The following is a 144,179-nucleotide window of genomic DNA, read 5'->3' as shown; positions in this document are numbered from 1 at the left end:
GGTGGAGGCTTAGGAGATGGAGAGGGTTCCTTATGCTTCAGGAGTTGGAAGCTTGATGTATGTGATGGTCTGTTGTAGGCCAGACATCGCTCATGCAGTGAGTCAGGTTAGCAGGTTCATGGCGCAGCCTAGCAGGGAGCACTGGAGAGCTCTGAAGTGGATATTCAGATACCTGACGGGTTTAGTTGGAGTTGGCATCTGCTACGGACAGCGAGGAGGTACAGTGGAATACTCTGACATGTCCAGGGAGGCTCAGGGGCTGATTGGCGGTTATGTAGATGCAGACTTCGATGGAGATGTGGATATCCGGAGGTCTACGACAGGCTTCATTTTTAGCCTGTATGGAGGTCATATTTCTTGGAGATCATGTCTGCAGCCTATCATGGCCCTATCCACTACAGAGGCAGAATACATCGGGCTGACAGAAGCAGCTAAGGAGGCAATTTGGCTGAAGGGTTTATTGACGAGATGGGCCTTACTCAGGAGGCCATTAGAGTGCACTGTGACAGCCAGAGTGCACTTCTATTAGCACAGAACTCAGTCTATCATGCAAGGACAAAGCACATCGACATTCGGTATCATCAGATCAGAGAGCTTGTGGAGGATGGCGAGGTGGAGCTGGTAAAGGTACACATGAAGGAGAACCTAGTTGATGCACTTACGAAGGTACTTCCACGGGACATCTTTCAGAGATGTGTTGAGCTGATTCAGCTGATGGACAGAGTGGAGCTGGTTGAGGCCTTGGGACACCAAGGTGGAGATTGTTGTGATCCAGGTGGTGTGCCCAAGGCCCAGGGGACCAAGGCTAAAGCCAAGGTCTATCATTCATGAGGACTTCATGGAGGCTTTAGGGCTAGTTGGGCCCTAGGTTGAAAGGCTGTGGGCCTTTCGGGTTCTTGAGGTCTAGGTTATTGGGCCTCAAGGGACCAACTCTTTATGGGCCAGGTCTGGGCCCAGGATAGGTGAGATTAGGTCGAGTCATGGGTGTACGTGGGCTTGGGTGAACCTAATCTCCCATAGAGTTGGTCAAGGGAGTTTTGGGTTTGGGTCACTTGACCCTGTGTTTATGTATACATGTACTGTGTATAGATTTGATTAAGCCAAGAAAATACAAGACTCTTTCTCTCAAGTCTCTCTCTCTCTTCTCCCTCTCTCTCCAGCCATCCTCCATGCCCTAGGAGCAAGAAACCCTAGGATTTCTTGCCGCCAGGTCCAGATAAGGAAAGAAAGAAGGGAGGCGCAAGCCCCTTCCCCCTTGCAGCCGCCAACCAGATTGCTCCCCTCCTCTCTTGCAGCCACCCAAGTATTAGGTCGAGGACCTAAAATCCTTTGAGAAGAGGTTGATACAAGTTTCTCTCAGATTTGGAGTTGATCTGAGGTCATTTGAGGTGCGGGTGAGATCTCCATCAACAGATCTACAAGAAAGGCTGCAGCAGGACAGATCTGCAAGGTCTGTCTCCATCTACCTTCTTCCCTATCTAGAATATCCTGATTTGAGATCTATAAATTGAAAGACCTCGGTCTAGGCCTAGTATGGTTGGGTACCAGATCTTGAATTTTTTAGAGGTGATCTTAGAGGCGTTCTTCATCTGGAACGAAAGGCTGACGAAGAAGACAGCAACTAGGCTGATTTCGTCAAGGGCCTTCAATCGAGTCCAGAAGTCTCCAGATTTGTTTGTTGCTGGTTCTGTTGCACCCAAGGTCCGTGGGAGGAGCCAGGATCATGTTCCAATATGTTGGTGGTCCATGCATAAAAAGAAAGAGGGGGCACCCAAGAGTTGGGCGCCCCTTGTCTTGCCATGTTTGGATAATCCTTGACTAGGTATTTGACCTAGACAAGAACTCTATCATATCTCTCTATTTAAAATAATTTTTTTATAAAATTTTTATAAAAAATAGAAAAAAATGAGACCTTTGGGGTGTGCAAAAATTAGGGAGAAAGAAGGTTGGGATGTGGATATACAATAGACACAAGACTAGGTGTCTAAGTGAGAGCAAAGAGAAGAAGAAGAGAGTCTTCTTCTAGGGTTGCTGTGTTCACCTCTTCCCTTCCTCCATCTTGAGTTTTCTGAGAGTATCTCAAATCTAAAACTCTTCCCCTACTTCTTATCTTTGAAAGAATCTAAATCAAAAAGAAGAAGGCATCTGATCAACCATCGAAGAAGGATCAGCGTAGTACTAGCATACTGTGCTGATTTTTTGGACCAGGACTTCTAATCGTGATTCGTGGGCTCGTGTGGATGACTTTTAGAGGTCGGATGCATGTGCAGCTTGTAACATCATTCTCAAGCCCAGATCAGTAAAGTTAGAATGTCTAACTTGCAAGGTAATAGATCTGATCTATTATATTTTACATACATTAGATGTAGTATAGAAACATGTTGATATGATCAACATGTAGTTCTTGCTCTTTATATTTTAATTTCTGATTTAATGTCATGTAATAATCATGTAATAAAATCTTAAATCTAGAGATTTTTTAATTTTATAAGATAAATTTTAATTTATTTTAGTCTTTCGCTGCCTGATCTTGAAAAAGTTTCAAGATCTAATACTGAAATCCTAGATCTAGTTCCTTCAATTGGTATCAGAGCCTAGGTTGTTTATTACATGATTACTTATACATGCTTAGATTATTTTTTAGATTAGATCTAATTTATAATCTGATTGTTAAATCTAAAATTAAAATTTTTAGATCAATCACGAACTGTAGGTTGTCCTGCTGTAAGGTTTATCCCTTACAGTGCAAAGGTTGTCCTAGTTTGTGTAGATCTATCTTTAATCATAAATTTATTAGATATGATCTAGATTAAATTTATAATTAATTAGATTTAAAAGATATTTAAATCTAAAATAAAATCTTTTTGTTAATAATTCTCATGCAAAGAATCATCATATATTTGTCTAAAAAATTTACACTATTTAAAGTTAAAATTATTTCAATTACATGAACCTGTTTAGATTAGATCTAAAGTAGTTTCATACTTATTTCACTTGTATTTTGATTATGAATCAAACATGCAACTTGGTTGGTAGAATCATGTTGTAAAAATATTTTACAAATATGAAAATTATTTTTGAAAAGCCGAACCCCAACCCTCAGCCCAAAACGTAATTGAGAATTAAGAAGTTATTTGATTAGGTTTTAGGATTGTGAATTGAAGAACCTAAAACACAAACTATAACACATTGGGTTAATGGGTTAGTGAAAATTAGATCCATTAATTGGGTTAGACCTAAGGTTAGATTAAAGATGGACTTAATTAGAGAATTGACTAAATTTAATCAATTGTTGTCTTAGATTAGGTCAAAGATTCTCTAGATCAATTACAATAGTTTAGTTGGTCAAATCCATGTCTTTAACGAAAACCAAATGGACTTGATTCTTGGCTAAGCGGTCTAGCTTGAACTGTTAGGTTGATCTAATCAAAACTAATTAAACTAGTTGGTGTCTAAGGTAAATCAGACTGATGATTTTTAATTAGCAGCCCACTTACCTGGCCATTTCTGATGGTGTCTAAGGCAAGCTTTGGCAGATCCTCCCATCAATCGAACTTACTTGGCCTCTTGGTGAAATTATGTTTTGATCAGATCACTTGACTATTCGAGCTGACCCATGTCAGCTAAGTAAATTAGTGTGACTGATTTAGGTGCTCCAAGACCAGCCCTTTTGATGGTCTCCCTTAAGCTGACTTGGTAAAGTCAGTGGGAGGATCATGATAAGCTGGTTCATCTGACCTCCTCCTCTAAATCAATTAAATCCTCTAAAATTATTAGGTCTTTAAAATAAAATAGTTATGGTGATAACTAGATCATAACCTCCCATTAAGTAGATGATAATAGGTCTATCAGTTGGGTAATCATTGGAGGCCCAAAGGTCTGATGCTTATCGGCTGATGGAATTGTTATTCATAATATGATTTCTTGACTGCATCTTTCTAAATGGTGGTTTGGTTAGCCAACCAAAGTTGGTCCTAATCATTCATTGGCTAGATGGGCCAAGTATGGTCATGTTAATGGTTAGACCTAACCAGACCTTTTCAATGGAGGCCAAAGCCTACTGATTAGGGACTGGGGCAAAATTTAAATTACTAAAAATTATTTAAAAAAATAACTGACTATGAACCTATCCTTAGATGTACATGGGTTGGCCAACCAAAGTTGGACTTGTGTGCAGTCTAAGTAGATTCTAATACCCACTAAGGAATTAGGATAATTCCTCAAATTGGAGGTAGAGGCTATCAATTCGAATAAAATAGTGGGAAAAATCTTTTAATTAAAGTCTAAATCTTTAGGTTTAATGAATCAAATACTAATTAGGTTATGTTTTTCTTTTGTGCAGATATAGCCACTTCTCTATCACTCCGATCATTGTTGGACAATGAAAAGTTGGTGAAAACCAACTTCGATAGCTGGTACCGAAAGTTGAAGATAGTCCTGAAGCATGAATGGATCCTGTTGGTGCAGAATTCCATCGAAGCCGGAGTTGCTGGAGTCGAGATGACCATGGCCACCATCGGGACCTGCAAGGAAAGTCTAAACTAGAGTTTGGGGTGCTCCGGCAAGACCCATCGATGCTCAAGTCAGTACTCTGCTTCAACAAAAATGGAGTGCTCGAGTGGAAAATTTAGCAGAGTTTTGAGATAGAGTTTTTGAGCTTAGAGAAGAACGTATCTGGGGGTCCCTTTTTATAGATGGAGTGCGTAACTAATTGACAGCGATGCCTGTAACCGCCTGGTAATGGGCTGTTTAGAGCTGCCCAGAGTTGGTTACGAAGAGTAGTGGCGTCAGGGGTCGTTCAGAGCCACGTGGAGTTTGTTACGGAGAGTAGAGTGGTGTCCATTGTCGCGACTTGCCAGAGAGTAGTGGAGCCACGCAAAATCCGTTGCAGAGAGTGGAGTAGGGTAGTGGCCATTGTTGTGACTTGCTAGAGAGTTCGAATCTGTCTGCTGGAGCTCGACTGGAACATCTGATGGAGTAGGATGGCTCTCTATCCCATCGATCTGGGAGAAGCTCGGATATCTTCGAGCCTGCTAACGAGTCTACTGTTGTCAGTTACCTTAGACGCTGATACTACAGGTGGGAGTCATCTGCTGTAGAAGCTCGGATGGAGACTTTTCGTTGGTGAAATTCGATAGGAATCTGATTGCTAGAGAAGTCCATCTGGGATTCGCCTGATGTGGATGCTCGTCCGAAGATGATCCATCGGAGAAGTTTGGTTTCATGAAGGATCTAGTGGGGGGTCGGCCGGCGATGGACTTCGGATGGCGAGGGGAGGTTCGACAGACATCGGAGGCGATCGATCGTTGTAAGAATCCAGCTACCGGAGTCCATCTGTTGTGAAAGCTCATCTGAAATTCATCCGTTGTGGAGGCTCGGATGGAGTCCAGTTCTTGTGGGAGGATGAAAGGAGGCCGCTTATTGTTGAAGCTCGATCGAAGATCGGTTGTCGTGGGAGCTCGGAGTAACGACCTGGCCGGTGGATCCCGCCCCATGGTAGAAGCTCGTCTGGGATCCGGCTATGAAGAAGCTCGGCTGAAGTCTACCTGTAATAGAAGTTCGGAAGAAATTTATTTACAGTAGAGGCTCGAATGGAATTTGCTTACAGTAGATATCCAGAGTAGACCGCCCGTCATAGGAGTTTGGAGTAGACTACTCGTAGTAGAAGTTCGGAGTAGACCGCTCATAGTAGAAGTTTGGAGTAGACCGCTCGTAGTAGAAGTTCGGCTCTCACAAGAGCCCGATTAGAATCTTGAAGGCGGTCGACCGTCGTAGAAACTCAGATGGAGTCCGATTTCTATAGAAACCTCATTGTCGAAGAAGCTCGGATATTGACGGAGTCCAGAAGAAGTTCGGAGAATAGTTGATCACCGTAGAAGGTCGGCTAGTGGTGAGGCCCAGAGAGCTTTTGGGGCAGCTCGGTAGACAAATGTAGAAGTTCACTATCAGAGAAGTCCGGACGGTCGTGGGGGTTTGGAGAGATGCCACACACAAGGTCGGAATCGGAAGAGCCCTGGAAGGGTTGGTCTTTTACAAACTTCGATCGGGGGGTATTTTATACCCAACACCAGTCCCCCTACTTCTAAGTTCAGGTTCCGAATGAAAGAAGTACAGAAAAATTCTCACAGCCGAAGTTGCTTCCCTCAATTTTCATGCTCGATGGTTGCCAGATATTTTGACGTTCGGCATGCTGGTACTAGAGGCTTTTTGAAAAAGATTTCTTCTTTTGGAATTCCCGTCGAAGGTGGCTCTAGGTACGGTGCAATAATGGCTTTGTCAGCTGCCAGCCATTTTTAACAGTCTGTCAAGATGAGTGGGACACGCGGCGAGTGCAGGCCGGCCAGAGGAGATCTGCAATCATTATTGGCCGGATCCGGGGTCTATTTAAACACGTTCTCCTCCTTCAGGGGTCTCACTTTGCCTGAGAGAATTCTCGGTTTCCCTCCTCTTCCCCGAGAGTTCCAGCTTCCTCTAGCATCCTTCTCGACTGTAGGCATCCTCTGGGTTGACTACCATCATTCTCGCCGTCTTCCTGCACTTCTGGGGTCAATCTAGGTTAGTTCCGAAACTCCTTGTCATTTTCCTGTCTTTTCTTCTTCATACTCTATTCGTTTAGCTTCCTTGAGGGCCTGTTTGCTATTTTTCCTGATTTTTTCAGGATTTTATGGCTTCTGTTTGATCCAAAATATCTTCTGATATCTTCTCTTCTAGTAGTTCTAGGAGTTCGTCAGCCCCAGTTCCTCAAAGTCCTGGTATCGTAGCCGAACCCGTAGCTAGGACCGAACCTTGTGTAGCCTTTGCACCTGACACCATCCCCAGCTCCTTGACTTCGGATGAACTCTCACTGATAAGGATTCAGTATGGAGTTCCCCCGGAGTATGAGCTGGAGCTTCCCGGGCCAACTGACCGAGCTAGCGTCCCTCCTCCCAGCTGCTTCTGTCTGTACCAGGAGGCCTTCTGCGTCGAACTTCAGCTTCCACTGCCGTCCTTTATTGTTGCTCTCTTCCATTTCTAGAACATTTCTCTAGCTTCCGTCGTGCCGAACTCCTTTAGGTTTTTGATAGGGTTTCTTTCTCTTTGTAGTTTGGCTGAAGTTCGGCCGACGCTTTCTTTGTTTAGAAATTTCTACACCTTCAAGCGTCATCCCTCAGCAAAGGACTGGTGATACTTCTCCCCTTAGTTCGATAGAAAGAGGTTGCTGAAAGGCGTCCCTTCTTCTATTCACAACTGGAAGGAGAGGTACTTCTATGTCTGATGTCCGATCTTGGAGCTAGGATTATCCCCTTGGGGCTCTCTAAGGGATTCCATCCGTCGGGCTTCTAGCTTGGAAAGGGACAACCTCGAAGCCTCCAAAAAGCTCGAGGCCTATCGAGCCCCCCTCCTCCCCGAACTTCTGAAGGAACAACTTTTGTTCAACGTCAGCCTGAGTCCTCTTAATCCTGCCGGTACCATTATTATATATATTTATTTTTCTTTTCTTCCCCTTTCTCTTATTCCATCTCTAAGCTGTGTTGATTTTCTTTTATCGCAGACATGGATGCAAGCGTGGCTCGTAGGTTAGCCCAGGATCTCAAGACCCACAAGAGGAAAGACGCCTCGACTTCGGGGTCAGTGAAGAAAGCCAGGACAGAAGGGACAAGCTCGACGTGCCTGCTCTGGTGGCCATCGCCGTCGAAGTCCCTTCAGACGCTGAACCCGAAGTCCCTCGAGCCCTTTCAAGGAGCCCTTCGACCGAGGATCCCGCTCCCAAGGTTCGTCCTGAGGGGGCACCCGGGGCCGAAGGGAGGAGGAGAAAGAAGACCCTGGCCTGGAGGAGCCGCAATCGCAAAGTTACCGTCAAGGGGGCCGGCGGCTCTGAGGAAGACCTGAGGAAAAATCCCTTCAACAATAGGGACTTAATAAAGAGGCTGGTCGAAGGGTGCATTCTGCCCGAGGTTGTCGAGAGGATTGTCCTAGCCGATCTCGAGCTGCGAGTCTGGGACTCTCTGAGATCTTTTCTCAAAGTAAGTTAACTCATCATTTTCCTCCTTATTTTATTCTTCAACCTTTATATTGACTCTCAGACCTTTCTTACAGATTGGGCACCAGCTTGTCACTAACGTCGAGGCGGTGAAGATCGCTAAGAGGGAGGCAACTCGGGCAGAGGAGGGCCACCTAACTGGGGTCACCCGCCTCGAGGAGAAGATCGTCGAGGTCCTTAGTCTACAGGAGGCACTGAAAAAGGAGGGACAAACCTCGTCCGATCTAAGGACTACCTTGGAGGAGGAGAGAGAGAGGGCTGAGGCCGAAATCTTCGAACTGAGGGTGCATGCTTTCGAGTTGAAGGCATAAGTTTTCGAGATGAAAGCATGGATTCCATCCCTGATTTCGGAGGCTGGGGCCTGAGCAGTGGAGGAGTTCAAAGCCTCCTCCGAGATGGAGGATCTAAAGGTCCAGTTCCGTCAGGATGCCTTCATCAAGGGTTTCAAACTCTGCCCAGAGAAGGTGGTTGGGAGGTTTTTCGAATTGGATCTCGGCTTCCTGAACGAGGCATCCGATGATGAAGTCGGACCATCCGAAGCTGCTGTCGGTCCTCCCCCAGTCGGGACCTCATCGACCACTGTGGCTGTCGCTGACGATCTTCTAGGGATGCCGAGCCCCTCTACCTCTGTCCCAGAGGTCCGAAACCTCTAGCTTTGTATTTTTCTTTTGTGGTGATTTTTCTTCGTTATCTTGTACTTGAAAATTATTTAGTCAATGAAATCAGATTCTTCTTTACAGAGGGCCCCCCTCTTTTTTCTGTATTCTTTTCCTTCTCTTTTATCTTCTTGTACTAATCTGAGTCATGGCACTCTTGTCTCCCAACGACAGTGCTCTGTCGAAGCTCTCCCCCTGCCATAGGGGATTTCTCTGAAGTCGATGATTTGAGATCTTAGAAGGGAAGTTCGTCAGTTGACGAAAAAATCTAAGAAGCTGGAAGATGAACTTCACCAGCTGAGGAAGAGCCATTCGGAAGTCACTGCGGAGGCTGTTCGTCTCCAGAACCTCTACAAAAAGGGGCTCATGGAATTCACCCAGAAGAAGACCGACTTCATTATGGAGCTCGAGGAACTCCGAGGAGTGCCAGTGATCGATCTTGGGCTCAGGCTTTCAAGATCAGCTCCCTTGAAGTCGAACTGATGGCCGCACGGGAGAAGATCGGCCAGTTGGAAGGGAGCTCATCTTGGCTCACAGTCCAAGCTGACTGCGATCGAGACTGGTCACAAAAGCTCTCCGACCTCCAAAAGCAGCTGCAAGATGCTGAGGCAAACTACGACGCCTATCGAGTTGGCTAGAGCGGGCAAGGAGAGGACTATCGAAGGAAGCTCCAGACGATGACCGACGAAGTTGCCCGCCTTCGGAGGTAGCTATCTGAGAGAGCCCAGCTCGCCTCTGCACAAGGATCGGACGAGCTCTGCTCCTTGAGGGGGACCATGGCAGAATTGTCCGTGGCCCTTGGGCAGGGGGAGGCTGAACTGCAGTGGCTGAAGATTCAGTTGGTCCACGAGCAGCAGGCGATCAAAGATGTCGAGGTGGAGTCCGAGGTCCTGAGGAAGAGGCTTCGAGAGTCGGAGGGTGAGAGCCGACGGTTTCACCAGATGTATCAGGATATGCTGCTGAGAAAGATGGAACTAGAGGAGGAAGTTGAAAACTTACGGCAATCCCTGATAAGGACTGAGACCGAGAGCTGAAGTCAGAAGAAGCCAGGCTTCCTTAGAGCTCCTTTCTTCTCTTTTTATGTATCCCCCTTTTTTTTTCTCTGATCATTTTCTTTTTTCTTTTTGGCCTTCAGGGCTTTGTAATGTGTACTTTACCAATGAAATGAAAATGAAGTTGTCTATTACCTTGTCTATTTTGGTATTGAGTTGTCGTTTACCAAACTTCTTTTGTCTTTCATCCTGTTTGACATCAACGTTGTTTGAAGATTCCTAGTCGTCGCTGTGCTGGTTCGTCCTTTGGGATCGAAGATTTTTGACAAGGGTCTTCTTCCTCGTTGAGGCGAGATCCCCTGAGTCTCGATCTTCAAAGGCTTCGTAATGCATGCTTTACTAATGAAATGAAATAAAATTTTTCTTATTACCTCATCTATTCTTGCTTTGAGTTGTTATTTACTGAGCTTCTTTTGTCTTTCGTCCTGTTAGACGTCGACGTTGTTTGAAGATTCCTGGTCGTTGCTGTGCTAATTCGCCCTTTGGGATCAAAGATTTTCAATAAGGGTCTTCTTCCTCGTTGAGACGAGGTCCCGTGTGCCTTTGAAGTAGTTTGTTTTTCACTTATCGCTGGCATAGTTCGTCGTTTTCTCTTTTCATCTCCCCTTTTTCTTTTGTGTTCTAGTAAGGGTCTTCCCTCTGTTCTTAATGGGGTTGTAAGAGTGTAGAGGGGCCGTTAATGAGGCTTTCCTCCTTGTCCGATGTTGATCGATCGAGCCTTTATTCGTGTCAGGACGAGGTTCTCCTCTTATTCCGACGGTCAGTTTTAGCTCATGTTAGGACGAGGTTCTTCTTCTATTCCTAATAGGGTTGTGGGGGCATGCAAGGGCCACTGCTAGGGCCTCTCCCTCCATCCGATCTTTAAGTAATCGGGCCTTCGACTTTGCTCATGTTAGGATGAGGTTCTCCTCCTGGTCCTAACAAGGCTGTGGGGGGCATAAGGGCCGTTGCAAGGGCCTCTCTCTCCATCCGGTCTTTGAGAGACCGGGCCTTCGACTTTGCTCATGTTAGGACAAGGTTCTCCTCTTATTCCTAACAAGGTGTGGGGGCACATAAGGGCCGTTGCAAGGGCCTCTCCCCCCATCCGGTCTTTGAGAGACTAGGCCTTCGACTTTGCTGATGTTAGGACGAGGTTCTCCTTCTATTCTTAACAAGGCTGTGGGGGAACATAAGGGCCGTTGCGAGGGCCTCTCCCCCCGTTCAGTCTTTGAGAAATCGGGCCTTCGACTTTGCTCATGTTAGGATGAGGTTCTCTTCCTCTTCCTAACAAGGCTGTGGGGGCACATATGGGCCGTTGCGAGGGCCTCTCCCCCCATCCGATCTTTGAGAAATCGGGCCTTCAACTTTGCTCATGTTAGGATAAGATTCTCTTCCTATTCCTAACAAGGCTGTGGGGGCATATAAGGGCCGTTGCAAGAGCCTCTCCCCCCATCCGGTCTTTGAGAGATCGGACCTTCGACTTTGCTCATGTTAGGACGAGGTTCTCCTCCTATTCCTAACAAGCTTAATTTCATTTGTATGGGGGAGTTACTTCTTGTCGTTATAAGCTTATGCCAGAAGAAAAAATACACGAATATGAAAGAAATTTTTATTTAGGGCAAAGTTATTGGTAATACATTCGCAGATTTCTCGAACCCTATAGCTGTAGAAGGTCTGCTCCTCGTCGGGGTCCTCTTGAGATAGAGTTGATAATCCCAATCGGAGGCCGATCTTCAGGTTGCCCCTCCCTCCTTGGCAGCTCCGACTGCGGCAGGGCCCTAGGCCGATCTTTCCTACCTTCAGGTCGGTGTCGAATAAATCTATCGAGCCGACCTCACATGATGAGCTCCTCAATTTCATCTCGGAGATGAATGCATTCTTTCATGTCGTGGCCTTGGTCACGATGATAGAGGCAGAATTTGTTCGGGTTGCACTTTCCGAGGTGCGAGCGCATCCTTTCCGGCCTTGGCAGTTGCTTCCTAACCTCCATTAGCACTTGAGTTTTCGATGTGTTAAGAGGGGCGTAACTATGGAATCTTCTAGGGGGAGAGCTCCGTCGAACTCTGCGGTCCGGGCTTCTCTGCTTACGAGCTTGGGGAGGAGTCTGAACACGCCTGTGTCCGGGAGGAGTTTGAGAATGTGGTCGAGCTTCACTCGGCCCTTTTTCAACTACGGGCTTGCTTAAGTCTCCCGCCTGCCACTCCTTCGCGGTCTCCTCATCCTTCATCTTGAAGGCTTCTTCTGCTCAGGCATATCCTTCGGCCCGAGCCAACAAATCAGCAAAGTCCCTGGGATACTTCTTTTCCAGGGAAAATAAAAGATCGTTCTTCTAAAGACCGCCCTTTAGGGTGGCCATCGCGATCGATTGGTCCAAGTTTCGGACCTCCAACATGGTGATATTGAAATGGTTGATGTAAGCTTGGATGGATTCTCCCTCCTTTTGCTTGATGTTGATAAAGGACTCTGAGCCTCTTCGGGGATGCCGGCTGCTAACAAAATGAGCCACAAACTGGTGACTCATCTGGTCAAAGGAGAAGATGGTACCCAGTTTCAATGCTGAGTACCAGTTCCTTGCTGATCCCTTCAGAGTGGATGGGAAAGCTCAGCACAGGATGGTGTCTGGCGCACCATGGAGCAGCATCATTGTCCGGAAGGCCTCCAGATGGTCAATCGAATCTGAAGTCTCATCGTAGCTTTCGAATTGGGGGAGCTTGAAGTTTGGCGGGATCGGTTCCTGCATGATCATTTGAGAGAAAGGAGGGTCAGTGCAGATGTCCTCACCATAAGTATGGAGAGTGTGGCGGAGCTCTTCAATCCGTCGGTTCATCTCCTGGAGCTTTCGATCCAAAAGGTCCTCTCGACTGCGAGTCTCGAGGGTCTTCTGATAGAGTGGAGGTAGGGATCCTCCAAGAGTGGAATCATGATCAGACTGAAGGCTCTCCACCCTCGGATTCCCCTTACCGGGGAAGACAGGATGACTGGTCCAAGTGGCCCGCTCCACTGCCGGATCTTGGAGCTATGGCGATGCTCTTTCCAACCGCACTGACACCTGTGGCTGTTGCTGCTGCTGCTGCATGGCCTGCACCGCTTCAGTGAGGCCTCTGACCTGCTGAACCAGCAGGTCGAACTACTCCATACCGACCGTCGTTGCCGGAGGAGGAGGAGGAACCAGAAAAACTGAAGGTGAGGCCGGAGCCTAAGATCTAACCGTGGAGGCTGTGGATCGTCTGGTGGATGCCTTTTGGGGAGGCATCAGATGGAGATCTAATAGTAGAAGGAGAGGAGGACGTCGGAGGAGATGACTGGAGGTAGTCCCGTTGAGTACTCCTTTAAGAATAAGGGTACTGCGAAGACACAGTCCCCTTGCTCTAGCGCCAATTCTGTTGGTACAGAATTATGCCGAAGCTGGAGTTGCTGGAGTCGAGATGACCGCGGTCGTCGTCAGGACCTGCAAGGGAGGTCTAAACCGGAGTTGGGGGTGCTCCGGCAAGACCCTCCGATGCTCAAGTCAGTACTCTGCTTCAACAGAAATGGAGTGCTCGAGTGAAAAATTTAGCAGAGTTTTGAGATAGAGTTTCTGAGCTTAGAGAAGAACGTATCTGGGGATCCCTTTTTATAGAAGAAGTGCATAACTAATTGACAGCGATGTCTGTATCCACCTAGTAGTGGGCTGTTCAGAGCCGCCCAGAGTTGGTTACGGAGAGTAGTGATGTCAGGGGTCGTTCAGAGCCACGTGGAGTTTGTTATGGAGAGTAGAGTGGTGTTCATTGTCGCGACTTGCCAGAGAGTAGTGGAGCCACGTGAAATCCATTGCAGAGAGTGGAGCAGGGTAGTGGCCATTGTCGTGACTTACCAGAGAGTTTGGATCTGTCGGTTGGAGCTCGGCTGGAACATCTGATGGAGCAGGATGGCTCTCTATCCCATCGATCTGGGAGAAGCTCGGATGTCTCCAAGGCTGCTAACGAGTCTACTATTATCGGATACCTTAGGCACTGATACTACAGGTGGGAGTCATCTGCTGTAGAAGCTCGAATGGAGACTTTTTGTTGGTGAAGCCCGATAGGAATCTGATTGCTATAGAAGCCTGTCTGGGATTCGCCTGATGTGGAAGCTCGTCCGAAGATGATCCATCGGAGAAGTTTGATTTCATGAAGGATCTGGCAGGGGGTCGGCTGGCGATGGACTTTGGATGATGCTGGAGAGGTTCGACAGACGTCGGAGGCGATCGGTCGTTGTAAGAATCCAGCTGTCGGAGTCCATCCATTGCAAAAGCTCATCCGAAATTCATCCGCTGTGGAGGCTCGGACAGAGTCCGATTCTTATGGGAGGCCGAAAGGAGGCCGCTTATTGTTAGAGCTCGATCGAAGATCAGTTGTCGCAGGAGCTCGGAGTAACGACCTGGCCGGTGGATCCCGCCCCATGGTAGAAGCTCGTCTGGGATCCAGCTACGAAGAAGCTCGGCTGAAGTCTACCTATAATGGAAGTTCGAAAGAAATTTGTTTACAGTAGAGGATCGAATGGAATTTGCTTATAGTAGATATCCAGAGTAGACTGCCCGTCGTAGGAGTTCGGAGTAGACTGCTCATAGTAGAAGTTCGGAGTAGACTGCTCGTAGTAGAAGTTTGGAGTAGACCGCTCGTAGTAGAAGTTCGGCTCTCACAAGAGCTTGGTTAGAATCTTAAAGGCGGTCGACCGTCGTAGAAACTCGGATGGAGTTCGATTTCTGTAGAAACCTCATTATCGAAGAAGCTCGGATATTGACGGAGTTCGAAAGAAGTTTGGAGAATAGTTGATCACTGTAGAAGGTCGGCTAGTGGTGAGGCCTAGAGAGCTTTTGGGGTGGTCCGGTAGACGAATGCAGAAGTTCACTATCGGAGAAGTCCGGACGGTCAAGGGGGTTTGGAGAGATGCCACACATAAGGTCGGAAGCTGGAAGAGCCCTGGAAGGGTCGGTCTTTTACAAACTTCAGCCGGGGGGTATTTTATACCCAACAGATCCTATATGTGATAACGGATCCTGCACCTGAGGAGCCAGCTGCCAATACATGTGGAACAGTCAGAGATACTTACTAGAAGTGGCTCAGTGACCGGACCATGGTGCGCTGCATCATGCTAGCTGCCATGAGCAACGAGTTCAGTCGCAGATTTGAGACGGCTCAGTTAAAGGACATGCTTCAAGTGTTGGAGGATGCCTTTGGTACACCCGATGATGTGGAGAGTCACAAGACTAGTTGTTCCATCTTCAACATCAAAATACGAAATGGTGCCTCTGTCACTGATCATGTATTGTACATGATCGAGCTGATGGAGCATTTAAGCAACCTCGACTTTTTCCTACATGAGCAGCTTGGGAAAGATGCAATACTGAACTCGCTGCCCAAGTCTTATCTCCCATTTCTCACTCATTATAGAATGTCAAAGCCTAAAGTAAACTACCATGAGTTACTGGGGTTGCTTCAAAACTTTGAGAAGGATCACCCACTCCACAAGGAGTCGGTGAACTTAGTGGGAGGTTCGTCTTCTGGTTTTCGATCATTTAAGAAAGGGAAGAAGAACAAGAAGAAGAAAGTAAAGAAGGTGTAAGTTCAGACTAGGACATCTGTGCAAGGTCAGACCAGAAAGATCAAGCTGAATGCTTCTTTTATAAAAAGCGGGGGCACTGGAAGAAAAACTGTCCTCAGTACATTGCTTCCCTAGACCCGAACAGGCAGAGAAAGAAGCAAGCTATTGCTGGGCAAGGTATTTATATGATAACTCCTTACAATTTTGCTATTTATGATATAACTGACTGGGTATTGGATACCGGTAGCCTTTACCATATTTGTAATTCATTGCAGGGGTTGTAGGTCAGTAGGAGATTCGAGCAAGGCGAGAGATTCCTGAATGTTAGAGATAGAAGAACAGTTTCAGTTCTAGCATTAGGAATCTTGAAACTTGTATTTGAGTCCCATATCAATGTTCTTAATGATTATCATTTCTGTCCTAGTTTCTTTTTAAATGTTATTTCTGTAGGTCTTTTGGCCAAAAATGATTATGAAATTTTAATAAAGAAACAAGTTTGTAATATCATTATAAATGGTGTTACTATATTTTGTGGATATTTGAACAATGGTGTGTATATGTTATCACAACCTATTAGATAGTGTACCAGATATCTACTTATGGCACTATAGGCTAGGTCATATAAACAAGAACAGGATAAACAGGTTGACTCAAGAGAGAATCCTCAAAGTCAGTGATTATGAATCACTTCCAACCTGTGAGTTCTGTCTTCTTGGTAAAATGATCAAGTCACCTTTTATTAGAAAAGGTGAGAGAGCTACTGAGCTCTTAGGCCTAGTACATCTGATGTATGCGGGCCCATGAGCACAAGTGCTAGAGGTGGATATTTCTACTTCATCACTTTCATGGATGATCTATCCAGATATGGATATGTCTATCTGATAAAATATAAGTCGGATTCATTTGAAATGTTTAAACAATTCTGAAGTAAAGTAGAAAAACAAATTGAGAAAAGTAAAACTCTTCGATCTGACCGAGGAGGGGAATACCTTTCTGGTGAGTTTCTCACATATCTTGGAGAGAATGGAATTCTCTCCCAATGGACTCCTCCAAGAACACTACAGTATAATGGTGTGTCTGAAAGAAGAAATCGGACTCTGTTAGACATGATCCGATCCATGATGGATTTTGCCAGCTTGCCGATATCCTTTTGGAGATATGCACTCGAATTGGCCTGTTATCTATTAAATAGGGTTCCAAGTAAGTCTGTAATTAAGACTCCATATGAGATATGGACAGGGCGTAAGCCAGCACTTTCACACCTTAGGGTCTGGGGGTGCCCTGCCTATATCAAATGATTAGTTACAGATAAACTTAGACCTAGGTCTGACAATTGCATATTTATAGGGAACCCTAAAGAGACCAAAGGTTATTTTTTCTACCATGCTGATGAACAAAAGATGTTCGTCAATCATAAGGCAACTTTTTTAGAAAAGGAGTTCCTTGGTGAAAGAACCATTACCTCTAAGGTTGAACTTGATGAAGTTCAACAGGTAGAAGGACTGACACCAATAGCTGAAACTGAGTCGGATTTGATTAAATCAGATTTGAAGCCCAATGTACCGCACCATTAAGGCGATCTGGTAGAGTACCGCATCAGCCAGATAGATACTATGATTTCTTGGTCTGAGATGGTGATCTCATCGAACTCGATGAGAATGATGAAGATCCGATCATCTATATGAATGCAATGCAGAGATCTGATTCTGAGAAATGGCTTGAAGCCATGAAATTCAAAATGGAGTCCATGAAGGTCAATGATATATGGACATTGGTTGACCCACCTGAAGGGGTTAAACCCACTGGGTGTAAATGGGTTTCCAAAAGGAAGAAGGGTGCAGACGGAAAGGTGGAGACCTATAAAGCCCATCTAGTTGTCAAGGGGTATCGTCAACGTTATGGTATTGACTATGATGAAACATTCTCCCCTGTGGCAATGCTCAAATCCATTCGGATAATGCTTGCAATAGCTGCCCATCTGGATTATAAGATCTAGCAGATGGATGCAAAGACAGTTTTCCTGAATAGAGAGCTGACCGAAGAGGTGTATATGATACAACCTGAGGGGTTTACATCCACAGATGAGTCCAAGGAGTGCAAGCTTCAAAGATCCATTTATGGATTGAAGCAAGCTTCTCGAAGTTGAAACATGCATTTTGATAAGGTGATCAAAATGTATGGCTTCGTTAAGAACGGAGAAGAGCCCTGCATCTATAAATGGGCAAATGGTCCAGTTGTGGTATTCTTTGTCTTGTACGTGGATGACATTTTCTTAATCGAAAATGACATCCTCGCACTACAGGAAATAAAAGTTGGGTTGTCATCGAAGTTCTCCATAAAGGACTTGGGTGAAGCATCCTACATCCTAGGGATGAAGATCTATAGGGATAGATCTAAAAGGATGCTTGGGTTATCTCAGTCTACGTACATAGACATTGTGCTGAAGAGGTTCAGCATGGAGAATTCAAAGAAGAGCTATCTACCGACAGGCCATGAAATTTTTTCTCTCTAAAAAAGATTGTCCAACAACTCCTGAAGAGAGAGAATGTATGAGTAGAGTCTCATATGCTTCGACCGTGAGATCTATCATGTACATCGTGATATGTACAAGGCCAAATGTGGCATACTCACTAGAAGTAGTGAGTAGATACCAATCTGATCCTGGAGAAAACTACTGAAAAATGGTTAAAGCCATCCTTAAGTATTTGAGAAATACTAAGGACCAATGGTTGGTTTATGGTGAGTCAGATCTGAAACTTGTGGGGTTCACAGACTCCAACTTTCAATCTGACCATGATGATAGCAGAAGTGTGTCGGGTTATATCTTTACTTTAAATGGTGGAGCCATCTGCTGGAAGAGTTTCAAGCAGCATATTGTGGTAGACTTTGTTTATGAAGCAGAGTACATCGCAGCATCGGATGCCATGAAGGAAGCTGTGTCGCTGAAGAAATTCATCACCGAGCTTAGAGTAGCACCCTCCCTTGATGGTCTGATCCTGCTCTACTATGACAGCACTGGTGCCATAGCTCAAGCAAAGGAACTCAAAGCACACCAATGGACGAAGCACATTTTGCACCACTTTCAGCTGGTCCGAGAGATTATGGATCGAGGTGATTCGATCTTCAAAAGATCGATGAAAAAGAGAACCTGGCCGACCTCTTCACTAAAGCCCTAGCAATAAAGGAGTTCGACAACCACAAGTCAAAGATGGGTATTAGATACTATGCCGAGTGGCTTTAGGACAAGTGAGAGTTGTTGGAAAATATGTCCCAAAAGTCAATCGTCAAGCTGTTGACGGTTAAGCAACCTTGTATTGTAATTGATTTGTTAATAAATAAAATATATTTTTGGTATTTTTATCACAAATTTTTATTTTCTAATGAACTCCATTATTGTGATGAAGTCCTTAGGACTATTTATGTTCGATAAAGAGAGGATTTATCGATTAATCCTTAAAACTGTTCACGATCAAATGATAGGCTGTTAATAAGGACAACAGCTTCTATCGAGCATAAGTCACTGTAGGCCATATGGGTTGGTTGTCCTCTTAACCAAAGAGTGTGGAGACACTGGTATGGCATACAGATGAGATGTAAGAGTACATCATCATTGAACGTGGCCAACTCCAGAGCATTCTGCTGTCGAAAATATCTCTGATGGGAAATAGGTATAAGTGTTCCTTAGATCTGAGATCATCTCAGTGACTTGCAAGCAACTCACTGTGCTTTGGTATTGAACTAATTGAATTTCTAATTCAGTGACGGAAGATTTCTGGGCACAGTCAAGTACTTACAAAGTCGGAGTGTGATCAAGATAGGATTGACCACTCCAAGAGTTGGAGAAGAATGAGTCGCTGTATTTCAATTTAGCAAAATCTTGGTCAGGATAATCCATCAGATGGATTTGATATTTTGAAATACAATGTGGATAACCTAATCAGAGTTAACAGTTAAACTCTGAGGTATTTTATGAGCATTTTGATCAAGAGGATGAATTATATGGAAACTATATCCGCATGGGTTTTAAGGATGTTGTTCTACACATTCGACCTATTTGACCGTCGAATACTATTGCTAGATGGTCACTTTGATTGGTATAAAAATTTATTCCTGTACTACTAGCTTAGGTTCAGACCTATGAGGTCACACATATTAGAGTTCATGATCCGATCAGATGGTTGATCAACGATTAAGAATCGTTCTAGGGTTAAACGATCAATATGATTGATATTTAACCTAGTGCAAGTGTTGCAGGAGGATCGATTAGCAATTTGATTGCTAATTGGCTTAATTTGATTAAACCAATGGGTTGAGATTAAGTCTAATTGAATATAATTTAATTAGATTTGGTTTGGGCTTAATTGGATCAAGTTCAATTGGTTTATTGGTTAAACCAAGTGCAAGGAAAAAACTAGTCCTAGTTCAATTAGGACTTGGGTCAATCTAATTTTTAATTCGATTAGAAAATTAAATCAGATTTAAATATAATTTAATCTGATTAAATTAAGTTTTTAATTTAGTTAAGACCTATTTTAATTAGGTTGATTTGGTTTTGGTTTGATTTGGTTTGAGAAACCAGATTGGAATAAGACATAAATTGAATCCTAGTAAGACTAGGATTCCACCTTGCGCCAATTTAGCCCCCACACCCACTCTCTCTTATCCCACGCCCACTCTCTCTTATTTTGTGTGACAAAACTTCTCTCCCTGGTCTTTACACATGCCTAAAACTTTTCTCTCTTTCTCTCTTAAATGGAAAGTGGTTGTGGATCAAGTCAAAGTAGGAATTAGTTTGGATTTTAAATTCTATGAGATAGAATTTTAGGAAACCAAAACTCTTTCCTTATGGCACTGATTTTATCTAAATTTTTTCTAAAATTTTTGTAACTTTTATGGCATATAATATGTATCCTTTTTTGATAATCCATGCATAAAAAAAGAGAGGGAGCCCAAGAGTTGGGCACCCCTTGTCTTGCCATGTTTGGATAATACTTGACTACGTATTTGACCTAGACAAAGACTCTATAATATCTCTTTATTTGAAATGAATTTTTTCATAAAATTTTTATAAAAAATAAAGAAAAGAGAGACCTTTGGGACATACAAAAATTAAAGAGAAAGAAGGTTGGGGCTTGGAGATACAATAGACACAAGACTAGGTGTCTAGGTGAGAGCAAAGAGAAGAAGAAGAGGGTCTTCTTCTAGAGTTGCTGTGTTCACCTCTTTCCTTCCTCCATCTTGAGTTTTCTGAGAGTATCTCAGATCTAAATTCCTTCTCCTACTTCTCATCTTTGAAAGAGTCCAAATGAAGAAGAATGAGGTATCTGATCAACCATCGAAGACGGATCAGCGCAGTACTAGCATACTGTGCTGATTTTTTGGACCAAAACTTCTGATCGTGATTCGTGGGCTCATGTGGATGACTCCTAGAGGCCGAATGCGTGTGCAGCTCACAATATTATCCTCAAGTCTGGATCAGTAAAGTTAGAATGTCTAACTTGCAAGGTAATAGATCTGATCTATTATATTTTACATACATTAGATGTAGTATAGAAATATGTTGATATGATCAACATATAGCTTTTGCTCTTTATATTTTAATTTTTGATTTAATGCCATGTTGTTGCTCCTTGAATTGATTTTGATGATTACAAAGTATTTGAGGAGGTTACTAATAATTTTGGCTTGGAAAAAGATTCATTGTATTTTAAGGGCAAAATCATAATTTTACCAAGTTCTGATTCGGAAGCCTCAAGAGCAAGAACACAAGATTTATAACCTATTAGAGGCAATTTTAATATTTTTGGATGTGTATTTTGAAAAAAAATTATGTTTACAAATTTGAGTCAACCCCATGAGTCGACTCATGGCAAAAAGGACTGAACGGCATGCTGAATTTTTGACTGACACACCCTATGAGTCGACCCCTGTGCATGAGTCAATCCTATAAGTCGACCTCTACAGCAGTGCAGACCAAACTTACAGAACAGTCATTTTTTATTCTATGCCACAGAGGTCGACCCCATGAGTCGACCCCTGTGCATGAGTCGACCCTATGAGTCAACCTCTGTTGCAGTATAAGCCAAATTTACAGAAGTTATTTTCTGTTCTGTGCCACAGAAGTCGACCCCATGAGTCGACTCATGAGCATGAGTCGACCCTATGAGTCGACCCCTACGACGAAAAAGTTCTGCAACGATTAGTTTTTAGTTCGTTCTGGTTGCATTTAATGCGCATTTAATATGCTCTAACGGCTCTATTTCAGCCCAGATTACTCTCCACCATCATTAAAAGTTATAAAAGGCACTTAAAGGAGAGAATCAATAACAAGAGAGAGATTTTGAAAAGGATTCTCCAAGCATTCATTTCAGTCCTAACAAAAGAGTCCTCTTGAAGTTAAAGAAGCTTTTATTTCAAGTTCACCAACCCCTCAAGAGCTCACTCAAGTCTTCAACCACCTTGAGAAAAATCAGAAGAGCTTGCTTCTTATTGTGTAAAGTATATTTAAAGCTTTATTCGCTCATTAAAGGAGCTACATCTATATTTCTGTGCAATTAACTGTCATACTCCTTTTGAGTTGTTAATTTTATTTTGGAAGGATTTCAAAATATGAAAAGGTTGATCCGAACCTTGAATCGGATTGTATTGGATTGGTTTGTATCCGAGAAATAAGTGTTCTAGCTTGAAATAGCTAGAGTCGGAGGTTCCGACATTGTATTCAGGTTGAATACAGTTTAGTAGATTTGAATTTTCAAGTAGGAGCTTGGAGAGTGGATGTAGGTGCAAGGTTGGCATCGAACCACTATAAATCTTCTTATTTGTGTTGTGCTTACTTGCTCTCCTTTTAAATTTTTTTATCCTCTTGCATTCTTGCATCCAACTTCTACACCTTGCATAAATTATACTCTCCATACTTATCTTGCTTATTGTTAAATATTCTTCATAGTTGTAAGTTAAGTTTAAATTTTTCAAAAATCCAATTCACCCCCCGCCCTCTTGGGTTGCATAGCTGGGCAACAAGTGGTATCAGAGCTCGGTGCTCTAGTCCTACTTTGATTTAACTATCAAAGAGCTAAAGATCTATGGCAACTCAAGTTGGTGCTTCGCTAGCCGAGGGGCAGTCCACTAACCGACCTCCACTTTGCAATAGGTCAAACTATACCTATTGGAAAGCTCGAATGAAAATTTTTATTCAAGCACTTGACTATGATATATGAAGTATCATAGTAAATAGACCACACACACCTACTAAAATAATTGATGGTGTAGAATCAACCAAATCCGAAAGAGAATGGGATGAGGTTGATAAGAAAATGGCTCAACTAAATGTAAAAGCCATGAATATTTTGTATTGTACTTTAGATGCTAATGAATTCAATCGTATTTCAACATGCATGTCTACTAAGAAAATTTGGGATAGATTAGAAGTAACTCATGAAGAAACTAACCAAGTGAATGAATCAAAAATCAACATGCTTGTGCATAAATATGAATTTTTTAAAATGAAGCTTGATGAGTCAATAACTGAATTATTTACTCATTTTACTGATATTTTAATGGTTTAAAAAGTCTTGGTAAGTCTTCTTCTAACAGTGACCTCGTGAGAAAGATTTTTAGATCTTTATCAAAGATTTGGGAGGCCAAAGTGATCGCAATCCAAGAAGCCAAAGATCTGAACATCCTACCTTTGGAAGAGCTTCTAGGATCGCTGATGACTCACGAGCTGAGCATGAAACAACATCAAGAAAAAGATATCAAAAAGAAGAGGATAATCACCCTCAAATCAACTGCTCAACCTGATGAGAAAATTGATGATATAAAAAATGAAGAGCAAGATGAAGAAATGGCTCTCATTACTAGAAGGTTTAAGAAGATTTTGAAGAAAAAGAGACAAGGAATGAGGAAAAGACCACCTACAAAAGGAAAACATAGCAAAGAAAAGGATAAAGATCAATCCCTTATTTGTTATGAATGCAAGAAATTGAGACACTTTCAGTCTGAATGCCCACAGCTGAAGAAGGGTTCCAAAAGGTACAAGAAGAAGGCCATGATGGCTACATGGAGCGGAAGTGATGAGTCAAGCTCCGAAGAAGAAGAGTCAAATAAACAAGCTAACTGGTGCCTTATGACACATGAAAATGAGGTAAATATTAAAACTCCTATTGACTTTACCTTTGAAGAACTTCTTGAAGCTTTTTATGATCTAATTGATGAACTAAAGAAGCTAAGGGTAAAGAACAAAGAATTAAAGTCAAGAAATCAATCTTTACTAAAAGAAATTGAGAGCATTTCAAATGAAAAATCTATCCTATCTCAAGAAAATCTGAATTTAAAGAATAAGATTGTCAAGTTGAAACCAATGGTTAAAAAATTACTTTAAGCTCAAATAAACTTTACATGATACTTGACAATCAAAAAGCTAATTATGATAAAGCCAGTCTTGGATATAACCCTTTAAAGAAATAAAAACTTCTGAAAAATATCTTTGTAAACTCATCATACAACAAGTTTTCAAATATAACTTGCTTTAAATGTGGTAAAACAGGATACAAATCCTACTCATGTTTTTTCAAAAAATCTAAAAATTTTAATGTAAAGAAAATATGGGTTCCAAAAGAAATCATTATGACTAACCAAAAAGGATCTAAGAAAACTTGGGTACCTAAAGTCAAAACTTGATTCTTATGTGTAGGTGTGTCTAGCATCCCAAGGAGCAAACCAAAAATGATATCTTGATAGCGGGTGCTCAAGACACATGACTGATGATGAATCCCAATTCATCACACTTAATGCTAAAAGTGGAGGGATGGTCACCTTTGGAGACAATGACAAAGGAAAGATCATCGGTATAGGTAACATTGGTATCACTCCCTCCAAGTATATTAAAAATATTTTATTAGTAGATGGTTTAAAATATAATTTATTAAGTATCAGTCAATTTTGTGATAAAGGATACAAAGTCATTTTTGAATCTTCAGTTTACATTATAACTAGTCCTATTAATGATGGCATTAAATTTGTTGGGCATAGACATGGTAATGTTTATATGGTAGATTTGAATGATCTTTCCAAAATAAACATGCAATGCCTAGTAGCCTTGAATGCCAAGATTAATGAGACTAGTTGGCTTTGGCATCGTAGGCTTGCACATATTAATATGCATTCTCTTTCAAAACTTATTAAAAAGGAATTAGTTATTGGCTTACCCAAATTGAATTTTGAAAAGAATAGAATTTGTGATATATGCCAAATAGGTAAATAAACTCGAGTCTCATTCAAATCTAAAAATATTGTTTCAACTTCTAAGCCATTAGAACTATTGCACATGGATTTATTTGGATCCACTAGAACTACTAGTTTAGGTGGAAAACGATATGGTTTCGTAATTATTGATGATTTCTCTCATTTTACATGGGTCTTCTTTTTGGCACATAAGGATGAAACTTTTTATGTTTTCTCAAAATTTTATCGAAAAGTCACAAATGAAAAAAAAAATTTAATTCAAAATATTCAAAGTGATCATGGAACCGAATTTGAAAATTAAGATTTTGAAAAATTTTGTGATGAAAAAGGTATTGATCATAACTTTTCAGCACCTAGGACATTCCAACAAAATGGGATAGTAGAAAGAAAAAATAGAACTCTTGAAGAAATGATCCGTAGCATGCTATGTGAAAGCAACCTTCCAAGATATTTTTGGGTGAAAGCAATTACACGATATATTACATATTAAATCATGCTTTAATCAGACAAATTTTAAAGAAAACTCTCTATGAGCTTTGGAAAAGAAGAAAACCAAACATTGCATATTTTCATGTCTTTGGTTGTCGATATTTTATTTTGAACAATGGTAAAGAAAGACTAGAAAAATTTGATGCAAAATCCGATGAAGTGATTTTTCTTGGTTACTCCTCTTCTAGCAAAGCTTTTAGAGTTTTCAACAAAAGAACTTTAGTAGTAGAGGAGTCAATACATATTATTTTTGATGAAACTAACGATCTTCCTTCAAGGAAGAATGAAAGTATTGATGATGTAGATCCTCTTATATAATGGATAAAGGAGATCACTCTAAAACACTCAACCATTCAAGATGATGAAGAACATGAAGATAAATAGGATGAGGAAGGTGAAGAACAATCTGCAGGTATAAATGATCTACCCAAAGAATGGAGGTATGATCACAAACATCCCAAGAAACTAATCATCGGTGATCCTACACATGGTGTAAGAACTCACTCTTTACTTAAAGATGCATTCAATCATTTTGCTTTTGTCTCTCATCTTGAATCTAAAACCATAGATGAAGCTGAAAAGATTATAATTGGATAAATACAATGCAAGAAGAACTTAATCAATTTGAAAGAAATAATGTATGGACTTTAGTTTCAAGATCTAAAAATTATTCAATAATTGGCATAAAATAGGTATATAGGAATAAATTGGATGAACATGGAAATGTAATAAGAAATAAAGCAAGATTAGTTGCAAAAGGTTATAATCAAGAAGAAGAAATTGATTTTGATGAAATCTTTGCACCTGTTGCTAGATTAGAAGCAATTAGACTTCTACTTGTATATGCTTGCTTTATGAATTTTAAGTTATTTCAAATGGATGTCAAAAGTTCTTTTCTAAATGGATATATTGCTGAAGAAGTTTATGTAGAACAACCTCCAGGTTTTGAAAATCTTACTTTTTCTAATCATATTTTTAAATTAAACAAAGCATTATATGGTTTGAAATAAGCACCTAAGGCTTGGTTTGAAAGGCTAAGCAAATTTTTGCTCAATAATGATTTTTTTAAAAAAAATATAGATACAACTCTTTTTATTAAAAGAAATCAAGATGATACTTAGTTATTCAAATATATGTCGATGACATTATTTTTGGATCTACTAATGAAACTCTTTGTCAAGATTTTGCTAAACTCACGCAGGAGTGTTGGGAAATGTATCCCAAAAAGCCAATCGTCAAGCTGTTGACGGTTGAGCAATCAAGTATTGTAATTGATTTGTTAATAAATAAAATATATTTGGCATCTTCATCATAAGCTTTCATCTTCTAATGAACTCCGTTGTTATGATGAAGTCCTTAGGACTATTTAAGTTCGATAAAGAGAGGATTTATCGATTAGTCCTTAAAACTGTTCACGACCAAATGATAAGCTGTTAATAAGGACGACAGCTTCTATCGAGCATAGGTCGCTGTAGGCCATATGGGTTGGTTGTCCTCTTAACCAAGGAGTGTGGAGACATTGTATGGCATACAGATGAGATGTAAGGATACATCATCATTGAACGTGACCAACTCCAGAGTATTCTGCTGTCGAGAATATCTCTGATGGGATATAGGTATAAGTGTCCCTTAGACTTGAGATCGCCTCAGTGACTTGCAAGCAACTCACTGTGCTTTGGTACTGGACTAGCTAAATTTCTAATTCAGGGATGGAAGGCTTCTGGGCACAGTCAAGTACTTGCGAAGTCAGAGTGTGATCGAGATGGGATTGACCACTCCAAGAGTTGGAGAAGAATGAGTCGCTGTATTTCAATTTAGCAAAACCTTGGCCAGGGTAATCCATCAAATAGATTTGATATTTTGAAATACAATATGGACAACCTGATTAGAGTTGATAGTTGAACTCTGGGGTGTCCTATGATCATTTTGGTCAAGGAGATGAATTATATGAAAACTATATCTGCATGGATTCTAAGGATGTTGTTCTACACATTCGACCTATCCGATCGTCGGGTACCATTGCTAGATGGTCACTTTGATTGGTATAGAAATTTATTTCTGTGCTACCGGCTTAGGTTCGGACCTATGAGGTCATACACATTAGTGTTCATGATCCGATCGGATGGTTGATCAACGATTAAGAATCGTTCTAGGGTTAAATGATCAATACGATTGACATTTAACCCAGTGCAAGTGTTGCAGGAGGATCAATTAGCAATTCGATTGCTAATTGGCTTAATTTGATTAAGCCAATGAGCTGAGATTAAGTTTAATTAAATATAATTTAATTAGATTTAGTTTGGGCTTGATTGGATCAAGTCCAATTGGTTTATTGGATAAGCCAAGTGCAAGAAAAACTAGTCCTAGTTCAACTAGGACTTGGGTCAATCTAATTTCTAATTTGATTAGAAAATTAAATCAGATTTAAATCTAATTTAATCTGATTAAATTAGGTTCTTAATTGGGTTAAGACCTATTTTAATTAGGTTGATCTAATTTTGGTTTGATTTGGTTTGGGAAACCAAATTAAAACAAGTCATAAGATAGAATCCTAGTAAGACTAGGATTCCACCTTGCGCCACATAAGCCTTCCCCATGCCCTCTCTCTTATTCAATACCAATCTCACTTATTTTGTGCAACAAAAGCCCTCTCCCAGGTCTCTCCCACATTCACAAAAGGTTTCCTCTCTTCTTTCTTACATGAAAGGTGGTTTGGATCAAATCAAAAAGGAATAAGTTTGGATTTCGAATTCTATGAGATAGAGTTTTAGAAATCCAAAACTCTTTCAATTTTGCACCAAATTTATTCAATTTTTTTTTGGAATTTTTGTGGCTTTTAGGTATATATTGTGCACCCTTTGCTGGTGATTCATGTACGAAAATATGGAGGAGGTGCTCAAGAGTTGGGCGCCCCTTAACTTGCCATGTTTGGATAAGCCTTGACTAGGTATTTGACTTAGACAAGGACTCTATCATATCTCTCTGTATAAAATGATTTTCTTCATAAAATTTTAGGAGAAGATAGAGATTTAGAGACCTTTGTTCCATCCAAAAATTAGAGAGAAAAACCTTTAGGTCATGGAGATATAAAAGATGAAAGTTAGGGTGTCTAGAGAGAAAAACGTGAAGAAGAAGAGGGTCTTCTTCTAGGGTTTTTTGTTTCATATCTTTCCTCCCTCCATCTTGAGTTTCCTAAGAGTGTCTCAGATCTGAAACTCCTCCTTTTACTTTTCATCTTTAGAAGAGTCTAAATCAAGAAGAAGGAGGCACCTGATCAACCATCAAAGAAGGATCAGCGCAGTACTAGCATACTGTGCTGATTTCCTGAAACAGGACTTCTGATCGAGATTCGTGGGCTCGTGTGGATGACTCCTAGAGGTCGGATGCATGTGTCGCTTGCAACATCATCCTCAACCCGGATCAGTAATGTTAGAACATCTAACTTGCAAGGTAATAGATCTGATCTATTGTTTAATACATACATTAGATGTAGTATAGAAATATGTTGATATGATCAACATGTAGTTCATGCTATATTTATATATTTTAATTTTTGATTTAATGCTATGTAATAATCATGTAATAAGATCTTAGATCTAGGGATTCTCTAATTTTAGAAAATAAATTTTGATTTATTTTAGTCTTCCGCTGTATGATCTTGAAAAAGTTTCAAAATCTAACCCTGAAACCCTAGATCTGGTTCCTATAAGGGGGAGTTCGAGATGAGCATGATGGGAGAACTTATATTCTTTCTCGAACTGCAAATCAAATAAATAAAGAAAAGAATCTCCATCACCCAAACCAAATATACAAGAGAACTACTCAAAGATTTGGAATGGAGGGTTCCAAAGCAATTGGTACACCCATGAGCCCATCATGTAAGCTTGACAAGGATGAAGGAGGTAAAAATATAGATTTAAAATTTTATAGAGGCATGATTGGTTCTCTACTGTATTTAACTGCTAGTAGATCAGATATTATGTTTAGTGTTTGTCTTTGTGTTCGCTTTCAATCAAATCCAAAAGAATCACATTTAAATGATGTTGAAAGAATCCTTAGATACTTAAATGGTACACAAACTCTAAGACTATGGTATTCTAAGGACTCATTAATTGACTTAATAGGTTATTCAGATACAGATTTTGCTGGATGTAGATTAGATAGAAAAAGTACTAGCGGAACTTGCCAATTTTTTGGAGTTAACTTAATCTCTTGGTTTAGCCAGAAATAAAACTCGATAACACTGTCTACGGTCGAGGCCAAGTACATTACAGTCGAAAGTTGTTGTGCTCAAATTTTATGGATTAAGCAACAACTTGAGGACTTTGGCATAAACTCAATGAAACTCCCATAAGATGTAATAATACTAGTGCTATAAACCTAACTAAAAATCTAATTCAGCATTCTAGATCAAAACATATTGAGATAAGACATCATTTCATAAGAGAACATATCCAAAATAAAGATATAATTCTTGATTATGTTTGTACTGAAAAATAATTTGCTGACATCTTTACCAAGGCCTTAAGTAAAGATAGATTCTGTGAAATTAGGAGAGAATTAAGAATCCTTGATTCTTCAGCTTAAGTATCTCTCTAATTCCAAATTTTTAATGTCAAAAATTTATTGAATCAATTTTTGAGAGCCCAATTTTCTTTTTGTTTTGAGCTCAAAAGCTCAAATTATCATTCACATGATCAATATTTGAGTACATATCTTTCTCCTAAAATTTTAATTTTTTTTTAAATTATTTCATCATTTTTCTGAATTTCTCTGTGCCATGAGTCGACCCTCAGGGTCGACCCTAGGGCAAACTTGTAATTATGTCAAAACCCTTCGGACGCTCTCTTTTTGTTAGAAATTTCTCCTAGAGCCGACCCAGCTCTCCACCTTCTTCCTCCCTTCGAACCTAAGGCTCTCCATCTCTTCTCCCTCAAACCTAGATTACTCTCAAATCTCTTCTCCCACTCATTTTCATCCTTCAAATCGACCATTTAGGAACCAAGTTCCTCTTCTCTTCCCTCCTCATTTGGGATGGTTCGAGCTTACCCTAAACTCTACCCATCTTCTCCAAATTGGCATATCACCTCTCCAAAATCCTTGCCTTTTTACTAGAATCTTTCTGTCTCTCCCTCGCATTTAGTCTCCAAAGCTCCGTGCAAGTCCTTCTTGTGCAAATGGCTCCTAAAATGAAGCTTCCACAGAGAAAAAAATCTGTTCGCGGGTTGGAAGAGAGTGTGCATAGAAAGAGATTAGCGGTCGAGTCCTCTCCTGCTCCAATCCCTGCTCCAGGTCCTGCTTCAGCTTCCACTCAGCCCCAATCAGCCCAAGCAAGGTACCTCTCTCTGACTGGAAAGTGAAATCCAAGAAAAATATTGATTTCAAGTTTTTTGAAAAAGAAGGGTTCACTATTAGATCGAAGATTAAGTATCAAGGATGAAAATTTTACTGCTCTTTAAAAGAAAATACTTATATCGATCTAGTCAGACAATTTTACTTAAATTTGAGCTATAGCAATGAAACAGTGAAATCTATAGTAAAAGGTATTAATTTTATTCTTAATCCAGTATATTTGGGATAGATACTGCATTTGCCTTGTGAAGGCTATACCAATATGGAGCTCCCTATTAAAGAAGAAGGAATTAATATTATCTTAGAGAGAACTTTTACTGAAAGTCTGAATAATTTAGAGGCAAAGATTCTTTCTATTGAGATGAGGCTGTTACATCACATGGTAACCAAATTATTCTTCCCTAGAAGTGGTAGACATGATCTTCTTTCTGGTAGGGACATCTGTATTATATACCATGTGATCACACAAACCCTCCTGAACCTCCCTGCATTGATGTTTGAGGCCATGAGAGAGACCTTGAATAGGTCCAAGGCACACTTGCCTTTGGTATGGCTCTCACCTTAGTTTTAGGAGGTTCGGAGTTAGTTTTGAGGGAGAGGCAATTGCTAGACTATCTCACTCTGACACTATCAACCCCACACACTGCATCGCATGAAATTTTCTAAGACTGATAGCGGTTGGACAAAAGGTGTGGAAGAGAGAGCTGAGGATAGAGCAGAGGAAGAAGGACCATCCTCACCTCTTCATAATCACAGAGCAGCATCTCCAGATATTCAGTTTGTATCTAATCACAAGACTGGCCCTTCAGAGTCTGTGAGGAGGTATACTTCAGCTCCACAGTCAGAGAGCAGGGCACATCCTTCAGAGCTCAGATTGGCAAATGATCAGATTGAGATGATGTCCCAGCGTGTAGCCTCCATTCTATCTCAACAGTTTGCCACTTCAGTCTTTGCACAGAGATTGACATCCCAGATTGCCTCAGACCAGACTCTGATCCCTCACATTTTTACTATTTTTTAGATGCTTACAGATCAGTCGGTACGCATTGAGCAGCTTGAGGGATGTATTTTGAGATTGACAGGCAGAGTATTAGATTTGCAGGGGCAAGTATTAGCTTTAGCCCATCTCCAGTCGCATGAGGATATCACAAAGGTCTCAGACTTAACTGCAAAGGCAGCTAGACTTCGAGGAGTCTTAGAGAGTGATTTTGACTTCTTGAGGAGAGAGATCAGGGGCTCCAATGAGAATGCTTTTACTCAGTTCAGTATCCTGATGCAGTCTATATCGAGAGCCTTGGATCTTTTGGACACCGTCAGACTTTCTCTCATTGCGCAGTCCGTAGCTTCTCAGGCTCCAGGATCTTCTCACCTCTCTATTTGTGCTAGTACCTCTACCTATGATCGAGGCAGATGCGGTCGAGGTCGTACCCATGGACTTGATCCTACATCTCCTCACTCTATCTCTGATTCTTCAGATTTTGATCCCTCTAGCCATGACATCTATTAGATCTAGAATAGTTTGTCTCCTATGTCTAGGATCTATCTTATGGGCATTGTATTTATTGGCTAATTAACACTTGGATAGTTTCTATCCATGACTTTTGTATTTTGAGTTGAGTCATGTGTATTAGAACATCTTTTGTATTCAGTCACTTTTGAATATATATATATATATATATATATATATATATATATATATATATATATATATATACTTTGACTTTCAATGAATATCTATGAATATGATAAAATTGAATTATTTTAATTATGAGATATAAAAAATAACTCATATGAGTACTGAGAAATATAATGAATTGCAATATCTTCTAGATGAGCAAGTTGATATATCCTTTATGTTTACTATGGTGAGGGGGAGTAGAGAAATAAGCAATCAAAGAAGGGGGCTAGTATAAAGAAGTAAAATATGGTATCAAAAAGGGAGAGTAAAATATATATATATATATATATATCTTTTTTGTCATCTTTCTTTTTTTTCTCTATCCTTAAAATCCCTTAAGATCTTAATTGATGCTATCAAAAAAGAATAGTAAAGAAATTTTGTCCTTTCAAGATCCCTTAAAAGGAGGAGTAGAGAATCTTAATTGATGCTGTCAAAAAAGGAGAGTAGAGAATCAAAATTGAATTAGAGAATCAAAATCGAATTTGAACAATAAGCAATAAAGAAATGAGCAATAAGCAATAAAGAAATTAGTAATAAGCAAAATTGTTAAGCAAATGCGTCAAAGAATCAAAATCGTCAACTCCTTTTTTTTCTAATTGTTCAAAGTAAATAAACTTATAAGCAAATTTCAAATTGATCTTCAAACTGCTTATGATGTATTTCGTTCAAATATTTGGCTATGATATTGAAGTGATGCATCTTTATAAATTTGAAATTTATGTTCAATACTTTATATATGCTTTTGCTCAAGTATTTTATCATCGTCAAAAAGGAGAAGATTTTTGCTCCTTGAATTGATTTTGATGATTACAAAGCATTTGAGGAGGTTACTAATGATTTTGGCTTGGAAAAAGATTCATTGTATTTCAGAGGTAAAATTATAATTTTATCAAGTTCTGATTCGGAAGCCTCTAGAGCAAGAACACAAGATTTGTAATCTATTGGAGGTAATTTTAATATTTTTGGATGTGTATTTTGAAAAAAAATCATGTTTATAAATTTGAGTCAATCCCATAAGTCGACTCATGGCAAAAGGGGTTGAACGACATGCTGAATTTTTGACTGGCACACCCTATGAGTCGACCCCTGTGCATGAGTCGACCTCTGTAGTAGTGCAGGCCAAACTTACAGAACAGTCATTTTCTATTCTGTGCCACAGAGATCGACCCCATGAGTCGACCCCTGTGCATGAGTCGATCCTATGAGTTGACCTCTACTGCAGTATAAGCCAAATTTATAGAAGTCATTTTCTGTTCTGTACCACAGAAGTCGACCCCATGAGTCGACTCATGAGCTTGAGTCGACCTTATGAGTCAACCCCTGCGATGGAAAAATTCTGCAACGGCTAGTTTTTAGCTCGTTCTAGCTGCATTTAATGCCCATTTAATATGCTCTAATGGCTCTATTTCAGCACAGATTACTCTCCACCATCATTTAAAGTTATAAAAGGCACATAAAGGAGGAAATCAATAACAAGAGAGAGTTTTAAAAAAGATTCTTCAAGCATTCATTTCAGCCCTAACAAAAGAGTCCTCTTAAAGTTAAAGAAGCTTTAATTTCAAGTTCACCAACCCCTCAAGAGCTCACTCAAGTCTTCAACCACCTTGAGAAAAATCAGAAGAGCTTGCTTCTTATTGTGTAAAGTGTATTTAAAGTTTTATTTGCTCATTAAAGGAGCTACATCTGTATTTCTGTGTAATTAACTATCATAGTCCTTTTGAGTTGTTATTTTTATTTTGAAAGGATTCCAAAACATGACAAAGTTGATCCGAACCTTGAATCGGATTGTATTGGGTTGGCTTGTACTCGGGAAACAAGTGTTCTAGCTTGGAATAGCTAGAGTCGGAGGTTCCGACGTTGTATTCAGGTTGAATACAATTTAGTGGATTTGAATTCTCAAGTAGGAGCTTGGAGAGTGGATGTAGGTGCAAGGTTAGCACCGAACACTATAAATCTTCTTATTTGTATTGTGCTTACTTGCTCTCCTTTTAAATTTCTTTATCCTCTTGTATTCTTGCATCCAACTTCTACACCTTGCATAAATTATACTCTCCATACTTATCTTGCTCATTGTTAAATATTCTTCATAGTTGTAAGTTAAGTTTAAATTTTTCAAAAACCCAATTCACCCCCCCCCCCTCTTGGGTTGCATAGCTGGGCGACACATATAATAATCATGTAATAGGATCTTAGATCTAGGAATTCTCTAGTTTTATAAGATAAATTTTGATTTATTTTAGTCTTCCACTGTCTGATCTTAAAAAAGTTTCAAGATCTAACCCTGAAATCTTAGATCTAGTTCCTTCACTATTTTCCTTTTGTAGATCTATTTATACCTAATGGGTACTATACCCTCGGATGGATCTACTAAGGTCCATACTTGATTCGAATGCATCGAGTCAATTTCTGACTTCATTGCATCTAACCATTTTCAGAATCGATGTCAGACATCACCTCATCAATGATATTGGGATCATCACCATGACCCTTATCTTCCATGTTGGTGCAGAATTCCATCGATGCCAGAGAAGTTGGAGTCGAGGGGATCACGGCCGCCATTGGGACCTGCAAGAAAAGTCTCAACCAGAGTTGGGGGTGCTCCGACAAGACCCTCCGATGCTCAAGTCAGTACTCTACTTCAACAGAAATGGAGCACTCGAATGGAATTTTAGCAAAGTTTAGAGATAATGCTTAGAGCTTAAAGGAGAACATATCTGGAGGGTCTCTTTTATAGATGGGAGAGCATAACCGATTGACAGCGACGTCCGTAACTGCCTGGTAGTGGGCCATTCAGGGCCACGTAGAGTTTGTTACAGAGAGTGGAGTGGTGTCCATTATCGGGACTTGCCAAGGAGTTCGGGTTGGACGGCTGAAGCTCATTGGGATGTCTGGTGGAGCAGAATAGCTCTTTATCTCAGCAATCTAAGAGAAGCTCGGATGTTTTCAAGATTGCTGATGGGTTAATTGTTGTTGGGTGCCTTAGGAGTTGATGCTGCAGACAGAAGTCATCTGCTGTAGAAGCTCAGACGAAAACTTTCTATTGGAGGAATCCGGCTGGAGTCCGATTGCTAAAGAAGTCCATCTGAAATTTATCTGATGTAGAAGCTTGTCTGAAGACTATCCACTGGAGAGGTCCGGTTGCATGAGGAATCCGATAGAAGGTCGGCCGATAGCAGAATTCGAAAGGCGCTATAGAAGGTTGACCGATAGAAGAGTCCGAAAGGTGTTGTGAAAGTTTGTTTGCTGGAGGAGTCTGGAGGACACTGTGGAAGGTCGACCGCTGGAGGGGTCTGGAGGGAATTTGTCCGTTGGAGGGGTCTGGTTGGCACTATTGAAGTTTTGTTGGTGCTGTTGAAGGTTGATGGCTAGAGAGGTATGGAAGACACTGGAGATAGTTGGTCATGGTAGAAATTCAGCTGCTGGAGCCCATCCGTTGTAGAAGTTCATCTGGAATCCATCCGCTGTAGAAGTTCGGACGAAGTCCGATTCTTACAGAAGTTCGGAAGGAGGCCGCTTACTGTAGAAGCTCGGATGGAGACTGATTGCCGTGGAAGCCCGAATGGAGATCGCTTATTGTAGAAGCTCGGATGGAGATCGATTGCCATGGAAGCCCGGATGGAGATCACTTATTGTAGAAACTCGGCTGAAGTCCACTTGCAATAGAAGTTCGGACAAAATTCGCTTACTGTAGAAGCTCGGATGAAATTTGGAAGGCGGTCGACTACTGTAGAAACTTGGATGGAGTCTGGTTACTGTAGAAGTCCTGCTGCTGGAGAAGCCCGAACATTGACGAAGTCTGAAAGAAGCTCAGAGTAAAGTCGATCATGACGGGAGGAAGTCTGGAAGAGATTCAGAGAGTAGTCGATCACTGTAAAAAATTGACTGATAGTGAAGCCCAGAGAGCATTTGGAGCAGTCCGATAGATGACTGAAGGAGCTCATTATTGGAGAAATCTGGAGGGTATGATAGGAGCTTGTCTGTCGGAGGAATCTGGAGGACACTGTGGAAGGTCAACTGCTGGAGGAGTCCAGATGGTACTGTGGAAGCTCGGACGGTCGGGGGAGTTTAGAAAGATGCCGCACAAGATCGAAAGCTGGAAGAGTCTTGGGAGGGTTGGCCTCTTACGAACTTCGGTTAGGGTTATTTTATATCCAACATCCCATTAGGAATATTTTCTTTACTTCATTCGTAAGCATACCTATGTACATTTCAAGAGATCAGGAGACCCTGCTAGATTTACGAGGTGGTAGAGGAACGTCAACTACTAGCTCATGAATAATGGGTTCCTGAGGATTTATAGCTCTTTGCTCTTCAAAGATCTTCTCTTCGAGCTCAACTAACCTCCCACTGCCACCATCCTGGATAAACTATTTTTCTAGGAATATGACATTCTGACTCACATCACATTATGATCTTGTGGAAAGTAGTAGTATCCCATGGATTCTTTTGAATACCCTATAAAATGAGCTATTACAGATCTATCTTCTAATTTATCAGCCATCTGTCTTTTAACATAGATCGGACATCCTAAGTCTTAAGATAACCTAGAGTCGGATTCTTACCGTACCATATCTCATAAGATATGGTCGGAACGGATTTTGATAGAACTCTTTTCAACAGGTAAATGACAGTTAATAAGGTATGTCTCTAAAGATATAAGAGTGGATCAGTGAAGCTCATCATGGACCTGACATATCTAATGGGATCCTATTCCTCCTTTCGGATACTTCGTTCAGCTGAGTTTTTTTGAAAAAAGTTCATTGAAAGACTATGCCATTGTCTTTGAGTTATTTCAAAAATTTTTGACTAAGATATTTACCTCTTCGATCAGATCGAAGAACCTTAATGGGTTTGCCTATTTATTTTTCTACTTTATTTTTGAATTTCTTGAACTTTTCAAAGGCTTCAGATTTATGTTTCATCAGATACACATACCCATACTTAGATAAATATCAGTAAAGATAATGAAGTAGCTATAACCATTTCTGACCTGTATATCAAATGGCTCACACACATCGATGTATACCAGGGCAAGTAACTCAATAGCTCTTTCTGCATGTCCTACAAAAGGTAACTTAGCCATTTTTTTTTGAAAGTAAGATTCATAAGCTGGATATGGCTCTGAATGAAGAGAGCCAAGGATCTCATCCTGTTCAGTTTGTTTATCCTATCCTCTCCAATATGGCCTAGTCTATGATGCCACAAGTACTTCTAGTTAATTTCATCTCTGGATGTCTTTTGACCTATGACACTCACTATTTGCTCGATCAAATTCATATTTACATCAACATGCAAGTGATATAGACTGTTAATTAAAAGACCATCTGAAAGAATAATGTCCTACAAGCCAATCACATATAGGATGCGATAGGGTATTTTATATAATTTATCTTTCAGACTCATATAATTGACATTAATATTATTAATAAAATAAGTATTTTTGATTCATTATATGCTGCATATTTTTGTTCTTAAGATTATAATGAACCCCATAGATCTGGACAATGGTTTTAGGGCCATGATGAGATCATGCCAGTGAGACCTAAATCTTGATAGCCATGACCTAGAATATTTTCAATCATTGGTTTATTGAGTCAGGGATCAATGATACCGGTAAGATTGGCATGTTCTATGTATGCTCAGAAATGAGGGTGGTTGATCTCACAATCACTTATGTGGTGACGCCAATACAAGGATGTGGGTGCTCATTAGAGAATGAGTTCACTGAATTGACCTACGAAAAAATATCAGATGGAGTCTTATTTACATGTCAATTGATGATTCTCTAGTGGGAGTTGTGTAAGTGATCCTTTGACCAGAGATCGTCATGGTACCTTATATACATGGATCCATATTTTGGTTCATTTCTTAACTTCATTCTTTGATCTTTGTATGGGGTATTCTGGATGTAGTGAAGTGTGCATGGAGGTTGTGAGTGATCAATAAGGGATCAATCACTCCTAATAAGGGGAGCGAACATCCTATGTGATCTCATAGGTTGGTTATTCTGGAAGTCTTTAGCCAAAGTAGGATGATAATTAGAAAAGAATTTCTAATATATCATCAACTGAATCATCTTTTTTTGATCGACATACATGAAGATAAGTGATTGAATTTGATATATTTTTATGCTCACAGCTCATCTGAGATGTTGTTTGACTAAAGGATTGAATTACATGATAACTTATCACTGAAAAATATTTTGATAATTTTTGATCAAAATTTTAAATCTTTTGAATAGTTATGATATATTGCTAGATATCAATCTTGATTTGTAGACTTATTAAAATTAAAAAAATTTAATTCAAAAATTAATTAGAAAGAGTACTAGTTGATTGGGACTCTTCGGATGACCTGAACTGATCAGATTAGGGTTACATCAAAAGTCTAGATCCACTATTGGCTAGATTTGGAACCCAATGGGTCACACACTTTGAGATTTGATCTTAATCTAATTTAATTAAAATTTAATATAAATTTTAAGGGTTAATTTGATATGCTAGCATATTGCATTAACCTAAGTTCCTAAATTGGTTTAGATCAAAGTGTTTGAGCTAACCTAGATCAGTTGTCTTTGACCTAATGTGTTGGGTCAATTTTGATTGGATTCTTATCCAACTTGAAATAATTTGAAGTGGAGAAAGAATCCACTGCACTCACCAGATGCCACACCAAAAAATAAATGCCGCCCTACTTATTTTAGCATGTGAAGATGGAGAGTCCTTCTTCATGAAGGAACTTATCTTAACACGTTGCCTTAAATGATCAACCAGAACTCAAATGATTTGTCATCAATTTAAGATGAGATTTTTATGACATGTAGAAGAGAAAGAGTCCTTTTGTATGAAGACTCTCTTGTGCCAAAAATTTTATACAGTAAATTTATTCACCATGTGAGAAAGTGGAGCATCAAAGGTTGGCGCCCCTTGGTCCCCTTCTCACGTCTCTTGGTCCCTTATATACATGGGACATCCCATATGACCCAAGTGCTGAGTTTTTGGATGAAAACTAGAGATAAGTGGCATGTAAATTAGAAAACAAAATTTGAAAAAAATCTAAGAAAAAGGTAAGAAAAAATTGAAAGGCAAAAACTGAAAGAAGGGTGGTGAGAGAATTAGCAAGTATTGCTAGTGTACCCTAGGATTTGATTTTTTTATGTGTTGGAGCCAGAAATCAAATCCTAGGTTGTGAGACATTTGAAGAGTGTCTTCTTAGCATGATCCTAGTGGCAAGTTTTGAGGCGACTAGGCTTTGGCGTGATCATTCCTTGAGTTCAAATTCGCGGCAGCACATCAGTTAGGAAGGATCTGTAGGAAATCTTGAAACTTTTTCAAGATCATACAGTGGAAGACTAAAATAAATCAAAATTTATTTTCTAAAACTAGAGAATCCCTAGATCTAAGATCCTATTACATGATTATTACATAGCATTAAATCAAAAATTAAAATATATAAATATAGCATGAACCACATGTTGATCATATCAACATGTTTCTATACCACATCTAATGTATGTATTAAACAATAGATCAGATCTATTACCTTGCAAGTTAGACACTCTAACCTCACTGATTCGGGCTTAAGGATGATGTTGCAAGCCGCACATGCATCCGGCCTCTAGGAGTCATCCACACGAGCCCACGAATCTCGATCAGAAGTCCTGCTTCAGGAAATCAGCACAGTATGCTAGTACTGCGCTGATCCTTCTTTGATGGTTGATCAGGTGCCTCCTTCTTCTTGATTTGGACTCTTCTAAAGATGGAAAGTAGAAGGAGGAGTTTCATATTTGAGACACTCTCAGGAAACTCAAGATGGAGGGAGGAAAGATATGAAAACAAATAACCCTAGAAGAAGACCCTCTTCTTCTTCACGTTTTTCTCTCTAGACATCCTAACTTGCATCTTTTATATCTCCACAACCCAAAGGTCTTTCTCTTTAATTTTTCGATGGAACAAAGGTCTCTAAAATCTATATCTTTTTCAAAAATTTTATGAAGAAACTCATTTTATACAGAGAGATATGATAGAGTCCTTGTCTAGATCAAATACCTAGTCAAGGCTTATCCAAACATGGCAAGTTAAGGGGCGCCCAACTCTTGAGCACCTCCTCCATATTTTCATGCATGGATCACTAGAAAAGGGTGCACAATGTATACCTTAAAATCCATAAAAATTTCAAAAAAAAATTGGATAAATTCGGTGTAAAATTGAAAGAGTTTTGGATTTCTAAAACTCTATCTCATAGAATTCAAAATCCAAACTTATTCCTTTTTGATTTGATCCAAATCACCTTCCATGTAAGAAAGAAGAAAGAAAATATTTTGTGAACATGGGAGAGACCTAGGAGAGGGCTTTTGTCACACAAAATAAGTGAAGATTGATGTTGAATAAGAGAGAGGGCGTGGGGAAGGCTTATGTGGCGCAAGGTGGAATCCTAGTCTTACTAGGATTCTATCTTATGATTTGTTTTAATTTGGTTTTCCAAACCAAATCAAACCAAAATTAGATCAACCTAATTAAAATAGGTCTTAACCCAATTAAGAACCTAATTTAATCAGTTTAAATTAGATTTAAATCTGATTTAATTTTCTAATCAAATTAGAAATTAGATTGACCCAAGTCCTAGTTGAACTAGGACTAGTTTTTCTTTGCACTTGGCTTATCCAATAAACCAATTGGACTTGATCCAATCAAGCCCAAACTAAATCTAATTAAATTATATTTAATTAGACTTAATCTCAGCCCATTGGCTTAATCAAATTAAGTCAATTAGCAATCGAATTGCTAATCGATCCTCCTGCAATACTTGCACTAGGTTAAATGTCAATCGTATTGATCATTTAACCCTAGAACGATTCTTAATCATTGATCAACCATCCGATCGGATCATGAACTCTAATGTGTGTGACCTCATAGGTCCGAACCTAAGCCGGCAGCACAGAATAAATTTTTGTACCAATCGAAGTGACCATCTAGCAATGGTACCCGACGACCGGATAGGTCGAATGTATAGAACAACATCCTTAGAACCCATACGGATATAGTTTTCATATAATTCATCCCCTTGACCAAAATGATCATAGGACACCCTAGAGTTCAACTGTCAACTCTGATCAGGTTGTCCACATTGTATTTCAAAATATCAAATTCATCTGATGGATTACCCTGGTCAAGGTTTTGCTAAATTGAAATACAGTGACTCATTCTTCTCCAACTCTTGGAGTGGTCAATCCCATCTCGATCACACTCTGACTTCATAAGTACTTGACTGTGCCCAGAAGCCTTTCGTCCCTGAATTAGAAATTCAGTTAGTCCAGTACCAAAGCACAGTGAGTTGCTTGCAAGTCACTGAGGTGATCTCAAGTCTAAGGGACACTTATACCTATATCCCATCAAAGACATTCTCGACAGCAGAATACTCTGGAGTTGGTCACGTTCAATGATGATGTACCCTTACATCTCACCTGTATGCCATACCGGTGTCTCCACACAACTTGGTTAAGAGGACAACCAACCCATATGCCTACAGCGACCTATGCTCGATAGAAGCTGTCGTCCTTATTAACAGCCTATCATTTGGTCGTGAACAGTTTTAAGGACTAATCGATAAATCCTCTCTTTATCGAACTTAAATAGTCCTAAGGACTTCATCATAACAACGGAGTTCATTAAAAGATGAAAGCTTATGATGAAGATGCCAAATATATTTTATTTATTAACAAATCAATTACAATACTTGGTTGCTCAACCGTCAACAGCTTGACGATTGGCTTTTTGGGACACATTTCCCAACAACTCCCACTTGTCCTAAAGCCACTCGGTACAGTATCTAATACCCATCTTCGACTTGTGGTTGTTGAACTCCTTTATCGCCAGGGTTTTAGTGAAGGGGTCGGCTAGGTTCTCCTTTCCGTCGATCTTCTGAAGGTCGACATCACCTCGATCCACGATCTCTCGGACCAGATGGAAGCGGCGCAAGATGTGCTTCATCCGCTTATGTGCTTTGGGTTCCTTCATCTGAGCTATGGCACCAGTGCTGTCGCAGTAGAGCAGGACTGGACCATTGAGGGAGGGTGCTACTCCGAGCTCGGTGATGAATTTCCTTAGCCACACAGCTTCCTTCGCGGCATCCGATGCTGCGATGTACTCCGCTGCACAAACAGAGTCTGCCACAGTATGCTGCTTGGAACTCTTCCAGTAGATGGCTCCACCATTCAGACTAAAGATATAACCCGACATGCTCCTGCTGTCATCATGGTCAGATTGAAAGCTAGAGTCTGTGAACCCCACAAGTTTCAGATCTGACTCGCCATAAACCAACCATTGGTCCTTAGTATTTCTCAAATACTTAAGGATGGCTTTAACCACTTTTCAGTGATTTTCTCCAGGATCAGATTGGTATCTACTCACTGCTCCTAGTGAGTATGCCACATCTGGTCTTGTACATGTCATGGCGTACATGATAGATCCCATAGCTGAAGCATATGAAACTCTACTCATACGCTCTCTCTCTTCAGGAGTTGTCGGACAATCCTTCTTAGAGAGAGAAATTCCATGGCTTATCGGTAGATAGCCCTTCTTGGAATTCTCCATGCTGAACCTCTTCAGCACAATGTCTATGTACATGGACTGGGATAACCCAAGCATCCTTTTAGATCTATCCCTATAGATCTTCATCCCTAGGATATAGGATTCTTCACCCAAGTCCTTCATGGAGAACTGTGATGACAACCAAACTTTTATTCCCTGTAGTGCGGGGATGTCATTCCCGATTAAGAGAATGTTATCCACGTACAAGACAAGGAATACCACAACTGGACCATTTCCCATTTATAGATGCAGGGCTCTTCTCCATTCTTAATGAAGCCATACGTTTTGATCACCTTATCAAAATGCATGTTCCAACTCCGAGAAGCTTGCTTCAGTCCATAAATGGATCTTGAAGCTTGCACACCTTGGACTCATCTGTGGATGTAAACCTCTCAGGTTGTATCATATACACCTCTTCAGTCAGCTCTCCATTCAGGAAAGCTGTCTTTACATCCATCTGCAGATCTCATAATCTAGATGGCAGCTATTGCAAGCATTATCCGAATGGATTTGAGCATTGCCACAGGGGAAAATGTCTCGTCATAGTCAATACCATAACGTTGACGATACCCCTTGGTGACCAGACGGGCTTTATAGGTCTCCATCTTTTCATCTGTGCCTCTCTTCCTTTTGAAGACCCATTTACACCCAATGGGTTTAACCCCTTCAGCTGGATCAACCAATGTCCATACATCGTTGACCTTCATGGACTCCATTTCGAATTTCATGGCTTCAAACCATTTCTCGGAATCAGTTCTCTGCATTACATCCATATAGGTGATCGGATCCTCATTATTCTCATCAAGTTTGATGGGATCACCATCCCGGACCAAGAAACCATAGTATCTGTCCGGCTGATACGGTACTCTACCGGATCGCCTTAATGGTGCAAGTATATTGGGCTCTGGATATGATCTAATCATATCAGACTCAGGTTCAGCTATTGGTGTCGTTCCTTCTATCTATTGAACTTCATCAAGTTCAAACTTAGAGGCAACGGTTCCTTCACCAAGGAACTCCTTTTCTAAAAAGATTGCCTTAAGACTGACGAACACCTTTTGTTCATCAGCATGGTAGAAAAAATATCCTTTTGTCTCTTTGGGGTACCCTATGAATAAGCATTTGTCAGACCTAGGTCCAAGTTTGTCTGTGACTAATCGTTTGACATAGGCCAGGCACCCCCAGACCTTAAGGTGTGAAAGTACTGGCTTACATCCCGTCCATATCTCATATGAAGTCTTAATTACAGACTTACTTGAAACCCTGTTTAACAGATAACTAGCCGATTCGAGTGCATATCCCCAGAAGTATATCGGTAAGCTAGCAAAACCCATCATGGATCGGACCATATCTAACAGAGTCCGATTCCTCCTTTCAGACACACCATTATGCTGTGGTGTTTCTGGAGGAGTCAATTGGGAGAGAATCCCATTCTCTTCTAGATATGTGAGAAATTCACTAGAAAGGTATTCTCCTCCTCGATCAGATCGAAGAGTTTTAATACTCTTTCCAGTTTATTTTTCTACTTCACTTCAGAATCGTTTGAACATTTCAAATGAATCTGACTTATGTTTCATCAGATAGACATATCCATATCGGGATAGGTCATCCGTGAAAATTATGAAGTAGAAATATCCACCTCTAGCACTGGTGTGCTCATGGGCCTGCATACATCAGTATGTACTAGGCCCAAGAGCTTAGTAGCTCTCTCACCTTTTTTAGTAAAAGGTGACTTTATCATTTTACCAAGAAGACAGGACTCACAGGTTGAAAGTAATTCACAATCACTGACTTCGAGGATTCCCTCTTGAGTCAATCTGTTTATTCTGTTCTTGTTTATATGACCTAGCCTCCAATGCCATAAGTAGATATCTGACATACTATCTAATCTAGGGTGCTTGCCAGTAGAATAGACTCTTAACAGGCTTGATCTCTCTGGTCTGACTCTGTACTGATGTCCCAGCCTGAACTTGCACCTTCTTCACTTTCTTCTTCTTGCTCTTCTTTCCTTTCTTAAAAGGTCGAGAACCAGAAGACGAACCTCCCACTAAGTTCACCGACTCCTTGTAAAGTTGGTGATCCTTCTCAAAGTTCTGAAGCAACCCCAGTAACCCGTGGTAGTTCTCTTCAGGCTTTGTCATTCTATAATGAGTGAGGAATGGGAGATAAGACTTGGGCAGTGAGTTCAGTATTACATCTTTCCCAAGCTGCTCATGCAAGGGAAAGCCGAGCTTGCTCAATCGTTCCATCAGCTCGATCATGTACAATACATGATCAGTGATAGAGGCACCATCCCGCATTTTGGTGTTGAAGATGGCACAACTAGTCTTGTGCCTCTCCACATCATCGGGTGTGCCAAAGGCATCCTCCAACACTTGAAGCATGTCCTTTGGCTGAGCCGTCTCGAATCTGTGACTGAACTCATCGCTCATGGTAGCCAGCATGATACAGCGCACCATGGTCTGGTCACTGAGCCACTTCTGATAAGTGTCTCTGACTGTTCCACGTGCATTGGCAGCTGGCTCCTCAGGTGCAGGATCCATTATTACATATAGGATCCATTCATGCTCCAGGACTATCTTCAACTTTCGGTACCAGCTACCGAAGTTGGGTCCACCAACTTATCATTGTCCAACAATGATCGGAGCGATAGGGAGTGGCCATATTTGCACAAAGGAGAACCATAACCTAATTAGTAATTGATTCATTAAACCTAAAGATTTGGACTTTAATCAAAAGGTTTCTCCTACTATTTTATTCAAATTGGTAGCCTCTACCTCCAACTCGAGGAATTATCCTAATTCCTTAGCGGGTACTAGAATCCACTTAGACTGCACACAAGTCCAACTTTGGTTGGTCAACCCATGTACATCTAAGGGTAAGTTCATAACCAATTGTTTCTCTAAACAATTTCTAGTAATTTTAATTTTGCCCCAGAAACCTAATCAGTAGGCTTTGGCCTCCACTGTAAGGATCCGGTTAGGTCCAACCATTAACATGATCATACTTGGTGTATCTAACTAATGAATGATTAAGCCCAACTTTGGTTGGCTCACCTAACCACCATTAGAGAGACACTTCCAAGTCATCATATGATGAGTGATAATTCCATTAGTCAACAAGCACCAGGCCTTTGGGTCTGCAATGATTATTGAGTTAATGGACTCATTATCAAACACCTTAATGGGAGGCTATGACTCAGTTATCTCCATAACTTTATCATTTTAAGGACCTAATAATTTTAGAGGATTTAAATAATATAGAGGATGAGGTCAGATGAACCAGCTTATCATAATCCTCCCACTGGCTTCACCAAGTCAGCTTAAGGGAGACCATTAAAAGGGCTGGTCTAGGAGCACCTAAATCAGTCACACTGATTTACCTAGCTGACATGGGTCAGCTCGAATAGTCAAGTGATCCAATCAAAACATAATTTCACCAAGAGGCCAGATAAGTTCGATCAGTGGGAGGGTCTGCCAAAGCTTGCCTTAGACACCATCAGAAATGGTCAGGTAAGCGGGCTCCCAATTAAAAACCACCGGTCTGGTTTACCTTAGACACCAATTGGTTTAATTATTTTCGATTAGATCAGCCTAACAGTTCATGCTAGATCGCTTAGCCAAGAATCAAGTCCATTTGGTTCTCGTTAAAGACATGGACTTGACCAACTACAACTATTGTAATTGATCTAAAGAATCTTTGACCTAATCTAAGACAACAATTGAATAGATTTAGTCAATTCTCTAATTAAGTCCATCTTTAATCTAACTATAGGTCTAACCCAATTAATGGACCTAATTCCCACTAACCCATTAACCCAATGTGTTATGATTTGTATCTTAGGTTCTTCAATTCACAATCTTAGAACCTAATCAAACAACTTCTTAATTCTTAATTAAGTTTTGGGCTGAGGGTTGGGTTCGACTTTTCAAAAAATAATTTTTATATTTATAAAATAATTTTACAATATGATTCTACCAACCATATTGCATGTTTGATTCATAATCAAGATACAAGTGAAATAAACATGAAACTACTTTAGATCTAATCTAAACAGGTTCATGTAATTGAAATAATTTCAACTTTAAATATTTTTTTTGCACAAAAATTATTAATAAAGAGATTTTATTTCAGATTTAAACATATTTTAAATCTAATAAATTATAAATTTAATCTAGATCATATCTAACAAATTTATGATTAAAGATAGATCTACACAAACTAGGACAACCTTTGCACTGTAAGGGGTAAACCTTACAGCAGGATAACCTTGCAGTTTGTGATTGATCTAAAATTTTAATTTTAGATTTAATAATCAGATTATAAATTACATCTAATCTAAAAAATAATCTATACATGTATATATAATCATGTAATAAAGAACTTGGCTCTGATACCAATTGTAGAAAATTTTAAAATTTTTTCAAGATCATACAACGGAAGACTAAAATAAATCAAAATTTATTTTCTAAAATTAGAGAATCCCTAGATATAAGATCCTATTACATGATTATTACATAGCATTAAATCAAAAATTAAAATATATAAATATAGTATGAACCACATGTTGATCATATCAACATGTTTCTATACCACATCTAATGTATGTATTAAACAATAGATCAGATCTATTACCTTGCAAGTTAGATGCTCTAACCTCGCTGATCTGGGCTTAAGGATGATGTTGCAAGCCGCACATGCATCCGACCTCTAGGAGTCGTCCACACGAGCCCACGAATCTCGATCAGAAGTCCTGCTTCAGGAAATCAGCACAGTATGCTAGTACTGCGCTGATCCTTCTTTGATGGTTGATCAGGTGCCTCCTTCTTCTTGATTTGGACTCTTCCAAAGATGGAAAGTAGAAGGAGGAGTTTCATATCTGAGATACTCTCAGGAAACTCAAGATGGAGGGAGGAAAGATATGAAAACAAATAACCCTAGAAGAAGACCCTCTTCTTCTTCACGTTTTTCTCTCTAGATACCCTAACTTGCATCTTTTATATCTCCACGACCCAAAGGTCTTTCTCTCTAATTTTTGGATGGCACAAAGGTCTCTCAAATATATATCTTTTTCAAAAATTTTATGAAGAAACTCATTTTATACAAAGAGATATGATAGAGTCCTTGTCTAGGTCAAATACCTAGTCAAGGCTTATCCAAACATGGCAAGTTAAGGGGCGCCCAACTCTTGAGCACCTCCTCCATATTTTCATACATGGATCACAAGCAAAGGGTGCACAATATATACCCTAAAAGCCATAAAAATTTAAAAAAAATTTGGATAAATTCGGTGTAAAATTGAAAGAGTTTTGGATTTCTAAAACTCCATCTCATAGAATTTGAAATCCAAACTTATTCCTTTTTGATTTGATCCAAATCACCTTCCATGTAAGAAAGAAGAGAGGAAACCTTTTGTGAATGTGGGAGAGACCTGGGAGAGGGCTTTTGTCGCACAAAATAAGTGGAGATTGGCATTGAATGAGAGAGAGGGCGTGGGGAAGGCTTATGTGGCGCAAGGTGGAATCCTAGTCTTACTAGGATTCTATCTTATGATTTGTTTTAATTTGGTTTCCCAAACCAAATCAAACCAAAATTAGATCAACCTAATTAAAATAGATCTTAACCCAATTAAGAATCTAATTTAATCAGATTAAATTAGATTTAAATCTGATTTAATTTTTTAATCAAATTAGAAATTAGATTGACCCAAGTCCTAGTTGAACTAGGACTAGTTTTTCCTTGCACTTGGCTTATCCAATAAACCAATTGGACTTGATCCAATCAAGCCCAAACTAAATCTAATTAAATCATATTTAATTAGACTTAATCTCAGCCCATTGGCTTAATCAAATTAAGTCAATTAGCAATCGAATTGCTAATCGATCCTCCTGCAATACTTGCACTGGGTTAAATGTCAATCGTATTGATCATTTAACCCTAGAACGATTCTTAATCGTTGATCAACCATCTGATCGGATCATGAACTCTAATGTGTGTGACCTCATAGGTCCGAACCTAAGCCGGTAGCATAGGAATAAATTTTGTACCAATCAAAGTGACCATCTAGCAATGGTACCCGACGATCGGATAGGTCGAATGTGTAGAACAACATTTTTAGAACCCATGCGGATATAGTTTTCATATAATTCATCCTCTTGACCAAACTGATCATAGGACACCCTAGAGTTCAACTGTTAACTCTGATCAGGTTGTCCACATTGTATTTTAAACTATCAAATCCATCTGATGGATTACCTGGCCAAAGTTTTGCTAAATTGAAATACAGTGACTCATTCTTCTCCAACTCTTGGAGTGGTCAGTCACATCTCGATCACACTCTGACTTTGCAAGTACTTGACTGTGCCCAGAAGCCTTCCATCCCTAAATTAAAAATTTAGTTAGTCTAGTACCAAAGCACAGTGAGTTGCTTGCAAGTCACTGAGGCGATCTCAAGTCTAAGGGACACTTATACCTATATCCCATCAGAGACATTCTCGACAGCAGAATGCTCTGGAGTTGGTCACGTTCAATGACGATGTATCCTTACATCTCACCTGTATGCTATACCAGTATCTCCACACTCTTTGGTTAAGAGGACAACCAACTCATATGGCCTACAGCGACCTATGCTCGATAGAAGCTGTCGTCCTTATTAACAGCCTATCATTTGGTCGTGAACAGTTTTAAGGACTAATCGATAAATCCTCTCTTTATCGAACTTAAATAGTCCTAAGGACTTCATCATAACAACGGAGTTCATTAGAAGATGAAAGCTTATGATGAAGATGCCAAATATATTTTATTTATTAACAAATCAATTACAATACTTGGTTGCTCAACCGTCAACAGCTTGACGATTGGCTTTTTGGGACACATTTTCCAACAGGATCTTGGTCAATTTTTGTGTGGATCACCACTGGAGGGCTTCTATTTTGGAGTCTCATGGAGATCACCAATATATCACTTTATCTTTTTGATGAAAGTATAAATTCTATTTCTTTTGCATGCTTGTTTTATTTTGATCGATATCGATAAGGTGATTCTAAGATTTGAATTTCAGTTCGATAGTTTTAACTGTTAAAGCTATTGATTTGTTTAATTTTAAAATTTTAAAAATTATTTTTTACTGCATGACTAGCATCCAACAGTGGTATTAGAGCCATCCTTGTCTGATTCAATCAAACAAGTATAAAGTAACAGCATAGAATTTTTCTTGTTCATGTATTGCCAAATATTTTGCATCGATTTTTAGCATCGATCTTTAAAATTTAAAATTATTTTTAACTTTATAAGTATCATGATTCCATTGATTAAATAGTTCTTAAGTATAAAAAAAAGATTTTTTTAATTTTAAAATTTAAAAAAAGAGAGAAGAAAAAGGATGTAGAGTAAGAAAAAGGAGCTCTCTGTAAAGAAGAATCCGATTCCATTGATTAAATAGTTCTTAAGTACAAGAGAACAAAAAAAAATTGCAACAAAAAAAAATAATAAAATTAGAGGTTTCGGACCTCTGGGGCAGAAGTGGAGGAGCTCGGTGCCCTCGGAAGGTCGGTCGTGGCAGCCACGACAGTCGAAGAAGTCTCGACTGGAGGGAGATCGACGGTGGCCTCGAAAAGTCTGGCTTCATCCTCAGATGCTTCATCCAGGAAGCCGAGATCGAGTTCGGGAAACTTCCCGACCATCTTCTCCTAGCAAAGCTCAAAGCCTTTGATGAAGGCAGCCTAGCCAAACTGGATCTTCAAATCCCTCATCTCGGAGGAGGTCTTGAACTCTTCCAATGCTCGGACCCTTGCCTTCAAGACTAGGATCGGGATTTGCGCCTTCAGCTCAGAGACCTCGGCCTCTGCCTTCTTTCTTTTTCCTCCAAGGCGGCCCTCAAATCTATCAAGGTTTGTCCCTCCTTCTGCAGTGCCTCTCGAAGACTCGTGACTTCGACGACCTTCTCCTCGAGACGGACAGCTTCAGCCTGGCGACCTTCCTCCGCCTAGGCTGCTTCCTTCTTGGTGTTATTCATCGCCTCGATGTTGGCGATGAGCTGGTGTCCAATCTACAAGAATAGCCAAGAAGTCAATATGAAAGCTAAGGGGTAAGCTAAGTAAAGAAGCGAAAGGAAGGAAAAAATAAATCGGCCTACCTCGAGAAAGGACCCCAGAGAGTCCCAGACCCATTGTTCAGGATCGATGTGGACGATCCTGTGGACGACCTCGGGCAGGACGCACCTGTTGACCAATCTTTTTATTAAGTCCCTATTATTGAAGGGATTCTCCCCCGGATCCTCTTCGGAGCCATCGGCCCCCTCGACGGTGGCCCTGCTGCTGCGGGTCTTGCGGGCCAATGTCTTCTTTCTCCTCCTCCTTTCGACCCCCGGTGCCTCCTCGAGATGAGCCTCTGGAGTGGGAACCTCAATCGGAGGGCTTCTTGAAGAGGCTCGAGGGACTGCAGGCTCAACGTCAGAGGGGGCGTCGACGGCAATGGCCACCTAGGCAGGCACGGCTGAGCTCGTCTCCCCTACCCTTGCCTTCTTTGCCGACCCAGAAGTCACGGTGCCTTTCCTCTTTTGGGCCTTGAGACTCTTGGCTAGCATCCGAGCTGCATCCACGTCCATATCTGCAATGAAAGAAGATCGGCACAGCTTAAAAAAAGAACAAGAGAAAAGGGAAAACAGCGAATGACTAAAAAAAAAAAATACCGGCAGGGTTGAGAGGGCTTAGGCCGACGTTAAATAAGAGTTGCTCCTTCAGGAGGTCGGAGAGGGGAGGAGCTGGATAAGCCTCAAGTTTATTGGAGGTTTCAAGGTCGTCCCTTCCCAGGCTAGAAGCCCGACGGACGGAATCCCTCAGGGAGCCCCAGGGGGCAACCCCAGCTCCAAGGTCGGGCATCAGACGTAGAAGTACCTCTCCTTCCAGTTGTAGATAGAAGAAGGGGCGCCTTTTAGCAATCCCTTTCTACCGAACTGGGGGGAGAAGTACCACCAGTCTTTTGTCGAGGGGTGACGCTTGAAGGTGTAGAAATTTCTAAACAAAGAAAGGGTTGGCCGAACTTCAGCTAAACGACAGAGGAAAAGAAATTCTATCAGAAACCTAAAGGAGTTCGGCGCTACAGAAACTAGAGAAATGTTTAAAAAGTGAAAAAGAGTAACAACAAAAGGTGAAAGTGGAAGTCGAAGCCTGGTGCGGAAAGCTTCTTGGTATAAGCAAAAGCAGCCGGGGGGAGGGGCGCTAGCCCAGCCAGTTGGCTCGGAAAGCTCCAGCTCGTACTCTGAAGGAATCCCGTACTGAATCCTAATCAATAAGAGTTCGTCCGAAGTCAGAGAACTGGGAATGGTGTCTGGTACAAAGATCGAACGAGGTCCATCTACAGAACTAAGATTTTGGGGGGCTGGAACAGACGAACTCCTAGAACTACTAGAGGAGGAAGTGTTGGAGGACATTTTGAATCACGTGAAAATCTTAAAAAATCCAAAAAAATTGAGAAAAATAAGAAACAGGGCACTTGCAGAAAATCGAACAGGCAGAATGCAAAGGAGGAAAAATGAAAGAATAGCAAGAAAAAAAAAGGGGGTTATGGAACTAACCTAGGCTGGTCCGAAAGATGCAGAGAGGCAGTGAGGGTGATGGGGGTCGACCCGAAGAATGCCTAAGGCCAAGAGGGACGCTGGAGGAGGATGAAACTCTCGGAAAGAAGAAGGGACCGAAGAAAATCTTAGGCAAAGTAAAACCCCTGAAGGAGGGGGGTGGGTTTAAATAGGCAATGGGATCCGGTGCAATAATGATTGCAGATCTCCTCTGGCCGATCTACAACCATCGCGTGTCCCACTCATCATGGCAGGCAGTTGAAGGCGACTGGAAACTGACAGAATTATTATTGCACCGTACCTAGAGCAACGCTCCAGCAAAAATTTTGAAAAAATCTTTTCAGGTCACCTCGATTTGAAAAGACTCCAGCACCAACACGCCAAACGCTAAAATATCTGGAAACAACCGAGTATAGAAATCGAGGGAGGCAACTTTGGCTGTGAAAATTTCTCTGTACTTCCTTCATTCGGAACCCAAACTCGAAAGTAGGGGGACTGGTGTTAGGTATTAAATAACCCCAGTCGAAGTTCGTAAGAGGCCGACCCTCCCAGGGCTTTTCCGACTTCCAACCTTGTGCGGCATCTTTCTGAACCTCCCCGACCGTCCGAGCTTCCACAATACCATCCGGACTCCTCCAGCAGTCGACCTTCCACTGTGTCCTCCAAATTCCTCCAATGGATGAACTCCTATCATGCCATCCGGACTTCTCCAATAATGAGCTCCTCCATTATCTATCGGACTGCTCCAAATGCTCTCTGGGCTTCACTATCAGTCGATTTTCTACAGTGATCGACTACTCTCCGAATCTCTTCCAAACTTCTTCCAGCCATGATCGACTTTACCCCGACCTTCTTCCAGACTTCGTCAATGGCCGAGCTTCTTCAGCAGTAGGACTTCTATAGTAACCAGACTCCATCCAAGTTTCTACGGTGGTCGACCGCCTTCCGAATTTCATCCGAGCTCTACAAGAGTCAGACTCCATCTGAACTTCTATAGCGGATGGATCCCAGATGAACTTCTATAAAGGATGGGCTCCACCAGCCAGATCTCTACTCCAAACTTCTATTGCAAGCGGACTTCATCCGAACTTCTACAATAAGAAGTCTCCATCCAAGCTTCTATGGCAATCGGTCTTCATCCAAGCTTCTACAGCAAGCGGCCTCCTTCCGGACTCCTACAAGAATCGGACTCCGTCCGAACTTCTACAATAGAATTGAATTCTAGACTCCTCCAGCGGTCAATCTTCCACAGTATCCTCAAGACTCCTCCAGCGGACGAACTTCCACAACGCCTTCTGAACTCCACTATCGGTCGACCTTCTGGTGGATTCCACATGAAATCGGACCTCTCCAGCGGACAGTCTTCAGATGAACTTTTACATCAGATAAATTTCAGATGGACTTCTCTAGCAATCGGACTCCTACCGGACTTCTCCAATGAAAAGTTTTCGCCCGAGCTTCTACAGCAGATGACTTCGGTCTGCAGCATCAATGCCTAAGGCACCCAACAATAGCCTGTTAGCAACCTCAAAAATATCTGAGCTTCTCTCAGATTGCTGAGACAGAGAGCTATTCCACTCCACCAGATGTCCCAATCGAGCTTCAGCCATCCGGCCTGAACTCTCTCATAAGTCACGACAACGGACATCACTCCACTCTCTGTAACAAACTCCATGTGGTCCCACCACCCTCTGGCAAGTCGCAACAACGGACACTACTCCACTCTCTGTAACAAACTCCACGTGGCCCCGAACGGTCCACTGACACAACTACTTTCTGTAACAAACTCCGCGTGGCCCCAAATGGCCCACTACCAGGCAGTTGCGAACGTCACTGTCAATCAGTTATGCTCTCCCGTCTATAAAAGAGACTCCCATATACGTTCTTCTCTAAGCTCAAAACTCTATCTTGAAACTCTGCTAAAATTTTATTCGAGTGCTTCATTTCTGTTGAGGTAGAGTATTGACTTGAGCGTCGGAGGATCTTGCCGGAGCACCCCCAACTCCGGTTTAGACTTCCCTTGCAGGTCCCAGTGGTGGCCGCGATCCCCTCGACTCCAGCTTCTCCGACATCAATGGAATTCTGCACCAACAATGATTTTAAATTTTAGTTATTAAAATTATAAATTTAGGATAATTTAAAATTTATATTATTATGATAGTGTGATTCTTAAATCGATTCATGGTTAAGGATGTTATGCATACCTAATATGATTAGGGGTTGCTTTATTATTTCAATTTTGCTTGTCATATATTATGACTTCAATTGCACCCTTATATGATTTTTGGCATGATTATAGGATTGTTATTATAATTTGTGATTATACGATGAATTGCATAATATGTGAAATACATTTTATGAAATCATAGTTAGGATGTGCCGAGACTAATTCAAAGACCCTCTTAAAAATTAAATTAAGTTGTAATGTTGGGATTCACTTTCAATTCAAAAGTCGAATTCTTTTGACTAATGGGTGTTTAAGAAAGTATGAAAGGCAGTTCTCTAATTAGATCTATATGTTGAACTAGCCAACTTTGTTGGTGTTTAAGAAAAGCTATGGAGTGCCTCCCACCTACTGACCTGATCAATTTGGTCTTATTGAATTTCGGACTTAAGTTGATTAGTGATGTAAACACTACAAGGATCTTCCTTCAAACTTGATCGATAGAGTATGTCAAGATCTTAGTGAGTTTGTTGTGCTATCCACAAGGCTTACTATAGAAATTGATATGATGTTGATCAAGTGTATTTTGATGCTTATAGCATATTTCGAATAGTGTTGTTTTGTTGTGCTATCTACAATGACAGCATTGTTTAAATATGACCATATGGGATTGAAGGGTTAACTTAACTAGAACACTATAGTTTGTTGTACTATCCACAAAGCTATATGTGATCTAGAGGCCAAAGAGAAAAATATTGAGAATTGTAGAGGTACAATTGGTAAAGAGTTACCTACTCTTGAACTCATGAATACTTATTGTGCTATCCACAAGGTGTTTGTGAGAAATAGGGATCTCAACTCCACTAAGAAATATTAGTATGTTTCTTAATTTTTATATTTGAGGGATATGAATTTTGATAAAATAGTAGGAGACACAATTAGATAAAAGTCCTAACCTAGTTGTACATGTCATCATGAGTTGTCCACTTATATTGTTTCTTGTTATTGTAGATTAACTACACATATGACATCCTCACTGTCACTTAGAGGTATACTAGATGCAAATAAATTGATCGGACCAAACTACGTGGACTGGTTAAGAAACTTGAGAATTATTCTCACTCAGAAAAAAATTTCTTATATTATGGATACACCTGCACCAGATTCACTTGGAGAAGATGCTTTTGAGGAGAAAAGGGCCACATACAAGATGTGGAAAGAGGGTTGTGTGACTGTCAAATGCATCATGCTTGCCTCCATGAGCAACGACCTTCAAAGGCAGCATGAGGATATAGATGTTCCCTCTATACTCCTTAATCTTAAAAAGTTATATAGGGAACAAAATCGAACTACTCGATATGAGATATCAAAGCAGTTGTTTCATGCTCGCATGACTGAAGGCACCTTCATGCAAATGCATATCCTAAAGATGATTGATTTGATCATTCGTCTGGGACAACTGGGCTTTGCCATGGTTGGTGAACTGAGCTAAGATTTGATCCTGTAGTCTCTCCCTGACTTCTTCTCTCAGTTTGTTATAAATTATCATATAAACAAATTGAACACTAGCCTGTCAGAGCTGTGGAACATGTTGAAGATAGTAGAGAGCCATTTCAAAGGTGAAAAGGCTCCGGTACTTCTTGTCGATAAGATCCATAAGAAGAAAGACAAGAAGAGTTCTAAGAAAAAGATGAACCCTAAGGCTGGCATCTCCAAAAAGAAGGTAAAGCAGGTCTCTGCCAAAGGTACTTGCTATCACTATGGCAAGGAAGGCCACTAAAAGAAAAACTACAAGGAATACCTTAGAACCGTGAAACCGACAAATATTGCCAAAGATTTGTATATGATACAAACTAACTTATCATTAAGTACTTTATTTTTAGATTCTTGGGTATTAGATACCACCTGTAGTTTACACCTTTGTAAATCATTACAGAGTCTATAAAAATAAAGAGTCTGAATAAAGGTGACTTCAAGCTGTTCGATGCTAGTGGAGAGTCCATTCAGGTCGAAGCTGTAAGAATCAGGGTTTTGAAGTTATCTTCGGATAAAATTTTGGAACTAAAGACCTGTTATTATATCCTTAATATCGTTAGGAATATTATTTCTATACCATTATTATTAGAACAAGATTTTGAAATAAAAGTAAAGAATAATGGTTGTTCTATATATTTTTCTAACAAATATTATGGAAATGCTTATATTGATAATAGTCTTTTATTTCTTTTACTTAATGATAATGTACTTCATATTGATAATATAAAGAAAAAAAAAGAGAGAGGATGTGAATGTCACATACCTTTGGCATTGCTAACTTGATCATATAAATGAGTCAAGAATTAACAAGTTGTATAAAGATAAATTCTTTGATCCTTATGATTATGAATCATATGAAACTTGTGAATCTTGCCTCATGAAAAAAATGACCAAGACTTCATTTACTAGATATGGAGAAAGGGTGAGTGACATATTGAACTTTGTACATACTGATGTTTGTGGTCCAATATTGACTCAAGCCAGAGGTGGATACTCTTACTTTATCATGTTTACTGAGATAGGTCTAGGTTTGGATATGTGTATTTAATAAAATACAAATCTGAAGCTTTTGATAAATTTAAAGAGTATCAAAGAATAGTTGAGAAATAAACTGGTAAAAGTATTAAAGCTCTTCAATCTGATCGAGGAGGAGAATACTTATCTAGTGAGTTTCTCAATTATTTAAAATAAAATAGAATACTCTCTCAGTGGATACCTCCTTATACTCCATAATTAAATAGAATTATGGGAAGGAGGAATCGCACCTTATTAGATATGGTGCAGTCCATGTTGTATTTCATGGATTTTTCGATATTCTTCTAGGGAATGCTCTCGAGGCTGTAGCGTATGTCCTAAATAAAGTATCTTCTAAATCTGTTTCTAGCACTCTATATCAAATATGAAAAGAAAAAAGATTCAATCTTAAGTATCTTAAGATATGGGGTTGCTCGGCTTATGTGAAAAATATTGATGGACATAAGCTGGATGATAGATCAAAAAAATATAGATTTGTAGGTTATCCAAGAAAAATATAGGATACTTCTTCTACAATCCTACTCAATAAAAGGTGTTTGTTGGTAGGCATGCTATTTTCTTGGAGAAAGAGTTTATCCTAGAAGGAGGCAATGGGAAGTCTATTGAACTTGAGAAAGTTTAAAACCTACAACCCATCCAGATTCACAAAATTATTCTCAACCAGATGTGCTCATTGTTGAGGCACAACCACTTCACACACCTCTTCTTCGAAAGTCAAGTAGAGTGCGTAATGTATCACTCAAATATGGGTTTGTCATTGAGAATAACAATACATCCCACGTCATTAAGAATGATGATTCCATGATCTATTTAGAAGCTGTCATGAGCAGTGACTCTGATAAGTGGCTCAATGCCATGAAATCTGAAATGGACTCCATGTGAACCAATCAAGTTTGGACTTTGGTTGATGCGCTTGAAGGTGTGACCCCAATAGGCTACAAATGGGTCTTTAAAAAGAAGATTAGAGCAGATGGTCAGGTAGAGACCTATAAGGCCAAGTTGGTGGCAAAAGATTTCAAACAAAAATAAGGTGTTAATTATGAAGAGACCTTTTCATCGGTAGCCATGCTCAAATTTATTCAGATAATATTTGCTATTGCAGCATACCATAACTATGAGATCTGACAGATGGATGTCAAGACTGACTTCTTCAATGGAAATCTTGAGAAAGAAGTCTATATTGAAGGAAAAACCATCTTTTTCCTTGTAGGATCTTTCAGATCTAATGAGATCTGGGGTGGAATATTTAAAAAAAAATTATAATATTTTATTCAAATCTAAGATCTATTAGATCTGATTCTTATTATTTGATATTTAATCTAAAATTAAATCTAAAACTTGAGGATTAGAGAAATACCTCTAGGGTAACTAGATTACCCTGTAGATGATCACAGCAATGCTCCAGATTCAAAAATAGCCACGCAGTCATCTGGCCTCTACCAGTATCCACTTAGTAGGATCTAGATCATCTTCTCCTCACAAATCTTTGCTCCAAAAATTAGATCTGGATCTGATCTGAAAGATCTTCAAAAGATCCTCTGAAGCTGGAGCAGCAGCTTCTCGACAAATCCCTGCAGCCTTCTGATCAGGGAGCCACCACGCCTTGGACAAGCACCAGATGGATTCCCAACTTCTTGGACGTGAAAAGGAGAGGGAGAGAATCAGAGGAGGTATAGAGAAGTAGAGGGGTTTCATATTTTTGTTGGGTATTGAGTAGATTCTTTAAACCCTAGGTGCAGATAAGGTTTAAATAGACCTGCTGCGCGATGTAGTGCCACATCATTCGACCAATCAAAAAATTTCACTTAATTCTAAAAAAAATTTGATTGGTGGAGTGATATCATCTGATCATATCAGATAAGAATTCTATCAAACCCTCCTACTGTTGGTGCCAACACTGGATAAACACAGTGAGATTGGCGCCCAATAGTTTGAGTCGATCAAGGCATAGAGTCCTCATCTCATGGGACTTTATCCTTGTCCACTTGGGGCACACGCCCAATCTGATCTTGGCACCCACTTTGAGACCTAATTTAGTAGGTGGACACTTCACAAAAACTCTCCAATGACCTCTTGCCAAGTGGCCTTCAGTTCAAGATCCATAAGTCAACGTTTGATCGATGTCCTAAAACAGAAATGGCAGGTGACAGGAATTGACAGGTGTTATCTTAAATTCATCTCATGAATTAAGATAAGACTTTTTTGAGCTGGACTGGCTTCAGTCAGACTGAGAGAAACCTTCTCAAGGTTCTCTGGTGAGTCAAATCACATTTGGCTCAGTCGAGATGAAAAAGATTGCACGAGGAGAAAGTTAGGCTCAATCGTGTGCTAGCATGGTTTTCTTGAACCTAATTGGATCTAATCCAAATCAATCGAACTAGGCTAGCTTAATTGATGACATCCAGATCCTAACTCTTATTTGTATGATCTAGTTAGGTTCATTTTCATATGATAATGAGACATATCGTGATCTCATCATCGACATCATCGAAACTCCTTTCGATAGATCAGAACTCTTCTGATTCAGACAATTAGAATGATCGATCATCAAGATCATTCTAATTGCTCTCAAAATCCATCAGTGACACCAAGTAGTATATGGTTGCAACCCATCAGAAATAAAGATGAACTTCTCAGTGCAGCTACCTGTGTGATTGAGTTCTTCTATCATGAGTCCCAACTGAATTAGGATTAAGGTGAACTCGTCAAACCCAACATCTGTCATATGAATCAATCAATCAATTCAAGTCCGATGTGAAATCTTAATGGAAAATTATTTTCTATTATTTCACTCTACCATGGCCATGGGCTTAAAGACTCAATCTTTCGATCATCATAGGACTACTCCTCTTATCTACTGAGGTTGATAGATCTCATCTTGGTGCAATCTGGTTCCTACAGTGAATATGCTACAGCCAACATACACCTCAGGATTTCAAATGGCTAGAAGATCGAGTGATGGTGTAGTCAAACTATAACACACTCAAGGTCAACTGTCAATGTACCTCAGATTGAAGAACTAGACACACAGCTGCAGCATCGAGCTAGTCATCGACGAGAAGATAGACTTCCTTATGACTGCTCGAGGTGGTCACGCTCAGTACTCTCATTCTCAATGAATACCTGTACTCTCGTTCTAGTATCTCCACACCATAGACTCAAGACATATCTACTCTAAGGAAGCGATCGTACACCAACCTTCCAGATTGATCACCATCCTCATGATGATCCTATGGTCAGGAGCTGTTTATGAGTTAGTTATGTAAATTCATGCCTTAAATTTTCAACTCTTAAAAATATGAATTAACATTCCTACTAACTCAAAGGATGTATCACAGATATAATGTACACAATGTGATAGTAGAATAACCCTTTCATTTATTTATAGTCAAAATTATAAATTTATCCTTATATTTGTACAAGAATGTGTCAGCCAATCTGGCATCTAGGGCACACATCTAACAAACTCCCACTTGACCTAATGCCAATTGGCTACATATCTAAGTCCCATCTTCTCAAGGTGGGCTTCGATCTTCTGCTGGCCTAATGGCTTTGTCAGTGGATCTACCACATTATCTGTGGAGTCGACTCTCTTAACCTAGACATAACCTTTTTCGAGGTAATCACGGATCAGATGAAATTACCGCTCGATATGCTTGGACTTCTGGTGAGACCTTGGCTCCTTAGCTAGAACTATGGCACCATTATTATCACAGTAAAGAGGGATGGCATCTGATGATATCACTCCAAGCTCTACAGCAAATTTCTTGTACCAGAATGCCTCCTTCGCAGCTTCTGATGTAGCAATATACTCTGCCTCTATGGTGGAATTAGCAATCACAGTCTGCTTGGAACTCTTCCAGCTAACTGCACCACCATTGCAAATGAACAGACTCTCAGATGTTGACTTTCTATCATCTACATCAGACATAAAGTCTGAGTCTGTAAATCTCTGAACCTGGATTTCTCCATTTCCAAGGACTAGAAACATATCCTTAGTCCTTCTCAAGAACTTAAGGATACATTTCACAGAAGTCTAGTGCTCTTCGCCTGGATTCGACTGATATCTGCTTGTGACACTCACAGCATGGGCTATATCAGGTCATGTACATAGCATGACATACATGAGGCTCCCTATTGCGGAAGCATAAGGGATTTTGCTCATGCATTCAATCTCCTCAAGTATGCTAGGGCATATCTTCTTGGAGAGATGAATTCCATGTCTAAAAGGTACTAAACCTCTTTTGGAGTTTTCTATGCTAAACCTTTTTAGCACCTCCTCTATGTACATCTTCTGTGAAAGTCCCAGCATCCTATTTGGTCTATCTCTATAGACCTTAATACCCAGTATAAAGGATGCCTCTCCTAGATCATTCATACAGAACTCCTTAGACAACCATATTTTGACTGAGATCAACATGAAAACATCATTCCCAATTAGGAGGATGTCATCTACGTACAGTACGAGGAAGACAACTGCGCTCCCACTAACCTTTCTGAACACACATGATTCCTCCTTGTTCTTAATGAAACCAAACATTTTGATCACATCATTGAAACGAGTATTCCAGCTCTGAGATGCTTGCTTAAGTCCATAAATGGACCTTTGCAGCTTGCAGACCTTGTGATCATCATCACTAGATGTGAAACCAAGTGGCTATTCTATATAGATATCTTCCTCAAGATATCCATTTAAGAATGCCGTTTTCACATCCATCTGTCATATTTCGTAATCGAAATAGGCTGCAACGGCAAGCAATGTGCAGATGAATTTTAGCATGGCTACGGGTGAAAAGGTATCCTGATAGTCAATACCTTTACGCTGACTATAACCTTTCGCTACGAGCCTAGCCTTGAATGTCTCCACATTCCCATCTGCACCTATCTTTCTCTTGAAGATCCATTTACACCTAATAGGTATAATACCTTCAGGTGGATCTACCAAGGTCTAAACTTGTTTTGAGAGCATCGAGTCAATTTCTAATCTCATTGCCTCTAACCATTTTTCGAAGTCGATATCTGATATCGCCTCATCATAGGTCTTGGGGTCATCACCATGAGACCCATTTTCTATGAGAAATATTTTCTCTACTTCCTCTTGTATACTATTTGTATATTCTAGAATATAGAAATAGTATCCTAATGACTCTTTAGGATATCCTATGAATCGAGCTTTAAAAGACCTTAACTCTAACTTGTCCGCCTGCTGTCTCTTGACATGAGCCAGACAACCCCAAATTCTGAGATGACTCAGACTTGGCTTCTTACCATGCCATATCTCATACGGTATAGTAGAAACGGTTTTAGAAAAAATTCTATTCAATACATATATTGCTGTCATGAGACAATGTCTCCAAAAAAACTCAGGGAGGTCTGTGAAGCTCATCATGGAATGGACCATATCTAATAGGGTCCGGTTCCTCCGTTCTGAAACCCCGTTGAGTTGTGACGTTCCAGGTGGAGTCCATTAAGAGACTATGCCATTGTCCTTAAGATAGTCTAGGAACTCTCGACTAAGATATTCACCTCCTCGATCTGATCGAAGAACCTTAATGGGCTTTTCTGTTTGTTTTTCTACTTCATGTCTGAATTCTTTGAACTTTTCAAAGGCTTCAGACTTGTATTTCATTAGAAACACATATCCGTACCTAGACATATCATCGGTGAAGGTAATAAAGTAGACATAGTTGCCTCTAGCCGGCACATCAAATGGGCTGCACACATCCGTATGTACTAGGGCAAGTAGGTCTGTGGCCTTTTCCCTATGTCCTGTAAAAGGGAGCTTGGTCATTTTACCTTGAAGGCATGATTTACAAACTGGATATGACTCAGAAGTCAATGGACTCAATAACCCAGATTTCTCCAATTTGTTAACCCTATCTTCCGCTATATGATCTAGCCTTAGGTACCACAAATACCTATCATTTAGACTATCTCTAGGCCTTTTAATTCCTATGGCATTCACATTTTGCTCTATATTAAATACAGATACATCAATATGTAGGTGATAGAGACCATTAATAAGAAAACTATTTGCAACTTTATTATTTTCATAAAATATATTACAATGGTTCTTATGAAAACTAATCACATAATCTTCTTGTGCTAAACATGAAACAGAAATCAAATTTCTGCTTGCTGCAGGCACATAATAACAGTCTCTAAGAATTAAATCTAATCCTAACGATAATCACAGAGGGTAGGTTCCCACGGCCACAGCAGCAACTCTTGCTTCATTTTCGATGCGTAGGACTATATCCCCATCCCTCAGCCTCCTGCTCTCCTCAAGATCCTGCATAGAAGTGCACAAATGAGTACTAGAACCAGAGTCAAGTACCCAACTGGATGTAGAGGAAACTGTAAGATTAGATTCTATAACGAGCATACCTCCAGAAGGACCATCCTTCTTGTTCTTCAGGGTGGCCAGGTACTGAGGACAGTTCTGTTTTCAATGGCCGTCTGAATTGCAGTGAAAATATTTTTTCTTTTCAGCAGCCTTCTTCTTCGATTTTGTCTTCTTCCTCTTCCCATCCACCTTCTGCTTCTTCGCAGACTTTTTCTTCTTTCCAAAAGACTTTCTCTTGGAAGAAGTCCACTCCACAGTAAGGATTGAGCCTTGTGAACCCTTTAAAGAAAGCTCAGCCGTATCCAACATGTTCATTAACTCAGCCAAGGTACACTGCATCTTATGCATATAGAAGTTCATGATGAACTGACCATATGCATCAGACAAAGACTGAAGGATCACATCAATCTGAAAATTCCTGTCTAAGATAACACCGAGCTTCTCAGGCTCCTCAACGTCCTTGATCATTATCATACAATGATCTTGGACTGACTTCCCATCATGTATTTTAGCCTTAAAAAGTCTTTGGCAGACTTGATACTTGGCTGCGTGACTTTGTTCAGCAAACAACTCTTGTAGGTGAGCTAACATTTGGTGGGTAGTCATAATATTCTCATGCTGGCACTGTAAGTCATCAGACATGGCACCCAATATATAGTACCTGACTTTGTTATCATCATCCATCCACTTTTCCAGAGATGCTCTCTGTTCAGCAGTCGGACGTGCTGGTATGGTAGGTGGGTCCTGGTCCAAGACATGAGTCAGTTTCTTGGAATCTAGAATAATTCTATAGTTTCTCAACCAGTCCTTGAAATTAGATCCAGTCAATCTGTGGGTGTCTAGTATTTTGGTCAGGAGGTTGGACGCAGACATGTTTCCTGTAGAGAGTCAAGAGTTTCTAGCTAGATTTTGTAATTAGACTTAACCAATTTGTTTAGGAGTTTCATTTTTAAACAAATTAGGCTTCCACTATTTTCTTAGATCCCTACACTCCCTAGGTAGAGATATGAAAATTTCCATGATTAGTGATTTCTAGTGGGTGGTGTGGTCTCACCGACTGGCTCACCACCTCACCTAACAGTTATTGGTGATGGATCAACTGATGAGTGGACAACTCTTGTCCAATGATTCTCTAATCATGGTGCACCCAAAACTTGATCTCTAATTCATGAAGCTCATCGTGCCTGGAATATTGCTTCAATCTTTAGTTAAGTCAGACCCACCATTTGCACGAATTAGATTTCTGATTGGGTCCCTCACCATATCCGAAATATTGAGCACAACCCATCCTCTAATTCGTAACATCCAATGCCTAATGAATGTAGTTGCATCTTTTTGGTGCAACTGAGCCACTATAACCAATCGAGAACAATCAACCCCGGGAAGGGCCCACACATCCACAATGGTGGAAGACCTTAGACCTAATATTTTCTTAGAAAGATTTGATTTAGGTCTCATTAAACTTGACTTGACATAGTCATAACAATTATGACTAACTTAGTGGTATGGGTTAACTCGAATTGTTAGCCGCCTCAAATCAAAACTGGATCGACATATATGGCCAGGTAAGTGAGATCGGTGGGAGGAATATGCCATTAACTTGACAAGAACACATTCGAGTCGAGTAGCTCCCAATTAAAAACCAGTCGGTCGCATCTGCCCAACTTACCTTAGACACCAAATTATCGAACCAGAACTAATTGGGTTAGTCTACAATCCAGGCTCTAACCACTAAGCCAAATTAGGTCTTAACTTGATCGAGTCACATATGAATGTGATTTGACCTTGACCTAGACATAATCCTATTAGGCTGGTCAATTATTAGCTTTCACGATCCTACCTAACCAACTTTTGATTCGATTTGATCAACCGCTAGACCTAATTAAGCTACCCAAACCCGAACCCAATTTTATGAAAATGACTTAATTCTCAATTTTAGATCTAATTTAATTTCATAAGCTTAATTCATTAATTAAGTCTTGGGTTCATAAATAAAACATATAAAATAAATCCTAGGGTTTCAGGATCTAGGGTTTTACAGAAAAGTAATTTTGATTTCTGATTAAGGATGAATGCGTAGCACCCCTATATGCCATAAGAACACCCCATTGAATGGGAGGAGAGGATCTTAAACCCTACTTTATTTTTATGACTGGATGGCCATGAGGAACACCTTAATCAGAAATATTGATTTAACTACAAAACTAGTTAGATCTAAGTTACATATCACATATATAATTTCAAATCTAACTTATATATGCTTTGCATACATCTCATGTATTAAAATCTAATCTAATTAACATATTTTCAGATCTGATACATCATATGTAATATCTAAAAAATAAGATTTAAATTAAACTATTCAATATAAAATCTATTCTAGACAGTTACTAGAATAATTCTACAACTAGTCTAGGCATGTAGCAGATCAATATTATGAATTAATTAAATTTTATTTTTTATTTTTTGATTTAAATATAATATTTATAATATCAAAAAATTAGAGAATAAATTAGATCTAATTTATATTTTAATCACATTAAAATATAAAACTTCAAGACTATTCATAGTTTAAACTATTCCTAGTTTAGTCATGCATCTCATACATGTTAGATCTACTTAGATTTAATTTTAAATTTTTTGATTTTAGATCTAATCATATCTAATATGATATCTGAAATTTATTAATATTAAATAAATAAAAATAAAAATTAGATCTAAATTAGATCTGTAATAGAGCCATCAACCTGGCTCTGATACCAGTTGAAGGAAAAACCGCCTATTTTTCTTGTAGGATCTTCCAGATCTAATGAGATTTGAGGTAAAATATTTAAAAAAAAATTATCTTATTTTATTTTAGATCTAATATCTATTAAATTTAATTCTTATTATTTGATATTTAATCTAAAATTAAATCTAAAACTTGAAGATTAGAGAAATACCTCTAGGGTAACTAGATTACCTTGTAGATGATCGCAGCAATACCCGAGGTTCAAAAATAGCCATGCAGTCGCCTGACCTCTACCAGTATCCACTCAAGTAGGATCTGGATCATCTTCTCCTTGCAAATCTTTCTCCAAAAATTAGATCTGGATCTGATCTGAAAGATCTTCAAAAGATCTTCTGAAGCTGGAGCAGCAGCTTCTCGACAAATCCCTGCAGCCTTCTGATCAAGGAGCCACCATGCCTTGGACAAGCACCAGATGGATGCCCAACTTCTTGGACATGAAGAGGGGAGGGATTGAAGCAGAGGGGGTATAGAGAAGTAGAGGAGTTTCATGTTTTTTCTGGGTATTGAGCAGATTCGCTAAACCCTAGGCGCAGACAAGGTTTAAATAGACCCTGCTGCGCGATGCAGTGCCACATCATTCGACCAATCAAAAAATTTTAATTAATTATGAAAAAATTCTGATTGGTGGAGTGATATCATTTGATCATATTAGATAAGAGCCCCACCAAACCCTCCTACTGTTGGCACCAACACTGGATAAACACAGTGAGATTGGCACCCAATAGTTTGAGTCGATCAAGGCATAGAGTCCTCATCTCATGGGATTTTATCCTTATCCACTTGGGGTGCACGCCCAATCTAATCTTGGCACCCACTTTGAGACCTAATTCAGTAGGTGGATACTCCATAAAAACTCTCCAATGATCTCTTGCCAAGTGGCTTTCAGTTCAAGATCCATAAGTCAATGTTTGACCAATATCCTAAAACAGAAATGGCAGGTGACAGAAATTGACAGGTGTTGTCTTAAATTTATCTCATGAATTAAGACAAGACTTTTCTGAGCTGGACTAGCACCAGTCAGACTGAGAGAAACCTTCTCAAGGTTCTCTAAATGAGTCAAATCATATTTGGCTCAATCGAGATGAAAAAGATTGCACGAGGAGAAAGTTTGGCTCAATCGTGTACTAGCACGATTTTCATGAACCTAATTGGATCTAATCCAAATCAATCGAACTGGGCTAGCTTAATTGATGACATCCAGACCCTAACTCTTGTTTGTGTGACCCAATTAGGTTCATTTTCGTATGGTAATGAGACATGTCGTGATCTCATCATCGACATCATCGAAACTCCTTTCGATGGACCAGAACTCTTCTGATTCAGACAACTAGAATGATCGATCATCAAGATCATTCCAATTACTTTCAAAATCTACCAGTGACATCTAGCAGTTGAAGGAAAAATCATCCTTTTTCTTCTAGGATCTTCCAGATCTAATGAGATCTGGGGCAGAATATTTAAAAAAAATTATCCTACATTATTTCAGATCTAAGATCTATTAGATCTGATTCTTATTATCTGATATTTAATTTCAAATTAAATCTAAAACTTGAGGATTAGAAAAATATCTCTAGGATAACTAGATTACCCTGTAGATGATCGCAATAATGTCCGAGGTTCAAAAATAGCCACACAATCGCCTGGCCTCTACCGGTATCCACTCAAGCAGGATCTGGATCGTCTTCTCCTTGTAAATCTTTAGTCCAAAAATTAGATCTGGATCTGATCTGAAAGATCTTCAAAAGATCTTCTTAAGTTGGAGCAGCAGCTTCTCGACAAATCCCTGCAGCCTTCTGATCAGGAAGCCACCACGCTTTGGACAAGCGCCAGATGGATGCCCAACTCCTTGGACATGAAGAGGGGAGGGAATGTGGAGAAGTGGAGGAGAATCTCATTTTTGCTGGGTATTGAGCAGATTCACTAAATCCTAGGCGCAAACAGGGTTTAAATAGACCCTGCTGCGCCATGCAGTGCCACATCATTCGATCAATCAAAAAATTTCAATTAATTTTGAAAAAATTTTGATTGGTGGAGTGATATCATCTGATCATATCAGATAAAAATCTCCACAATCCCTCCTACTGTTGGCACCAACACTAGATAAGCACAATGAGATTGGTGCCCCACAATCCAAGTTGATCAAGGGATCAGAGTCCTCATCTCATGGGACTCTATCCTTATCCACTTAGGGCACACGCCATATCTGATTATGGTGCCCACATTGAGGGCTAATTTAGTAGGTGGACACTCCACTAAAACTCTCCAATGACCTCTTGCCAAGTGGCCTTCAGTCCAAGGTCCATGGGTCAACGTTTGACCAATGTCCTAAAACGAAAATGATAGATGACAGAAATTGGTAGGTGTTGTCTTAAATTTATCTCATGAATTAAGACAAGATTTTTCTGAGCTGGACTGACTCCAGTCAGACTGAGAGAAACCTTCTTAAGGTTCTCTGGGTGAGCCAAATCATATTTGGCTCAGTCGAGATAAAAAAGATTGCACGAGGAGAAAGTTAGGCTCAATCGTGTGCTAGCATGATTTTCTTGAACCTAATTGAATCTAATCCAAATCAATCGAACTAGGCTAGCTCAATTGATGACATCCAGACCCTAACTCTTATTTGTGTGACCCAGTTAGGTTCATTTTCGTATGGTAATGAGACATGTCGTGATCTCATCATCGACATCATTGAAACTCCTTTCGATGGACCAGAACTTTTTTGATTTAGATAATTAAAATGATCGATCATCAAGATCATTTTAATTGCTTTCAAAATCTACCAGTGACACCTAGTAGTTGAAGGAAAAACTATTTTTTTTCTTTGTAGGATCTTCCAGATTTCATCAAATCTGGGGTAGAATAATTTAAAAAAAATTATCCTATATTTATTTCAGATCTAAGTCTCTAGATCTAATCTTCATATCTAATATTAAGTCAAAAATAAATCTAAAAGAGATAAGAAAATAAGTAATACCTCAAGGATAATCTGATTACCCTATAGATGATCTCAGCACAGCCCGAGGTTCTGATGTAGCCATGCAAGCACCTGACCTCTACCGGTATCCACTCAGGTAGGACCTAGAACATCTTCTCCTCATAAATCTATGCTCTAAAAATTAGATCTCTATCTAATTTGAAAGTACTTCAGAACTCCTTCTGAAGTTGGAGCAGCAGCCTGTCGAAGATGTCCTGCAGCCTTCCTGTTCTAGGCATCACCACGCCTTGGACCTTTGCCAGATGGACATCCAACTTCTTGGACATGAAGAGGGGAGAGAGGAGAGCAGGGAAGATATGGAGAAGAGAAAAGAATTCTCATTTTGTCTGGGTATTGAGCAGAAACTTACAAACCCTAGGCGCAGACAAGGATTTTATAGACCCTGGATGCTGCGCAGTGCCACATTATTCGACCAATCAAAAAATTTCAATTAATTCTGGAAAAGTTTTGATTGATAGAGTGATATCATCTAATCCCATCAGATAAGAATCCCACCTTATCTCCAAAAGTTGGCACCAACATTGGATAAGCACAAGCAAGGTGGCGCCAAAGAGTCCATGTTAATCAGGACTCTTTCATCCTTATCCATTTGGGGCGCCCACTTTAATCTAATTGGGCTCATGCCATAATCGAATTATGGCACTCAATTTGATGTGGTTTAGGCATGTGGACACTCCAAAAAAATCTTTCAATGAGCTCTTTTCAGTTTAAGACTCATATGTCAACATTTGATAGATGTCCTAAAATAAATTAGAAGGTGACAGGAATTAGCAGGTGCTTGTCTTAAATTTATCTCATAAATTAAGACAAGCCTTTTCTGAACTGGACAAGCTTCATTTAGACTGAAAGAAATTTTTCCAAGATTCTCTGGATGAGTCAAATCATATTTGGCTCAGTAGAGACAGAAAAGATTACACGAGGAGAAAGTTAGGCTCAATCGAGTGCTAGCACGATTTTCTTGATCCTAATTGGATCTAATCCAAATCAATTGGCTTAGCCCAATTGATGACATCCAGACCCTAACTCTTGTTTGTGTGACCCAGTTAGGTTCAATTTGTATGGTAATGAGACATGTCATGATCTCATCATCGACATTATCAAAACTCCTTTCGATGGATCAGAACTCTTCTGATTCTGATAATTAGAACGATCGATCATCAAGATTATTCTAATTGCATCCAAAATTCATTAGTGACACCTAGTAGTATGTCGTGGAACCCATCAGAACTAAAGATGAACCTCTCGGTGTAGCTACCTATGTGATTGAGTTCCTGTATCATGAGTCCTGACTGAATTAGGGTCAAGGTGAACTCGTCAAACCCAACATCAGTCATATGAATCAATCGATCGATCCGAGTCCGATGCCTCTCCTAGATCTTTCATAGAGAACTCCTTAGAAAACCATACTTTGACTGAGATTAACATGGGAATGTCATTCTCAATTAGGAGGATGTCATCTACGTGCAATACGAGGAAGACAACTGCGCTCCCACTGACCTTTTTGAACACACATGGTTCCTCCTCGTTCTTGATGAAACCAAATATTTTGATCATATCATTGAAATGAGTATTCCAGCTTCGAGATGCTTGCTTAAGTCCATAAATTGACCTTTGCAGCTTACAGACCTTGTGATCACCATCACTGGATGTGAAACCAAGTGGCTGTTCCATATAGATATCTTCCTCAAGATTTCCATTTAAGAATGCTGTTTTCACGTCCATCTGCCATATTTTATAATTGAAATAGGCTGCAACAGCAAGCAATGTGCGGATGGATTTTAGCATGGCTATGGGCAAAAAGGTATTCTGATAGTCAATACCTTCGCACTGACTATAACCTTTCACTACGAGCCTAGCCTTGAATGTCTCCACATTCCCATCTGTACCTATCTTTCTCTTGAAGATCAATTTACACCCAATAGGTACAATACCTTCAGGTGGATCTACCAAGGTCTAAATTTGGTTTGAGTGCATCGAGTCAATTTTTGATCTCATTGCGTCTAACCATTTCTCAGAGTCGATATCTGATATCGCCTCATCATAGGTCTTGGGATCATCACCATGAATCCCATTTTTCCTGAGGAACACTTTCTCTACATCCTTTTGTATGGTACCTAAGTACCTTTCAGGAGGATGAAAAATCTTAGTCGATCTATGAGGTGGAAGAGGTTGTGTTAGGACTGGTTCTGATTGATTTGGTTCCTAAGGTTCTTTAGCTCGTTGCTCTTGGGAGACATTCTCCTTGAGCTTAATTATTCTTTCGATGCCACCATTTTGAATGAACTATTTTTCAAAAAAAAATAGTATTTCGACTCACAATCACATTGTGGTTTTTTAAAATATAAAAATAGTATCTTAAAGACTCTTTAGGATATCCTATGAATCGAGCTCTAAAAGACCTGAACTCTAACTTGTCCGTCTGGTGTCTCTTGATATGAGCCAGACAACCCCAAATTCTGAGATGATTTAGACTTGGCTTCTTACCATGCCATATCTCATACGGTGTGGTAGGAATAATTTTAGTTGGAACCCTATTCAATACATAAATTACTGTCATGAGAAAATATCTCCAAAGAAACTCAAGGAGGTCTGTGAAGCTCATCATGGAACGGACCATATCTAATAGGGTCCAATTTTTTCGTTTTGAAACCCTGTTGAGTTGAGGTGTTCCAGGTGGAGTCCATTGAGAGACTATACCATTATCCTTAAGATAGTCTAGAAAATTCTGACTAAGGTATTCACCTCCTCGATCTGATCGAAGAACCTTAATGGACTTTTCTATTTATTTTTCTACCTCATGTCTGAATTCTTTGAACCTTTCAAAAGCTTCAGACTTGAGCTTCATTAGAAATACATACCCGTACCTAGACATATCATCGGTAAAGGTAATGAAGTAGACGTAGTTGCCTCTAACCGGCACATCAAATGGGCCGCACACATCCGTATGTACTAGGGCAAGTAGGTCTGTGGCCCTTTCCCCATGTCCCACAAAAGGAAGCTTGGTCATTTTGCCTTGAAGGCATGATTCACAAACTGGATATGACTCAGAAGTCAACGGACTCAATAACCCAAATTTCTCTAATTTGTTAACCTTGTCTTTCGCTATATGACCTAGCCTTAGGTGCCACAGATACCTATTATTTAGACTATCTCTAGGCCTTTTAATTCCTATGGCATTCACATTTTGCTCAATATTAAATACAGATACATCAATATGTAGCTGATAGAGACCGTTAATAAGAAAACTATCTGCAACTTTATTATTTTCATAAAATATGTTACAATGGTCCTTATGAAAGCTAATCACATAGACTTCTTGTGCTAAGCATGAAACAGAAATCAAATTCCTACTTGCTGCAAGCACATAATAACAATCTCTAAGAAATAAATCTAATCCTAACGGTAATCGCAGAGGGTAGGTTCCCACGGCCACAGCAGCAACTCTTGCTCTGTTCCTGATGGGTAGAATCATCTCCCCATCCCTCAGCCTCCTGCTCTCTTCAAGACCCTGCATAGAAGTGCACAAATGAGCATTAGAACTAGAGTCAAGCATCCAACTGGATGCAGAAGAAACCGTAAGGTTAGATTCTAAAATGAGCATACCTCCAAAAGGACCATCCTTCTTGTTCTTTAGGGTGGCCAGGTACTGAGGACAATTTCATTTCCAATGGCCGTCTGATTGGCAGTGAAAATATTTTCCCTTATCAGCAGCCTTCTTCTTCGATTCTGTCTTCTTCTTCTTGCCATCCACCTTCTGCTTCTTCGCAGACTTCTTTTTCTTTTCAAAAGATTTTTTCTTGGAAGAAGTCCACTTCACAGTAAGAACTGAGCCTTTTGAACCCTTCATAGAAAGCTCAGCCGTAACCAGCATGTTCATTAATTCGGCCAAGGTACACTGCATCTTATGCATGTGGAAGTTCATGATGAACTAACCATATGCATCAGACAAGGACTGAAGGATCACATCAATTTAAAAATCTTTGTCTAAGATGATACCGAGCTTCTCAAGCTCCTCAAGATCCTTGATCATTGTCAAACAATGATCTTGGACTGACTGCCCATCACGTATTTTAGCCTTAAAAAGTCTTTGACAGACTTGATATTTGGCTACGTGACTTTGTTCACCAAACAACTCTTGTAGGTGAGCCAACATTTGGCGGGTAGTCAAAATGTTCTCATGTTGGCACTGCAATCATCAGACATTGCACCCAACATGTAGTATCTTGTTTTGTTATCATCATCCATCCATTTTTTCAGAGACGCTCTCTGTTCAGCAGTCGGACGTGCTGGCATGACAGGTGGATCCTGGTCTAAGACATGGGTCAATTTTTTGAAACCCAAAATAATTCTGTACTTTCTCAACCAGTCCTTGAAATTGGATCCAGTCAATCTGTGGGTGTCTAGTATTTTGGTCAGGGGGTTTGATGCAGACATATTTTCTGTAGAGAGTCAAAAGTTTCTAGTTAAATTTTGTAATCAGACTTAACCAATTTGTTTAGAAATTTTATTTTTAAACAAATTAGGCTCTCACTATTCTCTCAGATCCCTACACTCCCTAGATAGAGATGTGAAAATCTCTGTGATCAGTGATTTTTAGTGGGTGGTGCGGTCTCACCAACTGGCTCATCACCTCACCTAAAAGTTATTGGTGATGGGTCAATCGATGAGTGGACAACTCTTGTCCAATGATTCTCTAATCATGGTGCACCCAAAACTTGGTCTCTAATTCATGAAGCTCATCATGTCCGGGATATTACTCCAATCCTTAGTTAAGCCAAACCCACCATTTGCACGAACAAGATTCCTGATTGGGTCCCTCACTGTATCCGAAATATTGAGCCCAACCCATCCTCTAATCCATAGCATCCAATGCCTAATGGACATGGTTGCGTCTTCCCGGTGCAACTGAGCCACTGTAACCAATCGATAATAATCAACCCCGAAAAGGGCCCGCACATCCACAATGGTGGAAGACCTAGACTTAATATTTTTTTAGGAAGATTTGATTTAGGTCTCATTAAACTTGACTTGACATAGTAATAACAATTATGACTAACCTAGTGGCATGGGTTAGCTTGAATTGTTAGCCACCTCTAATCAGAACTGAGTCAACACATGTTGCCCAGCTATGCAACCCAAGAGGGGGGGGTGAATTGGGTTTCTAAAAATTTTAAGCCCAACTGATTACTTATGAAGAACAAAACAAGGACTTTAAATTAATATTAATTACCTAAAGCAGTATTGCAAGGATATAATAAAGAAATAAGATAAAGCGATAAAGCACACCACAAACACAAGGATTTATAGTGGTTCGGTGCTAACCTTGCACCTACATCCACTCCCCAAGATCCCACTTGGAATTTCAATCCACTATCCTTTGTATTCAACCCGAATACAAAACGTCGGAAACTCCGATACTAGCTATCCCAAGCTAGAACACTTGTTTTCCGAGTACAAGTAAACCCAAAACACTCCGATTTCAGGTTCGGATCAACCTTTCCTTGTTTTGGAAATCCTCCAAACACAAGAACAAAAACTCACAAAGAGTTAGAAAATTTAGAGCACAGATTAATACAATAACAACTCCTTAAATGAGCGAATATAACAATAAAAGCTTTACTCAAATGAAGAACCCCTTTTTGGATTTTCTCAAGATGGATGAATGGTTGAACGAATGCTTGAGAAGAGGTTGATCGTTGATTGAAGATCTCTTGAAAGCTTTGAACGATCTCTAGATCAAGGTAGAAACAATAAGCTTGAAAGATTCTCTCTTTGAAAACTCTTGCTTTTCTCTTTCACACTCTCTCTGGTATATTGTGGATCCTCTCTCTTTTTCTTTTTGGATTTTTCGTTGATCTCAGGCTTTTTTCTTGCAAATTTTGGATCCTCTCTTCTGTTCTTCTCATTTTTGATTTCACGTTTGATCCGCTATTTAATCTGCAATTTCTTTCATCATTTTAAGCATTTTGTAGCATTAGAAGCAAGAGAAAACAATTTAGGTAGATAAAGAGCCGTTAGAGGATTTTTAGGAAGCATAAATGGCAATTAAAATAGGCAAAAAAATAGCCATTGCTGACATTTCCCATCGCAGGGGTCGACTCATGAGTCGACTCATGCTTCAGGGGTCGACTCATGAGTCGACCTCTGTTGCAAAAACCAGAGAATGCGTTTCTGGAAATTCTTGGCTCAAATTAGCAGGGGTCGACTCATGAGTCGACTCATGCCTTGTGGGTCGACTCATGAGTCGACTCACAGGTCGTGCCAAGCCAGAAAACTAGCGTGCCAAAGAGAATTTTTGCGTGCCAATCAGCTCACAGTGCCATGAGTTGACTCATGAGTCGACTCATGCACTTCAAACCTTCATAACTTCAAAAATATAAGTCCAAACACAATAAAATTTTCACCAATAGATTTCAAATCATTTGTTCTACCAAATGGTACTATCAAATCAGGATTTTAGTGAAATTACAATTTTGCCCTTGAAGAGCATAAGGATTTTTTTATTTTAAAATTATTTGTATCCCTTCAATCTGCTTTGTAATCATCAAAATCAATCTAGGAGCAACAATCTCCCCCTTTTTGATGATGACAAAATATTTGAACAAAAATATTTATGTTAATGCATTAATTTCAAAAGAATCCATTATAGGTGTATATGCTTGAAAAGAGTATGATTCTTTTGGCATGTAATATAAATACAAAAATAGTTTATCCATTTTCTTAAAGATTTGAAAAGGGTATTAGATCATTTTGAGTTCAAGATATATCAGAGCAAGAGAAGATAAATAACTTTTTTCTATGTATCAGAGTAAGAAAAATAATTATATCAGAAAAATTTTATAATGTATCGGAGCAAGAAAGTTTTATAATATATCAGAGAAAATTTCACACTGTATTAGAGCAAATGTCAGAGTAAATTTTACATTGTATCAGAACAAATTTAGAAAAAATTTCACACTGTATCAGAACAAATGTTATAATATATAAGAGAAACTTTCTCACACTGTATCGGATCAAATGTTATAATTTATCAGAGAAACCTTCACACTGTATCGGATTAAATTTTATCATGTATCAGAGCAAGTTAAAAGAAATTGTAGGATGTATCAGAGTAAAATAAATTTCTTAAGATGTATCAAGGTGAGTAAAATTTTAAAAGCAAGTTTGAATTTTGAAATATATCAGAGCATATAAAAAAAATACTTATTTGCATTGTACTCATGATTTTGCTTTTGATGGATGACTTTTTGTTTAAGTTCTGTCTGATACCAAATTTTGATACCAAAATTTCTCAAAGTTTTGTTTAATCTTTCAATCCTTGTTTTTGTTTAATTTCTCCAATATTTGTTTAATTTCTCCAATATTTGTTTTAATCTTTCAATCTTTGTTTTTGTTTAATTTCTCCAATATTTGTTTAATTTCTCCAATCTTTGTTTTTGTTTAATTTCTCTAATATTTTTTAATTTCTTCAATATTTGTTTTAATCTTCCAATCTTTGTTTTTGTTTAATTTCTCCAATATTTGTTTAATTTCTCCAATCTTTGTTTTTGTTTAATTTCTCCCCCTTTTTCTCATAATTTAGAATTTTGCTTTTTGTCTAATTTCAATTTTTGTTTTAATTTCACCCCCTTTTTGACATCATCAAACATAGTTAACTCTTTCTTTTCTTTTTTTGAAATATTCTTTAATTTCTTTCTCTTTAGAGTTTTTCACAGATGTTTGCTCCCCCTTAATATAGCAATTATCAATAGCAAACAACAACAAGGAGAAGACAATATTTCAACAAGAAGAAAATATATAACCAAACTATGATCATTACAAAGAGGTAGAAATATAGGTAAAAGATGATTCCATTAATATCATAATTGTTTAATACATAAAATTCAACCAGCTAAATGTCAATACATGGCCCCAAGGTATAGATCCTAGAACAAGATATTAACTCCTATGTCCTAGTAAAGATCAAGATAAGTCAATGATCAGAGTCATCAGATATAGGGTGAGGAGATGATGGATCAGAAATGCATCCTCTACCCCGTCTGCCTCTGCCACGAGTGGAGGTGCTGGCACGAGCAGGAGAACGAGATGAACTGGGTGGCTGAGAATGCTGAGATGCTAGGGCTGATACCATGAGTCTGATAGAATCAAGTACGTTCAGTGCTCTGGAAACAGATTGAAGTAGAGCAGTGAACTGGGTGGTAGCATGCTCACTCGATCCTCGGATCTCTTTCCTCAGTAGCTCATATCCACCTTCTAGTGCTCCTCTGAGCCTGCCAGCCTCTGCAGTGAGGTCTGTGACCTCAATAGTAGACTCCTGTGGCTGGGGATGGGCCAATGCAAGGACTTGCCCTTGCAAGTCAAGAACTCTGCCAGTCAGTCTCTAGACTGTATCCTCAAGCTGCTGTATCCTGACGGACTGATCTGAAATCATCTGAAACACAGTGGAGATGTGGGGAGTAATGGTCTGATCAGAAGAGGTAGCTCCAGGTGCAAAAGAAGTACTACCCCACTGACTAGACAGCAAAGAAGCCACACGCTGTGAAATATGCTCGATCTGATCGTCAGCCAGTCTGAACTCTGAATGAGGTGCTCTGCTCTCTGGCTGATACACTGGTGTGGGCATCCTAGTAAACATCGAAGGGCCAGCCTCAGTATCAGGAATGAACTGGGTATCTGGTGAAGCTGCCCTGAAGTCATGTACAGGAGAAGATGGACCTTCTTCTTCTACTCTGCCTTCAGTTCTGTCTTCAGCTCTTTCCTCAGCTCTCTCCTCAGCTCTTTCTTCAGAGCCCTTGATCTAACCACCAACAGTCTTTGTAATTCCCATTCGGTGCAGGCTGTGTTGGTTGAAAGTGTCCACATGTGAGAGCTTGGTAGGTGTCTCCCCTTCACAGCTAACTCCAAACCTCCTGAAAACTCTAGTAAGGGCCATACCATAAGGCAAGTGTGCCTTGGATCTGTTCAAAGTTTCTCTCATGGCCTCTATCATAAGTGCAGGGAGGTTCAGGGGGGTCTGAGTGATGATATGAAACATGACACATACATCTCTGCCAGACAGTAAGTCATGTCTACCACTCCTAGGAAAGAAGAGTTTTGTTACAATCTGATGCAGGACCCTCATCTCAATGGACAATAACTTTGCTTCCAATTTGTTTAAACTTCCTGAAAAAGCTTCTCCTAAGATAATTCTGATCCCCTCTTCTTTAATTGGGAGTTCCATATATGAGTATCCTTCACTAGGAAACTGAAGTATTTCTCCCAATATTCTAGAATCCAAACAGATATCAATTCCCTTTACAGTTGAAATCACTGACCCATTTCCATAATTTAGGTTCTGGTAGAACTCTCTGACTAGATCAACATAGGTGACTTCCTTAAGGGAGCAATAGAGTTCCCATCCTTGATTTTTGATCTTACTTGCAAAAGTAAAGCCTTCTTTCTCAAAGAACCGAAAATCTATATTTTTCCCGATTTCTACTTTTCTATCAGAAAGAGGATTTACACTGGGGCTTATGGAGGATTGAGAGAGACCTTGAGCAGGTACTAAAACTGGATCGGGAACACTGGAAGACTGAGCATGCCTTTTCTTTCGGACAAATTCCTCAGGCTCTCGGATTGATTTCCTTCTTTGGGGAAGTTTCATCTTTGGAGCCATATCCAAAAAAGTAGCAGACAAGAAGACTTGAATTCAGTGGAGGAGGGATCACAAAAGAGTAAAGAAGAATTTTGGTGGAGAAAAGAAGTGAATTTTGAATGAACGATGAAGTTCTAGGGCACGTTCCACCCGCGCTAAGCAATGCGAGAAAGCACAGAAAAATCCTTTTCAAGGAGGCGATTTTTGGTGGAGAGGAGGAGGGAGAATTGTCTCAGAATTGATCCTTGGATTTGGAGCAAGAAGAGTTGGAGAGGATGGCTTTCGGAAGAAAGATGATGAGAAGATGAGTCGTCTCACGAACAGGGTTTTCCGTTTAAAAACAATGAACCCGATGGAAGTTGGTGGGATTTACAAGTTTGCCATTGAGTCGACTCATGGGGGTCGACTCATGAAGTTCAGAAATTCAGGAAAAATGCAAATAAATTCCAGAAAAATTTGAAATTTTGGGAGAAAAAATTTTGCTCAAAGATAAGTTTTTAGAGTGATAAATCTGAGCTTTTGGGACTAGGATAGATGTTGAAAATTGAGCTCTAAGAGTTTTTGACATCTATTCTTTGGAAATTGAGAAATTTCAGACAAATGGATCTAGAACTCCTAGATTTCTCCTAATTTCACAGAATCTATCCTCACTAAGGGCCTTTGTAAAGATATCGGCTAATTGATTTTCAGTGCTAACATATTCAAGAATTATATTTTTGTTTTGAACATGTTCTCTTATGAAATGATGTCTTATTTCAATATGTTTAGATCTTGAGTGTTGAATTGGATTTTTAGATAGATTTATGGCACTTGTATTATCACATTTTATTGGTGTTTCATTAAGTTTGATTCCAAAATCTTCGAGTTGTTGCTTAATCCACAAGATTTGAGTACAACAACTTCCGACTGCAATGTATTCGGCCTCAGCCGTAGACAGTGCCACCGAATTTTGTTTTTGCTAAACCATGAGATTAGGTTAACTCCAAGAAATTGGCAAGTTCTACTTGTGCTTTTTCTATCTAATTTACATCCAGCAAAATCAACATCAGAATATCCTAACAAATTAATTTGTGAGTCCTTAGAGTACCATAACCCTATAGTTTGTGTACCATTTAAGTATCTAAGGATTCTTTTAACAGCATTCAAATGAGATTCCTTAGGATTAGATTGATATCTTGCACATAAGAAAACACTAAACATGATATCAGGCCTACTTGCAGTTAAATATAATAATGAGCCAATCATACCTCTATAGTATTTTAAGTCTACGCTTTTACCTTCATTATCCTTGTCAAGCTTACATGAGGGACTCATTGGTGTGCCAATTAGTTTGCAGTTCTCCATTCCAAATCTTTTGAGTAGTTCCTTGGTGTACTTGCTTTGGGTGATGGAGATTCCCTCTTTTGATTGTTTGATTTGGAGTCCGAGGAAGAAGGTGAGTTCTCCCATCATGCTCATCTCGAACTCTCCCTGCATAAGCTTAGCAAATCTTGACAAAGGGATTCATTAGTAGACCCAAAAATTATGTCATCAACATAAATTTGTATAATTAGCATATCATTTTGGTTTCTTTTAATAAATAGGGTTGTATCTACATTGCCTCTTGAGAAACCATTATTTAGTAGAAATTTGCTTAGCCTTTCATACCATGCTCTAGGTGCTTGTTTTAGACCATATAAAGCTTTATTTAATCTAAAGATATGATTAGGAAAAGCATGATTTTAAATCCAGGGGGTTGTTCTACATATACTTCTTCAGAGATATATCCATTTAAAAATGCACTTTTAACATCCATTTGAAATAATTTGAATTTCATAAAGCAAGCATATGCAAGTAGAAGTCTAATAGCTTCTAATCTAGCAACAGGTGCAAAGGTTTCATCAAAATCAATTCCTTCTTCTTGATTATATCCCTTAGCAACCAGTCTTGCTTTATTTCTAATTACATTTCCATGCTCATCTAATTTGTTTCTAAATATCCATTTTGTGCCAATTATTGAATAATCTTTAGGTCTTGATACTAAGGTCCAAACATTATTTCTTTCAAATTGATTAAGTTCCTCTTGCATAGCATTAATCCAGTTATGATCATTTTCAGCTTCTTCAAAAGTTTTAGGTTCAAGTTGAGATACAAATGCACAATGATTAAGTACATCTCTAAGTGAAGAACGTATTTTTACCCCATGCATAGGATCACCAATTATTAACTCCTTAGGGTGGTTGTGAACATACCTCCATTCTTGGGTAATTCATTTGTACCTTAAGGTTGTTCTTGAATTTCTTCACCTCTTTCATTTTGTTCGTCTTCTTGATCCTTATCTTCTGGAGTTGCTGAATCTTTCAGAGTGATCTTCTTTATACCTTCTATTAGTGGATCTGCATCATCAACACCCTCATTCTTTCTTGAAGGAAGATCGTTAGATTCATCAAAGACAACATGTATGGACTCCTCAACTACTAAAGTTCTTTTGTTGAACACTCTAAATGCTTTACTAGTGGAGGAGTAACCTAGAAGGATTGCTTCATCTGATTTTGCATCAAATTTACCAAGTTTTTCTTTGCCATTATTTAATACAAAACATCGGCAACCAAAAATATGAAAATATGCAATATTTGGTTTTCTTCCTTTCCAAAGTTCATAGGGGGTTTTCTTTAAAAATTGTCTAATTAAAGCACGATTTAAAATGTAACATGCTGTGTTAATAGCTTCTGCCCAAAAATATCTTGGAAGGTTGCTTTCACAAAGCATGGTACGGGCCATTTCTTCTAAGGTTTTATTTTTCCTTTCAACTACCCCATTCTGTTGGGGTGTCCTAGGAGCAGAGAAGTTATGGCCAATTCCATTTTCATCACAAAAATTTTCAAAGTCATGATTTTCAAATTCTGTTCCATGATCACTTCTAATATTTTGAATTGAAAACCCTTTTTCATTAGTGACTTTTCGATGAAACTTAGTGAAAATTTGAAAAGTTTTATTTTTGTGAGCTAAAAAGAAAACCCAAGTAAAACGAGAATAATCATCTATAATTACAAAGCCATATCATTTTCCTCCTAGACTAGTGGTTCTTGTTGGTCCAAATAAATCCATATGTAAGAGCTCTAAAGGTCTAGAAGTTGAAACAGTGTTTTTGGATTTAAATGATACTCTAGTTTGTTTACCTAATTGGCATGCATCACAAATTCTATCCTTTTCAAAATTCAGTTTTGGCAAACCGAGAACTAAATCCTTTTTAATTAATTTTGAAAGAGAATGCATGCTAATATGTGCAAGTCTACGATGCCACAGCCAACTAGTCTCATTTATTTTAGCATTTAAAGAAACTAGGCATTGCAAGTCTAATTTAGTTAATCATTCAAGTCACCATATAAACATTGCCATGCCTATGTCCTATAAATTTAATGCCATCGTTAATAGGACTCGTCACAATGCAAACAGATAATTCAAAACTTACTTTATACCCTTTATCACAGAATTGACTAATGCTAAGTAAGTTATGCTTTAAACCTTTAACTAGTAAAACATTCTCAATGTATTTGGAGGGAGTGATACCAATGTTACCTATCCCGATGATCTTTCCTTTGCCATTATCTCCAAAGGTGACCATCCCTCCATCCTTAGCATCAAGTGTGATGAATTGTGATTCATCACCAGTCATGTGTCTCGAGCATCCGCTGTCAAGATACCATTTCCTGTTTCCTTCTTGGGATGCTAGACACACCTGCAAGCAAAGGTCACGTTTCTGTCTTAGGTACCCAAGCTTTCTTGGGTCCTTTCAGGTTAGTCAGAATGGTTCCTTTTGGAACCCATATTTTCTTTGTGTTTGCATATTTGTTAATAAAATATGTGTATGATTTATGTCCTATTCTTTCACATTTAAAACAAGTAATATTTGTAGACTTGTTACTTGAATAACTTACATAAATATCCTTCAGAAATTTTTGTTTCTTCAGGGGTTTATAACCAAGTCCAGCCTTATCATATATAGCTTTCTGATTTTCAAGGATCATATTTAGTTTGTTTGAACTTAAGGTGAACTTATCTACTATAGATTTTAGCTTGTTCATTTCATCCTTTAAGTTTTGATTTTCTTGAATCAAGGTGAATTTTTCAATTGAAAGATTTTCAGCTTGTTTCACTAAGGACTGATTTTCCAATTTCAGCTCTTTGTTTTTCTTCCCTAGTTTCTTTAATTCATCAATTGAATCATAGAATGCTTCATGCAATTCTTCAAAAGTAAATTCACTAGTGGATTCAGAAGTTACCTCATTTTCATGTGCCATCAGGCACAGATTGGCTTGTTCTGTTGAGGTTTCCTCGTCGGAGCTTGAGTCATCACTCGCACTCCAGGTCGCCATCATTGCCTTCTTTTTGAACTTCTTTGGACCTTTCTTCAATTGTGGACATTCGGATCTGAAATGTCCTGGCTTCATGCACTCGTAGCATATAGGGGTTTGATCTTTCTCCTTTTCTTCGCTTTGATCCCCTTTTGTGAATTTCTTTCTCATCCCCTGTTTCCTTTTTCTTAGAAACTTCTTAAATTTTGGGTGATGAGAGCCATCTCCTCATCCTGATCTTCATCTTCAGAGTCATCCATTCATAATCAGGTGAAGTTGTGGATTTGAGGGCAATGGTTCTTTTCTTTTTGACTTCATCCTCTTGATGTTGCATCATGCTGAGTTCATGAGTCATCAAGGATCCAAGAAGCTCTTCTAAAGGTAGAGTGTTCAAGTCCTTTGCTTCTTGGATGGCAGTCACCTTAGCTTCCCAAGTTCACTGTTAGTATAAGATTTGCCAAGACTCTTTAAACCATTGATTATATCAGTAAAACGAGTAAACATAGCAGTTATGGACTCATCATGCTCTATTTTGAACAATTCATATTTATGTATAAGCATGTTTATTTTAGACTCTTTTACTTGATTTGTTCCCTCATGGGTGACTTCTAACCTATTCCATATTTCTTTAGCAGATGCACAAGTAGAAATGCGATTAAATTCACTAGCATCTAGTGCACAATAAAGAACATTCATGGCTTTGGCATTTAATTGTGCCAATTTCTTGTCAACCTCATCCCATTCTTTCTCGGGTTTGGTTGACTCCTCACCATCTATAATCTTGGTGGGTGTGTGAGGACCATTCACTATGATACTCCACATATCATAGTCGAGTGCTTGTATGAAAATCTTCATCTGAGCTTTTCAATAGGTGTAATTAGACCCATTGAAAAGTGGAGGTCGGTTTGTTGATTGCCCCTCGGCTAGAGAAGTTCCAACATGGGTTGCCATAGATCTTTGGCTCTTTGATTGTTAGATCAAAGAAGGGCTAGAGCACCGGCTCTGATACCACTTGTTGCCCAGCTATGCAACCCAAGAGGGGGGGTGAATTGGGTTTCTAAAAATTTTAAGCCCAACTGATTACTTATGAAGAACAAAACAAGGACTTTAAATCAATATTAATTACCTAAAGCAGTATTGCAAGGATATAATAAAGAAATAAGATAAAGCGATAAAGCACACCACAAACACAAGGATTTATAGTGGTTCGGTGCTAACCTTGCACCTACATCCACTCCCCAAGATCCCACTTAGGAATTTCAATCCACTATCCTTTGTATTCAACCCGAATACAAAACGTCGGAAACTCCGACACTAGCTATCCCAAGCTAGAACACTTATTTTCCGGGTACAAGTAAACCCAAAACACTTCGATTTCAGGTTCGGATCAACCTTTCCTTGTTTTGGAAATCCTCCAAACACAAGAACAAAAACTCACAAAGAGTTAGAAAATTTAGAGCACAGATTAATACAATAACAGCTCCTTAAATGAGCGAATATAACAATAAAAGCTTTACTCAAATGAAGAACCCTTTTTCGGATTTTCTCAAGATGGATGAACGATTGAACGAATGCTTGAGAAGAGGTTGATCGTTGATTGAAGATCTCTTGAAAGCTTTGAACGATCTCTAGATCAAGGTAGAAACAATAAGCTTGAAAGATTCTCTCCTTAAAAGCTCTTGCTTTTCTCTTTCACACTCTCTCTGGTATATTGTGGATCCTCTCTCTTTTTCTTTTTGGATTTTTCGTTGATCTCAGGCTTTTTTCTTGCAAATTTCGGATCCTCTCTTCTGTTCTTCTCATTTTTAATTTCACGTTTGATCCGCTATTTAATCTGCAATTTCTTTCATCATTTTAAGCATTTTGAGCATTAGAAGCAAGAGAAAATAATTTAGGTAGATAAAGAGCCGTTAGATGATTTTTAGGAAGCATAAATGGCAATTAAAATGGACAAAAAATACCGTTGCTGATATTTTCCGTCGCAGGGGTCGACTCATGAGTCGACTCATGCTTCAGGGGTCAACTCATGAGTCGACCTCTGTTGCAAAAACCAGAGAATGCATTTTTGGAAATTCTTGGCTCAAATTAGCAGGGGTCGACTCATGAGTCGACTCATGCCTTGTGGGTCGACTCATGAGTCGACTCACAGGTCGTGCCAAGCCAGAAAACTAGCGTGCCAAAGAGAATTTTTGCGTGCCAATCAGCTCACAGTGCCATGAGTTGACTCATGAGTCGACTCATGCACTTCAAACCTTCATAACTTCAAAAATATAAGTCCAAACACAATGAAATTTTCACCAATAGATTTTAAATCATTTGTTCTACCAAATGATACTATCAAATCAGGATTTTAGTGAAATTACAATTTTTCCCTTGAAGAGCATAAGGACTTTTTCATTTTAAAATTATTTGTATCCCTTCAATCTGCTTTGTAATCATCAAAATCAATCTAGGAGCAACAACACATATGGCCAGGTAAGTGAGACCGGTGGGAGGAATATGCCATTAACTCAACAAGAACGCATTCGAGTCGAATAGCTCTTAATTAAAACTCAGTCAGTCGCATCTACCCAACTTACCTTAGACACTAAATTATCAAACCAGAACTAATTGGGTTAGCCTACAATCCAGACTCTAACCATTGAGCCAAATTAGGTCTTAACTTGATCGAGTCACATCTAAATGTGATTTGACCTTGACCCAAACTTAATCCTATTAGGTTTGTCAATTATTAGCTTTCATGATTTCACCTAACCAACTTTTGATTCAATTTGATCAACCGCTAGACCTAATTGAGCTACCCAAGCCTGAACCCAATTTTATGAAAATATCTTAGATCTGAAATTCTCAATTTTAGACCAAATTAATTTCATAAATTTAATTTATTAATTAAGTTTGGGTTCATAAACAAAGCAAGTAAAATAAATCTTAGAGTTTCAGGATCTAAAATTTTGCAGAAAAGTAAATTTTGATTTCTGATTAAGGATGAACGCGCGGCACCCCTACACGTCATATGAACACCCCATTGAATGGAAAGAGAGGGTCTTAAAATCTTACTTCATTCTTATGATCGGATGGCCATGAGGAACACGTTAATCAAAAATATAAATTTAACTACAAAACTAGTTAGATCTAAATTTACATATCACATATACAATTTAAGATCTAACTAATACATGCTTTGCATACATCTCATGTATCAAAAATTGATCTAATTAACATGCTTTCAGATCTGATACATCATATGTAATATCTAAAAAATAAGATTTAAATTAAACTATTCAAAATTAAATCTATTCTAGATAAGTTATTGGAACAATTCTACAACTAGTCTAGGCATGCAACAGATCAATTTTATAAAAAAATTAAAATTTTATTTTTTATTTTTTGATCTAATTATAACACTTATAATATCAAAAAAATAAAAAATAAATTAGATTTAATTCATATTTTAATCTTATTAAAATATAAAACTTAAGACTGTTCATGGATTCAACTAATTCTAGTTTAGTCATGCATCTTATGCATGTTAGATCTTCTTAGATTTAATTTTAAATATTTTGATTTTAGATCCTGTCACATCTGATGTGATATTTAAAATTTTTTAATATCATATAAATTAAAATTAAAATTAGATCTAAATTAGATCTAAAACTGAGCCTTCAACCTGGCTCTGATACCAGTTGAAAGGAAAAACCATCTTTTTCTTTGTAGAATCTTTCAGATTTCATCAAATCTGAGGTGAAATAATTTAAAAAAAAATTATTTTATATTTATTTCAGATCTAAGTCTCTAGATATAATCTTCATATCTAATATTAAGTCAAAAATAAATCTAAAAGGGATGAGAAAATAAGTAATACCTCAAGGGTAATCTGATTACCCTGTAGATAATCTCAGCACAGCCCGAGATTCTGATGTAGCCACGCAAGCGCCTAACCTCTACCAGTATCCACTCAGGTAGAACCTAGAACATCTTCTCCTCACAAATCTATGCTCTAAAAATTAGATCTCTATCTGATTTGGAAGTACTTCAGAACTCCTTCTGAAGTTGGAGTAGCAGCCTGTCGAAGATGTCCTACAGCCTTCCTGTTCCAGGCATCATCACGCCTTGGACCTTTACCAGATGGATGTCCAACTTCTTGGATGTGAAGAGGGGAGAGAGGAGAGTAGAGAGGACATAGAAAAGAGGAGATAATTCTCATTTTGGCTGGGTATTGAGCAAAAACTTACAAACCCTAGGCGCAGACAGGGATTTTATAGACCCTGGATGCTGCAGTGTGCCACATCATTCGACCAATCAAAAAATTCCAATTAATTTTGAAAAAAATTTTATTGATAGAGTGATGTCATTTGATCCCATCAGATAAGAACCATACCTTATCTCCAAAAGTTGGCACCAACATTGGATAAGTACAAGCAAGGTGGCGCCAAAGAGTCCATGTTAATTAGGACTCTTTCATCCTTATCCATTTGGGGCGCCCACTTTAATCCAATTGGGCTCATGCCATAATCAAATTATGGCACTCAATTTGATGTGGTTTAGGCATGTGGACACTCCACAAAAATCTTTCAATGAGCTCTCTTCAGTTTAAGACCCATATGTCAATATTTGACAGATGTCCTAAAATAAAATTGGCAGGTGACAGGAATTAGCAGGTGCTTGTCTTAAATTTATCTCATGAATTAAGACAAGCCTTTTCTGAAATGGACAAGCTTCATTTAGACTGAGAGAAACCTTTCCAAGGTACTCTGAATGAGTCAAATCATATTTGGCTCAGTAGAGATAGAAAAGATTATACGAGGAGAAAGTTAGGCTCAATCAAGTGCTAGCACGATTTCCTTGAACCTAATTGGATCTAATACAAATCAATTGGGTTAGCCCAATTGATGACATCCAGACCCTACCCTTATTTGTGTGACCCAGTTAGGTACAATTTCATATGATAATGAGACATGTCATGATCTCATCATCGACATCATCGAAACTCCTTTCGATGGATCAGAACTCTTCTGATTCAGACAATTAGAATGATCGATCATCAAGATCATTCTAATTGCTCCCAAAATTCATCAGTGACACCTAACAGTATGTGGTGGCAATCCATCAGAACTAAAAATGAACCTCTCGATGCAGCTACCTATGTGATTGAGTTCCTCTATCATGAGTCCCGACTGAAATAGGATTAAGGTGAACTCGTCAAACCCAACATCAGTCATATGAATCAATCGATCTATCTGAGTCCGATGTGAAACCCCAATGGAAAATACTTTTTCCATTATTTCACTCTACCGTGGCCATGGGCTTAAGGACTCGATCTTTCGACCATCATAGGACTACTCTCATCTACCGAGGTTGATAGATCCCATCTTGGTGCGACCTAGTTCTTACAATGAATATGCTACAACCAACATACACCTCAGGGTTTCGAATGGCTAGGAGATCGAGTTATGATATAGTCAAACTATAACACACTCAAGATGAACTGTCGATGGACCTCAGGTCAAAGAACAAGACACACAACTACAGCATCGAGCTAGTCATCGACGAGAAGGTAGACTTCCTTATGACTGCTCGATATGGTCACGCTCAGTACTCTTGTTCTCAATGAATACCTATACTCTTGCTCTGGTGTCTCCACACCATAGACTCAAGACACATCTATCCTAAGAAAGTGATCGTATACCAACCTTCTGGATCGATCACCATTCTCAAGATGATCCTATGATCAGGAGCTGTTTATGAGTTCGTTATGTAAATTCATGCCTTAAATTTTCAACTCTTGAAAATATGAATTGATATTTCTACTAACTCAAAGGATGTATCACAGACACAATGTACACAATGCGACAGAAGAATAACCCATTTATTGATTTATAGTCAAAATTATAAATTTATCCTTAGATTTGTACAGGAATGTGTCAGCCAATCTGGCATCTAGGGCACACATCTAACAGCAGTATATGGTGGCAACCCATCAGAAATGAAGATGAATCTCTCGATGCAGCTATCTGTTGATTGAGTTCTTCTATCATGAGTCCCGACTGAATTAGGGTTAAGGTGAACTCGTCAAACACAACATCAGTCATATGAATCAATCGATCGATCCAAGTCCGATGTGAAACCTTAATGGAAAACTCTTTTCCATTATTTTACTCTGCCATGGCCATGGGCTTAAGGACTCGATCTTTCGATCATCATAGGACTACTCCTCTTATCTACCAAGGTTGATAGATCTCATCTTGGTGCAATCTGGTTCCTACAATGAATATGCTATAGCCAACATACACCTCAGGGTTCTGAATGGCTAGGAGACAGAGTTATGGTGTAGTCAAACTATCACACTCAAGGTGAACTATCGATGCACCTTAGGTCAAAGAACTTGACACACAGCTGCAGCATCGAGCTAGTCATTGACGAGAAGGTAGACTTCCTTATGACTGCTCGAGGTGGTCATGCTCAGTACTCTTGTTCTCAATGAATATCTATACTCTCACGTCGATATCTCCACACTATAAACTCCAGACTCATCTACCCTAAGAAAGTGATCGTATACCAACCTTGCGGATCAATCACCATCCTCGTGATGATCCTATGGTCAGGAGCTGTTTATGAGTTAGTTATGTAAATTCATGCCTTAAATTTTTATCTCTTGAAAATATGAATTAACATTCCTACTAACTGAAAGGATGTATCACAGATATAATATACACAATGTGATAGTAGAATAACCCTTTTATTCATTTATAGTCAAAATTATAAATTTATCCTTATATTTGTATAGAAATGTGTCAGCCAATCTGGCATCTAGAGCACACATCTAACAAACTCCCACTTGACCTAATGCCAATTGGCTACATATCTAAGTCCCATCTTCTCAAGATGGTTTCGATCTTCTGCTGCCTAATAGCTTTGTCAGTGGGTCTGCCACATTATCTGTGAAGTCGACTCTTTTAACCTTGACATAATCCTTTTCGAAGTAATCACGTATCAGATGAAATCGTCGCTCGATATGCTTGGACTTCTGATGAGACCTTGGCTCCTTAGCTAGGCTATGGTGCCATTATTGTTGCAGTAAAGAGGGATGGCATCCGATGACATCACTGTAAGCTTAGCAGCCAACTTCTTATACCAGAATACCTCCTTCACAGCTTTCGATGCAGCAATATACTCTGCCTCCATGGTGGAATTAGCAATTATCGTCTGCTTGGAACTCTTCCAGCTAACTGCACCACCATTGCAAATGAATAGGCTCCCAGATATCGACTTTCAATCATCTATATTAGACATAAAGTCAGAGCCTGTAAATTTTTGAAACTGAAGTTCTCCATTCTCCAAGACTAGAAACATATCCTTAGTCCTTCTCAAGTACTTAAGGATACATTTCACAGAAGTCCAGTGCTCTTCGCTTGGATATTACTGATATCTGCTTGTGACACTTATAGCATGGGCTATATCAGGTCGTGTACATAGCATGGCATACATGAAGCTCCCTATTGCGAAAGCATAAGAGATCTTGCTCATGCATTCAATCTCCTCAGGTGTGCTAGGGCACATCTTATTGGAGAGATGAATGCCATGTCTAAAGGGTACTAAACCTCTTTTGGAGTTTTTCATGCTAAACCTTTTTAGCACCTCCTCTATGTACATCTTCTGTGAAAGTCCCAGCATCCTATTTAGTCTATCTGTATAGACCTTAATACCCAGCATAAAGGATGCCTCTCTAGATCTTTCATAGAGGACTCCTTAGACAATCATATTTTGACTGAGGTCAATATGAAAATATCATTTTCAATTAGGAGGATGTCATCTACGTACAGTACGAGGAAGATAATTGCGCTCCCACTGACCTTCTTGAACACACATGGTTCCTCCTCGTTGTTGATGAAACTAAATATTTTGATCACATCATTGAAATGAGTATTCCAGCTTCGAGATGCTTGCTTAAGTCTATAAATGGACCTTTGCCGCTTGCAGATCTTGTGATCATTATCACTGGATGTGAAACCAAGCGGCTGTTCCATATAGATATCTTTCTCAAGATATCCATTTAAGAATGCTGTTTTCACATCCATCTGTCATATTTCATAATTGAAATAGGCTGCAACAACAAGCAATGTGTGGATGGTTTTTAGCATGGCTACAGGCGAAAAGGTATCCTGATAGTCAATGCCTTCGCACTGACTATAACCTTTCACTACGAGCCTAGCCTTGAATGTCTCCACATTCCCATATGCACCTATCTTTCTCTTAAAGATCCATTTACACCTAATAGGTACAATACCTTCAGATGGATCTACCAAGGTCCGACTTGGTTTGAGTGCATCGAGTCAATTTCTGATCTCATTGCCTCTAACTATTTCTCAGAGTCAATATATGATATCGCCTCATCATAGGTCTTGGGGTCATCACCATGAGCCCCATTTTTCGTGAGGAACATTTTCTCTATTCCTCTTGTATAGTACCTAAGTACCTTTCTGGAGGATGGAAAACCCTAGTTGATCTACTAGGTGGAAGAGGTTGTGTTAGGATTGATTCTAATTGATTGGGTTCCTCAGGTTCTTTAGCTCGTTGGTCTTGGAAGATATTCTCCTTGAGCTTAATTATTCTTCCGATGCCACCATCTTGAATAAACTATTTTTCAAAAAAAATAGCATGTCGATTCACAATCACATTGTGATCTTTCAAAATATAGAAATAGTATCCTAATGACTCTTTAGGATATCCTATGAATCGGGCTCTAAAAGACCTGAACTCTAACTTGTCTACTTGCTGTCTCTTGACATGAGCCGAACAACCTCAAATTCTGAGATGACTCAGACTTGGCTTTTACCATGCCATATCTCATACAGTGTGGTAGGAATAATTTTAGAGGGAACCCTATTCAATACATATATTGCTATCATGAGACAAAATCTCCAAAGAAACTCAGGGAGGTCCGTGAAGCTCATCATGGAACGGACCATATCTAATAGGATCCGATTTCTCCGTTCTGAAACCCCGTTGAGTTGTGACGTTCCAGGTGGAGTCCATTGAGAGACTATGCCATTGTTTTAAGATAGTCTAGAAACTCCCGACTAAGGTATTCACCTCCTCGATCTGATCGAAGAACCTTAATGGGCTTTTCTGTTTGTTTTTCTACCTCATGCCTGAATTCTTTGAACTTTTCAAATGCTTCAGGCTTATGTTTCATTAGAAACACATACCCGTACCTAGACATGTCATCGGTAAAGATAATGAAGTAGACATAGTTGTCTCTAGCCGGCACATCAAATGGGCCGCACACATCCGTATGTACTAGGGCAAGTAGGTCTGTGACCCTTTCCCCATGTCCCACAAAAGGGAGTTTGGTCATTTTGCCTTGAAAGTATGATTCACAAACTGGATATGACTCAGAAATCAACAGACTCAATAGTCTGAATTTTTTCAATTTGTTAACCCTGTCTTCTGCTATATAACCTAGCCTTAGGTGCCATAGATACCTATCATTTAGACTATCTCTAGGCCTTTTAATTCCTATGGCATTCACATTTTGCTCGATATTAAATACAGATACATCAATATGTAGCTGATAGAGACCATTAATAAGAAAACCATTTGCAACTTTATTATTTTCATAAAATATATTACAATGGTTCTTATGAAAGCTAATCACATAGCCTTCTTGTGCTAAACATGAAACATAAATCAAATTTCTGCTTGTTGCAGGCACATAATAACAGTCTCTAAGAACTAAATCTAATCCTAACGGTAATCACAGAGGGTAGGTTCTCACGGCTACAGCAGCAACTCTTACTCCATTCCCGACATGTAGAATCATATCCCCATCCCTCAGCCTCCTGCTCTCCTCAAGACCCTGCATAGAAGTGCACAAATGAGCACTAGAATCAGAGTCAAGTACCCAATTAGATGTAGAGAAAATCATAAGATTAGATTTTATAATGAGCATACCTCCAGAAGGACCATCCTTTTTATTCTTTAGGGTGGCCTGGTACTGAGGACAGTTCTGCTTCCAATGGCCGTCTGAATTGCAGTGGAAATATTTTTCCTTTTCAGCAGCCTTCTTCTTCGGTTCCGTCTTCTTCCTTTTCCCATCCACCTTCTGCTTCTTCATAGACTTCTTCTTTCCAAAAGACTTTCTCTTGGAAGAAATCTAGTCCATAGTAAGGATTGAGCCTTTTGAACTCTTCAAAGAAAGCTCAGCCATAACCAACATGTTCATTAACTCAGCCAAGGTACACTGCATCTTATGCATATGGAAGTTCATGATGAACTGACCATATGCATCAGACAAGAATTGAAGGATCACATCAATCTGAAAATCTCTGTCTAAGATGACACCGAGCTTCTCAAGCTCCTCAAGGTCCTTGATCATTGTCAAACAATGATCATGGACCGACTACCCATCACGCATTTTAGCCTTAAAAAGCCTTTGGCAGACTTGATACTTTGCTGCGCGATTTTGTTCACCAAACAACTCTTGTAGGTGAGCCAACATTTGGCGGGTAGTCATAATGTTCTAATGCTGGCATTGCAAGTCAACAGACATGGCACCCAACATGTAGTACCTAGCTTTGTTATCATCATCCATTCACTTTTTCAGAGACACTCTCTGTTTAGCAGTCGGATGTGCTGGTATGGTAGGTGGGTCCTGATCCAAGACATGAGTCAGTTTTTCAAAATCTAGAATAATTCTGTAGTTTCTCAACCAGTCCTTGAAATTGAGTCCAATCAATCTGTGGGTGTCTAGTATTTTGGTCAGGGGGTTGGATGCAAACATGTTTCCTGTAGAGAGTCAAGAGTTTCTAGTTAGATTTTGCAATCACACTTAACCAATTTGTTTAGGGATTTTATTTTTAAACAAATTAGGCTTCTACTATTTTCTTAGATCTCTACACTCCCTAGGTAGAGATGTGAAAATCTTCGTGATTAGTGATTTCTAGTGGGTGGTGTGGTCTCATCGACTGGCTCACCACCTCACCTAACAATTATTGGTGATGGGTCAACTGATGAGTGGATAACTCTTATCCAATGATTCTCTAATCATGGTGCACCCAAAACTTGATCTCTAATTCATGAAGCTCATCATGCCTGGAATATTGCTTCAATCCTTAGTTAAGTCAGACCCACCATTTGCACGAATTAGATTTCTGATTGGGTCCCTCACCATATCTGAAATATTGAGCACAACCCATCCTTTAATTCGTAACATCCAATGCCTAATGGACGTAGTTGCATCTTTCTGGTGCAACTGAGCCACTGTAACCAGTCAAAAATAATCAATCCCGAGAAGGGCCCGCACATCCATAATGATGGAAGACCTTAGACTTAATATTTTCTTAGGAAGATTTGATTTAGGTCTCATTAAACTTGACTTGACATAATCATAACAATTATGACTAACCTAGTGGCATGGGTTAGCTCGAATTGTTAGCTACCTCAAATCAGAACTGGATCGACACATATAGCCAGGTAAGTGAGACCGATGGGAGAGATATGCCATTAACTTGATACGAACGCATTCGAATCGAGTAGCTCCTAATTAAAAACCAGTCGAACGCATCTGCCCAACTTATCTTAGACACCAAATTGTTGAACCAGAACCAATTGCGTTAGCCTACAATCCAGGCTCTAACCACTTAGCCAAATTAGGTCTTAACTTGATGAGTCACATCTAAATATGATTCGACCTTGATCTAGACTTAATTCTATTAGCCTGGTCAATTATTAGCTTTCTTGATCCCACCTAACCAACTTTTGATTCAGTTTGATCAACCGCTAGACCTAATTGAGCTACCCAAGCCCGAACCCAATTTTATGAAAATAACTTAGATATGAAATTCTTAATTTTAGACTTAATTTAATTTCATAAGCTTAATTCATTAATTAAGTCTTGGGTTCATAAATAAAATATGTAAAATAAATCCTGGAGTTTTAGGATCTAGGGTTTTGCAAAAAAGTAAGTTTGATTTCTGATTAAGGATGAACGCGCAGCATTCCTACATGCCATAAGAACACCCCATTGAATGGAAGGAGAGGATCTTAAACCCTACTTTGGTTTTATGACCGGACGGCCATGGGGAACACCTTAATCAGAAATATTGATTTAACTATAAAACTAGTTAGATCTAAGTTACATATCACATATATAATTTCAGATCTAACTTATACATGCTTTACATACATCTCATGTATTAAAATCTGATCTAATTAGCATGCTTTCAGATCTAATACATCATATGTAATATCTAAAAAATAAGATTTAAATTAAACTATTCAATATAAAATCTATTCTAGACAGTTACTAGAACAATTCTACAACTAGTCTAGGCATGCAGTAGATCAATCTTATGAATTAATTAAATTTTATTTTTTATTTTTTGATCTAAATATAATATTTATAACATTAAAAAATCAGAGAATTATTGCTCCTAGATTGATTTTGATGATTACAAAGCAGATTGAAGGGATACAAATAATTTTAAAATGAAAAAATCCTTATGCTCTTTAAGGGCAAAATCATAATTTCACTAAAATCATGATTTGATAGTATCATTTGATAAAACAAATGATTTGTAAACTATTGGTGAAAATTTCATTGTTTTTGGACTTATATTTTTGAAGTTATGAAGGTTTGAAGTGCATGAGTCGACTCATGAGTCAACTCATGGCACTGTGAGCTGATTGGCACGCAAAAATTCTCCTTGGCACGCTAGTTTTCTGGTTTGGCACGACCTGTGAGTCGATTCATGAGTCGACCCACAAGGCATGAGTCGACTCATGAGTCGACCCCTGCTGATTTGAGCCAAGAATTTTCAGATACGCATTCTCTGGTCTTTGCAACAGAAGTCGACTCATGAGTCGACTCCTGATGCATGAGTCGACTCATGAGTCGACCCCTGCGACGGAAAATGTCTTCAACGGATAGTTTTTTGCCCATTTTAATTGCCTTTTATGCTTCCTAAAATTGCTCTAACGGCTCTTTATCTGTCTAAATTGTTTTCTCTTGCTTCTAATGCTGTAAAATGCTTAAAATGGTGAAAGAAATTGCAGATTAAATAGCAGATCAAATTGGAGAGAAAATAGAAGATCAATCGGCAGATCAAAAGAGAGATAAAATTCATTGAGAGGATCCACGAGATAATTTGAGAGAAAAAGAAAAGAGGATCCAAAATCCACACGAGAGATTGTGAAAGAGATTCAAGAGCTTTCAAAGAGAGGATCTTTCAAGCCTATTGTTCAACCTTGATCTAGAGATCTTCCAAAGCTTTCAAGAGATCTTCAATCAACGATCAACCTCTTCTCAAGCATTCGTTCAAGCATTCATCCATCTTGAGAAAATTCAAAAAGGGTTTTTTCATTTGAGTAAAGTTTTTATTGTTATATTCGCTCATTTAAGGAGCTGTTATTGTATTAATTTGTGCTTTAAATTCTCTTACTCTTGTAAGTAATTGTTCTTGTTTTTGAAGGATTTCCAAAACAAGGAAAGGTTGATCCGAACCTGAAATCGGAGTGTTTTGGGTTTACTTGTACCCGAAAATAAGTGATCTAGCTTGGGATAGCTAGTGCCGGAGTTTTCGATATTTTGTATTCGGGTTGAATACAAAGTATAGTGGATTGAAATTCCCAAGCAGGATCTTGGGGAGTGGATGTAGGTGCAAGGTTAGCATCGAACCACTATAAATCCTTGTGTTTGTGGTGTGCTTTATCGCTTCACTTTATTTCTTTAATATATTCTTACATTCCTGCTTTAGGTAATTAATATTGAATTAAAGTCTTTGTTTTGTTCTTCATAAGTAATCAGTTGGGCTTAAAATTTTTAGAAACCCAATTCACCCCCCCTCTTGGGTTGCATAGCTGGGCAACAAGTGGTATCAGAGCCGGTGCTCTAGCCCTTCTTTGATCTAAAAATCAAAGAGCCAAAGATCTATGGCAACCCATGTCGGTACTTCTCTAGCCGAGGGGCAATCTACAAACCGACCTTCACTTTTCAATGGGTCTAATTACACCTATTGGAAAGCTCGGATGAAGATATTCATACAAGCACTCGACTATGATATGTGGAGTATCATAGTGAACGGTCCTCACACACCCACCAAGATTATAGATAGTGAGGAGTCAACCAAACCCGAAAAAGAATGGGATGAGGTTGACAAGAAATTGGCACAATTAAATGCCAAAGCCATGAATGTCCTTTATTGTGCACTAGATGCAAGTGAATTTAATCGCATTTCTACTTGTGCATCTGCTAAAGAAATATGGGATAGGTTAGAAGTAACCCATGAGGGAACAAATCAAGTAAAAGAGTCTAAAATAAACATGCTTGTACATAAATATGAATTGTTCAAAATAGAGCATGATGAGTCCATAACTGCTATGTTTACTCATTTTACTGATATAATCAATGGTTTAAAGAGTCTTGGCAAATCTTATACTAACAGTGAACTTGTAAGGAAGATTCTCAGGTCACTGTCAAGAACTTGGGAAGCCAAGGTGACTGCCATCCAAGAAGCAAAGGACTTGAACACTCTACCTCTAGAAGAGCTTCTTGGATCCTTGATGACTCATGAACTTAGCATGAAGCAACATCAAGAGGATGAAGTCAAAAAGAAAAGAACCATTGCCCTCAAATCCACAACTTTGCCTGATTATGAAACGGATGACTCTGAAGATGAAGAACAGGATGAAGAGATGGCACTCATCACCCGAAAATTTAAGAAGTTTCTAAGAAAAAGGAAACAGGGGATGAGAAAGAAATTCACAAAAGGGGAACAAAGCAAAGAAAAAGAGAAAGATCAACCCCTTATATGCTACGAGTGCAAGAAGCCGGGACATTTCAGATCCGAATGTCCACAATTGAAGAAAGGTCCCAAGAAGTTCAAAAAGAAGGCAATGATGGCTACTTGGAGTGCGAGTGATGACTTAAGCTCCGATGAGAAAACCTCAACAGAACAAGCCAACCTGTGCCTGATGGCACACAAAAATGAGGCAACTTCTGAATCCACTAGTGAATTTACTTTTGAAGAATTGCATGAAGCATTCTATGATTCAATTGATGAATTAAAGAAACTAGGGAAGAAAAACAAAGAACTGAAATTGAAAAATCAGTCCTTAGTAAAACAAGCTGAAAACCTTTCAATTAAAAAATTCACATTGATTAAAGAAAATCAAAACTTTAAGGATGAAATTAACAAGCTGAAATCTATAGTAGATAAGTTCACCTTAAGTTCAAACAAACTAAATATGATCCTTGATAATCAGAAAGCTATATATGATAAGGCTGGACTTGGCTATAAACCCCTAAAGAAACAAAAATTTTGAAGGATATTTATGTAAATTATTCAAGTAACAAGTCTACAAATATTACTTGTTTCAAATGTGGAAGAATAGGATATAAATCATACACATGTCTTATTAACAAATATGCAAACACAAAGAAAATATGGGTTTCAAAAGGAACCATCTTGACTAACCTAAAAGGACCCAAGAAAGCTTGGGTACCTAAGACAGAAACTTGACCTTTGCTTGCAGGTGTGTCTAGCATCCCAAGAAGAAAACAGGAAATGGTATCTTGACAGTGGATGCTCGAGACACATGACTGGTGATGAATCACAATTCATCACGCTTGATGCTAAGGATGGAGGGATGGTCACCTTTGGAGATAATGGCAAAGGAAAGATCATCGGATAGGTAACATTGGTATCACTCCCTCCAAATACATTGAGAATGTTTTATTAGTTAAAGGTTTAAAGCATAACTTACTTAGCATTAGTCAATTCTGTGATAAAGGGTATAAAGTAGTTTTTGAATCATCTGTTTGCATTGTGACGAGTCCTATTAACGATGGCATTAAATTTATAGGACATAGGCATGGCAATATTTATATGGTAGATTTGAATGATTTAGCCATATTAGACATGCAATGTCTAGTATCTTTGAATGCTAAAATTAATAAGACTAGTTGGCTGTGGCATCGTAGACTTGCACATATTAGCATGCATTCTCTTTCAAAATTAATTAAAAAGGATTTAGTTCTCGGTTTGCCAAAATTAAATTTTGAAAAGGATAGAATTTGTAATGCATGCCAATTAGGTAAACAAACTAGAGTTTCATTTAAATCCAAAAATACTGTTTCAACTTCTAGACCTTTAGAGCTCTTACATATGGACTTATTTGGACCAACAAGAACCACTAGTCTAGGAGAAAAATGATATGGCTTTGTAATAATAGATGATTACTCTCATTTTACTTGGGTTTTCTTTTTAGCTCACAAAAATGAAACTTTTCATATTTTCACTAAATTTCATCGAAAAGTCACTAATGAAAAAGGGTTTTCAATTCAAAATATTAGAAGTGATCATGGAACTGAATTTGAAAATCATGACTTTGAAAATTTTTGTGATGAAAATGGAATAGGCCATAACTTCTCTGCTCCTAGGACACCCCAACAGAATGGGGTAGTTGAAAGGAAAAATAGAACCTTAGAAGAAATGGCCCGTACCATGCTCTGTGAAAGCAACCTTCCAAGATATTTTTGGGTGGAAGCGATTAACACAGCATGTTACATTTTAAATCATGCTTTAATTAGACAATTTTTAAAGAAAACCCCCTATGAACTTTGGAAAGGAAGAAAACCAAATATTACATATTTTCATATTTTTGGTTGCCGATATTTCGTATTAATTAATGACAAAGAAAAACTTAGTAAATTTGATGCAAAATCAGATGAAGCAATCTTTCTAGGCTACTCCACTAGTAAAGCATTTAGAGTTTTCAACAAAAGAACTTTAGTAGTTAGGAGTCCATACATGTTGTTTTTGATGAATCTAACGATCTTCCTTCAAGGAAGAATGAGGGTGTTGATGATACAGATCCACTAATAGAAGGTATGAAGGAGATTACTCTGAAAGATTCAGCAACTCCAGAAGACAAAGATCAAGAAGACGAACAAAATGAGAAAGGTGAAGAAACTCAAGAACAACCTCAAGGTACAAATGACCTACCCAAGGAATGGAGGTATGTTCACAACCACCCTAAGGAGTTAATTATTGGTGATCCTATGCATGGGGTAAAAACACGTTCTTCACTTAGAGATGTACTTAATCATTGTGCTTTTGTATCTCAACTTGAACCTAAAACTTTTGAAGAAGCTAAAAATGATCATAACTGGATTAATGCTATGCAAGAAGAACTTAATCAATTTGAAAGAAATAATGTTTGGACCTTAGTGACAAGACCTAAAGATTATTCAATAATTGGCACAAAATGGGTCTTTAGAAACAAATTAGATGAGCATGGAAATGTAATTAGAAATAAAGCAAGACTGGTTGCTAAGGGATATAATCAAGAAGAAGGAATTGATTTTGATGAAACCTTTGCACCTGTTGCTAGATTAGAAGCTATTAGACTTCTACTTGCATATGCTTGCTTTATGAAATTCAAATTATTTCAAATGGATGTTAAAAGTGCATTTTTAAATGGATATATCTCTGAAGAAGTATATGTAGAACAACCCCCTGGATTTGAAAATCATGCTTTTCCTAATCATGTCTTTAGATTAAACAAAGCTTTATATGGATTAAAACAAGCACCTAGAGCATGGTATGAAAGGCTAAGCAAATTTCTACTAAATAATGGTTTTTCAAGAGGTAATGTAGATACAACACTATTCATTAAAAGAAATCAAAATGATATGCTAATTATACAAATTTATGTTGATGACATAATTTTTGGGTCTACTAATGAATCCCTTTGTCAAGACTTTGCTAAGCTTATGCAGGGAGAGTTCGAGATGAGCATGATGGGAGAACTCACCTTCTTCCTCGGACTCCAAATCAAACAATCAAAAGAGGGAATCTCCATCACCCAAAGCAAGTACACCAAGGAACTACTCAAAAGATTTGGAATGGAGAACTGTAAACCAATTGGCACACCAATGAGTCCCTCATGTAAGCTTGACAAGGATGATGAAGGTAAAAGCGTAGACTTAAAATACTACAGAGGTATAATTGGTTCATTACTATATTTATCTGCAAGTAGGCCTGATATCATGTTTAGTGTTTGTTTATGTGCTAGATATCAATCTAATCCTAAGGAATCTCATTTGAATGCTGTTAAAAGAATCCTTAGATACTTAAATGGTACTCAAACTCTAGGGTTATGGTACTCTAAGGACTCACAAATTAATTTATTAGGATATTCAGATGATGATTTTGCTGGATGTAAATTAGATAGAAAAAGCACAAGTGAAACTTGCCAATTTCTTGGAGTTAACCTAATCTCATGGTTTAGCAAGAAACAAAATTCGGTGGCACTGTCTACGGCTGAGGCCGAATACATTGCAGCCGGAAGTTGTTGTGCTCAAATCTTGTGGATTAAGCAACAACTCGAAGACTTTGGAATCAAACTTAATAAAACACCAATAAGATGTGATAATACAAGTGCCATAAATCTATCTAAAAATCTAATTCAACACTCAAGATCCAAACATATTGAAATAAGACATCATTTCATAAGAGAACATGTTCAAAATAAAAATGTAATTTTTGAATATGTTTGCACTGAAAATCAATTAGCTGATATCTTTACAAAGGCCCTTAGTGAGGATAGATTCTGTGAAATTAGGAGAAATCTAGGAATTCTAGATCCATATGCCTAAACTTCTCTTAATTGATATCAAATATTCTTAGAGCCCAATTTCCAACAACTATCTTGGTCCCAAAAGCTCAAATTTATCATTCTAAAAACTTATCTTTAAGCAAAATTTCTTCACCCAAAATTTTGAATTTTTTTGGAATTTATTTGCATTTTTTCTGAATTTCTGAACTTCATGAGTCGACCCCCATGAGTCGACTCAATGGCAAACTTGTAAATCCCACCAACTTTCAACGGGTTCATTGTTTTTATAAGGGTTACTGTTTGTGAGACAACTCATCTTCTCATCGTCCTTCTTTCAAAAGCCGTCTTCTCCAACTCTTTTTGCTCCAAATCCAAGGATTAATTTCGAGACAATTCTCCCTCCTCCTCTCCACCAAAAATCGTCACCTTAGAAAGGAACTTTTCGGGCTTTCTCGCATTGCTTGGCGCGGTTGGAACGTGCCCTAGCACTTCACCAATCTTCCAAAATCCACTTCTTTTCTCCACCAAAATCCTCTTTATTCTCTTGTGATCCCTCCTCCACTGAATTCAAGTCTCCTTGCCTGCTACTATAGTGGATATGGCTCCAAAGATGAAGCTTCCCCAAAGAAGAAAATCAATCCGTGAGCCTGAAGAAATTGTCCGAAAGAAAAGGCATGCTCAGTCTTCAACTGCTCACACTCCAGTTTCAGTATCTGCTCAAGGTCTCTCTCAATCCTCCATAAGCCCCAGTGTAAATCCTCTTTCTGATAGAAAAGTAGAAACCGGGAAAAATATAGATTTTCGGTTCTTTGAGAAAGAAGGTTTTACTTTTGCAAGTAAAATTAAAAATCAAGAATGGGAACTCTACTGCTCCCTTAAGGAAGTCACCTATGTTGACCTAGTTAGAGAATTCTACCAGAATCTACATTATGGAAACGGGTCAGTGACTTCAACAGTCAAGGGAATTGATATCTGCTTGGATTCTAGAATATTGGGAGAAATACTTCAGTTGCCTAGTGAAGGATACTCATATATGGAACTCCCAATTAAAGAAGAGGGGATCAGAATTATTTTAGGAGAAACCTTTTCAGGAAGTTTAAACAAATTGAAAGCAAAGATTTTGTCCATTGAGATGAGGGTCCTGCATCAGATGGTAACAAAGCTCTTCTTTCCTAGGAGTGGTAGACATGACTTACTTTCCAGCAGAGATGTATGTGTCATGTTTCATGTCATCACTCAGACCCCCCTAAACCTCTCTGCACTTATGATAGAGGCCATGAGAGAAACTTTGAACAGATCCAAGGCACACTTGCCTTATGGTATGGCCCTTACTAGAGTATTTAGGAGGTTTGGAGTTAGCTGTGAGGGGGAGGCACCTACCAAGCTCTCACATGTGGACACTTTCAACCAACACAGCCTGCACCGAATGGGAATTACAAAGACTGATGGTGGTTGGATCAAGGGCTCTGAAGAAAGAGCTGAGGATAGAACTGAAATAAGAGCTGAGGACAGAACTGAAGGCAGAGTAGAAGAAGAAGGTCCATCTTCTCCTGTACATGACTTCAGGGCAGATACCCAGTTCATTCTTGATACTGAGGCTGCCCTTCAGAGTTTACTAGGATGCCCACACCAGTGTATCAGCCAGAGAGCAGAGCACCTCATTCAGAGTTCAGACTGGCTGACGATCAGATCGAGCATATATCACAGCGTGTGGCTTCTTTGTTGTCTAGTCAGTGGGGTAGTACTTCTTTTGCACCTGGAGCCACCTCTTCTGATCAGACCATTACTCCCCACATCTCCACTGTGTTTCAGATGATATCAGACCAGTCCGTCAGGATACAACAGCTTGAGGACACAGTCTGGAGACTGACTGGCAGAGTTCTTGACTTGCAGGGGCAAGTCCTTGCATTGGCCCATCCCAAGCCACAGGAGTCAACTATTGAGGTCACAGACCTCACCGCAGAGGCTGGCAGACTCAGAGGAGCACTAGAAGGTGGATATGAGCTACTGAGGAAAGAGATCCGAGGATCGAGTGAGCATGCTACCACCCAGTTCACTGCTCTACTTTAATCTGTTTCCAGAGCACTGAACGTACTTGATTCTATCAGACTCACCCTTTCTGTTCAGTCTTTAGCATCTCAGCGTTCTCAGCCTCCCAGTTCATCTCGTTCTCCTGCTCGTGCCAGAGGCAGACGGGGTAGAGGATGCACTTCTAATCCATCAGCTTCTCATACCATATCTGATGACTCCAATCCATGATTTGTCTTGATCATTACTAGGTCCTAGGAGTTAGTATTTTGTTCTAGGATCTATACCTTGTGGCCATGTATTGACAATTAGCTGGTTGATTTTTATAATATGAACTATGTATTGAAACAATTATGATTTTAATGGAATCATCTTTTACTTATATTTCTACCTTTTGTATTGATATCGATCATATTTTGGTTGTATATATTCTTCTTGAAATATTATCTTCTCTTTGTTGTTGTTGTTGTTGATCATTGCTATATTAAGGGGGAGCAAATATTTGTGAAAAACTCTAAAGGGGAAGAAATTAAAGAATGTTTCAGAAAAAGGAAGAGTTAACCATGTTTGATGATGTCAAAAAGGGAGAGAAATTACACAAAAATAAGAATTGGAAGATTAAACAAATATTGGAGAAATTAAACAAAAATTTGATAAATTAATCAAAAAGGGGGAGAAATTAAACAAAAATTTGAGAAATTAAACAAAAATTTGAGAAATTTGGTATCAGACAGAAATTAAACAAAAAGCCATCCATCAAAAGCAAAATCATAAATTATGAGCAATTAAAGAAAAAGCAATCAAAACTACAAATTATGAGAAATTAATGAATGAACAATATCAAAAATACAATGCTAAGTACAATGCAAATAAGTAACTTTTAAATTACTTCTTTACATATGCTCTGATTTGCTTTAAAATTTTTTAAATATGCTCTGATATACTTCAAAATTCAAACTTGCTCTAATACAACTTTTGAAATTTTATTTACCTTGATACATCTTAAGAAATTTAACTTACTCTGATACTTCCTAAATTTTTTTTTAACTTGCTCTGATACATTATAAAATTTGCTCTGATACAGTGTGAAATTTTCTCTGATACATTGTAAAATCTTTTCTGATAACATTGTAAAAATTATTTTTCTTGCTCTGATACATTGCAAAATTTATTTCTTTTCTCTTGCTCTGATATATCTTAAACTCAAAATGATCTAATACCCTTTTCAAATCTTTAAGAAAATGGACAAACTATTTTTGCATACATATTACATGCCAAAAGAATCATACTCTTTTCAAACATATACACCTATAATGCATTCTTTTGAAATTAGTGATTCACATAAATGTTTTTGTTCAAATATTTTGTCATCATCAAAAAGGGGGAGATTGTTGCTCCTAGATTGATTTTGATGATTACAAAGCAGATTGAAGGGATACAAATAATTTTAAAATGAAAAAGTCCTTATGCTCTTTAAGGGAAAAATCATAATTTCACTAAAATTATGATTTGTTAGTATCATTTGATAAAACAAATGATTTGTAAACTATTGGTGAAAATTTTATTATTTTTGGACTTATATTTTTGAAGTTATGAAGGTTTGAAGTGCATGAGTCAACTCATGAGTCAACTCATGGCACTGTGAGCTGATTGGCACGCAAAAATTCTTCTTGGCACGCTAGTTTTCTGGCTTGGCACGACCTGTGAGTCGACTCATGAGTCGACCCACAAAGCATGAGTCGACTCATGAGTCGACCCCTGCTGATTTGAGCCAAGAATTTCCAGAAATGCATTCTCTGGTCTTTGCAACAGAAGTCGACTCCTGATGCATGAGTCGACTCATGAGTCGACCCCTGCGATGGAAAATATCTTCAACGGATAGTTTTTTGCCCATTTTAATTGCCTTTTATGCTTCCTAAAATTGCTCTAACGGCTCTTTATCTGCCTAAATTGTTTTCTCTTGCTTCTAATGCTGTAAAATGCTTAAAATGGTGAAAGAAATTGTAGATTAAATAGCAGATCAAATTGGAGAGAAAATAGAAGATCAATCGGCAGATCAAAAGAGAGATAAAATTCATTGAGAGGATCCACGAGATAATTTGAGAGAAAAAGAAAAGAGATCCAAAATCCACACGAGAGATTGTGAAAGAGATTCAAGAGCTTTCAAAGAGAGGATCTTTCAAGCCTATTGTTCAACCTTGATCTAGAGATCTTCCAAAGCTTTCAAGAGATCTTCAATCAATGATCAACCTCTTCTCAAGCATTCGTTCAAGCGTTCATCCATCTTGAGAAAATTCAAAAAGTGTTTCTTCATTTGAGTAAAGTTTTTATTATTATATTCGTTCATTTAAGGAGCTGTTATTGTATTAATTTGTGCTTTAAATTCTCTTACTCTTGTAAGTAATTGTTCTTGTTTTTGGAGGATTTCCAAAATAAGGAAAGGTTGATCCGAACTTAAAATCGAAGTGTTTTGGGTTTACTTGTACCCAGAAAACAAGTGATCTAGCTTGGGATAGTAGTGCCGGAGTTTTCGACGTTTTGTATTCGGGTTGAATACAAAGTATAGTGGATTGAAATTCTCAAGCAGGATCTTGGGGAGTGGATGTAGGTGCAAGGTTAGCACCGAACCACTATAAATCCTTGTGTTTGTGGTGTGCTTTATCGCTTCACTTTATTTCTTTATTATATTCTTACATTCCTGCTTTAGGTAATTAATATTGAATTAAAGTCTTTGTTTTGTTCTTCATAAGTAATCAGTTGGGCTTAAAATTTTTAGAAACCCAATTCACCCCCCCTCTTGGGTTGCATAGCTGGGCAACAAGAATAAATTAAATCTAATTTATATTTTAATCATATTAAAATATAAAACTTCAAGACTATTCATAATTTAAACTATTCCTAGTCTAGTCATGCATCTCATACATGTTAGATCTGCTTAGATTTAATTTTAATTTTTTGATTTCAGATCCAATCATATCTGATGTCATATCTAAAATTTATTAATATTAGATAAATAAAAATAAAAATTAGATCTAAATTAGATCTGAAATAGAGCCATCAACCTGGCTCTGAAACCAGTTGAAGGAAAAATCACCTTTTTCCTTGTAGGATCTTCCAAATCTAATGAGATCTGGGGTGGAATATTTAAAAAAAATTATCCTACATTATTTTAAATCTAAGATCTATTAGATCTAATTTTTATTATCTAATATTTAATCTAAGATTAAATCTAAAACTTAAGGATTAGAGAAATACCTCTAGGGTAACTAGATTACCCTGTAGATGATTGCAGCAATGCTCGAGGTTCAAAAATAGCCATGCAGTCGCCTGACCTCTACCATATCCACTCGAGCAGGATCTGGATCATCTTCTCCTTGCAAATCTCTACTCCAAAAATTAGATCTGGAAGATCTTCAAAAGATCTTCTTAAGTTGGAGCAGCAGCTTCTCGACAAATCCCTGTAGCCTTCTGATCAGGAAGCTACCACGCCTTGGACAAGCACCAGATGGATGCCCAACTCCTTGGACATGAAGAGGGGAGGGAGAGGAGCAAAGGAGACATAGAGAAGTGGAGGGAAATCTCATTTTTACTGGGTATTGAGCAGATTCACTAAACCCTAGGTGCAGACAGGGTTTAAATAGACCCTGCTGCACCATGCAGTGCCACATCATTCGACCAATCAAAAAATTTTAATTAATTTTGAAAAAAATTTGATTAGTGGAGTGATGTCATCTAATCATATCAGATAAAAATCTCTATAATTCTTCTTACTGTTGGCACCAACACTGGATAAGCACAATGAGATTGGCGCCCCACAGTCCAAGTTAATCAAGGGATCAGAGTCCTCATCTCATGGGACTCTATCCTTATCCACTTGGGGCCATGTCATATCTGATTATGGCACCCACATTGAGGGCTAATTTAGTAGGTGGACACTCCACTAAAACTCTCCAATGATCTCTTGCCAAGTGGCTTTCAGTCCAAGGTCCATGGGTCAACGTTTGACCAATGTCCTAAAATGAAAATGGCAGGTGACAGAAATTGGCAGGCGTTGTTTTAAATTCATCTCATGAATTAAGATAAAATTTTTTTGAGCTGGATTGGCTCCAGTCAGATTTAAAGAAACCTTCTCAAGATTCTCTGGATGAGCCAAATCACATTTGGCTCAGTCGAAATGAAAAAGATTGCACGAGGAGAAAGTTAGGCTCAATCGTGTGCTAGCATGATTTTCTTGAACCTAATTGGATCTAATCCAAATCAATCGAACTGGACTAGATCAATTGATGATATCCAGACCTTATCTTTTATTTGAGTGACCTAGTTAGATTCATTTCCATATGGTAATGAGTCATATCGTGATCTCATCATCGACATCATCGAAACTCCTTTCGATGGACCAGAACTCTTCTGATTCAGACAATTAGAATGATCGATCATCAAGATCATTCTAATTGCTCCCAAAATCCACCAGTGACACCTAGCAGTATATGGTGCCAACCCATCAGAAATGAAGATAAACCTCTCGGTGTAGCTATCTGTGTGATTGAGTTCTTCTATCATGAGTCCCGACTGAATTAGGGTTAAGGTGAACTCGTCAAACCCAACATCAGTCATATGAATCAATCGATCGATCCAAGTCTGATGTGAAATATTAATGGAAAACTCTTTTTTATTATTTCACTCTGCCATGGCCATGGGCTTAAGGACTCGATCTTTTGATCATCATAGGACTGCTCCTCTTATCTACCGAGGTTGATAGATCCCATCTTGGTGCAATATGGTTCTTACAATGAATATGCTACAGCCAACATACACCTCAGAATTTCAAATGGCTAGGAGACTGAGTTATAGTGTAGTCAAACTATAACATACTCAAGATGAACTATCGATGCACCTCAGGTCAAAGAACTAGACACACAGCTGCAGCATCGAGCTAGTCATTGATGAGAAGGTAGACTTTCTTATGACTGCTCGAGGTGGTCACGCTCAGTACTCTAATTTTCAATGAATATCTATACTCTTACTCTGTTGTCTCCATACTATAGACTCAAGACTCATCTATCCTAAGAAAGAGATCGGACACCAACCTTCCGGATCGATCACCATCCTCGTGATGATCCTATGGTCAGGAGATGTTTATGAGTTAGTTATGTAAATTCATACCTTAAATTTTCAACTCTTAAAAATATGAATTAATATTTCTACTAACTCAAAGAATGTATCACAGACATAATGTACACAATGTGATAGTAGAATAACCCTTTTATTCATTTATATTCAAAATTATAAATTTGTCCTTACATTTATACAGGAATGTGTCAGCCAATCTGGCATCTAGGGCACACATCTAATAGCAGTATATGGTGGCAACCCATCAGAAATGAAGACGAACCTCTCGGTGCAGCTGCCTGTGTGATTGAGTTCTTCTATCATGAGTCCCGACTGAATTAGGGTTAAGGTGAACTCGTCAAACTCAACATCAGTTATATGAATCAATCGATCGATCCAAGTCCGATGTGAAATCTTAATGAAAAACTCTTTTTCATTATTTACTCTGCCATGGCCATGGGCTTAAAGACTCAATCTTTCGATCATCATAGGACTACTCCTTTTATCTACCGAGGTTAATAGATCCCATCTTGGTGCAATCTGGTTCCTACAATGAATATGCTACAGCCAACATACACCTCAGAATTCTGAATGGCTAGGAGATCGAGTTATGGTGTAGTCAAACTATAACACACTCAAGGTGAATTGTCGATGTACCTCAGATCGAAGAACTAGACACACAGCTACAGCATCGAGCTAGTCATCGACGAGAAGGTAGACTTTCTTATGACTGCTCGAGGTGGTCATGCTCAGTACTCTCATTCTCAACGAATATCTATACTCTCACTCTGGTGTCTCCACACCGTAGACTCAAGACACATCTACTCTAAGAAAGCGATCGTACACCAACCTTCCGGATCGCTCACCATCCTCATGATGATCTTATGGTCAGGAGCTGTTTATGATTTAGTTATATAAATTTATGATTTAAATTTTCAACTCTTGAAAATATGAATTAACATTCCTACTAACTCAAAGGATGTATCACAGACATAATGTACACAATGTGATAGTAGAATAACCCTTTCATTTATTTATAGTCAAAATTATAAATTTATCCTTACATTTGTACAGGAATGTGTCAGCCAATCTGGCATCTAGGGTACACATCTAACATATATGACTCAGTTAGAGGGATTTGTCTCTAGTAGGAGAGCAAATCAGGTATGCAAGCTGAATAGATGCATTTATGGATTAAAACAAGCATCGAGGAGCTGGAACATCCATTTTGATGAGACAGTCAAATCGTTTGGCTTCATCAAAAATATGGATGAACCTTGTGTGTACAAGAAGACTAGTGGGAGTACTATTATCTTCTTGATCTTGTATGTGGATGACATACTGCTCATTGAAAATGATATCCTGATATTGCAATCGGTTAAGACATGGCTATTACAAAAGTTTTTAATGAAAAATTTAGGTGAGGCATCCTATATACTAGGTATAAAGATCTATAGGGATAGATCAAAAAAGGATGCTAGGCTTGTTCTAATCTAGGTACATTGATCATGTGTTGAAGAGGTTCAACATGGAGAGAAGTAAAAGAGATTACTTGCCCATAGGTCATGGCATACAACTCTCTAAGAAGATGTCTCTTAAGACACCTGAAGAGAGAAATAGAATGAGTTCTATTCCTTATGCTTCGACTGTAGGATCAATTATGTATGTCATGTTATGTACCAAGTCTGATGTGGCTTATGCCTTGGGCATTGTAAGTAGATTTCAAGCTGATCCCAGAGAGGATCATTGGAAAGCTATGAAAACATACTCAAGTACTTGAGAAGCACCAGAGATATTTTTCTAATATATGATGCATTTGATTTAAAACTGGAAGGTTATACTAATTCTAATTTTCAATTTGATTCGAATGATAGTAAATCTATATCTGGGTATGTGTTCACTCTGTATGGTGGTGTAATAAGTTGAAAAAATTTTAAACTGCAAACTGTTGCTGACTCGATCACTGAGGCTGAGTATATTGCTGCTAGTGAGGCTGCTAAGGAGGTCGTCTGGATGAAGAAATTCATCACAGAATTGGATGTGATTTTAGAGATTGAACAATCAGTGCCCCTTTATTGTGATACTACTGGGGCAGTTGCTCAAGCCAAAGAATCAAGGTCTCATCATAAATTCAAGCACATCCTAAGATGGTTCCACCTCGTTCGGAAGATAGTCGAAAGATACGATGTGATCGTAGAGCGAGTTGACATCAAGAACAATATAGCGGATCCATTCACTAAGGTCTTGTTAATATAGCAGTTTGACCACCACCTTGATAGCATAGGCATCAAGTATAGGGGTGATTGGCTTTAGTGCAAGTGAGAGATTGAAAGAATAATGCCCTACAAGCCAATCGCATACGGAATGCGATAGGTTGTTTTTTAAAAAATATGTTCCAAAATCAATCGTCATCCTGTTGACGGTGATGCTATTTGATGTAATTATATATGAATTAATTAATAAAATATTTATTTGATAATTTTTATCATAAGCTTGTACATCTTTTATATCGAACTTCTGTGTTATGATGAAAGTCCTTAGGATTATTTTAAATTGATAAAAGAAGATTTATCATTTAGTCTTTGAATGAGTTTGTGACTAAATGATATGCTATTACTAGGATGATAGACATATCAAGTGTAGGTCATTGTATGCCATATAGATTGATTGTCCTCTTAACCAAGGAGCATGGAGATGCTGGTATGGCATGCAGATAAAATGTAGGAGTATATTTCACTGAACGTGACCAACTCGGAGCACTCTGCTATTAAGAGTCACTCCGAAGGAATATAGGTATAAGTGTCCCTCCGATCTAAGATCACCATGATAACTTGCAAGTAACTCACTATACTTTGGTGCCAGACCATCTGAATTTTTAATTCATGATCGAAAGATTTTTGGACATAGTCAAGTACTTGTAAAGTCGACTCATGAATCAAGATAGAATTGACTACTCTAAAAAATTGAAGAGAATGCTTTGTGTTTCAATTTAGTAAGACCTTAGCCAGCACAATCCTTGTGAGGAGTCACAAGATTTATTAGGTTGAGACACATAATAGATGCACTGTTAAGAGTTGACAGTTTAAACTCTGGGTCATCCTAGCATCAAGGGTCAAAAGGATGAATTATATGATAACTATATCCAAATAGGTTCTTGAGTATTTCTTTGCATACATTCGACCTATCCAGACATCGGGTACCATTGCTAGATGGTTACTCCAATTGGTATAAAAATCAGTTTCTGTGCTACCAGCTTAGATTCAAACCTATAGAGTCACACACATTAGAAGTTTTTTTTCGATCATATAACTAATCTGAAGAGTCTCAGTAAATGGAGACTCTGATGAAGAGTCCAACTGGATTGGGACTCTACTGGAGAGTCCCACTGGACGGGGACTCTAGAGAAGAGTCCCACTAGACTTGGACTCTATCATTAATAAAAAATTAATTAGTAATTAGATCACTAATTAGCTTAATTTGGTTAAGCATTAAAGTTTGGATCAAGTTTGATTGAATTAGATTCAATCAGGTCAAGTCTGATTAGGTTATGAGATGACATAATCGATAAGGGAGAAATGATCCTAATTTGATCAGATCTATAGCTCAATTAATTTATTGATTTGATCAAATTTAATTGAGATTATAAGAGCTTAATTAGATTAGGTTCATCATTTTTTAATTGAATCTAATTGGATTGGGTTTGAAAGAAATTTAATTGGTTAAACCCTAGATTCCCAAATAAATAGGACTCTCTTCCTTGCACCACCCAAATTGTCTCATGCCTTTTTTCACCATAAAAAATCAATTGGTACATAAAAAAATTAGAAGATAACCCTTCTTTTGTCATCCATTAAGGATAAGAATTGGTTGGTTTTAATTTAAATTTAAAATGGTTTGAATTTAAACCTAAAACCTTATCTATATTCTTCCATACGTTGGCTATTTTTAAAGATGCCTATTGTGTGCGAGAAAAGGAAGTCTTTTTGATGGTTTTCTATGCCTAATTTTTTTTGGTAAGTCTCCCTTAAGTCCAATAAGGGTGAGAAAAAGTTGGAGTCAAATTGAAATTCAAAATAGTTTGAATTGCAACAAACTCCAGCCCTTATCCTGTCTTACCTAGTTTGCGCGACAACTATAAAAAGGCCAAAATTTTATGCACCAAAGAGAGAGAACTTTTCACTGTGACATATCAAAGAGAAAGAAGGGACAAAATTATTTTTTGAGGTGTGAGGTTTGGGTGGTTTTCTTTCTTCCTTGGCATGAACAAAAGAGGAGACCGTTCTCCTCTTGGGTGAGAGACATAGAATTGTTCTAGATTTTTGGATGAGAAAAAAATCAAAGAAAAGAGAGTCTTCATCAGATTTTTCTCTACCATCCAGCATCCTCCTTTGATTTATCTTTAATATCAAAAAGATTTGAGATGATCAAAGAAAGAGATCAAGTCAGATATGCCATCAGAAGCCGACTGCACAAACTAGCACTCCCGTGAAGGGCTGATCGGTCCGAGGGGCTTCATGTAGACCATTCGTAGAGGTTGGATGCTTGTTCGACTGTGAGCGATCAGAGAGAACTTTTAGATCTATATTTTTTATCATGGAGTTCAAGTACCCATACTCAGATATTGGGTTCGGAACCCTAGAAGTGGTAGATTAGATCTATTACTAAATACTATTTTTGGTTCACATGCTTGTCATTTTAGATTTAGATTTCTATACATATAAATTCATGTCATAAATCTATTTATAGGAGTTTTAAGATTAGATCTTATGCATGTATTTATAGATTAAATAGTTTAATCTAATATTCTTTCACTAAAAATTTTGGAAATACATGCATGAAACCCCTGTGCATCCCAATAATGGGCTCAGAGCCAGGTTCGATATGACTGATATTATATGCATTTAAATTTATAATTTAATTTAGATTAAATCTGATATATAATATTTAGATCTAAAATTAGTTGTAGATCTAATCATACAAACTGATATAAGGTTGTCCTGCTGTAAGGTTTATCCCTTATAGTGCAAAGGTTGTCTTAGTTTGTGCAGATCTTTATAAAGTCTGATTTTAATTTGAAGTATATAAAATTTATTTATGTTGATTATTATCTAATTTTGATATGATCAAAATAAATAATCAGATTTAAAATAATTTAAATTAGATCTAAATTATTTAGATTAGATGATCTGAGTAGCGAAGTAATCAGATTGGGTTTGTCATCAGGCCGCCTGATCATAAGAGGTAATAGAGATTAGATCTCTCTTTTTTCTATTCAATTGGATCCTCTTATGATGTGTAGGGGTGCCATTGTGACTATATCCTATGAAGATGAATGCGAAAAGAAAACTTTACTTTTCTCAAAATTCTAAGATTGTGTATATGATACATTGTATGAAAAGTAGTTGCATCTAATCTTTACAAATAAATCTAAAATTATGAACATATTTAGAATAGTTCTAAAATGATTTATGATTGATTTTATTACTATTTATATAGAATTATTTTAATCTAAAATTAATATAATTATTGTAGTTCGTCTGTTGAGTCGACTCAGTATTATTTGGGTCGACTTAGGACCCTGATTTCTAAGCTCAATTTCTGTTGAACTGACTTATTATTATAGACTAAAAATTATAATTAATAATTCATCATCAATGAGTCAACTAAGTCTCAAAACTTAGTCAACCTATTGTAATGAGTTGGCTCAATCCAGGGGTGAGCCGATTCAAGTTTCAGATCTAAATGATTATGTATAAAATTAATTATAAAAATATTTTATAAAATTTAAAATTATTTTTAAATATGAAATCCCTACCCACAGCCTTAAATTTAATTGAGAATTAAGTTGAACCTATTAGATCTAGAATTATGAATTAAAGATCTAATATCATTCGCATAAAACATGGGTGATGGGTTTATGGGTTAGCTTGATCAAGTCCTCCTAATTGGGTTAGACCTAGGGTTAGAATCAAAGATCAAATAGACTAGGAAGAGAAATTAGATTAAATCAAGATTTTTCTGAAATCAATACAATAGTTGTAGTTGGTTGAGTCCATGTCTTTGATTAGACCCAAATGGACTTTGATCTTGAGCTCAGCAGTCGAACCCAAATCTATAAGTAGATCCAATTGAAACTGATTAACTAGTTGGTGTCTAAGGTAAGTTTGATAGTCTTGATCGATGGTTTTTAATTGGGAGCTACTCGCACAGATTGAGTCTATGATCAGTTAATGGTATATTCCTCCCATCTATCTCACTTATCTGACCAACATGGTGAATCAAATTTTGATCAGATCGCCTAATGATTAGGGTTGACCCATGCTTACTAAGAAATCAGTTCGACTAATTTAGGTGTCCTAGTTTAACTTGTCTTTATCTTCGATATGACTTGGTGAAGTTAGTGGGAGGATTGATGACTTGTCAATTAGACTGGCTTGTTTCTAGTCCATACTAATATGACTTGATGAAGTCAGTGGAAGGATTGAGATTCATTAGTCTATGTATTTAATTCTATTAAATTATGTTAACCAAATCTTCTAAATTATTAGGTCCATAAAATGAGCTAGTTATGGTGATAACTAGATCATAGCCTCCTATTAAGGTGAATGGTAATGGGTCCATTATTTCTGATTGACATTGTAAGCACCATCGTTTGGTGTTTCTCTGAATGATAGAATTATTATTCATCATATGATGACTCTGTTATACTATCTGATGAATGGTTAGGTTGGTCGAGCCATATTCAAGCCTAATTATTCATTAATTAGAATCACTGAATAGGTTCATGTTAATGGTTGGACCTAACCAGGACTTTCAGTGGAGGCCCATCGCCTATTGAAATAAAATTTGAGATAAAATTAATTACTAAAAATTATTTAAAAAAAATAATTAGTTGAGAACCTACCCATAGATTTATATGGGTTGGCCGAACCATACTCAGACCTGTATGTAGTCTGTGTGGATTCTAGTACCCACTTAAAAATTTAGGTAATTCCTTAAATTAGAGGTAGAGGCTATCAATTCGTATAAAATAGTGGAAGAACCTTTATACTAAAGTTCATGTCTTTATGCTTGATTAATTCATATACTTATTAGGTCTGTGTTTTTCTTTCTTTTCAAAAATAGCTAGTAATTTGTCGCTCCACTCACTATTTGACAGTAATGAGCTTATTGGATCCAACTTCGATAGCCAGTATCAGAAGTTGAATATTGGTCTTGAGCCCAATCTAGCTAAAAAGTTTAGGATTGAATCAAGTCAAGCAAACTATGACCCAAATAGGCTAAAGAGAAATGAGCAATTAGTTGCTGATCAAGGTGCTTATATGATAACATCATATAATTTCTCTATATGTAACACTACTACTGGGTATTGGATACTGGAAGTTCCATTCATATATGCAATTCATTGCAAGAACTTCAAGTTAGTAGAAAATTTGAGAACAATGAGAGATTCCTAAATGTGAGAGATGGAAGTCAAGTTCCAATTTATGCTTTAGGAGTTGTCGAGTTTGTTTTCAAGTCTAATAGTGTCATTTTAAGCGATTATCATTATTGTCCATATTTCTTAATGAATATAATCTCTATTGATCTTTTGGTCAAAGTTGGTTATAGTTTATCAATAAAGAATAATTATTGTGATATCATTATGAATGATGTTACAATAATACGAGGATAATTAAGAAATGACATCTATGTAATATCACAACCTATGAGTGTAATGTATACTCCAAACAAACATCCCAAGTTAGATGATGTCACGGATGCCTACTTTTGGTATTGCAGGCTCAGTCATATTAACAAAAATAGGATAAACAGGTTAGCACTAGAGAGTATCCTCAATATCAATGATTGTGAATCATTGCCGATCTATGAGTCTTGTCTTCTTGAAAAGATGACTAATTCATCTTTTACTGAAAAAGATGAACGAGCTAGTGAAGTTCTAGATCTAATACATAGTAATATTTGTGGACCTATGAACATTAGTGCCAGAGGATGGTATAGCTATTTTATTATGTTTATAGATGACCTATCTAGATATGGATATGTCTACTTGATGAAACACAAGTCTGAATCATTTGAAATGTTCAAACGATTTCGTAATGAAGTAGAAAAATAAACTGAAAAAAGTATTAAGACTCTTTGATCTGACCGAGGGGGTGAATATCTTTCTAGTAAATTTCTGACATATCTTGAAGAGAATAAGATTCTCTCATAATGGACTCCTCCAGAGACACAACATAATGATGTCTCAGAAAGAAGGAATCAGACTCTGTTGGACATGATTCGGTCCATGATAGGATTTGCAAGTCTGTCGATCTCTTTTTGGGGATATGCACTTGAGATAGCATATTTTGTGCTCAATAATATTTCAAGCAAGTCAGTTAGTAAAATATCATATTAGATATGATCAGGACATAGGTTGAACCTCACTTATCTTAGGTCTGGGGGTGTTCGGCTTATGTCAAATAATTACAAACCGACAAGCTCGGATCTAGATCTGATAAGTATAATTTTGTAGGGTACCTCAAAAAAATGAGAGGATATTACTTTTATCTCTCTGCTAAACAAAAGGTATTTGTCAGCAGTAAGGCATACTTTTTGGCAAAAGAGTTCCTTAGTGAAAGAATAAGTGCCTTTAAAGTCGAGCTTGATGAAGTTTGACAGGTAGAAGAACTGACACTAGTGACTGAATCTGAATCAGATTTGATAAGATCAAACTCGAAGCTCAATATACAAACATCCTTAAGATGATCTAGTAGAGTACCACATCAGCTGGACAAATACCTAGGTTTCTTGGTCCGAGACGGGGATCCTGTTGAGCTCGATGAGAACAACGAGGATCCAGTCACCTATATGGATACAATGCAGAGGTCCGACTATGAGAAATAGCATGAGGCCATGAAATCTAAAATGGAGTCTATGAAGATCAACAATGTGTGGACATTGGTTGATCCATCTGAAGGGATAAAACCCATAGGGTGTAAGTGGGTCTTCAAAAGGACAAAGGGCACAGACAGGAAGGTTGAGACCTATAAAGTCTGTTTGATTGTCAAGAGATATCGTCAACGTTATGGTATTGACTATGATAAGATGTTCTCTCTTATGGTAATGCTTAAGTTCATTCAGATCATGCTTGCGATAGCGACATACCTGGACTATGAATCTGGTGAATGGATGTGAAGACAGCTTTTCTAAATGAAAAGCTGAATAAAGAGGTATATATGATGCAACTTGAAGGGTTCACATCCACTGACGAGTCCAAGGTGTGCAAGCTTCAAAGATCTATTTATGGATTGAAGCAAGCATCTCAGAGTTGGAACATACATTTTAATAAGGTGATCAGAACATATGGCTTCATTAAGAATGGAGAGAAATCCTATATATATAAGTGGACTAATGATTTAGTAATTATATTTCTTATTTTGTATGTGGATGATATTCTCTTAATCAAAAATGATGTCTCTACATTATAGAGAATAAAAGTGTGGCTATCATCACAATTCTTCATGAAAGATATGGAAGAAGCAGCCTACATCCTAGGGATGAAGATCTATAGGGATAGATCTAAGAGGCTACTCATACTCTCCCAATCAACGTACATAGATACCATGCTAAAATGGCTCAGCATGGAGAATTCTAAAAAAGACTATCTTTCGATAGGCTATAAAATTTCTCTCCCAAAGAAGGATTGTCCGACAATCCCTCAAGAGAGAGAGCATATGAGTAGAATTTCATATGCCTCGGTAGTGGGTTCTATAATGTACGTCATGATATGTACAAGATCAGATGTGGCATACTCACTAGGAGTAGTGAACAGATACCAATCAGATCCGAATGAGAACCATTGGAAGGTTGCAAAAACCATCCTTAAGTATTTGAGAAATACTAAGGACCAATAGCTCGTTTATGGAAAATCTGACATGAAACTCATGGGACATACTGATTCCAGTTTTCAGTCAGATGGTGATGATAGCAAAAGCATGTCGGGATATATCTTTACCCTAAATGGTGGAGCTGTCTACTGAAAAAGTTCTAAGCAGCACACCATAGCCGATTCAATTTGCAAGGCAGAATACATCGCGGCATCCGATGCTGCAAAGAAAGTTGTGTGGCTGAGGAAGTTCATCACCGAGCTTGGAGTGGCACCCTCCATCGATAGTCCAGTTCTGCTTTATTATGATAGTACTGGAGCCATAGCTCAGGCAAAAGAGCCAAAGGCACATCAACAGACAAAGCATATTCTGCATCGCTACCACCTTATCCAAGAGATCGTGGATCAAGATGACGTCGACCTTCAGAAGATCGTTGGAAAGGAGAAGCTGGCCGACTCATTAACTAAAACCCTTACAGTAAAGGAGTTCGAAGATCATAAAATGAAGATGGGTATATGATACTATACCGATTGGCTTTAGTACAAGTGGGAGTTATTGAAAAATGTATCTCAAAGTCAATCATCAGTCTATTGACAGTTGCCCTATTTGATGTAATTATATATGAATTAATTAATAAAATATTTATTTGATAATTTTTATCATAAGCTTGTACATCTTCTATATCTAACTTCTGTGTTATGATGAAAGTTCTTAGGACTATTTTAAATCGATAAAGGATGATTTATCGTTTAGTCTTTGAATGAGTTTGCGACCAAATGATATGCTATTACTAGAATGATAGGTATATCAAGCTTAGGTCGTTGTGTGCCATATAGATTGATTGTCCTCTTAACCAAGGAGCATGGAGATGCTAGTATGGCATGCAGGTGAAATGTAGTACATTTCACTGAACATGACCAATTCTAGAGCACTCTACTATCAAGAGTCACTCTGAAGGGATATAGATATAAGTGTCCCTCCGACCTAAGATCATCATGGTGACTTGCAAGCAACTCACTGTATTTTGATGTTGGACTATCTGAATTTTTAATTTATAATCGAAAGATTTCTGGGCACAGTCACATACTTGCGAAGTCGATGCGTGAATCAAGATAAAATAGATCACTCTAAAAAATTGGAGAGAATATTTTATGTCTCAATTTAGTAAGACCTTGACCAGGGCAATCCTTGTAAAGAGTCATAAGATTTATTAGGTTGAGGCACAGAATGGATGCACTGTTAAGAGTTAACAGTTTAAACTCTAGGTCATCCTAGCATCAAGGGTCAAAAGGATGAATTATATGGTAACTATATCCAAATAGGTTCTTGAGTGTTGCTTTGCATACATTCGGTCTATCCGGACGTCGGGTACCATTACTAGATGGTTACTCTAATTGGTACAAAATCAGTTTCTGTGCTACTGGCTTAGGTTCGAACCTATGAGATCACATACATTAGAAGTTCCTCTTCAATCATATGGCTAATCTGAAGAGTCTCAGTAAATGAAGACTTTGGTGAAGAGTCCCATTGGACTGGGACTTTGTTTGAGAGTCCCACTAGACAAAAACTGTAGAAAAGAGTCCCACTAGACTTGGACTCTATCATTAATGAAGGATTAATTAGTGATTAGATTACTAATTAGCTCAATTTGATTAAGCATTAAAGTTTAGATCAAGTTTGATTGAATTGGATTCAATCAGGTCAGGTCTGATTAGGTTATGAGATGACCTAATCGGTAAGAGAGAAATAATCCTAATTTGATCGAATCTATGGTTTAATTAATTTATTAATTTGATTAGATTTAATTGAGATTATAGGATCTTAATTATATTAGATTTATCATATTTTAATTGGGTCTAATTAGATTGGGTTTGAAAGAAATCTAATTGGTTAAACCCTAGAGTCCCAAATGAATGGGACTCTCTTCCTTGCACCATCCAAATTATCTCATACCTTTTCTCACTACATAAAATCAGTTTGTGTATGAAAATATCAGAAGATAATTCTTTTTTTGTTTCCCATTAAGGATAGAAATTGGTTGGTTTCAATGGAAATTCAAAATAATTTTAAATTTCAACCTAAAATCTTATCCATATCCTTCCACACGTTGGCTATTTTTGAAGGTGCCTATTGTCTGTGAGAAAAGGAAGTCTTTCCAATGGTTTTCTATGTCCAATTTCTCTAGTAAGTTCCTCTTTAAGTCAGATAAAAATGAAAAAAAGTTGGAGTCAAATTGAAATTCAAAATAGTTTGAATTGCAACAAACTCTAGCCCTTATCCTGTCTTACCTGGTTTGTGTGGCAACCATAAAAAGGTCATAATTTTGTGTACCAAAGAGAGAGAGCTTTTCATCATGACATATCAGAGAGAAAGAGGGGCCAAAATCCTTCTTTGGGGCATGAGGTTTGGGCAGTTTTCTTTCTTCCTTGGCATGAATAAAAGAGGAGACCGTTCTCCTCTCGGGTGAGAGACCTAGAACTGTTCTAGGTTTTTGGGTGAGAAAAAATCAAAGGAAAAAAGTTTTCATCAGATTTTTCTCTACCATCTAGCATCCTCCTCTGATCCACCTTTGATATCAAAAAGATCTGAGGTGATCGAAGAAAAAGATCAAGTCAGATCTACTATCAGAAGCCGACTGTGCGAGCTAGCACTCCTGCGGAGGGCTGATTGGTCCGAGAGACTTCGTATGGACCATCCGTAAAGGTCGGATACTTGTTCGCTGTGAGTGATCAGAGAGTACTTTTAGATCTATATTTTTTATCATAGAGTTCGACTATCCATGCTCAGGTATTGGATTCAAAATCCTAGAAGTGGTAGATTAGATCTATTACTAAATGCTGCTTTTGGTTCACATGCTTGTCATTTTAGATTCAGATTTCTATGCATATAAATTTATGTCATAGATCTATTTGTAGAAATTTTAAGATCAAATCTTATGTATATATTTGTAGATTAAATAGTTTAATCTAATATTTTTTTGTTGAAAAATTTTTGAAATGCATGCATGAAATCCCTACACATCCCAATATATTTTCTGTAATTTATCTTTTAGACTCATATAATTGATATTAATATTATTAATAAAATAGATATTTTTGATTCATTATATGCTATATCTTTTTATTCTTAAGATTATAATGAACCCCATAGGTCCGGATAATGATTTTAGGATCATGATGAGATCATGCCAGTGAGACCTAAATCCTTGATAGCCATGACCTAGAATATTTTCAGTCATTGGTTTATTTGTTGGGTTTCGATAGTGTAGCAAAAGGGTTAGGTGTTTAAAATTTTTATTTGAAACACCTGACACACCGAAAATCCTAATGCCCAGAAACTCTTGACTATATTAATCAAAGTACAATTAAAATAAATTTGGACCAAAAAAATATCTGTAGTGCTAATCTCAATTTTCATGAGGCATCCAAGTATCCACCCTCCAATGGTGATCCACATAAAAATTGATCCAAGGATAGTGCTTCTTCTTCTCCTTACTTCAAGAGTTCTAGCCCCTTGAACTCGACTAGCCCTGTATCGATCAGGTTTCTCCAAGAACCTGACTCAACCCTCTTAGACCTTCCTCTGAACTTCTGATTCACTTTCTTTAGAACCCTCACAACTCTTGTTAGGACTAGATAATGCTTTGTCTTAAATCCCAAAGTCTTGTCCCAAAACTAAGATAGGTTGTAAGAAAGAAAGGAGAGCAACGGAGAGAAATTGGAAACCTGATCTGAATGCCCCGAACACCCAGTGCCCAGGCCATTTTATAGCCATTTTATAGCCACCAGAGAGATGCCAAAAGGGAGGGACATGCCTCATCCAAGAGGCTTGTCTAATCAGATTGTCAGAGATAAGAGTTTCTTCAAGCAGAAGGACTTTTATCAATGATACATCGATCTGCACCTTCACCTGTGCGTGCAATCAAAAAAGGGATATTTTTGCATCCCTTCTCAAATCAAAAAAATCCACAAAAATCCATGTGGATAGGAGACTCATTTTTTATTTCAAAAAACTTAATATGGTGATAAAATTCTCATAGAAGGATGCTAGCCTTGCACCTCTTCGTGCAAGTTCTGATCACCACATGCGTGCATGCGAGGAAGTTTCCAGCATCTATTTGGTCATCTGATAAGTCTGAAAAAATTCTAAAAAAATCACCAAAAATAGCTTATCAAATATGAAATATTATCAAAAAAATCATTCCAATTTAAAAGTATTTGATTAGAAGAAAGACTCTCCAAACCCTAAAGAGATGCGATGCCTCTGCACGCACATGCGAGAGACTCTTGTCATTTTCAATTTTTCTCTGCACTAAAAATTTTTAAAAAAATCCATCTCATACTTTGAGATGTGCAAAAAAAGATGGAGGGTGATATGGGCTACCACACATATCTTAATCCCATGCCAGAAGGACTCCTCCTTCTGCCCACACTAACACTTGCACGCAAAATCTATTTTGTGCCAAGAGTCCTTCACAACTTGGACTCTTCATAAATGGTGTTAATTTAGAATTTGACATCCCAATTTGAGTTGCTTCTAAGTAGCACGACCTAACCTAAAAGCTCACCAAATTGGACTAGCTAATTGTAAGGGATGAGACCAAATTGATCTTCAAAGGTGCTAATAACATGCATGAATATAATAAAGTTCTCCAAATTGATCTCAAGAATATCACATATGCATAAAGTTCTAATAACATGCATGAATATAAAAAATGTAGGAACCAGATCTAGGGTTTCAGGGTTATATCTTGAAACTTTTTCAAGATCATACAGCGGAAGACTAAAATAAATTAAAATTTATTTTCTAAGATCAGAAGATCCTTAGATCTAAGATTCTATTACATGATTATTATATAGCATTAAATCAAAAATTAAAATATATATAAATATAGTATGAACTACATGTTGATCATATCAATATGTTTCTATACTAGCTACATCTAATGTATGTATTAAATAATAGATCAGATCTATTACCTTGCAAGTTAGACGCTCTAACCTCGCTGATCCGAGCTTAAGGATGATGTTGCAAGCCGCACACGCGTTCGGCCTCTAGGAGTCATCCACACGAGCCTACGAATCTCGATCAGAAGTCCTGCTTCAGGAAATCAGCACAGTATGCTAGTACTGCGCTGATCCTTCTTTGATGGTTGATCAGGTGCCTCCTTCTTCTTGATTTGGACTCTTCCAAAGATAAAAGTAGAAGGAGGAGTTTCAGATCTGAGACACTCTCAGAAAACTCAAGATGGAGGGAGGAAAGATATGAAAACAAAAACCCAAGAAGAAGACCCTCTTCTTCTTCACGTTTTTCTCTCTAGACACCCAAACTTGCATCTTTTATATCTCCACGACCTAAAGGTATTTCTCTCTGATTTTTGGATGGCAGAAAGGCCTCTCAAATATCTATCTCTCTTTAAAATTTTATAAAGAAACTCGTCTTATATAGAGAGATATGATAGAGTCCTTGTCTAAGTCAAACACCTAGTCAAGGCTTATCCAAACATGGCAAGTTAAGGGACGCCCAACTCTTGAGCACCTCCTCCATATTTTCATATATGGATCACCAGAAAAGGGTGTATAATGTAAACCCTAAAAGCCACGAAAATTCCAAAAAAAATTTGGATAAATTCGGTGCAAAATTGAAAGAGTTTTGGATTTCTAAAACTCTATCTCATAGAATTCGAAATCCAAACTTATTCCTTTTAGATTTGATCCAAATCACCTTCCATGTAAGAAAGAAGAGAGGAGACCTTTTGTGAATGTGGGAGAGATCTGGGAGAGGGTTTTGTCGCACAAAATAAGTGGAGATTGGCGTTGAATAAGAGAGAGGGCGTGGAGAAGGTTTATGTGGCGCAAGGTGGAATCCTAGTCCTACTAGGATTCTGTCTCATAACTTGTTTTAATTTGGTTTCCCAAACCAAATCAAATCAAAATTAGATCAACCCAATTAAAATAGGTCTTAACCTAATTAAGAACCTAATTTAATCAGATTAAATTAGATTTAAATCTGATTTAATTTTCTAATCAAATTAGAAATTAGATTGACCCAAGTCCTAGTTGAACTAGGACTAGTCTTTCCTTGCACTTGGCTTATCCAATAAACCAATTGGACTTGATCCAATCAAGCCCAAACCAAATCTAATTAAATCATATTTAAATAGACTTAATCTCAGCCCATTGGCTTAATCAAATTAAGCCAATTAGCAATCAAATTGCTAATCGATCCTCCTGCAACACTTGCACTGGGTTAAATGTCAATCGTATTGATTATTTAACCCTATAATGATTCTTAATCGTTGATCAACCATCCGATCGGATCATGAACTCTAATGTGTGTGACCTCATAGGTCCGAACCTAAGCCGGTAGCATAGAAATAAATTTCTATACCAATCAAAGTGACCATCTAGCAATGGTACCCGACGTCCGGATAGGTCGAATGTGTAGAACAACATCCTTAGAACCCATGCGGATATAGTTTTCATATAATTCATCTCCTTGACCAAAATGATCATAGGACACCCCAGAGCTCAACTGTCAACTCTGATCTGGTTGTCCACATTGTATTTCAAAATATCAAATCCATCTGATGGATTACCCTGGCCAAGGTTTTGCTAAATTGAAATACAGCGACTCATTCTTCTCTAACTCTTGGAGTGGTCAATCCCATCTCGATCACACTCTGACTTCGCAAGTACTTGACTATGCCCAGAAGCCTTCCGTCCCTGAATTAGAAATTCAGTTAGTCCAGTACCAAAGCACAGTGAGTTGCTTGCAAGTCACTGAGGTGATCTCAAGTCTAAGGGACACTTATACCTATATCCCATCAGAGACATTCTCGACAGCAGAATGCTCTGGAGTTGGTCACGTTCAATGACGATGTACCCTTACATCTCACCTGTATGCCATACCAGTGTCTCCACACTCCTTGGTTAAGAGGACAACTAACCCATATGGCCTACAGCGACCTATGCTTGATAGAAGCTGTCGTCCTTATTAACAGCCTATCATTTGGTCGTGAACAGTTTTAAGGACTAATCGATAAATCCTCTCTTTATCGAACTTAAATAGTCCTAAGGACTTCATCATAACAACGGAGTTCATTAGAAGATGAAAGCTTATGATGAAAATGCCAAATATATTTTATTTATTAACAAATCAATTACAATACTTGGTTGCTCAACCATCAACAGCTTGACGATTGGCTTTTTGGGACACATTTCCCAACAACTTCCACTTGTCCTAAAGCCACTCGGCACAGTATCTAATACCCATCTTTGACTTGTGGTTGTCGAACTCCTTTATTGCCAGGGCTTTAGTGAAGGGGTCGGCTAGGTTCTCCTTTCCGTCGATCTTCTGAAGGTCGACGTCACCTCGATCCATGATCTCTCGGACCAGGTGGAAGCGGTGCAAGATGTGCTTCATCCGCTGATGTGCTTTGGGTTCCTTCACCTGAGCTATGGTACCAGTGCTGTCGCAGTAGAGCAGGACCGGACCATCGAGAGAGGGTGCTACTCCGAGCTCGTTGATGAATTTTCTCAGCCACACAGCTTTCTTCGCGGCATCTGATGCTGCGATATACTCTGCTTCTCAAACAGAGTCTGCCACAGTATGCTGCTTGGAACTCTTCGAGCAGATGGCTCCACCATTCAGAGTAAAGATATAACCCGACACGCTTCTGCTGTCATCATGGTCAGATTGGAAGCTGGAGTCTGTGAACTCCACAAGTTTCAGATCTGACTCGCCATAAACCAACCATTGGTCCTTAGTATTTCTCAAATACTTAAGGATGGCTTTGACCACTTTCCAGTGGTTTTCTCCAGGATCAGATTGGTATCTACTCACTACTCCTAGTGAGTATGCCACATCTGGTCTTGTACATATCATGGCGTACATGATAGATCCCACGGCTGAAGCATATGGGACTCTACTCATACGCTCTCTCTCTTCAGGAGTTGTCGGACAATCCTTCTTAGAGAGAGAAATTCCTTGGCCTATCGGTAGATAGCCCTTCTTGGAATTCTCCATGCTGAACCTCTTCAGCACAGTATCTATGTACATGGACTGGGATAACCCAAGCATCCTTTTAGATCTATCCCTATAGATCTTCATCCCTAGGATGTAGGATGCTTCACCCAAGTCCTTCATGGAGAACTGTGATGACAACCAAACTTTTATTCCCTGTAGTGCGGGGATGTCATTCCCGATTAAGAGAATGTCATCCACGTACAAGATAAGGAATACCACAACTGGACCATTTGCCCATTTATAGATGCAGGGCTCTTCTCCATTCTTAATGAAGCCATACGTTTTGATCACCTTATCAAAACGCATGTTCCAACTCCGAGAAGCTTGCTTCAATCCATAAATGGATCTCTGAAGCTTGCACACCTTGGACTCATCTGTGGATGTAAACCCCTTAGGTTGTATCATATACACCTCTTCGGTCAGCTCTCCATTCAGAAAAGCTGTCTTTACATCCATCTGCCAGATCTCATAATCTAGATGGGCAGCTATTGCAAGCATTATCCGAATAGATTTGAGCATTGCCACAGGAGAAAATGTCTCGTCATAGTCAATACCATAACGTTGACGATACCCTTTGGCAACCAGACGGGCTTTATAGGTCTCCATCTTTCCGTCTGTGCCCCTCTTCCTTTTGAAGACCCATTTACACCCAATGGGTTTAACCCCTTTAGGTGGGTCAACCAATGTCCATACATCGTTGACCTTCATGGACTCCATTTCGGATTTCATGGCTTCAAGCCATTTCTCGGAATCAGGTCTCTGCATAGCATCCATATAGGTGATCGGATCCTCATTATTCTCATCAAGTTCGATGGGATCACCGTTCCGGACCAAGAAACCGTAGTATCTGTCCGGCTGACGCGGTACTCTACCGGATCGCCTTAATGGTACAGGTATATTGGGCTCCGGATCTGATCTAATCATATCCGACTCAGGTTCAGCTATTGGTGTCGGTCCTTCTACCTGTTGAACTTCATCAAGTTCAACCTTAGAGGAACGGTTCCTTCACCAAGGAACTTCTTTTCTAAAAAGATTGCCTTAAGGCTGACGAACACCTTTTGTTCATCAGCATGGTAGAAAAAAAATCCTTTTGTCTCTTTGGGGTACCCTATGAATGAGCATTTGTCAGATCTAGGTCCAAGTTTGTCTGTGACTAATCGTTTGACATAGGCCGGGCACCCCCAGACCCTAAGGTGTGAAAGTGCTGGCTTACGTCCCGTCCATATCTCATATGGAGTCTTAATTACAGACTTACTTGGAACCCTATTTAATAGATAACAAGCCGATTCGAGTGCATATCCCCAGAAGGATATCGGCAAGCTAGCAAAACCCATCATGGATCAGACCATGTCTAACAGAGTTCGATTCCTCCTTTCAGACACACCATTATGCTGTGGTGTTTCTGGAGGAGTCCATTGGGAGAAAATCCCATTCTCTCCTAGATATGTGAGAAACTCACTAGAAAGGTATTCTCCTCCTCGATCAGATCGAAGAGTTTTAATACTCTTCCCAGTTTGTTTTTCCACTTCACTTCGGAATCGTTTGAACATTTCAAATGAATCCGACTTATGTTTCATTAGATAGACATATCCATATAGGTATAGGTCATCCGTGAAAGCTATGAAGTAGAAATATCCACCTCTAGCACTGGTGCTCATGGGCCCACATACATCAGTATGTACTAGGCCCAAGAGCTCAGTAGCTCTCTCACCTTTTCCAGTAAAAGGTGACTTGATCATTTTACCAAGAAGACAGAACTCACAGGTTGCAAGTGATTCACAATCACTGACTTTGAGGATTCCCTCTTGAGTCAACCTGTTTATTCTGTTCTTATTTATATGACCTAGCCTCCAATGCCATAAGTAGATATTTGACACACTATCTAATCTAGGGTGCTTGCCAGTAGAATAGACTCTTATCAGGCTTGATCTTTTTGGTCTGGCTCTGCACAGATGTCCCAGCCTGAACTTGCACCTTCTTGACTTTCTTCTTCTTCTTCTTCTTTCCTTTCTCAAAGGGTCGAGAACCAGAAGATGAACCTCCCACTGAGTTCACTGAGTTCACCGACTCCTTGAGGAGTTGGTGATCCTTCTCAAAGTTCTGAAGCAACCCCATTAACCCATGGTAGTTTACTTCAGGCTTTGTCATTCTATAATGAGTGAGGAATGGGAGACAAGACTTGGGCAGCGAGTTCATATTGCATCTTTCCCAAGCTGCTCATGCAAGGAAAAGTCGAGCTTGCTCAATCATTCCATCAGCTCGATCATGTACAATACATGATCAGTGACAGAGGCACCATCCCGCATGTGGCATTGAAGATGGCACAACTAGTCTTGTGCCTCTCCACGTCATCGAGTGTGCCAAAGGCATCCTCCAACACTTGAAGCTTGTCCTTTGCTGAGCCGTCTCGAATCTGCGACTGAACTCGTCGCTCTTGATAGCCAGCATGATACAGCGCACCGTGGTCCGATCACTGAGCCACTTCTGGTAAGTGTCTCTGATTGTTCCACATGCATTGACAGCTGGCTCCTCAGGTGCAGGATCTATTATCACATATAGGATCCGTTCATGCTCCAGAACTATCTTCAACTTTCGGTACCAACTACCGAAGTTGGGTCCCACCAACTTATCATTGTCCAACAATGATCGGAGCGATAGGGAAGTGGCCATATTTGCACAAAGGAGAACCATAACCTAATTAGTAATTGATTCATTAAACCTAAAGATTTGGACTTTAATCAAAAGGTTTCTCTCACTATTTTATTCGAATTGGTAGCCTCTACCTTCAACTCGAGGAATTACCCTAATTCCTTAGCGGGTACTAGAATCCACTTAGACTGCACACAAGCCCAACTTTGGTTGGTCAACCCATGTACATCTAAGGGTAGGTTCATAACCAATTGTTTCTCTAAACAATTTCTAGTAATTTTAATTTTGCCCCAGAAACCTAATCAGTAGGCTTTGGCCTCCACTGTAAGGATCCGGTTAGGTCCAACCATTAACATGATCATACTTGGTGTATCTAACCAACGAATGATTAAGCCCAACTTTGGTTGGCTCACCTAACCACCATTAGAGAGACACTTTCAAGTCATCATATGATGAGTGATAATTCCATTAGTCAACAAGCACCAGGCCTTTGGGTCTGCAATGATTATTGAGTTAATGGACTCATTATCAAACACCTTAATGGGAGGCTATGACTCAGTTATCTCCATAACTTTATCATTTTAAGGACCTAATAATTTTAGATGATTTAAATAATATAGAGGATGAAGTCAGATGAACCAGCTTATCATGATCCTCCCACTGGCTTCACCAAGTCAGCTTAAGGGAGACCAGGGCTGGTCTAGGAGCACCTAAATCAGTCACACTGATTTACCTAGCAGACATGGGTCAGCTCGAATAGTCAAGTGATCCGATCAAAACATAATTTCACCAAGAGGCCAGGTAAGTTCGATCAGTGGGAGGGTCTGCCAAAGCTTGCCTTAGACACCATCAGAAATGGCCAGGTAAGCGGGCTCTCAATTAAAAACCACCGGTCTGGTTTACCTTAGACACCAACTGGTTTAATTAGTTTCGATTAGATCAACCTAACAGTTCGTGCTAGACCGCTTAGCCAAAAATCAAGTCCATTTGGTTCTCGTTAAAGACATGACTTGACCAACTACAACTATTGTAATTGATCTAGAGAATCCTTGACCTAATCTAAGACAACAATTGATTAGATTTAGTCAATTCTCTAATTAAGTCCATCTTTAATCTAACCATAGGTCTAACCCAATTAATGGACCTAATTTCCACTAACCCATTAACCCAATGTGTTATGATTTGTGTCTTAGGTTCTTCAATTCACAATCCTAGAACCTAATCAAACAACTTCTTAATTCTTAATTAAGTTTTGGGCTGAGGGTTGGGTTTGGCTTTTCAAAAAATTTTTCATATTTGTAAAACAATTTTACAATATGATTCTATTAATCATATTGCATGTTTGATTCATAATCAAGATGCAAGTGAAATAAACATGAAACTACTTTAGATCTAATCTAAACAGGTTCATGTAATTGAAATAATTTCAACTTTAAATAATTTCTTTGCATAAAAATTATTAACAAAGAGATTTTATTTCAGATTTAAACATCTTTTAAATCTAATAAATCATAAATTTAATCTAGATCATATCTAACAAATTTATGATTAAAGATCTACACAAACTAGGACAATCTTTGCACTGTAAGGGGTAAACCTTACAGCAGGACAACCTTGCAGTTTGTGATTGATCTAAAATTTTAATTTCAGATTTAATAATCAGATTATAAATTAGATCTAATCTAAAAAATAATCTAAGCATGTATAAATAATCATGTAATAAAGAACCTGGCTCTGATACCAATTGTAGGAACCAGATCTAGGGTTTCAGGGTTATATCTTGAAACTTTTTCAAGATCATACAGCGGAAGACTAAAATAAATCAAAATTTATTTTTTAAGATCAGAAGATCTCTAGATCTAAGATCCTATTACATAATTATTACATAGCATTAAATCAAAAATTAAAATATATATAAATATAGTATGAACTACATGTTGATCATATCAACATGTTTCTATACTAGCTACATCAATGTATGTATTAAATAATAGATCAGATCTATTACCTTGCAAGTTAGATGCTCTAACCTCGCTGATCCGGGCTTAAGGATGATGTTGCAAGCCGCACACGCGTCCAGCCTCTAGGAGTCATCCACACGAGTCTACGAATCTCGATCAGAAGTCCTGCTTCAGGAAATCAGCACAGTATGCTAGTACTGCGCTGATCCTTCTTTGATGGTTGATCAGGTGCCTCCTTCTTCTTGATTTGGACTCTTCCAAAGATGAAAAGTAGAAGGAGGAGTTTCAGATCTGATACACTCTCAGAAAACTCAAGATGGAGGGAGGAAAGATATGAAAACAAAAACCCAAGAAGAAGACCCTCTTCTTCTTCACGTTTTTCTCTCTAGACACCCAAACTTGTGTCTTTTATATCTCTACGACCCAAAGGTATTTCTCTCTAATTTTTGGATGGCAGAAATGCCTCTCAAATATCTATCTTTCTTTAAAATTTCACGAAGAAACTCATCTTATATAGAGAGATATGATAGAGTCCTTGTCTAGGTCAAACACCTAGTCAAGGCTTATCCAAACATGGCAAGTTAAGGGACGCCCAACTCTTGAGCACCTCCTCCATATTTTCGTACATGGATCACCAAAAAAGGGTGTATAATGTAAACCCTAAAAGCCACGAAAATTCCAAAAAAAATTTGGATAAATTCGGTACAAAATTGAAAGAGTTTTGGATTTCTAAAACTCTATCTCATAGAATTCGAAATCCAAACTTATTCCTTTTAGATTTGATCCAAATCACCTTCCATGTAAGAAAGAAGAGAGGAGACCTTTTGTGAACGTGGGAGAGATCTGGGAGAGGGCTTTTGTTGCACAAAATAAGTGGAGATTGGCATTGAATAAGAGAGAGGGCGTGGAGAAGGTTTATGTGGCGCAAGGTGGAATCCTAGTCCTACTAGGATTCTGTCTCATAACTTGTTTTAATTTGGTTTCCCAAACTAAATCTAATCGAAATTAGATCAACACAATTAAAATAGGTCTTAACCTAATTAAGAACCTAATTTAATCAGATTAAATTAGATTTAAATCTGATTTAATTTTCTAATCAAATTAGAAATTAGATTGACCCAAGTCCTAGTTGAACTAGGACTAGTTTTTCCTTGCACTTGGCTTATCCAATAAACCAATTGGACTTGATCCAATCAAGCCCAAACCAAATCTAATTAAATCATATTTAATTAGACTTAATCTCAGCCCATTGGCTTAATCAAATTAAGCCAATTAGCAATCAAATTGCTAATCGATCCTCCTGCAACACTTGCACTGGGTTAAATGTCAATCGTATTGATTATTTAACCCTATAATGATTCTTAATCGTTGATCAACCATCCGATCGGATCATGAACTCTAATGTGTGTGACCTCATAGGTCCGAACCTAAGCCGATAGCACAGAAATAAATTTTATACCAATCGAAGTGACCATCTAGCAATGGTACCCGACGTCCGGATAGGTCGAATGTGTAGAACAACATCCTTAGAACCCATGCGGATATAGTTTTCATATAATTCATCCCCTTGACCAAAATGATCATAGAATACCCCAGAGCTCAACTGTCAACTCTGATCTGGTTGTCCACATTGTATTTCAAAATATCAAATCTATCTGATGGATTACCCTGGCCAAGGTTTTGCTAAATTGAAATACAGCGACTCATTCTTCTCCAACTCTTGGAGTGGTCAATCCCATCTCGATCACACTCTGACTTCGCAAGTACTTGACTGTGCCCAGAAGCCTTCCGTCTCTGAATTAGAAATTCAGTTAGTCCAGTACCAAAGCACAGTGAGTTGCTTGCAAGTCACTGAGGTGATCTCAAGTCTAAGGGACACTTATACCTATATCCCATCAGAGACATTCTCGACAGCAGAATGCTCTGGAGTTGGTCACGTTCAATGACGATGTACCCTTACATCTCACCTGTATGCCATACCAGTGTCTCCACACTCCTTGGTTAAGAGGACAACCAACCCATATGGCCTACAGCGACCTATGCTTGATAGAAGCTGTCGTCCTTATTAACAGCCTATCATTTGGTCGTGAATAGTTTTAAGGACTAATCGATAAATCCTCTCTTTATCGAACTTAAATAGTCCTAAGGACTTCATCATAACAACGGAGTTCATTAGAAGATGAAAGCTTATGATGAAAATGCCAAATATATTTTATTTATTAACAAATCAATTACAATACTTGGTTGCTCAACTATCAACAGCTTGACGATTGGCTTTTTGGGACACATTTCCCAACAAAAAATTCTTTTTATTGTTCTTCTTTTTGAAACATCACAGTGGCACTCCTACATGCCATAAGAGTACCCTATGAAATAGGAAGAGAGGATCTTTAAATCCTACTTGCTCTTATGATCGGACGGCTTGGTAATAAATCTTAATTAGAATATTATACTACTAAGAAAGATTTTATACATATATCATACATTTTATATTTAAAATATATCTCTAAGACATACTAGGGTTTTGATGTTCAATCAGGTTCAACCCTTGACCTGACTTGAACCAAACCAAAAATCCATGCTTGATCACAATCAAGACAATAATTTAACCTTTGATTATATAGATCCAGAAAAGGTTTAATACCACTATTAAATTTTGATGGTGCAATGAAAGGATTAAGTATTTAAAATTTTTATTTGAAATACCTGATGCATCAAAAACTCTAATACCCAAAAATCCTTGACTATATTAATCAAAGTATAATTAAAATAAACTTGGATCAAAAAAATACCTGTGGTGTTAATCTCAATTTTTATGAGGTGTCCAAGTGTCCACCCTTCAATGGTGATCCACACAAAAATTGAACCGAAGACAGTGCTCCTTCTTCTCCTTGCTTTAAGAGTTCTAGCCCCTATAACTCGACTAGTCCTGTATCAGTCAAGTTTCTCCAAGAACCTGACTCAACCCTCTTAGACCTTCCTCTAGACTTCTGATTCTCCTTCTTTAGGACCCTCACAACCCTTGTTAAATCAGATAAGGCTTTTTCTTAAATCTCAAAGTCTTGTCCTAAAACTAAGATATGTTGTAAGAAAGAAAGGAGAGTAATGGAGAGAAATTGGAAACTCGATTTGAATGCCCCGAACACCCAGCACCCAGGCCATTTTATAGCCACCAGAAGGATGCCAAAAGAGAGGAACATATTTCATCCAAGAGGCTTATCTAATTAGATTATCAGATATAAGAGTTCCTTCAAGCAAAAGGACTCTTATCAATGATACATCGATCTGCACCTTCACCTGCACGCGCAATCAGAGGAGAGATATTTTTGCATCCCTTCATAAATTAAAAAAAATACATAAACATCCATGTGGATAGGGGACTCATTTCTAATTCTAGAAAACTTGATATGGTGATAAAATTCTCATAGAAGGATGCTATCCTCGTACCTCTTCATGCAAGTTTTGATCACCACATGTGTGCATGCGAGGAAGTTTCCAACATCCGTTTGGTCATCTGATAAGTCTGAAAAAATTTCAAAAAAAATCATCAAAAATAGATTATCAAATGTGAAACATTATCAAAAAAATTATTATAATTTAAAAGCATTTGATTAGAAGAAAAACTCTCCAAATTGTGGAGAGATGCGACACCTCTGCACGCATGAGAGAGACCCTTCTCATTTCTAATTTTACTCTACCCTAAAAATTTTAGAAAAATCCATCTCATGCTTTGAGATGTGCACCAGAGGATGGAGGGTGATATGAGCTACCACACATATCTTAATCCCATGCCAGAAGGACTCCTCTTTCTGCCCACACCAACACTTGCATGCAAAATCTGTTTTGCGCCAAGAGTCCTTCATAACTTGGACTCTTCATAAATGGTGTTAATTTGAGATTTGATGCCCCAATTTGGGCTACTTCTAGGTAGCGCAACCAACCTGACCCAAATACCCACCAAATAGGGCAAGCTAATTAGCAAGAAATAAGATCAAATTGATCTCCAAAGGAGCTAGGGTTTTCACACGTGCTAGCATGCTTACCGGAACCCTGATTGAATCCAAAATTCCAATCAACTTTTTCAAAAGGGTCCTTTATCAATTTTTATATGTGTGTGACCCATTGGGTTTCACATCTAGCTAACAGTAGGTCCAAGTATAAGTTAACCTAATATGATTAGATTTCAATCTAATCAATTAAGGTCCAATCGAGCTTATCCGAGCTCAACAATTAGAATCCTTTCTAATTGACGATCGAATTAAACTCTTTAATTTGATCAAAAATCTATAAGTTATAATTGATATCTAGTAATATATCATGTCTATCCAAAAGATATAAAATTTGATAAAAATATCAAATATACCCTTCAGTGGTAAGTTACCATGCAATTCAATCCTTCGATCATCCCTGCACCCTGAATATATTCATGAGTATGGAACCATGTCAGACTCAAACATATATTCATATCGATTCTCAATTAACCAATAATGACTCCAATAAAGAAGCATTAGAAACTCTTTCTAATCTCCTTTCTGTGTTTGACTAAAAGATTTTTCTCGAGTAATCTAGGATTGAGAATACACAGGATGCGATCTCCTCTTACTAGGAGTGATCGATTCCATGTTGATCTATTTATGACCTCCATATATACTCCACCATATCCAGAACACTCCATATATGTCTTAATGCCATGCTTGAATATGAACTAAAATATGAGTTCATGTGCACAAGATTCTATGGTGGTCTCAGATCTAAGGATCACTTACACAACTCTTAATAGAGAACCATCATTGGCATGCAAGAAGGCTTCTATAAGATATTCTCTTTCATCGAGTCAATTCAGTAGACTCATTTCTCAAATGAGCACCCACATCCTTATATTAGTATCCCATATACAAGTGGCTAGTGAGATCTGTCACCCTATCCATCGAGCATACATAGGATGTGTCAATCTATCTGAAATATTGATCCCTGACTCAATGCTCCTACGATTAGGAATATTTAAGATTAGAAATTTAAAATTTTAGGTCTCATCAGTATGATCCATTCATATCTCTTAAAATTGTTACCCTAATCTTTGGGGTTCATCATAATCTTAGACATAACAAGATGTAGTTAAAATGATGAATCAATGCCTCAAAGAATAAATATCATTACATGAGTTGAAAAATCATAAAAAAAAGTTCCATTGCAACACATTTGCGATTAGCTTATAGGGCATTCTTCTTTGATCATTGAGTTGAGGATCAATGATACCGATAAGACTGGCATGTCCTATTTATTCTCAGAAATAAGGGTGGTTGATCTCACAACAACTTATGTGATGATACTAATATAAGGATATGGGTACTCATTAGAGAATGAGTTTACTAAATTGACCTATGAGAGAATATCAGATGGAGTTTTATTTATATGTGAACCGATGATTCTCTAGTGGGAGTTGTATAAGTGATCCTTTGAGCTGAGATCGCCATGGTACTTTGTGTATATGGATCCATATTTTGGTTCACTTCCTAGCTTGGTTCTTTGATCCTTGTATGGGGTGTTCTAGATGTAGTAAAATATGTATGAAGATTGTGAGTGATCAATAAAAGATCAGTCACTTCTAATAAGAAGAGGAACATCCTATGTGATCCATAGGTCGGTGATTCTGAAAGTCTTTGGCTAAAGCAGGATGATCATTAGAAAAAAAAATTTAATATATCATCAACTGAATCATCACTTTCTGATCGAGATACATGAAGATAAGTAATTAGATTTTACATATTTTCATACCTATAGCTTATTTGAGATATTATTTGACTGAAGGATTGAATTACATGGTAACTTGCCATTAAAGGGTATTTTGATAATTTTTTATCAAAATTTTAAATCTTTTAGATAGTCATGACACATTGCTAGACATCAATCTTGACTTGTGGACTTATCAAAATTAAAAGAGTTTAATTTAGAAATCAATTAGAAAGAGTCTTAGTTGATTGGGACTCTTCGGATGACTTAATCTGATCGGATTAGGGTTATATCGAAAGTCTAGATCTACTGCTGGCTAGATTTGAAATCCAATGGATCACACACTTTGAGATTTAATTTTAATCTAATTTAATTAGAATTTAATATAAATTTTAATAGTTAATTTGATATGCTAGAAAATTATATTAATCCAAGTTCCTAAATTAGTTTAAATCAAGGTGTTTGAGCTAATCTAGATCAGTTGTCTTTGACCTAATGGAATTGGGTCAATTTTGATTGGATTTTTATCCAACATGAAATAATTTTAAGTGGAGAAAGACTCCTCTATGCCCACTAGATGCCATTCCAAGAAAAAAATACCGCCCCACTTATTTTAGCATGTGAAGATGGAGAGTCCTTCTTCATGAAGGAACTTATCTTAACGTGTTGCCTTAAATGATCAACCAAAACTCTAATGATTTGTCATCAATTTAAGATGGGATTTTTATCGCATGTAGAAGAGGGAGAGTTTTTCTCTATGAAGGCTCTCTTGCACCAAAAATTCTACATGGTGAATTTATTCACCACATGAGAAAGTGGAGTGCCAAAGGTTGGCGCCCCTTGGTCCCTTCTCACATCTCTTGGTCCCTTATATATATGGGACATCCTATATGACCCAAGTGCTAGGTTTTTGGATGGAAACTAGAGATAAGTAGTGTGTAAATCAAAAAAAAAATTGGAAAAAATCTAAGAAAAAGGCAAGAAAAAATTGAGAGGCAAAAGTTGTAAGAAGGATGGTGAGAGAATTAGCAAGTATTGCTAGTAAGCCTTAGGATTTGGTTTTTCTATATGTTGGAGCCAAAAATTAAATCTTAGGTTATGAGATATCTAAAGAGTGTCTTCTTGGTGTGATCTTGATCACAAGTTTGAAGATGACTGGATTTTGGCATGATCGTTCTTTGAGTTTGAAGCCGACAGTATTTTTAAAATGATAAGGCTGCGGCAGCACACTAGTTAGAAAGGACCTTGGCCAACTTCCGTGTGGATCACCATTAAAGGGCTTCTACTTTGTAGTCGCATGAAGATCACCAACATGCCACTTTGTTCTTTTGGTGAAAGTATAAATTCTATCCCTTTTGCATGCTTGTTTTGGTTTTATCGATATCGGTAAGGTGATTCTAGGGTTTGGGTTTTGGCTCGATAGTTTTAACTGTTAAAACTATTAACTTATTTAGTTTTAAAATTTTAAAAATCACTTTCTACTATATGGTCAAAATGCAACACCACCTGCAATCAATTTATTTCATAAATAAATGAAACAAAAATTCTTATTAAAATTAAATTCAAAACCTTCCTGTGCTAGCACAGACATGAAAATCAAATTCTGACTAACTACAAGAATAAAATAACAGTCTTTTAAATCTAATCTAAAATCTGATGATAATCGAAGAAGATAAGTACCAATGACTTCTGTAGTAACTTTTGCTCCATTGCTGACTCGAAGAATCATGTCACCTTCTCTCAATCTCTTACTTTCTATTAGACTCTACATTAAGGTACATATATAAGCACTCGAACCAGAGTCTAATATCCAACTAGAAGTAGAAGAAACTATAAGGTCGGATTCAATTATGAGCATACCTTCTGAAGGTTTATCACCCTTCTTTATCTTTAGGCTCTCCAGATAGAGTGGACAGTTCCTCCTCCAGTGGCCTTCAGCATCACAGTGGAAACACTTTTCTTTTGCTTCAACCTTCTTTGGAACGTCCTTCTTTGGCTTGCTCTCTTTCTTTTGTTTCTTAGTGGATTTGTTCTTCTTCTGCCAACTAGACTTTTTCTTGGAAGAAGTCTGCTCCACAGTGAAAACAGTGCCCTTTGAATTTTTCAATGTTCCTTCCTTAGTGACCAACATGTTGACCAGTTTGGGTATAGTGCAATCAAGTTCGTTCATATGAAAATTTACAATAAATTGACTATATGAACTCATAAGGGATTGAAGGATCAAATCCATCTGTAATTTTTTTTGCATATCAAACCTGAGCTTCTCAAGCTCCTCAATGTCTTTGATTATTGTCATATAGTGCTCATGGACTGACTGTTCTTCATGCATCTTCAAATTGAAGAGTCTCTTGGATACTTCAAAGCATGCTGTACAGCTCTGCTCACCATACAATTCTTGTAGATAAGTGATCATAGCCTTGGCAGTAGGCATATGCTCATGATGACTCTGCAACTCATTTAACATAGATGCCAGCACATAGCGCTTGACCCGACTGTCTTCATCCATCTACTTTTCATAAGCATCTCTTTGCTCAGTAGTAGGACAGTTTGATAATACTAGGGGTTCCTGATCGAGTACATGACCTAGTTTTTCAGAAGTCATGATAATCTTGAGGTTTCTTAGCTAGTCTTTATAATTTATTCCGATCAAACGATTGGATTCAAGGATGCGGGCTAGAGGGTTTGAGGTTGACATTGTTTAACTTGTGAGAGTAGAGATTTAAGTTAGACTTTTGTACTTTTAAAAGTTATATTTGTTTTTAGGGACTTTAAGATGCAAATAATGACTCCCATTAATTTTTTGAATCCCTCACTCTCCGGATGAGAGACAAAAATCCTAACGTGACAAATCGATTACTAGTGAATGCAGCAGTCCCACCGATGCCATATACCTTACCTAATAAATATTGATAACATGCACACCGATGCATAAACAATTCTTTGCCTAGATGCTTCTCTAACATATTGCAGTGACTTGGTCTTTAAGTCATGTGGGCTCACCTAACAGTTATTAACCACACTCCTTAGTTAAGCCTGACCCACCGGTCATAAGCAGGTGCAAGGCCGTCATTAGGTCCCTCACCTAACGATTACTGAGCCCAACCCCATCCTTATCCTGGAGCAACTCTTTGCTAATAGAGTGATTGCATGATCCCAATGCAACTGAACCACTATGACCAGTCGAGAATAATCAATACCAGTAATACGTCCGCTTATCTACAATAGTGAAAGACCTATGGACTTAATATTTATGGAAAGGTTTAGGTTTAGATCTCATCTAATCAATCAACATATGACTGATCTAACTGGCATGGGCTAAACCAAACTACCAAGCAACCTTATTCAAGACTCAATCTTCCAAATTAGCCAGGTAAGTAGAGATCGGTGGGGATCCCCCCGTTGCTTTTCTTAAATACCAATAAACTGGTCAGATCAGCAAATGAAATCAACTAAATAACCACCTCTCAATTACTTGCCTTAGACACCAATAGATTAATTGGTCCAAATAGGTTAGCTTAAGCAAATCATGCTCAAGCCATCGAGTCGAATTAGGTCCTTAGGTTAATCGATTCTACATATGGGATTCAATCGATTTGATCAACAACAATTGTATGATCATATAACTTAATTGATCTAACCCTAATCAATATTTGACTCGATTGATCAATTACTTAATTAAATTAAACCCATAACATTCAAATCAAAAATCCTAGATGCAATCTAATTACATGAACTAATTTTTAATTTTTTTCATAAGCAAAACCCTTATGCATAAACATTTAAATTCTTTACATGAAAGGTAAATTTTAAATCATGAAACTAACTTTTAGATTTAACATATAAACATATATCTTATATATATATATATATATATATATATATATATATATATATATATATATATATATAAATTCAAATCTAAATAAAAATTCAGACCATAACATGATATCATATATCTTATATATAAATCATGAATTATATTGAAAATAATTTTTTGACCTAAATATGTAATCATATATCTCATATATGAATTATAAATTTGGTCAAATTAAATTTTAAATTTATGCATGCATCTATATATCACATTATTATGAATTAGAAACCGTTCTAGAATAAAATTTAGATCTATGCATGCTTTCACATATCAACTATATATTTTAAAAATTAAATCTAAAATAAATTTAAAATTTAAAATACTCATCTATGTATCTTATGTATAAAAAAAATCAAATTTTGAAACTCTTTTCAAAACATGTATGTCAATTTCATGCATATGAAACCCATGGCTCTGATACTACTGTTAGAATTTCTATGTGGGGCATGCATGTATGTTTTAATTTTTTTTTTTAAATATCATAGTAAAATAAAAGATTAAAATACCTTTTAATCTATATTATACATGCATAAAATATAAACCACTAGGATTTACTTCATATACTGAAATTGAACATAGCTGAAATTGAATATGTGATCAAATCACATACCTGTTTCGTAATTTATTTCTTCAAATTTGGATCTGAAAGAGAAGAAGCTCTCTCTTAGCCACATAAGTGTCTGACCTCTATGGATATCTACTCAGGATCAGTCTGGAACAACCTTCTTTAATATTAATTTTTTTTTCTCTAAAAAAAATCAGCCTGCAAATCTGAACGAAGTCTGGATCGTGATCAACTCTTTGATTCTTTTCTTGATCTTTTTCTTCTCTTCTCTTGCTTTTCTTCCCTAAATTATGTAGCAACTAGGGATTAAAAACTAGCAAGAAATATGGGACACCCAAACACCTTTGAGCATTGAAGATGGAGGATGCCTAAGCTTCGGCATTGGATCTCCAAGGGAGAAGAGAGGGAGAAGAGAAAGAGGGGGGCGTGGGCTCTTCAAGGGAGGTGTAGGGCTACTGGTTGAAGTACCTAGAGACCTTAGGGAAGGCCCCTTTAAATAGGTATAAGGTTTGAATCCTATTCAAAATCAAAAACCACTTAATATAAGTCCTACTTGCATTAAAAATCTTTATTCTTTTAGTTATTTGACTCCTTTTAGGAGATCCTTTAGGCATCAACTATTAGAGCCTTTGCACCCACAAAAACACACCCAACATGGCATCTATGGGATGCCCCATAATGGTTCCACATGCCCTCTAATAGGTGGACATGCCCAACTTGATCAAATCAAGTGGCACCCAATGAAAACTATCAAGAAAATTAATTAAGGACTTGAATCCTTAATTCATTTGATCCAAAACCTTAGGCATCCAACAATTGGAGTCCAATGAATCAAATTCATTTAAATTATTAGTAGATGATTAAATTTGAATTAATCTTATCAAATAAAAAATTCAAACGTAAAGAGAAAATTAGGTCCAACCATATGCTAGCAAGATTACTCTGAACCCAATAGAGTTTCTCTAAATCCAATTGAGACTTCATAAGCCCAATTGCTTATTCCAGGACTAATCACTTTGTTGTGTAATCTCATAGGTTCAATTCTATCTGGTAGTGAGATATACAATGATCTCTATCATAGTATCATTGAAACTCTTTTCAATGGGACAGAATAATTTCACTCTAACTCATCAAGGATTGTCGATCCTAAGCAATCCTAGTGAGCTCTCACAATCTACTAGTGATACCTAGCAGTATGTAGTAGCACCCCAGTAAAACTAAAAAAGAACCTCAAGGTGCAGTTCACATGGATTCAGTCCCTCTATCATGAATCCCGACTAGATGGCAGGTCATGAATAAATCATCAAATCTCATCATCAGTCATATGATAGATTGGATCAGCTCAAATCTAATTGTGATCCTTATGAAAACTCTTTTTCATCAATCACACTGCTGTGGCCACAGATTCTTGGACTTAATCTCTCAAATCTTATAAGACTATTCTTCTCTATCAAGATCGATAGATTCCATCTTGATGTGCACCCTACTCCTATAATGGACCAACTATCGCCAACATCCACTACAAGAGCTCATTGAAATCATATTTATGTGTCAGTCAAACTCCAGCAGTCTCACTGCGAGCAGTTATATCATCATAGATCAAAGAACCATTCATACAACTACAGCATCGAGACAATCACTGACGATTGAATAAAAATTTAAGTGATCTCTCGTATGATCACGTTCAGTACTAGTTGTTCTCTAACAACTATCGCACTGATCGCTTAGTGTCTCTGCACTATAGATCAAAGACTTATCTATCCCGAAGAAAATGATCCATGCATTAATCTATCCAGATCGATCACCATCCTCATGATGATACTATGATCAGGAGTATTTAGAAATTAAATACAGATCTCTAATTCTCAACACTTTGAGAATATATATCGAAATATTAATTTCATGGATGATTCAAGGACACATCATACTTGAATAAAAAATAAACTTATCATTTTATTGATCAAATCAATGTATTAAGTACAAAATTATGTCTTAACTTTATTACAATGTATCAGCCACATTGGCTTCTAGGACATACATCTAACAGTGGTAACACTGGTATGGAACACAGATAAGATGTAGGAGTACATCATCATGGAACATGTGACACACCTGTTAAGCATTCTGCTATCAAGAGCTGCTCATGAAGTACGTGGGTATAAGTGTTCTTCAGACCTGAGATCACTATAGTGACTTGCAAGCAACTCACTGTGCTTTGGTGCCGGACTATCTGGATTTCTAATGTAATGACAGAAGACAACTGGGTACAGTCAAATACTTGCGAAGTCTGAGTATAGATCAAGATGTGATTGACCTCTCTGGATTATTGGGGTTGATGCATCATTGTATTTTAATTTAGTAAAGCCTTGGCTAGGATAATCTATGAGATAGATTTGAAAAGTTGAAATACAATATGAATGAAGTAATCTCAGTTGACAGTCAACCTGAGATCATCCTAGAGTATTCAGGGTCAAAAGAATGAATTATGTGGTAATCATGTGTATGGATTCTGAAATATTTTTTTACGATAATTCAACCTATTTAGACATCAAAAATCATTGCTGGATAGTATCTCGATTAGTGCAGGAATTGGTTCCTATGCTACCGACTTAGTGTTTGAACTTATAGAGTCACACACACAAGTTAGACACCATATAAAAGAATTAACCTATGTTTATATGTCCAATTTGAAAGTATTTAATTTGATTGAACA

Source organism: Elaeis guineensis, chromosome 8 (genome assembly GCF_000442705.2).
Source record: "Elaeis guineensis isolate ETL-2024a chromosome 8, EG11, whole genome shotgun sequence".
Classification (NCBI taxonomy): domain Eukaryota; kingdom Viridiplantae; phylum Streptophyta; class Magnoliopsida; order Arecales; family Arecaceae; genus Elaeis; species Elaeis guineensis.
This window is presented reverse-complemented; position numbering follows the sequence as displayed.